The sequence below is a fragment of the Oncorhynchus masou genome, chromosome 12, assembly GCF_036934945.1.
Source record: "Oncorhynchus masou masou isolate Uvic2021 chromosome 12, UVic_Omas_1.1, whole genome shotgun sequence".
NCBI lineage: Eukaryota > Metazoa > Chordata > Actinopteri > Salmoniformes > Salmonidae > Oncorhynchus > Oncorhynchus masou.
The window spans coordinates 31,596,353-31,740,531 of record NC_088223.1 but is presented as its reverse complement, the minus strand read 5'-3'; the positions used below and the strand labels follow the sequence as shown (position 1 = coordinate 31,740,531).

General features: G+C 42.3%; 1 protein-coding gene across 3 annotated transcripts; it reads left to right on the top strand.

Annotated features, from left to right (window-relative positions):
* The first annotated feature begins 62,412 nt into the window (after positions 1-62,412).
* LOC135549852 (ras/Rap GTPase-activating protein SynGAP-like) lies at positions 62,413-135,626 on the top strand. 3 transcript variants are annotated; one of them, XM_064980194.1, is made up of 21 exons: positions 62,413-62,541; positions 65,594-65,711; positions 107,958-108,052; positions 109,316-109,437; positions 109,664-109,817; positions 110,005-110,103; positions 110,237-110,476; positions 110,589-110,924; positions 111,060-111,204; positions 111,494-111,638; positions 111,810-112,046; positions 115,899-116,100; positions 119,377-119,567; positions 119,867-120,071; positions 120,274-120,891; positions 125,336-125,866; positions 126,492-126,659; positions 130,787-130,998; positions 131,228-131,255; positions 133,929-134,246; positions 135,038-135,626. In XM_064980194.1, the coding sequence occupies exons 1-20, from the start codon at positions 62,500-62,502 to the stop codon at positions 134,235-134,237; spliced, it is 4,197 nt and encodes a 1,398-aa protein (XP_064836266.1). In that variant the 5' UTR covers positions 62,413-62,499; the 3' UTR covers positions 134,238-134,246; positions 135,038-135,626. The 3 variants fall into 3 exon arrangements, with proteins under 3 accessions (XP_064836266.1, XP_064836265.1, XP_064836264.1); XM_064980193.1 differs by lacking the exon at positions 133,929-134,246 and having other exon boundaries at positions 62,437-62,541; XM_064980192.1 differs by lacking the exons at positions 62,413-62,541; positions 65,594-65,711 and adding an exon at positions 82,730-83,534.
* Positions 135,627-144,179: the final 8,553 nt, after the last annotated feature.

Genomic DNA, 144,179 nt, shown 5'->3' with positions numbered 1-144,179 from the left:
CACTACAACTGCAGCTGCTACTACAACTTCCCCTGTGACCACAACTGCAGCCCACACTACAACAGGCAATGCCACCACAACTGCAGCTGGTTCTACGACAGCAGTTGCCACTACAACTTCCCCTGTAACAACAACTGCAGCCCACACTACAACAGCTTCTGCCATATCAACTGCAGCGGCTCCTACGACAGAGGCTGCCACTACAACTGCAGCTGCTACTACAACTTCCCCTGTCAACACAACTGCAGCCCACACTACAACAGCCAATGCCACCACAACTGCAGCTGGTTCTACGACAGCAGATGCCACTACAACTTCCTCTATAACCACAACTGCTGCCAACACTACAACAGCTTCTGCCATCTCAACTGCAGCCGCTCCCCTGACAGAGGCTGCCACTACAACTGCAGCTGCTACTACAACTTCGCCTGTCACCACAACTGCATCCCACACTACAACAGCCAATGCCACCACAACTGCAGCTGGTACCTCAACATCAGTTGCCACAACAACTTCCCCTATAACCACAACTGCAGCCCACACTACAACAGCTTCTGCCATTTCAACTGCAGCGGCTCCAACGACAGAGGCTGCCACTACAACTGCAGCTGCTACTACAACTTCGCCCGTCACCACAACTGCAGCCCACACTACAACAGCCAATGCCACCACAACTGCAGCTACGACAGCAGCTGCCGCAACTGCAGCTGCCACTACCTTAATAGCCGCTGCAACTACAACTGCTACGACGACAACAGCAGCTTTCACCACAAAAGCAGCCACCACTACAAAAGTCCTTGCCAGCGCAATTGTTGCCATTATAACTGCAGCCGCTCCTACTAAAGCAGATGCCGTAACTACAACTGCAGCTGCCACTAAGATAATAGCCACTGCCACTAAAACTGCAGTCCACACTTCAACAGCCGCTGTCACCACAACTGCAGGGGCTGCTGTTATAATGGAAGATGCAGTTGTGGTAACTGCAGGGGCTGCTGTCATAATGGAAGATGCAGTTGTGGTACCTGTATCTATGTCAAGCCCTGCCACCACAACTATAGCTGGTACTGCAACTGCAACCCCCACTACGACAGCCCCTGCCACCACAAGTGCATCCCTTATAACAACTGAAGCCGCCACTACTTCAACAACAGTCGCTGCCACCACAACAGCCGCTGTCACCACAACTGCAGGGGCTGCTGTTATAATGGAAGATGCAGTTGTGGTACCTGTATCTATGTCAAGCCCTGCCACCACAACTATAGCTGGTACTGAAACTGCAACCACCACTACGACAGCCCCTGCCACCACAAGTGCATCCCTTATAACAACTGAAGCCGCCACTACTTCAACAACAGTCGCTGCCACCACAACAGCATCTGCCACCACAACAGTCCCCACCACCACAACTGCACTTGCTACGACAATAGCCCCTGCCATCACAATGGCAGCCGCTACTATGACAGCTCCTGCCACTACAATTACAGATGCTATCACAACTGCAGCCGCCACTGCTGCCAACAGAACTGCAGCCGCTCCCCTGACAGAGGCTGCCACTACAACTGCAGCTGCTACTACAACTTCGCCTGTCACCAACACTGCAGCCCACACTACAACAGCCAATGCCACCACAACTGCAGCTGGTACCTCAACATCAGTTGCCACAACAACTTCCCCTATAACCACAACTGCAGCCCACACTACAACAGCTTCCAGCATTTCAACTGCAGCGGCTCCAACGACAGAGGCTGCCACTACAACTGCAGCTGCTACTACAACTTCACCCGTCAACACAACTGCAGCCCACACTACAACAGCCAATGCCACCACATCTGCAGCTACGACAGCAGCTGCCGCAACTGCAGCTGCCACTACCTTAATAGCCGCTGCAACTACAACTGCTACAACGACAACAGCAGCTTTCACCACAAAAGCAGCCACCACTACAAAAGACCTTGCCAGCGCAATTGCTGCCAGTATAACTGCAGCCGCTCCTACGAAAGCAGATGCCGTAACTACAACTGCAGCTGCCACTAAGATAATAGCCACTGCCACTAAAACTGCAGCCCACACTTCAACAGCCGCTGTCACCACAACTGCAGGGGCTGCTGTTATAATGGAAGATGCAGTTGTGGTACCTGTATCTATGTCAAGCCCTGCCACCACAACTATAGCTGGTACTGCAACTGCAACCACCACTACGACAGCCCCTGCCACCACAAGTGCATCCCTTATAACAACTGAAGCCGCCACTACTTCAAGAACAGTCGCTGCCACCACAACAGCATCTGCCACCACAACAGTCCCCACCACCACAACTGCACTTGCTACGACAATAGCCCCTGCCATCACAATGGCAGCCGCTACTATGACAGCTCCTGCCACTACAATTACAGATGCTATCACAACTGCAGCCGCCACTGCTGCCAACAGAACTGCAGCCGCTCCCCTGACAGAGGCTGCCACTACAACTGCAGCTGCTACTACAACTTCGCCTGTCACCACAACTGCAGCCCACACTACAACAGCCAATGCCACCACAACTGCAGCTGGTACCTCAACATCAGTTGCCACAACAACTTCCCCTATAACCACAACTGCAGCCCACACTACAACAGCTTCTGTCATTTCAACTGCAGCGGCTCCAACGACAGAGGCTGCCACTACAACTGCAGCTGCTACTACAACTTCACCCGTCACCACAACTGCAGCCCACACTACAACAGCCAATGCCACCACAACTGCAGCTACGACAGCAGCTGCCGCAACTGCAGCTGCCACTACCTTAATAGCCGCTGCAACTACAACTGCTACGACGACAACAGCAGCTTTCACCACAAAAGCAGCCACCACTACAAAAGTCCTTGCCAGCGCAATTGCTGCCAATATAACTGCAGCCGCTCCTATGAAAGCAGATGCCGTAACTACAACTGCAGCTGCCACTAAGTTAATAGCCACTGCCACTAAAACTGCAGCCCACACTTCAACAGCCGCTGTCACCACAACTGCAGGGGCTGCTGTTATAATGGAAGATGCAGTTGTGGTACCTGTATCTATGTCAAGCCCTGCCACCACAACTATAGCTGGTACTGCAACTGCAACCACCACTACGACAGCCCCTGCCACCACAAGTGCATCCCTTATAACAACTGAAGCCGCCACTACTTCAACAACAGTCGCTGCCACCACAACAGCATCTGCCACCACAACAGTCCCCACCACCACAACTGCACTTGCTACGACAATAGCCCCTGCCATCACAATGGCAGCCGCTACTATGACAGCTCCTGCCACTACAATTACAGATGCTATCACAACTGCAGCCGCCACTGCTGCCAACAGAACTGCAGCCGCTCCCCTGACAGAGTCTGCCACTACAACTGCAGCTGCTACTACAACTTCGCCTGTCACCACAACTGCAGCCCACACTACAACTGCAGCTGGTACCTCAACATCAGTTGCCACAACAACTTCCCCTATAACCACAACTGCAGCCCACACTACAACAGCTTCTGTCATTTCAACTGCAGCGGCTCCAACGACAGAGGCTGCCACTACAACTGCAGCTGCTACTACAACTTCACCCGTCACCACAACTGCAGCCCACACTACAACAGCCAATGTCACCACAACTGCAGCTACGACAGCAGCTGCCGCAACTGCAGCTGCCACTACCTTAATAGCCGCTGCAACTACAACTGCTACGACGACAACAGCAGCTTTCACCACAAAAGCAGCCACCACTACAAAAGTCCTTGCCAGTGCAATTGCTGCCAATATAACTGCAGCCGCTCCTACGAAAGCAGATGCCGTAACTACAACTGCAGCTGCCACTAAGATAATAGCCACTGCCACTAAAACTGCAGCCCACACTTCAACAGCCGCTGTCACCACAACTGCAGGGGCTGCTGTTATAATGGAAGATGCAGTTGTGGTAACTGCAGGGGCTGCTGTTATAATGGAAGATGCAGTTGTGGTACCTGTATCTATGTCAAGCCCTGCCACCACAACTATAGCTGGTACTGCAACTGCAACCACCACTACGACAGCCCCTGCCACCACAAGTGCATCCCTTATAACAACTGAAGCCGCCACTACTTCAACAACAGTCGCTGCCACCACAACAGCATCTGCCACCACAACAGTCCCCACCACCACAACTGCACTTGCTACAACAATAGCCCCTGCCATCACAATGGCTGCCGCTACTATGACAGCTCCTGCCACTACAATTACAGATGCTATCACAACTGCAGCCGCCACTGCTGCCAACAGAACTGCAGCCGCTCCCCTGACAGAGGCTGCCACTACAACTGCAGCTGCTACTACAACTTCGCCTGTCACCACAACTGCAGCCCACACTACAACAGCCAATGCCACCACAACTGCAGCTGGTACCTCAACATCAGTTGCCACAACAACTTCCCCTATAACCACAACTGCAGCCCACACTACAACAGCTTCTGTCATTTCAACTGCAGCGGCTCCAACGACAGAGGCTGCCACTACAACTGCAGCTGCTACTACAACTTCACCCGTCACCACAACTGCAGCCCACACTACAACAGCCAATGTCACCACAACTGCAGCTACGACAGCAGCTGCCGCAACTGCAGCTGCCACTACCTTAATAGCCGCTGCAACTACAACTGCTACGACGACAACAGCAGCTTTCACCACAAAAGCAGCCACCACTACAAAAGTCCTTGCCAGTGCAATTGCTGCCAATATAACTGCAGCCGCTCCTACGAAAGCAGATGCCGTAACTACAACTGCAGCTGCCACTAAGATAATAGCCACTGCCACTAAAACTGCAGCCCACACTTCAACAGCCGCTGTCACCACAACTGCAGGGGCTGCTGTTATAATGGAAGATGCAGTTGTGGTAACTGCAGGGGCTGCTGTTATAATGGAAGATGCAGTTGTGGTACCTGTATCTATGTCAAGCCCTGCCACCACAACTATAGCTGGTACTGCAACTGCAACCACCACTACGACAGCCCCTGCCACCACAAGTGCATCCCTTATAACAACTGAAGCCGCCACTACTTCAACAACAGTCGCTGCCACCACAACAGCATCTGCCACCACAACAGTCCCCACCACCACAACTGCACTTGCTACGACAATAGCCCCTGCCATCACAATGGCAGCCGCTACTATGACAGCTCCTGCCACTACAATTACAGATGCTATCACAACTGCAGCCGCCACTGCTGCCAACAGAACTGCAGCCGCTCCCCTGACAGAGGCTGCCACTACAACTGCAGCTGCTACTACAACTTCGCCTGTCACCACAACTGCAGCCCACACTACAACAGCCAATGCCACCACAACTGCAGCTGGTACCTCAACATCAGTTGCCACAACAACTTCCCCTATAACCACAACTGCAGCCCACACTACAACAGCTTCCAGCATTTCAACTGCAGCGGCTCCAACGACAGAGGCTGCCACTACAACTGCAGCTGCTACTACAACTTCACCCGTCAACACAACTGCAGCCCACACTACAACAGCCAATGCCACCACAACTGCAGCTACGACAGCAGCTGCCGCAACTGCAGCTGCCACTACCTTAATAGCCGCTGCAACTACAACTGCTACGACGACAACAGCAGCTTTCACCACAAAAGCAGCCACCACTACAAAAGTCCTTGCCAGCGCAATTGCTGCCAATATAACTGCAGCCGCTCCTACGAAAGCAGATGCCGTAACTACAACTGCAGCTGCCACTAAGATAATAGCCACTGCCACTAAAACTGCAGCCCACACTTCAACAGCCGCTGTCACCACAACTGCAGGGGCTGCTGTTATAATGGAAGATGCAGTTGTGGTAACTGCAGGGGCTGCTGTTATAATGGAAGATGCAGTTGTGGTACCTGTATCTATGTCAAGCCCTGCCACCACAACTATAGCTGGTACTGCAACTGCAACCACCACTACGACAGCCCCTGCCACCACAAGTGCATCCCTTATAACAACTGAAGCCGCCACTACTTCAACAACAGTCGCTGCCACCACAACAGCATCTGCCACCACAACAGTCCCCACCACCACAACTGCACTTGCTACGACAATAGCCCCTGCCATCACAATGGCAGCCGCTACTATGACAGCTCCTGCCACTACAATTACAGATGCTATCACAACTGCAGCCGCCACTGCTGCCAACAGAACTGCAGCCGCTCCCCTGACAGAGGCTGCCACTACAACTGCAGCTGCTACTACAACTTCGCCTGTCACCACAACTGCAGCCCACACTACAACAGCCAATGCCACCACAACTGCAGCTGGTACCTCAACATCAGTTGCCACAACAACTTCCCCTATAACCACAACTGCAGCCCACACTACAACAGCTTCTGTCATTTCAACTGCAGCGGCTCCAACGACAGAGGCTGCCACTACAACTGCAGCAGCTACTACAACTTCACCCGTCACCACAACTGCAGCCCACACTACAACAGCCAATGCCACCACAACTGCAGCTACGACAGCAGCTGCCGCAACTGCAGCTGCCACTACCTTAATAGCCGCTGCAACTACAACTGCTACGACGACAACAGCAGCTTTCACCACAAAAGCAGCCACCACTACAAAAGTCCTTGCCAGTGCAATTGCTGCCAATATAACTGCAGCCGCTCCTACGAAAGCAGATGCCGTAACTACAACTGCAGCTGCCACTAAGATAATAGCCACTGCCACTAAAACTGCAGCCCACACTTCAACAGCCGCTGTCACCACAACTGCAGGGGCTGCTGTTATAATGGAAGATGCAGTTGTGGTACCTGTATCTATGTCAAGCCCTGCCACCACAACTATAGCTGGTACTGCAACTGCAACCACCACTACGACAGCCCCTGCCACCACAAGTGCATCCCTTATAACAACTGAAGCCGCCACTACTTCAACAACAGTCGCTGCCACCACAACTGCACTTGCTACGACAATAGCCCCTGCCATCACAATGGCAGTCGCTACTATGACAGCTCCTGCCACTACAATTACAGATGCTATCACAACTGCAGCCGCCACTGCTGCCAACAGAACTGCAGCCACTCCCCTGACAGATGCTGCCACTTCAACTCCAGCGCCTACCACAAGTTCTCCTGTCACCACAATTGCAGTCACAAACAAGACAGCTCATGCCACTTCAACTGCAGATGCTACCACAACTGTATCTGTCACTACGACAGCAGCTGCATCCACCACAACGGCTGCCACCACAAGTGTAGTCGCTGCCACAACAGCATCTGCCAACACATCTGTAGCCGATACCACAACAGTCCCAGCCAACACAACTGCATCTGCCACTACATCAGTTGCAGCAGATGTCACTACAAAAGCCCCTGTAATCACAACTGCAGCCCACACTACGACAGCCTCTGCCACCACAACTGCTGTCACCACAACTGCAGCTGCTACCACTACAACGGCAGCACCTACTACAACGTCCCCTGTAACCACAATTGTTGTCGCTACATCTAGAGCTCATGCAACTACAATTGCAGATGCCACCACAACTGCTGCCACCACATGTGTAGCTGCTGCCAAAACAGCATCTGCCACCACAACTGCAGCCGATACCACAACAGTCCCAGCCAACACAATTGCATCTGCCACTACAACAGTAGCCCCTGCTTCCACAGATGCTGCCACCACAACTTCAGCTGATACCACAACCGTCCCAGCCACCACAACTGCATTTACCACTTCGACAACTCTAGCTGCCACCTCAACTCCCAAAGCCACCACAACTGCAGCCACCAACCCAACAGTACCAGCCACCACAACCGCCACTAAAACACTCGCTGCCATCACAACAGCAGATGGCACAAAGACAACTGCATCTGCTGCTAAGACAACTTCCACTGTCACCAAAACAGCAGCCGCCACTACAAAAGCCACTGTCACCACAACTGCAGCCCACACTAGGACAGCCGGTGCCTCCACAACTTCAGCTTCCATTACAACAGCAGACACTGCCACCACAACTGCAGCAAACACTACGACATCCCCAGCCACCACAACTGCTGCCACCACAACCGCCACTACAACAGCCGCTGCCACCACACCTACAGCCCCCAATACAACATCCCCAGCTGCCACAACTGCAGCTGCTACTACGACAGTCCCTGCCACCAGAACTGCAGCCGATACCACAATAGTCCCAGCCACCACAACTGCAGACGCAACAACAACAGCACATGCCATTACAATTGCAAATGCGACAACAACAACTGCAGCAGCCACAACAACAGTTCCAGCCACCACAATAAAAACTACAACAGCCACCACCACAACAACTGCTGCTGCTGCTACAACAACTGCAACCACCACTATGACAACTCCTGCAACCACAAGTGCATCCGCTATCACAACTGTAGTCACCACTACAACATCCCCCACCACTATAATAGCAGCTGGCACTACAATAGCCCCTGCAACCACAAATGCAGTCACTACTACGACAGCTCTTGCCACTACAAGTGCATATGCCACTACGACAGCAGCCGCAGACACCACAACTTCTGCCACCACAATTACAGCCGCTGCCACAACAGCATCTGCCACCACCTCAACTGCATTTACCACTTCGACAACTCCCGCTGCCACCACAACTGCAGCTGCCACCACAACTGTCCCATTCACCGTAACTGCAATCACCACTACGACAGCCACTGCCACCACAACTGCAGTTGCCACTACCAAAGGCCCTCTCACCACAACTGTAGCCGCAACTACGTCAGCACCTGCCACCACAACTGCAGCTGCTACCACAACAGCAGCTAACGCAACCACAACAGCATTTGGTATTACGACAACAGCCGCTGTCTCCACAACAGCATCCGCCACAACAAAATCCGCTGTAACCACAACTGCAGCCCACAATACTACAGCAGCTACCACAACCAAAACTGCAGCTGCCACTACAATAATAGCCACTCCCACCACAACTGCAGCCCACACTACGACAGCCGCTGTCACAACAACTGTAGCAGCCACTATAAAAGCCCCCAAAACCACAACTGTAGCTTCTACTACGATAGCCCATGCCACCACAATTGCAGTCGCTACTATGACAGCCCCTGCCACTACAAATGCAGCTGCTTCCACAACTGCAACCGCCATTATGACAGCCCCTCACACCTCAACTATAGCCACAACTACATCAGCCCCTGTCACCACAACTGCAGCAAAAACTATGATAACAGCCACGGACACCACAACTGAAGCCCCCACTACGCCGGCCCACGTAGTGGTTGCTCCAGTTGTTGTGGCAGTGGCTGGAACTACAAAAGCCCTTGTCTCCACAACTGCAGCTGCTTATACGATAGCTACTGAAACCACAACTGCTGCATCTACCACAAGAACAGCTGCCGCAACCAGAACTGTGGCTGCCAATACGACAGCAGCCACTGCAAGTGCAACTACTACAGCTGCTATCACCAGAACTGAAGCCACCACTACTACACACCCTTCCACAACAACTGCAACCACCACTACGACAGCTCCTGCCACCAAAAGTGCATCCGCTATCACAACTGTAGCCACAACTACAACAGCCCCCACCACTACAACAGCCACTGCCACCACAGCTGCAGCAGCCACTACAATAACAGCCACGGTCACCACAACTGGAGCCATCACTACGCCGGCCCGCTGCAACCAGAACTCCAGCTGCCTCCACAACAGCCCTTGCCACCAGAACTGCAGCCGCTCCAATGAAATCTGCTTCAAGCAGAACTGCAGCTGCTACCACAACAGCAGATGCCACTACATCTGCAACTACTACTGTAAGCGCAACTACGACAGCCCCAGCTACCACAACTGCTGCCACCAAAACTGCAGCCGCAAGTACGACAGCCCCTGCCACCAAAACTGCAGCTGCTACTCCTACAGCCCCTGCCACCACAACTGCAGCCGCTACCACAACTGCAGCCGCTACCACAACTGTGGCCGCAACCACAACTGTGGCCGCTACTCCTACAGCCCCCGCCACCACAATTGCAGCCGCTACCACAACTACTGCCACCAGAACTGCAGCCGCAACTATGACTGTCCCCACCACCACAATTGCATCCACTACCACAACTGCAGCAGCCACCACAACTGCAGCAGCCACAACTGTAGCCGCAACCCCAACTGTAGACGCCACTATGACAGTCCCTGCCAAAACAACTGCAGCCGCCACCACAACTGTAGCCGCCACTCCTACAGCCCCCGCCACCACAACTGCAGCTGCCACCACAACTGCAGCAGCCAACACAACTGCAGCAGCCACAACTGTAGCCGCAACCCCAACTGTAGCCACCACTATGACAGCCCCCGCCAAAACAACTGCAGCCACCACCACAACTGTAGCCGCCACTCCTACAGCCCCCGCCACCACAACTGCAGCCGTCACCACAACTGCTGCCATCAGAACTGCAGCCACAACTACAACAGACCCTGCCACCACAACTGCTGCCTCCACCACAACTGCATCAGCTACCACAACTGTAGCCGCCACCACAACTGCAGCCACCACAACAACTGTAGCCGCAACCATAATTGTAGCTGCCACTATGACAGCCCCCGCCACAACAACTGCAGCCTCCACCACAACTGCATCTGCCACCACAACTGCAGCCGCCACCACAACTGCAGCAGCCACAACTGTAGCCGCAACCCCAACTGTAGCCACCACTATGACAGCCCCCGCCAAAACAACTGCAGCCACCACCACAACTGTAGCCGCCACTCCTACAGCCCCCGCCACCACAACTGCAGCTGCCACCACAACTGCAGCAGCCACCACAACTGCAGCAGCCACAACTGTAGCCGCAACCCCAACTGTAGCCACCACTATGACAGCCCCCGCCAAAACAACTGCAGCCACCACCACAACTGTAGCCGCCACTCCTACAGCCCCCGCCACCACAACTGCAGCCGTCACCACAACTGCTGCCATCAGAACTGCAGCCACAACTACAACAGACCCTGCCACCACAACTGCTGCCTCCACCACAACTGCATCAGCTACCACAACTGTAGCCGCCACCACAACTGCAGCCACCACAACAACTGTAGCCGCAACCATAATTGTAGCTGCCACTATGACAGCCCCCGCCACAACAACTGCAGCCTCCACCACAACTGCAGCCGCCACCACAACTGCAGCCGCCACCACAACTGCAGCCGCCACCACAACTGTAGCCGCCACCACAACTGTAGCCGCCACCACAACTGTAGCCGCCACCACAACTGTAGCCGCCACCACAACTGTAGCCGCCACCACAACTGTAGCCGCCACCACAACTGCAGCCGCCACCACAACTGCACCAGCTATCACATCGGTAGCCGTCACTATGACAGACAACAACAGCATCTGCTACCACAACTTTAGTCTTTGGCACCACAACTTTAGCCACCATTACAACAGCCCCTGCCACCAGAACTGCATTTGCCATTGCGACAGCCGCTCCCACCACAACTGAAGCTGCCACTAAGACAACAGCCACTGCCACCACAACATAATCTGTCACCAGCACTTGTGCAGCTGCCATTTTGACAACTGCTGATTCCACCACAACTTCAGCTGCCCCCACAACAGTCCCTGCCACCAGCACAACTGCAGATGCCATTTAGACAATAGCCACTGCTTCCATAACTGCAACCTCCATTACGACAGTGTTTCCCTACCCTGGTCGTCGACAGTACATCGTTTCTTTATAAAACACCTCATTCAACTTGGTGAAGGTTTGATGATTTGTTGATAAATTGTAACTCTGGAAAAGAACATCTGATTCAGTGTTACCACAGCCCTTGCCACCACAACTGCAGCTGCCACTACAACAGCCCCTACCACCACACCTGTAGCTGCCACTACAACAGCAGCCGCTGCCACCACAACTGCAGCTTCTACCACAAAAGCAGCTGCTGCAAACAAGAACTGCAGCTAACAGCACAACTGCAGCCACTACAGCCTCTGCTAAAACAGACCCTGCAACCACAACCGCAGCCACCACTAAGACAGCTGCTGCCACTACTGCTGCAACAACAGCATCTGCCTCCACCACAACTGCATCTGCCACAATGGCAACAGCAACAGCCATCACAACTGCATTTTAACATTACGTCAGCCCCTGCCACCACAACTGCAGCTGCTACCACAACACCCAAGTGAAAAAAGTATATTAATCTATACTTAAATATATGAAATTAAAATAATATACTGAAAATACAATATGTATTTTTCAGATATATCTTAAGTATATACTACACATGTAACAATTTCACTTCAACACACTTATTAAAAGTGTACTTTAAATTCATATTTTTTTCAGCCTTTTACTTTCAGCCTTTTACTGTATGCAATCATCACACTTCAATAAACTTTGAAAACAATTCATTTAAATTACACTTTTAATATCTTTAAGCATACAATATGTTCACTATCATTGAAATTGAAGTACAGTTATGATTGTGTTTAAGTTCAAGTGTATTTTTATGAATATACTAAAATACAATAAAAGCATTTGAAGTTGTTTTTAAATTGAAACTCTGCTGCCCACTAGGCTATACAGTACCTTGCAAAATCATACCCCTTGGATTACTTCACATTTTTTGGGCTAAAAAGTGGGATTAAATGTATTTAATTGCCATTTGTTGTCAACAATGAACTCTAATTACTATGTAATGTCAACGTGGGAAAAATACAAGATTAATAAAAATGTGATAAGTAAAATATAGTAATTGCATAAATATTCTATCTTTGCTTAGGCAAGCATAAATTAGTTCAGGAGTAAAATTTGGCTTAACAAATTACAGAATATGTTTCATGACCCTTCCTCTGTTCCCCATAAATATAACATCTGTAAGGTCCATCGGTCAAGTATTGAATTTCAAGCACAGATTCAACTTTAAGGACCAGGGAGCCTTGCGCAAGCCTCATAAAAGGGCAGTGATTGGTAAATCGGTAACAATATATCAAATCAGACATTGAATATCTCTTTAAGCATGGTCAAGTGAATAATTATGCTGTGTATTATGTATTGAACTACCCAGACACATCAAGATACAGTCGTCAGAGCTGCAGGACAGGAATTAAACTTCTCATGGATGTTACCCTGAGGGCATTGGTGATTATAAAGCAGTTTAATGGCTGTGAAGGTAAAAAAAAACAGGATGGATCAACAACATTGTAGTGACTCCACAATAAAGATTTAAATGGCAGAGTTAAAATGATAATACAAATTTACGAAGAAATATATTCCAAAACATACATTTTGTATGCAACAGGGCAATAAAGTAATACTGCATTTTTTGTTTGTTGATTTGGCCTAAATGCAAAGCCTTATGTTTGGAGCAAATCCAACACAACACATCACTGAGTAACTGCCGCCTTTCAAGCATGGTGGTGGCTGCATCATGGTATGGGTATGCTTGACATTGGCAAATACTTTTTTCTGGATAAAAAGAAACGGGATGGAGTGAAGCACGGGCAAAATCCTAGAGGAAAACCTGCTTCAGTCTGTTTTACAACAGTTACTGGGAGAGCAATTCACCTTTCAGCAGGACAATAACCTACAACACAAGGCCAAATCTACACAGGAGTTGCTTACCAAGACAGTGAATGTTCCTGAGTGGCCAAGTTACAGTTTTCACTTATATCTGCTTGAAAATCTATGGCAAGATATGAAAATTGCTCTGTAACCATGAGCCACAACATCTTTTCAGAACATGAAGAATTATAAAAAGAATAAAGGCCTAATATTGCACAACCCAAGTCTGTAAAGCTCTAAGAGACTTATAGTACCCAAGAAGTCTCACTGCTGCCAATGGTGTTTCTAGCATGTATGGACTCAGGGAGCTTAATACTTACGCAATGACTATATTTTAGTTCATTTATATAAATCTATTTTGTATTTTGGTTAGATTGTTGACAAAAATTTACAGTTATATACATTTTAATCCCACTTTATAAGAACAAAATGTGGATAAATCCAAGACACTGGAGTTTCAGTGCCATTAGTAAGTTTTGAAGGTCTATCTGAATTCTTGATCAGATGAGCAATGAGAACGATTGCTTATTGCACAACTGAGGAACATACTTCCTGAAAGTATACTTTTTCATATCTCAAGAAAATATACTTAAGTGTACTTTCAAAAAAGTATATTTAACTTAAATGTCCACAAAATATATTTCAAGTATACTTTCTAAAACGCTTGTGCACATTCCCCCAGCATCCTTTTCTTCAGCTAAAGTTTTAATTTATAATATGATATTGTTCCTCATATTTAGCTTATTCAAATGTGTTGATGTTCATTTTCAAACAGAAAAATGTTGTACTTTTAATTACGCATTACATATTACAGATTTTATTTAAAATATTAATTGAATACCATAATATTAACAATTAAAGTGTGAAATGCTAAATGTGAACAGCTCTCAATCATTTGATGGACAGTGCTGCAGTTTTGATGGACTGTGAAGCACCAGCCAAAACTGCTTGGTAAATAGCATGTTAAAATCAATCAAGAAAACCTTCACATTGCAAAATACAATGGCTAATGTGATTAATAAGTAAAAATGTATGTGTATAAGAAAACACTGTTTTGTAAAGAAAATACAGCAATTCTATTAGAGAAATGATTTACTAATATGCTATTTTTAATTCATGTGAAATATACATAAAATGTACTTATGGTGTATTCAAAGTATATTTGTTTTGATCATTATATATCGTAGTAGGAATATACTTAAGTACAAAAAGCAGCCCAATTTAGGTAATTTAAAATGGTATTTAATATACTTAAATGTTAACAAAATACAAAAAAATGAGATTAAATGCATTTACAATGGTTAAAATATGTTAATTAAGTATGATTTAAGCAGCTTCTGCAACCACAACTGCAGGTGCAACTACAATGACAGCCACTGCCACCACAACTGCAATCGCAACTACGACAGCCGCTACCACCACAACCTCAGCTTTTACCACAAAAGCAGCTGCCACAACAACGGCAGCTACCACCACAACGGCAGACACCCCTACGACAGACCCCGCCACCACAACTGCAGCCACTACTATGACAGCTGCTGCCACCACAACCGTAGCTTCAACAACAACTGCAGCTATCACAACGAAAACAGCCACAGCCACCACAACTTCAGCTGCTACCACAACTGCATCTGCCTCTACGAAAATACAGTTGAAGTCGGAAGTTTACATACACCTTATTAACCTAATACATTAAAATCAGTTTTATCACAGTTCCAGACATTAGTAAATGTCTGGAACTAGTAAAGAATTACCTGCTTAGGGCAGTTAGGATCACCACATTATCACCACTTTATCACCAATTTTGGCCCATTACTCCTGACAGAGCTGGTGTAAATGAGTCAGGTTTGTAGGCCTCCTTGCTCGCACACGCTTTTTCAGTTCTGCCCACAAATTTTCTATAGGATTGAGGTCAGGGCTTTGTGATGGCCACTCCAATACATTGACTTTGTTGTCCTTAAGCCATTTGCCACAACTTTGGAAGTATGCTTGCGGTCATTGTCCATTTGGAAGACCCATTTGCAAACAAGCTTTAACTCTCTGACTGATGACTTGAGATGTTGCTTCAATATATCCACATAATTATTCTCCCTCATGATGCCATCTATTTTGTGAAGTGCACCAGTCCCTCCTGCAGCAAAGCAACCCTACAACATGATGCTGCCACCCCCATGCTTCAAGGATGGGATGGTGTTTTTCAGCTTGCAAGCTTCCCCCTTTTTCCTCCAAAAATAACGATGGTCATTATGGCCAAACAGTTCGTATTTTTTGGAGAAATGTCCTCTGGTCTGAGGAAACAAAATAGATCTTTGTCCCCATGTGTAGTTGCAAACCATAGTCTGGCTTTTTTATGGTGGTTTTGGAGCAGTGGCTTCTTCCTTTCAGGTTAGGTCCATATAGGACTCATTTTACTGTGGATATAGATACTTTTGTACCCGTTTCCTGCATCATCTTCACAAGTTCCTTTGCTGTTGATCTGGGATTGATTTGCACTTTTCGCACCAAAGTACGTTCATCTCTAGGAGACAGAACGCGTCTCCTTCCTGAGCGATATGGTGGCTGCGTACTATTGTTGGTTCATCTGTACTTTCAGGCATTTGGAAATTGCTCCCAAAATGATCCCATTTTAATTTCTGAGGTCTTGGCTGATTTCTTTTGATTTTCCCATGATGTCAAGCAAAGAGGCACTGAGTTTGAAGGTAGGCCTTGAAATGCATCCACAGGTACACCTCCTATTGACTCAAATTATGGCAATTAGCCTATCAGAAGCTTTTAAAGCCATGACATCTTTTCTGGAACTGTTTAAAGGCACAGTCAGCATAGTGTATATAAATGTCTGACCCACTGGAATTGTGATACAGTGAATTATAAGTGAAATAATCTGTCTGTAAACAATTGTTGGAAAAATTACTTGTGTTATGCACAAAGTAGATGTCCTAACCGACTTGCCAAAACTATAGTTTGTTTACAAGAAATTTGTGGAGTGGTTGAAAAACTAGTTTTAATGACTGCAACCTAAGTGTATGTAAACTTCAGACTTCAACTGCAGCTGCTACCACCAAAACTGCAGCCGGCACTACGACAGCCCCTGCCACAACTGCAGTTGCTCTTATTGTAGTACTGTAGGCCTCTCCCAACTATTCACATTGCACAGAGCCTAAGTGGTACAATGGTCTAAGACACTGCATAGCAGTGCAAGCTGTGTTGCTCCAAATGCAGGTTCAATACCTGTGCTTGCTCAACTGGGAGACCCATGAGATGAATCAATTTGATATTTATTATCACTGAATCTCCATTTGGGTATTAGTTAGACGAGAATTAGAAAATTACGGTTTAGAAATGTTATGCTGTTAGTGTAACGTTCAAACTAAAAAAAATGTAACTAATAATGGGATCTTTATGCTTTCATTAATTAAATAATGATAAAAATACTCCTTCAAAATGGCAATGTTTATTTAGTTATGGATCCATAATGAATTACTATGGGAATAAATATCCCTGAATTACAGAAATATCCTCCAATCCTCTATTTGTAATTCTTGGCAGAGAGTCACATCATATGTTTAGATATACTGTAGGCCTACAGTAGGCAACATGAGTCTCACTAGTGTTGACTCATGTGCTGTTAAATGTAGAGTAGGTCTTATTTACTTAATGAGCATATTGAAGTTTGAAGCAATAGGATTTGAAGTGATAGCCTATAACTATTTTAGCACCATTTCGCACAGCTCTGACACAATCATGGGGACTGATCTAGATAAATCAATTTAGATTTTTTTTTCACTGAATCTCCATTTGCGTATTAGTTAGACTAGAATTAGAAAATTGGGGTTTAGAAATGTTATTCTCTTAGTGTAACATTTATTTAACTAGGCAAGTCAGTAATTGCTTTATGCGTGCTGTACGTTACGTCACGATATATCGGAGGGTCAGTTTCTTCAACTTTTCTCCAAAACAGTCCCATTAGTTTTCTTTGTAGCCTCGTTTGAATGTTGCGGTTGTGCAGATTTGGACGGAATTGGGTGAGTTTACGTTAGCTAGCTACTTTCTTTACAGCTGTAACATTAGCTAACGTTGCACCACTCACACTCAACACCTAGTTAGCTAGCTAACATTAACTTACTTGGCTATTGATTTTGAAGTCCATTTCTTCCGTCCGTGAGCAGCAGTCTGGTGTAATCAGAGATGGTAGATTTGCAATTGTTGAGAGACTAGGCAGTCATTGTTAACTAGCTAGCTAATTTTACCTCAGAAGAACAAAAGGTTGAGTGAATGTCTTTCCTCTGTAACTGAGAGAATGAGCAGCTCGACCCCAATGACCTTTATGCAAATGAAGATTTGACACTGACAAAACCTATTACTCATAGCTAAGGTTGCACAGGTGGAAATTTTACGTGGGAATTAACGGTAATATATGGGAATTAACGGAAATATATGCAAATTAATATTAATACCATATACAGTGGGGCAAAAAAGTATTTAGTCAGCCACCAATTGTGCAAGTTCTCCATCTTCAAAAGATGAGAGAGGCCTGTAATTTTCATCATAGGTACACTTCAACTATGACAGATAAAATGAGAAAAAAATCCAGAAAATCACATTGTAGGATTTTTTTATGGATTATAGTGGACAATAAGTATTTGGTCACCTACAAACAAGCAAGATTTCTGGCTCTCACAGACCTGTAACTTCTTCTTTAAGAGGCTCCTCTGTCCTCCACTTGTTACCTGTATTAATGGCACCTGTTTGAACTTATTATCAGTATAAAAGACACCTGTCCACAACCTCAAACAGTCACACTCCAAACTCCACTATGGCCAAGACCAAGGAGCTGTCAAAGGACACCAGAAACAAAATTGTAGACCTGCACCAGGCTGGGAAGACTGAATCTGCAATACGTAACCAGCTTGGTTTGAAGAAATCAACTGTGGGAGCAATTATTAGGAAATGGAAGACATACAAGACCATTGATAATCTCCCTCGATCTGGGGCTCCACGCAAGATCTCACCCCGTGGGGTCAAAATGATCACAAGAACGGTGAGCAAAAATCCCAGAACCACACGGGGGACCTAGTGAATGACTTGCAGAGAGTTGGGACCAAAGTAACAAAGCCTACCATCAGTAACACACTACGCCGCCAGGGACTCAAATCCTGCAGTGCAAGACTTGTCCCCCTGCTTAAGCCAGTACATGTCCAGGCCCGTCTGACATTTGCTAGAGAGCATTTGGATGATCCAGAAGAAGATTGGGAGAATGCCATATTCTCAGATGAAACCAAAATATAACTTTTTACCAACTCATCGTGTTTGGATGCAACTCAGCATTCTTTCTCCTCCAAAGAACACCATACCTACTGTGAACCATGGGGGTGGAAACATCATGCTTTGGGGCTGTTTTCCTGCAAATGGACCAGGACGACTGATCTGTGTAAAGGAAAGAATGAATGGGGCCATGTATCGTGAGATTTTGAGTGAAAACCTCCTTCCATACCTTAAGGGAACTTTTTGACAATCACCGTATGGTTAGTGAGAAAGTCCATATTGGAAATGTACCGTCCCTTACTAGACGTCCGAAAACATTTTTAAAATTCGGGGACGGCGTTGGGCCGAGCGGCAAGGCCAGACCTACCGGGAAGTCATCAAATGAACTTTGTCGGACATTCGGTTTTCGTTTTATAAAATAATCAAATTTTGGTCCATTTTTCCGCTATGCCGGAAGATCCCACAAGAGGGCATAAGCAATCATATTGCAATTGGACAAAACATCCCGAATCACGACGGGCCATATCTCGAAAACTGAAAATATTTCGAAGCCGAAACTTGGTGAGCATAGGTTTGGCATAATGGGCAGTTGGCCCCGAACAAGATGACATCTAGGCCTCAACGGTTTTTGAGTTATGGCCATATTTCTGGGATTAAAGGTCCAAAATGAAAATAGAGAAAAGATTTTTTCACTTCACGTCAAAGTCAAGGAGCCTCCGGTGTCAATAAAAAAAAATCAGCCATTTATCTATCGTCATTTAAGAGAAATCGTACGATGAAAGGTTTGTGATGTTCAGATATAGGTGGGTTTTTTTTTCAACGGTTACAGATCCAGTTGCAGGGTGTTCATACGAATATTTTTAAAGTGTGCTGCGGAGCTCTGCGACATTTCTGTGATTTTCTATGATTTTCTGAAATAACACACACTCACTGAACCCTCCGTAAATAACTCAGTTCTTAACGTAAAGACTTAAAACTCAGGATTCTGTAAAGGCATACACCAATGAGGATATGAGTTTATTTATAGCTTCCTGTGCCAACAGGAAGTGCCTTAAATGGTGTCATAGTGGCTGTATCCAAGGGTTAAAAAGGTCCGATCTTTTCAAAACTTCATATGTGATTAGGCAACCCTCCTGAACTGTAAAATCACTCATTTCTCCCAACAGATGTCAAAGAAAAGCTCTCTCACACACACACAGCAAGGATGGAGTGACAAAGCGCGGTGTTTGAAGACACAGAGAGCAGGCAATGGCATAAACATAATCCCAAGGCCGTGCCGAGTTCAACGAGATATCCCGCTTGACCGTAACTCGCTCGGTCTAAGCGCAGCGACCATGAGAAAAATAGGCCCACAATGAAGCCTGCACCACAATGTCATTTGATTTTGGGTGACAGCGGCGAACCATGAGGTTTAGAAAGACAATTCAACCACAGGAATGTTCCTAAGGTCCTCCCGATCTGTGCAAGCCTAACCTTGACTGTGTGGCATTAACCTTTCACAGTTAAAAGAAGGTGTTTACATCAAAAAGTTTGCATTGACTTCTCTCTCCATAGGAATACATTGGCTTCACCTCGAAATTCAACCTGAGGCCAATGTGGGTTATGAATGCCTTATGAACCTGTCTTCTATGACATTCCATCAGACCACTATGAGGTCTACCTGTGTCGATTCTAAGCTTCCTGGAGTAACCGGAAGTGGTTAAATTGGCCCAAAAGGTATTTGGATGTACATCACCTCCAAAGGTGAAAATGACTCTGCATTATTCAACCCTGTGTAGATCAGTCAATTCTCAACTTAAAGACTTAAAACTCAGGATTCTGTAGGTTTCTATGTCAATCAAGACATGTGTGTATTTATAGCTTCCTGTGCCAACCGGAAGTGCCATAATTGGTGTCTCAGGGGCTGTTTGGAAGGGTTAAAAAAATCAGATCTGTCCAAAACTTCATATGTGTGATTAGGCAACCCCCATGAACTGTAAATCAGTCATTTTTCCCATAAAAATTCAAAGGAAAACTAAATCACACAGATACACAACTTGGATGGAGGGACGTATTGGGGTGTGTAGAGACTGACAGTGCCTCCAATAGTTAGCTTTGTTCGAGCTAAAAAAGAACCATCAGACCTAGAGTTCCGAAACTTTATAATCCTGTTCTAGACCTCAGGTCGATAGTGCGTGGTGAGTTACGGCGCTCTAGAAGGTTCTCGGACCAAGAAACAGCCTCGAACATTTGCAATGACTTCAATTCATTTTGACCATTACGAAAATGGCGACATTTAGAAAAGTCTCAGAGACACAAGACTAGGTGCATTGAAACCGGCTCGGCCCATAGACACGGACCCCAACGTTTCTGTCCGATAGCTCATTCAAGGACCCCGTAGCAAGGCTTGGAAAAAAGTGGATTTTCAGCACCAATTAGGCTTTTACTCGGACACCAAATAACCTATTGAGCCGAAACTCGGGATTCGGGGTCGCCTCACATAGGACTACACATAATGTCCGAACTGGCCCCGCAGCTAGAAAGTAACTATGTGTTTTATGTTTTTTTTATGGTTTGAACCGAAGGCGTTGTGAATTTTGGGCCAGCTCTGCAGTATGTTATACTTGGCTCCTAAACGAGTTGGGAAAAGTGGGTTTGGTGTCAGTTTGTATCAGTTTGGTGTCAGAATGATATCAAATTGACTGATGGACGGTGACTTGCAGGTGACTCTTGTCCATTTGCAATATGTTTAAGCGGTGAGGTACCATCACCAAAAGCGACATTCTGAAATCAACCCTAACGAGCAATGGAGAGGTACCAGTATCACTGCCCAGCCATCCTGAGTTCATCGGGCCAGTCAATTTGGCATTCCTGCATGATTTTTATGGCATGACAAATTGGTGATGGTGACTGCCCAGTTAACCATATGGCAAAAGCACAGTGACTTTGAAAGAGTGAGAAAACATTACCAAATGGACATTCTGAAATCAACAAAATAAATGGCATCACCATAGTGTCCAGACTGTGCCGAGTCCAACGAGGCGCCCCGCTTGACCGTAGCTTGCTCGGTCTGAGCGCAGCGACCATGAGAAAAATAGGCCCACAATGAAGCCTGCACCACAATGTCATTTGATTTTGGGTGACAGCGGCGGAACCGTTAGGTTTAGAAGGACAATTCAGACACAGGACTGTTCCTAAGGTCATCCCAATCTGTGCAAGCCTATCCTTGACCGTGTGACATTAACCCTTCACAGTCAAAAGAAAGTGTTTACATAAAAACAGTGTGCATTGACTTCTCTCCCCATAGGAATACATTGGCTGCTCCACTAAATACAACCTGGAGTCTATATGGGTTATGAATGCTGTATGAACCTGTCTTTGGTACCATTCCATCAGGCCATTATAAGGTCTACCTGTGTCGATTTTAAGCTCCCTGGACCAACCGGAAGTGGTTCAAATCGCCCTAAAAGTGTATACCCATAACCTGCCTGCAGTTTGATAGACATATTGGACAAAAATGAATGGCAAACTATTGGCAGAGTACAAACCATGTACACATTGGTCAATACCACCCAAATCGGCGTTGATTCATGCAAAATGTACTTCAAATGCCATATGGCTATTGCCAGTTGTAACACTTCAAAAATCCAACAGGTGGCGTGTGCGCTCCACCGTGGTTTTTCATATTGATATTGGACTCCAAGTCAACATCCAAAAGCCACATTTTGAAAAAATTGATTTTTTGTAAAAAACTTATCACCCCTTAAAAAAGTGCTTTCTGGACCGTTTTTCGAAATTCTTTTGCTTTTTTTGTCAATTACACATGTGTAAGAACTGTATGAATATACTTTTGTCCAATTTTATTATCATTATTTTTTAATTTTTTTTTACTTGCGCATTATTGCATGTGTTTTCTCCATCTGCAATATGATTTCATAGGAAGTCAGAAGTCAAAAGTCAATAATTGCAAAATTTCATAAAATACTTCACACACCCCTAAAAAAGTGCTTTCTGGACCGTTTTTCGATTTTTTTTCGAATTTTGTGTCAATTACACACGTATAAGAACTGTATCAACATACTTTAGTCCTATTTTATTATCATAATTCTTCTTTTTTTACTTGTGCATAAGGCATATGTTTTGTGGGGGCCAAATGTCATAAGAAATTTGACATGCTCAAAAATCCTGCAGAAATGCAAAATTAACTGGCCTGATGAACTCGGGATGGCCGGGCAGTGATTGTTGTTCCTTTCAATCACTCGTGGTGTTGATTTCATCATTTACATTTACATTACATTTAAGTCATTTGGCAGACGCTCTTATCCAGAGTCACGAATTTGTCATGCTATAAAAATCGTGCAGGAATGCCAAATTGACTGGACCGATGAACTCGGGATGGCTGGGCAGTGATTCTGGTACCTCTCCATCGCTCGTTAGGGTTGATTTCAGAATGTCCATTTGTTGATGTTTTCTCACTCTTGCAAAGTCACTGTGCATTTGCAATATGGTTAACTGGGCATTCACCATCACGAATTTGTCATGCTAAAAAAATTGTGCAGGAATGCCAAATTGACTGGCCTGATGAAATCGGGATTGTGATTCTGGGCAGTGATTCTGGTACCTCTCCATCGCTCGTTAGGGTTGATTTCAGAATGTCACTTTTGGTGATGGTACCTCACCGTTTAAACATATTGCAAATGGACAAGAGTCACCAGCAAGTCACCGTCCATCAGTCAATTTGATATCGTTCTGACACCAAACTGATACAAACTGACACCAAACCCACTTTTCCCAACTCGTTTAGGAGCCAAGTATCACATACTTCAGAGCTGGCCCAAAATTCACAACGCCTTCGGTTCAAACCATAAAAAAACCATAAAACACGTAGTTACGTTCTAGCTGCGGGTCCATTTCTTGTGTTATGTGTAGTCCTATGTGAGGCGACCCCGAATCCCAAGTTTCGGCTCGATAGGTCATTTGGTGTCCGAGTAAAACCCTAATTGGTGCTGAAAATCCACTTTTTTCAATTACTTGCTACGGGGTCCTTGAATGAGCTATCGGACAGAAACGTTGGGTTCTGTCTCTATGGGCCGAGACGGTCACAATGCACCTAGTCTTGTGACTCTGGGACATTTCTAAATGTCGCCATTTTCGTAATGGTCAAAATGAATTGAAGTCATTGCAAATGTACGAGGCTGTTTCTCGGTCCGAGAACCTTCTAGAGCGACGTAACTCACCACGCACTATCGACCTGAGGTCTAGAAAGTTCAAAAGTTCCAACAAGGTTAACTAATGCAGGGACTGTATGTCTCTACGCACCCCAATGGGTCACTACTTCCAAGCTGTGTGTGTGTGTGATTTAGTTTTCCTTTGAAATTTTATGGGACAAATGACTGATTTACAGTTCATGGGGGTTGCCTAATCACATATATGAAGTTTTGGAAAGATCTGATTTTTTTAACCCCTCGAAACAGCCCATGAGACACCAATTATGGCACTTCCGGTTGGCACAGGAAACTATAACTCAACACACATCCTCATTGGGGTATTCTATTACAGAATCCTGAGTTTTAAGTCTTTACCATAAAAACTGACTGATTTACACAGGGTTGAATGCACTATGTCTATCAAACTGCAGGCAGGTTATGGGTATACACTTTTAGGGCGATTTTAACCACTTCCGGTTGGTCCAGGAAGCTTAGAATCGACACAGGTAGACCTTATAGTGGCCTGATGGACTGGTACCGAAGACAGGTTCATAAGGCATTCATAACCCATATAGGCTTGAATTTAGGGGAGCAGGCAATGTATTCCTATGGGGAGAGAAGTCAATGCAAACTGTTTGATGTAAACACCTTCTTTTAACTGTGAAGGGTTAATGGCACACGGTCAAGGTTAGGCTTGCACAGATCGGGAGGACCTTAGGAACATTCCTGTGTTTGAATTGTCCTTCTAAACCTAACGGTTCCGCCGCTGTCACCCAAAATCAAATGACGTTGTGGTGCAGGCTTCATTTTGGGCCTACTTTTCTCATGATCGCTGCGCTCAGACCGAGCGAGCTACGGTCAAGCGGGGTGTCTCGTTGAACTCGGCACAGTCTGGACACTATGGTGATGCCATTTTTTGTGTTGATTTCAGAATGCCATTTTGGTGATGGTCCCTCTCCGCTTAAACATATTGCAAATTAACAAAAGTCAACTAGCAAGTCAGTGTCCATCAGTCAATTAGATGTCATTCTGACACCAAACTGATATCAATTGACACCAAACCCACTTTTTCCAACTCATTTAGAAGCCAACTATCACATATGTCAGAGCAGGCCCATAATTCACAGCGCAATTAGTTTAAAACATAATAAAAACGTAAAACACATAGTTACGTTCTAGCTGCGGGTCCAGTTCGGACATTATGTGTAGTCCTATGTGAGGCGACCCCGAATCCCGAGTTTCGGCTCGATAGGTCCTTCGGTGCCCGAGTAAAATCCTAATTGGTGCTGAAAAGCCACTTTATTTCCATGACTTGCTACGGGGTCCTTGAATGAGCTATCTGACTGAAACGTTGGGGTCCGTCTCTATGGGCCGAGCCGGTTTCAATGCACCTAGTCTTGTGTCTCTGCGACTTTTCTAAATGTCGCCATTTTTGTAATGGTCAAAATGAATTGAAGTCATTGCAAATGTACGAGGCTGTTTCTCGGTCCGAGAACCTTCTAGAGCCACCTAACTCACCACGCACTATCGACCTGAGGTCTAGAACAGGATTCTAAAGTTTCGGAACTCTAGGTCTGACGGTTCTTTTTTAGCTCGAACAAAGCTAACTATTGGAGGCACTGTCAGTCTCTACGCACCCCAATACGTCCCTCCATCCAAGTTGTGTATCTGTGTGATATAGTTTTCCTTTGAATTTTTATGGGAAAAATGACTGAATTACAGTTCATGGGGGGTTGCCTAATCACACAAATGAAGTTTTGGACAGATCAGATTTTTTTAACCTTTCCAAACAGCCCATGAGACACCAATTATGGCACTTCCGGTTGGCACAGGAAGCTATAAGTCAACACATATCCTCATTGGGGTATTCTATTACGGAAACCCGAGTTTTAAGTCTTTACCATAAAAACTAACTGATTTACACAGGGTTGAATGCAGAGTCATTTTCACCTTTGCTGGTGATGTACATCCAAATACCTTTTGGGTGAATTTAACCACTTCCGGTTGCTCCAGGAAGCTTAGAATCGACACAGGTAGACCTCATAGTGGTCTGATGGACTGTCATAGAAGACAGGTTCATAAGGCATTCATAACCCACATAGGCTTTAGGTTGAATTTAGAGGTGAAGGCAATGTATTCCTATGGGGAGAGAAGTCAATGCAAACTGTTTGATGTAAACACCTTCTTTTAACTATGAAGGGTTAATGCCACATGGTCAAGGATAGGCTTGCACAGATCGGGAGGACCTTAGGAACATTCCTGTGTTTGAATTGTCCTTCTAAACCTAACGGTTCCGCCGCTGTCACCCAAAATCAAATGACGTTGTGGTGCAGGCTTCATTTTGGGCCTACTTTTCTCATGGTCGCTGCGCTTAGACCGAGCGAGCTACGGTCAAGCGGGGTGCCTCGTTGAACTCGGCACGGCCTTGGGATTATGTTTATGCCATTGCCTGCTCTCTGTGTCTTTAAGCACCACACTTTGTCACTCCATCCTTGCTGTGTGTGTGTGTGAGAGCTTTTCTTTGACATCTGTTGGGGGAAATGACTGATTTTACAGTACAGGAGGGTTGCCTAATCACACATATGAAGTTTTGAAAAGATCTGACCTTTTTAACCCTTGGAAACAGCCACTATGACACCATTTAAGGCACTTCCTGTTGGCACAGGAAGCTATAAATAAACCCATATCCTGATTGGGGTGTGCCTTTACAGAATCCTGAGTTTTAAGTCTTCACGTTAAGAACTGAGTTATTTACGGAGGGTTTAGTGAGTGTGTGTTATTTCAGAAAATCATAGAAAATCACAGAAATCTCGCAGAGCTCCGCAGCACACTTTAAAAATATTCATATGAACACCCTGCAACTGGATCTGTAACTGTTGAAAAAAAAAACTATATTTGAACATCACAAATCTCATTGTACGATTTCTCTTAAATGACAATAGATAAATGGCAGATTTTTTTGTTATTGACACCGGAGGCTCCTTGACTTTGTGAAGTGAAAAATTAATTTCTCTATTTTCATTTTGGACCTTTAATCCCAGAAAAATGGCCATAACTCAAAAACCGTTGAGGCCTAGACGCCATCTTGTTCGGGGCCAACTGCCCATTATGCCAAACCTATGCTCACCAAGTTTCGGCTTCAAAATATTTTCAGTTTTCGAGATAAGGCCCGTCGTGATTCGTGATGTTTTTGCATTCACAGCCATATAAGGAGACAATGAAAAACAGAGCCTCAAAAATCCTGCTCATTTCCTGTTTGAAGTTTCATCTTGGTTTTGCCTGTAGCATCAGTTCTGGGGCACTCACAGACAATATCTTTGCAGTTTTGGAAACGTCAGAGTGTTCTCTTTCCAAAGCTGTCAAATATATGCATAGTCGAGCATCTTTTTGTGACAAGATATTGCGCTTAAAACGGGCACTTTTTTTATCCAATAATGAAATAGCGCCCCCATAGATGTAACAGGTTAAGGGAACATTTTGACATTTGCCATATGGTTAGTGAGAAAGTCCACATTGCAAATGTACGGTCCCTTACTAGACGTCCACCAACGTTTATAAAATTTGCGGATGGCGGCGGGCCGTGCACGGGAGCCGGATCTTCCGGCAAGTCATCAAACGAAGTCTCTCGAACATTCGGTTTCCATTTTATAACATTTTCTAATTTTGGTAATTTTTCCGCTGTCCCGGTAAATCCCACAAGAGGGCGAATGGAATCATATTGCAAATGTACTTAGAAAGACAAAACTTGGTGAGCATAGGTTTGGCATAATTGGGCAGTTGGCCCCGAACAAGATGGCGTCGAGGCCTCATTGGTTTTTGATTCTGGCCATTTTTCTGGGATTAAAGGTCCAAAACAAAAATAGAGCAAAAATTTTACCGCTTCATGTCAAAGTAAATGAACCTACGGTGTCAGGGAAAAAAAGAACCAGACATTTATCTATTGTAATTTAAGAGAAATCGTACAATGTACAATTGGTGATGTTCAAAAAAATGTTTTTTTTAAGTTACAGATCCAGTTGCAGCGTGTTCATATTAATTTTTTAAAAGTGTGTTTAGGAGCTCTGAGAGATTTCTGTGATTTTCTGAAATAACACACACTCGCTAAACCCACCGTAAATAAGTCAGTTATTAACATAAAGGCTTAAAACTCAAAATTATATAAGTGCCTACCCCAAGGAGGATATGTGTTTAGTTATAGTTTCCTGTGCCAACCGGAAGTGCCAAAATTGGTGTCATAGGGGCTGTTTCGAAGGGTTAAAAAAGTCAGATCTTTCCAAAACTTCATATGTGCGATTAGGCAAACCTCATGAACTGTAAATCAGTCATGTCTCCCATAAAATTTCCAAGAAAAACTCACACACACACAGTGTGGTGCGTAGAGACAGACAGAGCCTGCAACAGTTAACTTTGTTCGAACTATTAAAGAACCGTCAGTTCGAGAGTTCTGAAACTTTAGAAACCTGTTCTAGAGCTCAGGTCAATGGTGAGTTATGTGTTTCTAGAAGGTTCTCGAACCGAGAAACAGCCTCATACATTTGCAATAACTTCAAATCATTTTGACATCACGAACATTACAACATTTAGAAATGTCCCAGAGTTGCAAGACTAGGTGCATTGCAACCGCCTCGGCCCATAGAGACAGACCCTAACGTTTCTGTCCGATAGCTCATTCAAGGACCCCGTAGCAACACCAATTAAGGTCGCTACTCTGGCTCCAAATGATCTATCGAGTTAAAACTTGGGATTCGGGGTCGCCTCAGATAGGCCTACACATTATGTCAGAACTGGACCCGCTGCTAGAACATAACTATGTGTTTTCTGTTTTTGTTATGGTTTGAACAGAAGGCAACGTAGAGGAACCAGAAACACTGCCCGGCCATCCACCATTTGTGATGGTAAATGCCCATTGAAACATATTGCAAGTAACAGTGCATTTGCAATATGATTCAACAGTGAAAAAACATCACCTAATCGACATGATGAAATCAACACAACGAGCGATGGAGAGGAACCACTATCACTGCCCGGCCATCCCGAGTTCATCAGGCCAGTCAATTTTGCATTTCTGCAGTATTTTTGAGCATGACAAATTCACTGATGGTAAATGCCCATTAAAACATATTGCAAATGTGCACAGCCGTGCACCTGGTGATTGGAACGGGTTACCAGGAGCACATTTTTAAAATGGTTTTAAATGCCTTTACGGGGTAGCAAGGGGTCAACGGTTGGTAGGGAGCACCCCCCACCCGTGCCCATCCAATAGGGGGCGGCCCTTGTTTTTTAACAATTAAAAAAAAATGTCCAAAATGACAACAGTCCCACTTCTCCCTCATCATACATGACAAATAGACCATCTAGGTTGATTCATGGCTTAACATAGTGCTATATATCATTTTGGCAGTATAAATGCCTGTTGGACATGGTTCACAGACTTTTGCGTTTGTTAACCGAATACATGGAAAATGGACATAAAATCCTGATTTGGCACTTTCAAATCTTTCATATTGCATTTGGACATTTCTTATGGCATTTGGCAACAACAACAAAAAAGTGACTTTTGACTTCGACTTTTGACTTCCTATGAAATCATAATGCAAATGGACAAAATGGCCTTATGGACAAGGGACAAAAAGATTAGGATAATAAAATTTGACAAAAGTATATTCATACAGTTCTTATACATGTGTAATTGACTAAACAATCTAAAGAATTTCGAAAAACGGTACAGAAAGTACTTTTTTAAGGGGGTGATAAGTTTGTGATTTTTTTTTCAAATTTTCAAAATTTTACTCTTGGGTCTTGACCTGTGTTACATTTACAATATGAAAACTTACGGTGGAGCACACTCGCCATCTATTGGATTTTTGCTGTGTTACACTTGGCATTTGCCATACGGCATTTGCAATCAACTTTGAATGAAAAGACGTCCAATTGAGTGGTATTGGACACTGTGTATATCGTTCGTATAGTGCCAATATGTTCCCATTCATTTTTGTACATTTCAGGGAGGTGTTCCCTAACTTGGCTAATCTTACGGACCACGACAATATGGCCGCGGGGATTCCCCCAAGGGCATAAGGTGAGGGTAAGTGGACGAAGGTGTGTATTTAATGAGTTTGAAATGCAGCCATGGTTTGAAAAACTATGCGATCAAAGTAATCTTCAGACTTCCTTGATCACGTGATAATGTTTCTTTTAAACTAGCATCCATTCTGTGTTGGATCTGTAGTGCATTTGTGTTTTGGAGAGGTGGAGAAAGAGTGGGCAAGCTCTATTCGACTTGAGGATGGTGCAGCACAGTTCATTTAGCCACAGTTGTTGTAGTGTAGGATATCTACAAATGTGTAGCCTACCACAACATTAGGAGAGGGGAAAACATAAAAACTGGGGAGTTTGAGTAGCCTCTAACCCCTCCCCGGAATCATGCAATCTACTTTCACTGGTGGTTGGTAGGTTATAAACTATTTAAATAATTTAAACGTTTAAATTAATGAAGTAGGTATTTAATTACATAAATTACCTTCATGCTTAAAGGGACAATCTGCAGTTGTTACGTACATTTACTTACATATGTACCCATTGATTAGTGAAGAATATAACTTATTTAAATCCACCATGAGCTTAGTTTGTCCCCATCAAAACCCAAAATATGAGCTTGTTTTACTCATATGTTTGTAAACAAAGTAAATATAAACAAACACAATATAGACTCAAAACATGTTTTAAACTATAATTGTGATAGCATGTATGTTACATCCATTTCTCCAGCCCTGTCCCTCAGCTTTTTACCGAAACGGGCAGGGACTCCGCTTTGCTACTGTTATTGTAACCGCTAATTACCGCTTTAATAGGAACTGAGAGAAAAGAGACACGAAAATATAAAAGTGTATAGTATTACACATTGACACTACCCACCAAGCTCTCGGGCACTATTTTGAAAGTGCGTGTGTGTGCCACGCGTATGAGCGTGCTTCTACGAGAACACTGAAAATGGTTTAATTCAATGGGACTAAATTCAATGGGAATAGACTTTGTTCTGATGATAATTAGGTAGAGAATGATTAAGATAACCTATAACGTGCACTTGGTAGCCTAATGTATTGCACACGCAACCGCTCAAACGCTCCACCTCTTCTTGCTTCTCTCTCCCACTCACTTCGGCTCGTGTGACATACCCTATTTCTATGTAGACTACAATTTACATGCATTGATGTTTATGTCCTTTACTCTATCGTCGGAAATGGTTTCCAAAGGAGATGGACTGAGTCATTTTAATACATTGCTGTTATATTTGGTCAGTTAACGGTTCCTAGGCTTTGCGGGATCATTATGTAGCTCTCTAATTAATGGAATTTCTATACTGACGAGATTGGACGTGCTGAGAGCTTGCTCTCGGTGACTCCGATGTCTTTGGACCATGTCCTATGTCTCTTCGCAAGGTAAGATACCCAGATATTTAACAGCTCTTACAATCATGCTCCCTCTCGTTGCCTCATAACCCACAGAGAATGAGTAAGTGGTACAGTGCAGGTTGCGAGATTGTTTCGCTCTGTAATCATTTCGTAAGGTATACAATCATCGTGTTGCTTTGTCAACTGGACTAATTGATTTGCTGTTGATAGTGGTGGCCAAATGTTGTGCGTGTATGCACTGTAGCTGAATTGTTACAGTATTTATTTTTTTAAATGATATGTCTTCTTAACTATTTCAGTTGATGGAAACACTGAATGAGTGACTAGTTGGTCCTGAAATACTCCGAGATGATTAGAACATCAAGTACATTTAATGCTGTATTAATCGTGTGTATAAGCCGGTCATTATTATATTATTGATATGAAATGTGTTTTTTTGTCAATGCACAACCTCACTCTTTCGATAGTGCACTTCTCATTTGTATGGGGGAGCTGTTGGCCTCAGAGTATTTTACTAAAGCCTACGCCAGCCACTGCACTGCACTGCACACTTAGTGTATTTTTAGATTTCAAAATAGCCCAATGGTGAAAAGTCGTGGAATTGAGGTGAGAGTATTTGGAGCACGGGGTCATAGTATTACACCAATAAGCTGAGGGTCATTTAAATTCCAGTTTTGCATAGCCCAAACAAATGAAATAATTTCATATTTCTTAAATATGGATATACACAGGATCAAGCTGATACAGGTTTGTGTTATAGCTTTGGAATTTAGTAGTCACAATGTTGGACTGTTAATCGGAACTGTGTATCTGATTTGTATTAATTTCCTGTTGTAAATATATTGAGATCTTATTGTCACTGGACTAATAATTAACAGACCTTGTATAAATCATTTTAAGGCTCTTCCTAATACTGTGATGTAGTCAGTGGTTAACCATACTCACAAGGACCATTAAAATATGTTTGAGACAATTTAAATAATAAAAAAATCTCACTAATTGGTCTTTTGCCATAATTGGGCAACATATCAGAATTTGGCTGCCTGTGTACAGTGCCTTGCGAAAGTATTCGGCCCCCTTGAACTTTGCGACCTTTTGCCACATTTCAGGCTTCAAACATAAAGATATAAAACCATATTTTTTTTGTGAAGAATCAACAACAAGTGGGACACAATCATGAAGTGGAACGACATTTATTGGATATTTCAAACTTTTTTAACAAATCAAAAACTGAAAAATTGGGCGTGCAAAATTATTCAGCCCCTTTACTTTCAGTGCAGCAAACTCTCTCCAGAAGTTCAGTGAGGATCTCTGAATGATCCAATGTTGACCTAAATGACTAATGATGATAAATACAATCCACCTGTGTGTAATCAAGTCTCCATATAAATGCACCTGCACTGTGATAGTCTCAGAGGTCCGTTAAAAGCGCAGAGAGCATCGTGAAGGACAAGGAACACACCAGGCAGGTCCGAGATACTGTTGTGAAGACGTTTAAAGCTGGATTTGGATACAAAAAGATTTCCCAAGCTTTAAACATCCCAAGGAGCACTGTGCAAGCGATAATATTGAAATGGAATGAGTATCAGACCACTGCAAATCTACCAAGACCTGGCCGTCCCTCTAAACTTTCAGCTCATACAAGGAGAAGACTGATCAGAGATGCAGCCAAGAGGCCCATGATCACTCTGGATGAACTGCAGAGATCTACAGCTGAGGTGGTAGACTCTGTCCATAGGACAACAATCAGTCGTATATTGCACAAATCTGGCCTTTATGGAAGAGTGGCAAATAGAAAGCCATTTCTTAAAGATATCCATAAAAAGTGTTGTTTAAAGTTTGCCAGAAGCCACCTGGGAGACACACCAAACATGTGGAAGAAGGTGCTCTGGTCAGATGAAACCAAAATTGAACTTTTTGGCAACAATGCAAAACGTTATGTTTGGCGTAAAAGCAACACAGCTCATCACCCTGAACACACCATACCCACTGTCAAACATGGTGGTGGCAGCATCATGGTGTGGGCCTGCTTTTCTTCAGCAGGGACAGGGAAGCTGGTTAAAATTGATGGGAAGATGGATGGAGCCAAATACAGGACCATTCTGGAAGAAAACCTGATGGAGTCTGCAAAAGACCTGAGACTGGGACGGAGATTTGTCTTCCAACAAGACAATGATCCAAAACATAAAACAAAATCTACAATGGAATGGTTCAAAAATAAACATATCCAGGTGTTAGAATGGCCAAGTCAAAGTCCAGACCTGAATCCAATCGAGAATCTGTAGAAAGAACTGACAACTGTTGTTCACAAATGCTCTCCATCCAACCTCACTGAGCTCAAGCTGTTTTGCAAGGAGGAATGTGAAAAATTTCAGTCTCTCGATGTGCAAAACTGATAGAGACATACCCCAAGCAATTTACAGCTGTAATCGCAGCAAAAGGTGGCGCTACAAAGTATTAACTTAAGGGGGCTGAATAATTTTGCACGCCCAATTTTTCAGTTTTTGATTTGTTAAAAAAGTTTGAAATATCCAATAAATGTTGTTCCACTTCATGATTGTGTCCCACTTGTTGTTGATTCTTCACAAAAAATACAGTTTTATATCTTTATGTTTGAAGCCTGAAATGTGGCAAAAGGTTGCAAAGTTCAAGGGGGCCGAATACTTTCGCAAGGCACTGTAAATGCAGTCTTAAGGCTTATGTTAAAAACACTTTCATTCATAGCACAATAAGGAAATCAAAAGGCCTTGATCAGTAAGAACTAATTTGTTTAGTTCATAAAATATACCATTAATCATCTCAAAGTCCATATCAATCTCAGTCTGAGTACTCCCCTCCACAAAAAAATAAATAAAAAACGGAATAAACATTTACCAATTTAACTTGATTGAGAATGGAGAACATTTGTTATTTGTAAACTGACAAATAATAGCTTGGTTCCTTAACACTTGAAAGAGCAAACATGCAACTTCACTCAGATTTTCTTTCATGTTTTGTCATGCTGTAGACATTCATTTGAATATATAATGATCTCAGCTCATCAACCTAATTGTCAAACATGTTTGCCCCATAATATTTTGACATTATCTGGATTTTATAGATGACTGGAGACATCAACATTACTGTATGTGCTGTAACCCAATCATTGAAATTGTTGCTGTAATGCACAGGTTCTTCCTTGCAAGTTTGCTTAGCTTTGAGAAGTTCGCTTTGAGAAGTTCACTTTGACCCTCTCATTAGTGTATCAGAAAATATGTTCAGAATCCTGATACAATTGTTTTTAGGACTAAAACCACTCCTAATTTAGATTAGGGTGTTGAATTATGTTATGAAACTGTTAGGACAGTTCATGAGGTGTGATATGTAGATTTTGGTTAACACTTTATTTGAAGAGTAATTATTATAAGGATGTCCTAGAGCAGTGGTATACAAACATTTTCAACTGGGACCCCATTTTCTTTCCATGAATTTTTCGGGGCCCATTTCTTCACGTCTTTCTTGTTACCCCACCACAAATCTAACCACAATTCTAACAAATCTAATGACAATCTAATGACACAACCTTAAAATTGTTCAACAAACAACCTTCAACTCATGGCATTTTAATTTCTTATCAACATAAATACATTTACTCAATAAAATTGTATTTTTATTTGTAATTATTGGTTCGGGTGGGGTTGGCAACCCTACTGCAGTTCTCAGAAACCCCAGTAGGGGTCACAATCACGACTTTGAATACCACTGTCCTAGAGGGATACTTCACTCAAATGACAAAACTACTTACATAATTTGTTTCCTTATACTTGGAAATAAAACATCTCTGACCATTTTTTTAAAGACACATTTGCAATGAAACAAGTATTCCTAAATTCGTTGTACAACATAATGATTAAGGTTGTAGCATTGTTTTTTTAACTTGACTGTGCCTTTACAAATTTATTTGTAATCGTCCATTTACCAAAATCCATTAGGCCTACTTGTAAAACCCTATCAGAGTACAAAATGTGTATGCTTAAGCACAGCATAGTTCTTGAATATTGGACCATTAGCTTTCATACTTTCTGAATTCTCGTCGCTGCTCAAGCAATTTATCCACACATTCAAATGAATAGAGGCATAAATGGAGCCGCGTTGGTTGGTAATATTGGGGAGGTGCGCAGTCGGGCTGTGTGGTCTCAAACGTCCCTGCGTCTGTGGACTCTGAATTACACTTAATGAGTTACTCACCCTGCGAAACAAACCCAGTGTGTTCCATTTTAGCTAGAGAGAAAAGGGAATGTAGTTTTGGTCCTGTGAGATGCAGAAAATAGTAACCTGTCCTCGATTCATAGATAGACTGAAAGGAATGTAATAGCCCTTAGGAAATGCATCATCACTTCCCTGGCACACACCCCAACACACCCACCCCTTTACTGATACAGCATCGTGCACACACAAAGAAACAGTTTCATGCATACACTAGACTGGAGTAAATATAAGATTTTCAGTTGAAACCCAGGGCTGACAGGGAATCTGAGGTGTGAGGCGGAAGGTTACTGGTTTTAGACACGGGTCCCCATGTAGGGTGACCACATTTAAAATACCCATCTCATTATAGAATATGTATAAAATGTATCTTCCAATTGCAACCTCTGCCTATGCCCACACATATTGTTTCAATAACATTTTCTATTTTTAATACCCTCAAACATCAAGTTAAGCAGACCTAATTTCAAAATAGGCCATCATCCCTGTCAATCGTGAACAATAATTATTATCACATTTTACTGGTGAAACGTCCAAACTAACTTAATCTGCATGCCAGTCATTTGATCTCAATCAGTTTCATGGGAATATGCATTTACATCATCTTGATTTAATGTTTCATAAACAAATTAGAGTAGATGGCGTTAAACTATAGCTTAGCCTACAGAGCCTACAGCCTTCCTGTATTTTGTTAAAATCCAAGCACATAATGCCTAGTGTGGCGCGTGGTTATTTTGGCCGCATGCGAAAATAAAGTGACTATTCAGCTAACCATCCTAAAATCTCATGAGATATTAGGTGTTGTTTTTGATGTAACAGTAATGTTATACTATTGTATTATATTTGTTTATGTTATGTAGAATACTGATGAGATATTCCAAGACATTGATTCTGCTTTGATCTAACTTTACTAAACGAGCACCATTGTTAGAAGTGGCAGAGCGACACTCTGGTGCTCTCCAGCAGCACAACAGTGGAAGTCGGTGCAGAGGGAGGGCGATTGTTTTTCTCATGAGCATGGCCTTATCCAATATGTTGTAATAGAAATGACTGTCATTCACATTCCATTCACCCTGTTCAATGTAACATCAATAGGTTTAGGCTACTACATGATATTCAAATTTTCCCTTTACCCATCATGAGGTTGCTACAAATGAGTTAAAGTTTACAACATAGGTGCACACAGGTCGAGAGAAAAATGTACCTTGAAATGGAAGAGTTCCAGTGTTGTGTTGGATAGGAAGCCACCTAGCTAGCTAACATAATATCCCTCTTTTTGAGCCGGGTGTTTGAGTAGGCTAAACTAGTTAGCTAGCTGCATTTGCTAGCTCAGTAAGTGAAAGTGAGAGTGTAAAGAATGACGAAATATGGCTCTCTCTTTCTCTCTCTGACTTCTTCATTTTGGAATGAAATCATTTGTTCAAAACTGTTCAACATTGTCGTTCTCTCTCTTTGAGTCAACTTTTCACCACAATTTATGCACTGCAGTGCTGACTAGCCGTAGCTTATCTTCTTGAAACTCCCCATCCCGGATCCGGGTTTGTGACTAAAGCCTCAGGCTCATTAGCATAACGCAACGTTAACAATTTCTGAAAATCGCAAATAAAATGAAAATAATGCATCTGCTCTCAAGCTTAGCCTTTTCTTAACAACACTGTCATCTCAGATTTTCAAAATATGCTTTTGAACCATAGAAATTGACTAATTTGTGTAAGAGTATGCAAAGCTAGCATAGCATTTTGAGTAGCATTTAGCACGCAACATTTTCACAAAAACCAGATAACCAAATAAATAAAATCATTTACCTTTGAAGAGCTTCTGATGTTTTCAATGAGGAGACTCTCAGTTACATACCAAATGCACAGTTTTTCCTGAAAGCGTCTGTGTGTAGGAGAAATCGTTCCGTTTTCTACATTGCGTCTGGCTACCGAAACGAACCGAAAATTCAGTCACCTACAACGTAAAACTTTTTCCGGATTAACTACATAATATCGACCGAAACATGGCAAAAGTTGTTTGGAATCAATCCTCAAGGTGTTTTTTCACATATCTCTTCATTGATATGCAGTTCGTGGAAGCTTGCTTTCCTCTCTGTATCCCATGGAAAAATACTGGCAGGTGACTTCCAAAACATCACAAGATTTGCACCATTTTTAACTATGTACAGAAGACATAAAAATCTAGCTGATAAATTGGTTATTCATACGGACAGCACTGTAACTAGCTGAGTGGTTGATGTTTTATGCTTCCATACCTTTAACAACTAGCTATCTTGATTTCAGACAATGAAATATAGCACTGCGCACCAATTTCGGCGCAGGACACCGGGCGGACACCTGGTAAATGTGGTCTCTTATGGTCAATCTTCCAATGATCTGCCTACAAATACGTCACAATGCTGCAGACACCTTGGGTAAACGACAGAAAGGGCAGGCTCATTCCTCTCGCATTCACAGCCATATAAGGAGACAATGGAAAACAGAGCCTCAAAAATCCTGCTCATTTCCTGGATGCCAGCTCATCTTGGTTTTGCCTGAAGCTCACGTTCTAGGGCACGCACAGAGACTATCTTGGTCGTTCTGGACACGTCAGAGTGTTTTCTTTCGAATGCTATCAATTATATGCATAGTCGAGCATCTTTTTGTGACAAAATATCTTGTTTAAAACGGGAACGTTTTTCATCCAAAAATGAAATAGCGCCCCCATAGATGTAAGAGGTTAAGGGTTCAGTACTAGATTCATTCTCTGATCCTTTGATTGGGTGGACAACATGACAGTTCATGCTGCAAGAGCACTGATAGGTTGGAGGATGTCCTACGGAAGTTGTCATAATTACTGTGCAAGTCTTTGGAAGGGTGTGAGATCTTGAGCCTCCTAGGTTTTGTATTGAAGTCAATGTACCCAGAGGAAGAAGGAAGCTTGCTGTCCTCTGGTTACACCATGGTGCTACCCTACAGAGTGCTGTAGAGGCTACTGTAGACATTCATTGCAAAACAGTCTGTTGTTAATCAATTATTTTGTGACGTGAATATATTTAGTTACATTTTTTCCCAAAATGATATTTCCATGTTTTATTTTTAATACGTTTGCAAAATTTTCTGAAACCTGTTTTTGCTTGGTCATCGTGGCGTATTGTGTGTAGATTTGACGAGGGAAAAAAACTATTTCAGACATTTTAGAATAAGGCTTTAATATAACAAAATGTGGAAAAAGTCAAGGGGTCTGAAATCTACCGAATGCACTGTATAGGCCTATGGGCTAGGCTACATGAGGCATACAACTATAATTTACAAAAGGCATCATTCACAAGTCATAATATATAATTCACAAGTGATATGCTAATATTGTCACCCATCAGACTATTCTTGATTTAATCTTGTTTTTACATATACTAAATAATATATGTGTGAAATTTGTTTTGATTTAGAATGGACCATTATCATGCAGCTGTATCGAATCCGGGGTAGCGGGAAAGAAATAAATGTAATCTATGCACTTAAATAGCGAATGGAGGATGGTTTTCCGGTGGTTCATTTTCATGCCAGCCAGGTAGGCTATACTCCGGTTGTAAAGATAAACTATGTGCTTAATATTAGGAAAGTTGAGAAATACATATAGTATGCCATGCCTATAGAACGCTGATGGGATCCTCCTCCCTTTAATAGAGGCTATCACTGTTTTCTTGCGCAATTACATAGCCTATAGAAATGTTGCACAACATGAGCTCATGGGCTCCCATGAAGTGTTTGATTCGATTTTCGAATACATTTGCATTGATGTCAGAGTGATTACAGGGACAATAGAATGCTGAGTACCAGACAGTTAGCAAGTTTGTTAGTCTACTAACGACCAGCAGCACCATCAGAGCTCAGAGAAGCCTAATTACCATAACTAAATGTGTGTGGCGGTAATACGGTCATCGCAACAGCCCTAGTTCAGAGTAGCTAGTGAGACAATTGTATCGTGAGTACTGTGTCAGAGTCGTTTAGGTCTTGTGATGAAATGTCATCTGGCTAACTAGCAAAGCTAGCCTTCTGTTTCCCACCCCTGCACTGAATATGGACCGCTATCGCATGCATGTGTTACTCCCACTCCCAGAACTCACACACACCCACACACAGACACAGAGAAGAGCAAGGACCACTCTTGTTCTTGTTCATCTAGTCCCATTGAGGAACGAAGCCCAGGCCTGCAACGTAGTAAGATACTTTTTACATTTCAGAGCTCTCAATAGTAATAAGGGGTACCCCAGGTTTTGCAAGGTTGCAACCGGTTTTACTTAATTTAATGTTTTTTTCTGATGGTGAATTACTGAGTTTACTATGACTTTATGAATTCCAGTTCTTCTGCATGATACCATACTGATTACTTTTGTTTCTGATTGAAGCCTTTTCTCTTGCATGATCCCATACTGATTGCTTTTGTTTCTGAGTTGTAGTGTTTTACAACATACACTTTGGGTTTATTAAGAGTTATATGCCTTGCATTTCATTCCATTCTGAATAGTTTTATTTTTGTATATACTGAATTAAGCCCAAAGGTAATATGTACTGTCCAAATATAATACGTTTTCCTAATACAAGATCATGTATGCCAATTTCCTTCATTTGGTTATTTTTGAGTATACAGTTGAAGTTGGAAGTTTACATACACATAGGGAATTTTTACTAGGATTAAATATTTTTACTAGGATTAAATATTTAAATATTTATCTTAGGTCAGTTAGGTCAGTTAAACTTGTATTTATTTCATCATATTCCCAGTGGGTCAGAAGTATACATACGCTCAATTCATATTTGGTAGCATTTCCCTTAAATTATTTAACGTGGGTCAAATGTTTTGGGTACCATTCCACAAGCTTCCCACAATAAGTTGGGTGCATTTTGGCCCATTCCTACTGACAGAGCTGGTGTAAATGTGTCAGGTTTGTAGGCCTCCTTGTTCACACATGCTTTTTAAGTACCTGCCCACACATTTTCTATAGGATTGAGGTCAGGGCTTTGTGATGGCCACTCCAATACCTTGACTTTGTTGTCCTTAAGCCATTTTGCCACAACTTTGGAAGTATGCTGTGTGTCATTGTCCTTTTGGAAGACCCATTTGTGACCAAGCTTTAACTTGATGATGACTTGAGATGTTGCTTCAATATATCCACTTCATTGTCCTGCCTCATGATGCCATCTATTTTGTGAAGTGCAACAGTCCCTTCTGCAGCAAAGCACCACCATAACATGATGCTGCCATCCTCATGCTTCACAGTTGGGACGGTGTTCTTCGGCTTGCAAGCATCCCCCTTTTCCTCCAAACATAACAAAGGTCATTATGGCCAAATAGTTCTATTTTTGTTTCATCAGATCAGAGGACATTTCTCCAAAAAGTACGATCTTTGTCCCCATGTGCAGTTGCAAACTGTAATCTGGCTTTTTTATGGAGGTTTTGGAGCAGTGGCTTCTTCCTTGCTGAGCGGACTTTCAGATTATGTCGATATAGGACTCGTTTTACTGTGGAAATAGATACTTTTGTACGTGTTTCATCCAGCATCTTCATAAGGTCCTTTGCTGCTGTTCTGGGATTGATTTGCACTTTTCGCACCAAAGTACGTTCATCTCTAAGAAACAGAATGTGTCTCTTTACTGAGCAGTATGAAGGCTGCATGGTCCCATGGTGTTTATACTTGCGTACTATTGTTTGGTGGTACCTTCAGGTGTTTGGAAATTGCTTCCAAGGATGAACCAAATTTGTGGAGGTCTACATTTTTTTTGCTGAGGTCTTGGCTGATTTTCTTTTGATTTTCCCAAGATGTCAAGCAAAGAGTTTGTAGGTAGGCCTTAAAATACATCCACAGGTACACCTCCAATTGACTCAAATGATGTCAATTAGCCTATCAGAAGCTTCTAAAGCCATGACATCAGTTTCTGGAATTTTCCAAACTGTTAATTAAAGGCACAGTCAATTTAGTGTATGTAAACTTCTGACCCACTGGAATTGTGAAACAGTGAAATAATCTGTCTGTAGACAAATGTTGGAAAATGTACTTGTGTCATGCACAAAGTAGATATCCTAACCGACTTGCTAACACTATAGTTTGTTAACAATAAATGTGTGGAGTGGTTGAAAAACGAGTTTTAATGACTCCAACCTAAGTGTATGTAAAATTCCAACTTCAACTGTATGTGGTCAACCTCTGTTTTACATCCTACAACGCTCAGTTACAGTAGGGGCACAGTAGTGGGGTTACATTAGCTAAATGGTTAGCATGCTTTGCTAGCTAGCTGTTGTGCTAGCTAGGTAAAGTAAAGACACTGCATTGACAGTCGGCAGCCAGCTACTGGCATCTGCTTCATGGAAACCAGTCCATTTTGATTGAATTATAATGTTAGTAGCTACAGTGGCCAGGTAGCTAGCTTGATAAAGCATTTAGTGATGTGTGTATTGTGCTGCACTTACTACCCCATTTGTTTCATCTGGAGTGTGTGTGACTGCCTTGCTCAGTAAACCTCTCTGTCCCACCCGACACGCTAGCATCCCACCTTGCCAACAATAAATGCAAATGCGCTACGCCGAATTCTAATAGCACTCGTTAAAACTCAAACGTTCATTAAAACACACATGCAGGGTACTCAATTGAAGCTACACTCGTTGTGAATCTAGCCAACAAGTCTGATTTTTAAAATGCTTTTTGGGGGAAAGCATGAGAAGCTATTATCTGATAGCATGCAACACCCCGAAATACCTGAAGGGGACGTAAACGAAAGAATTAGCGTAGCCGGCGCTACACAAAACGCAGAAATAAAATATAAAACATTCATTACCTTTGATGAGCTTCTTTGTTGACACTCCTATATGTCCCATAAACATCACAATTGGGTCTTTTTTTCGATTAAATCGGTCCTTGTATACCCAAAATTTCCATTTATGAAGACTGTGTGATCGAGGAAAAAACACAGTTTCTAAACGCAACGTTATTTAATAAATTAATAAAGTTGCCTATAAACTTTGACAAAACACTTCAAACTACTTCTGTAATCCAACTTTAGGCATTAGTAAACGTTAATAAACGATCAAATTGATCACGGAGCGATCTGTATTCAATAGCAGCAAGCTTGGAAAACGTCGTCCACTTTCCCCCTTCCATAACTTCCTGCTGTGTACCCGAAGACAGGATGTGTCTATTACTCATATGACCAAGGATTTACCTGAATAGAATTCACAACACTGGTGACATCGTGTGGAAGCTGTAGGAACTGTAAGCCGGTTGCTATCTATTATACCTTGCAATAGACAATACAGAGACTGGCGGATTGATTTTTTCTTTGTCGATTTTGTGATCAGGTTTCCTTGGGATTTTGACCACGAAACACCTTCTGTTATAGTCACAGACATCATTTAACCAGTTTTAGACTTCAGAGTGTTTTCTATCCACACATACTAATCATATGCATATACTATATTCCTGGCATGAGTAGCAGGACATTGAAATGTTGCGCGATTTTTAACAGAATGTTGAAAAAAGTAGCCCTAGCTCTAACAGGTTTAAGGAGGGCTTTAGCCAACTAGCCAGCTAGCTAACTAAGAAGCTAGGGCACATAATCAAACCTATTCAAAAAAATCCTTCAAGCACAAAACTCCTTAGCTAGATGTAAAATATGTAAAGCTTTGCTTTGGAAAAAAAAGATGTAGGGCCCTATTATGCAGCTTTATTGTTTTAGTTTGAACATTTCTGATGAAAAGGGGGTGGATTAGACCGGAAAAAAATGGCCTCATTTCTTTTCTTCTTCTCACACCTGTTGGCTCCCCCAGTGGAGGTTCGTGCTCTCTGATTTGCTCAATGTCAAGTTGTCAGCCACTGTCGAGCATTGTGATGTAGAAACAGCATGTTTATCTGTAACACGTCAGCACGCAGCAGGTACATATTTTGTTCTAGCAAGAGAGGGAATGGCCTCCTACTGTGATAAGAATGATCTGATTCTTGGTGTTTACTGCTTAAAACCTCTTGGTGTTAGGGGGCAGTATTTTCATTTTTGGAAAAAAAACATTCCCATTTTAAACGGGATATTTTGTCAGGAAAAGATGCTAGAATATGCATATAATTGACAGCTTTGGATAGAAAACACTCTAACGTTTCCAAAACTGTAAAGATATTGTCTGTGAGTATAACAGAACTGATGTTGCAGGCGAAAACCTGAGAAAAATCCAATCTGGAAATGCCCCAGGTTTTGAAAGCGCTGCGTTCCAATGACTCCCTATATGGCTGTGAATGTACCATCAATGAGCGTACGCTTTCTACGTATTCCCTAAGGTGTCTACAGCATTGTGACGTAGTTTTACGCTTTTCTGTTGAAGAATAGCCGTATGGGGGCACATTGCATAAGTGGTCACATGGTGGCTCCGAGAGAGATTCTCGCGTAAAGTGCAGAGGTAGCCATTACTCCAATCGGTCCTAGAGAAAAAGGAATTGTCCCGACGGATATATTATCGAATAGATATTAGAAAAACACCTTGAGGATGGATTCTAAACAACGTTTGCCATGTTTCTGTTGATATTATGGAGCTAATCTGGAATATTTTGTAGTTGTGGTGACCGCAATTTCCGGGCAATTTCTCAGCCAAACGTGAAGAACAAATCGAGCAATTTCACCTACAAAAATAATATTTTGGGAAAAAATGAACTTTGGCTGTCTACCTGGGAGTCTCGTGAGTGAAAACATCCGAAGTTCATCAAATGTAAACAATTTAATTTGATTGCTTTTCTGATTTCCGTGATAAGTTTGCCTGCTGCTAGCAAGGCATAATGCTATGCTAGGCTATGATAAACTTACACAAATGCTTGTCTAGCTTTGGCTGTAAAGCATATTTTGAAAATCTGAGATTACAGGGTGGTTAACAAAAGGCTCAACTGTGTTCCAATATATTTAACTTGTGATTTTCATGAATATGAATATTTTCTAGAAAGATTTATGTCCGTTGCGTTATGCTGATTAGTGTCAGATGATGTTAACAGTGCCATTCACGGGCTGGGCATCACTACAGGTTAACGTTTTATAACTAGGGGGCGCTATTTAAATTTTTGGATGAAAAACGTTCCCGTTTTTAACAAGATATTTTGTCACGGAAAGATGCTCGACTATGCATATAATTGACAGCTTTGGAAAGAAAACACTCTGACGTTTCCAAAACTGCAAAGATATTGTCTGTGAGTGCCAAAGTCTAGCTTTCCTTGGGCATCGATGAATACCCGCCACTGCCCAAGACCAATGACCAGTCCACTTGAATCATGGTTTTATTGGGCAGCTGAACCACAGACCACTTAATTGTGGCCACTTAGAGTGTTGGGCCAGTAACCGAAAGGTCGAATCTTCAAGCTGCCCCTGAACAAGGCAGTTAACCCACTCTTCCTAGGCCATCATTGTAATTAAGAATTTGTTCTTAAAACCAGTTATGCATTAGGGGGCGCTATTCAAATTTTTGGGTTGAAAAACGTTCCCGTTTTAACCTCTTGAAACTCCCCATCCCGGATCCGGGATTGTGACTAAGCCTCAGGCTCATTAGCATAACGCAACGTTAACGATTTCTGAAAATCGCAAATAAAATTAAAATAATGCATTTGCTCTCAAGCTTAGCCTTTTCTTAACAACACTGTCATCTCAGATTTTCAAAATATGCTTTTGAACCATAGAAATTGACTAATTTGTGTAAGAGTATGCAAAGCTAGCATAGCATTTTGTGTAGCATGTAGCACGCAACATTTTCACAAAAGTCAGATAACCAAATAAATAAAATAATTTACCTTTGAAGAGCTTCTGATGTTTTCAATGAGGAGACTCCCAGCCACATACCAAATGCGCAGTGTTTCCTGAAAGCGTCTGTGTGTAGGAGAAATCGTTCCGTTTTCTACATTGCGCCTGGCTACCGAAACGAACCGAAAATGCAGTCACCTACAACGTGAAACTTTTCCGGATTAACTACATAATATCGACCGAAACATGGCAAACGTTGTTTGGAATCAATCCTCAAGGTGTTTTTTCACATATCTCTTCATTGACATGCAGTTCATGGAAGCTTGCTTCTCTCTCTGTGCCCCATGGAAAAATACTGGCAGGTGACTTTTGCGCACCAATTTCGGCGCAGGACACCGGGCGGACACGTGGTAAATGTGGTCTCTTATGGTCAATCTTCCAACGATCTGCCTACAAATACGTCACAATGCTGCAGACACCTTGGGGAAACGACAGACTCATTCCTCTTGCGTTCACAGCCATATAAGGAGATCATGAAAGACAGAGCCTCAAAAATCCTTGTCATTTCCTGGATGCCAAGTCATCTTGGTTTTGCCTGAAGCTCACGTTAAAGGGCACGCACAGAGAAGATATTTGTATTTCTGGACACGTCAGAGTGTTTTCTTTCGAACAGTAGCAATTATATGCATAGTCGAGCATCTTTTTGTGACAAAATATCTTGTTTAAAACGGGAACGTTTTTCTTCCAAAAATGAAATAGCGCCACCATAAGTGTAAGAGGTTAAACAAGATATTTTGTCACGACAAGATGCTTGACTATGCATATAATTGACAGCTTTGGAAAGAAAACACTGATGTTTCCAAAACTGCAAAGATATTGTCTGTGAGTGCCACAGAACTGATGTTACAGGCGAAACCCAGATAAAAATCCAACCAGGAAGTGCCGCATTTTTTGAAACCGCCTCATGCCAATGACTCCTTATATGGCTGTGAATATATGGCTGAGACTTCAACCAGGAAATTAGCAGGATTTTTGAGGCTCTGTTTTTCATTGTCTCCTTATATGGCTGTGAATGCGCAAGGAATGAGCCTGCCCGATCTATCGTTTCCCCAAGGTGTCTGCAGCATTGTGACGTATTTGTAGGCATATCATTGGAAGATTGACCATAAGAGACTACATTTGCCAGGTGTCCGCCCGGTGTCCTCCATCGAAATTGGTGCGTCATCTTCAACTGCGCGTCTTTTTCCAAGCGATGCACCGGAGAAGGTAGACTACCACGAACGATATATCAATTAAAGAGATATGTGAAAAACACATTGAGGATTGATTCTAAACAGCGTTTGCCGTGTTTCAGTCGATATTATGGAGTTAATTTGGAGAACAGTTCGCCGTTTTGATGACTGAATTTTCTGGGTTTTTTGGTACCCAAACGTGATGTACAAAACGGAGCGATTTCTCCTACACGTTTTTTAATCCAATAATGAAATAGCACCCCCATAGATGTAACAGGTTAAACAGGTCAACATTCAAAAAGTCCCGGTGCCAGATGGATTACCAGGACGTGTACTCAAAAGCATGGGCGGACCAACTAGCAACTGACATTTTCAACCTCTCCCTGACAGAGTCTGTAATACCTACATGTTTCAAGCAGACCACCATAGTCCCTGTGCCCAAGGAAGCGAAGGTAACCTGTCTAAATGATTACCGCCCCGTAGCACTCATGTCGGTAGCCATGAAGTGCTTTGAAAGGCTGGTCATGGCTCACATCAACAGCATCCTCCCAGATACCCTAGACCCACACCAATTTGCATACCGCCCCAACAGATCCACAGATGACGCAATCTCAAATGCACTCCACACTGCCCTTTCCCACCTGGACAAAAGGAACACCTATGCGAGAATGCTGTTAATTGACTACAGCTCAACACCATAGTGCTCATGAAGCTCATCACTAAGCTAAGGACCCGGGGACTAAACACCTCCCTCTGGATCCTGGACTTCCTGACGGGCCGCCCCGGGTGGTAAGGGTAGGCAACAACACGTCTGCCACTCTGATCCTCAACACCGGGGCCCCTCAGGGGTGTGTACTTAGTCCCCTCCTGTACTCCCTGTTCACCCATGACTGCATGGCCAAACACGACTCCAACACTATTATTACGTTTTCTGACAACACAACAGTGATAGGCCTGATCACCAACAACGATGAGACACGCTATAGGGAGGACGTCAGAGAACCTGCAGTGTGGTGCCAGGACAATAACCTCTCCGTCAATGTGAGCAAGACAAAGGAGCTGATCGTGGACTACAGGAAAAGGCGGCCCAAACAGGTCCCCAGGACCTATATAATAGGAGATGTAAGAGGAAAGCCCATAAAATTGTCTGGAGACTCCAGTCACCCAAGTCATAGACTGTTTTCTCTGCTCCCGCACGGCAAGCGGTATCGGAGCATCAAGTCTAGGACCAAAAGGCACCTTAACAGCATCTACCCCCAAGCCTGCTGAACAATTAATCAAATGGCCACCGGACTATTACATTGACCTCCCCTCCATTTGTTTTGTACACTGCTGCTATTTGCCATTTATTATTTATGCATTGTCACTTCACCCCTACCTACAGTACATGTACAAATTACCTCAACTAACCTGTACCCCCGCACACTGACTCGGTACCGGTACCCCCTATATATAGTCTCATTATTGTTATGTTATTGTGTTTAAAAAGAAAACATATTTACTTTATTTTATTTGGTAAATATTTCTTAACTCTTCTTGAACTGCACTGTTTGTTAAGGGCTTGTAAGTAAGCATTTCACAGTAAGGACTACACTTGTTGTATTTGGCGCATGTGACAAATAAAGTATGATTGGATTTGACAAGGGCCTGGAACACTGCGGGAGCGTTGGTCAGACCAATTGGCATAACCATGTACTCGTAGTGTCCGCTTGCCGTGTTGAAGGCTGGCTGTCTTCCACTTGTCTCCTTTCCGTATCTGAACCAGGTGGTAGGCGTTCCAAAGGTCCAACTTCGAAAATATGTTCACCCCCCTGGAGAGGCTTGAAAGCCAAGGAGAGGTAGCGGGTAAAGATTCTTAACAGTGATGTCATTTAGGCCCTGCATGATCCCGGCAGCTAGAGAGTCTTCAATTTATACCTCCATGGTCCTGGCCAGACAGGGGAGAAAGCCACCCTCAAGGTGGTGTGGTGCCCGGGAGGAGGTCAATAGAGCAATGGTAGGGTTGATGCGGAGGAAGGGATGTGGTGCGAGACTTGTTGAAAACCTCCCGGAGGTCCTTGTGCTCCGTGGGTACAGAGGAGAGATCCGAGGCTTTACTCAAGCCGGCAGAAGGACGTCGCAGGGCAGGTTGCACCACCTTAAGGTAATGTGCATGGCAAAATGGGCTCCAACCCAGTATAGGACCAGTATCCCAGTCGATCAGGGGTTGTGCCTCTGGAACCATGAAAATCCCAAAACCACAGGTGCATGAGGAAATTCAATTGGTAGAAACTGTACGGACTCACTGTGGTTACCCGACACTCGCAGGCTCTTGATACCACCCATCCCGGATCCGGGATCGTGAATACAGCCTCAGGCTCATTAGCATAACGCAACGTTAACGATTTCTGAAAATCGCAAATGAAATGAAAATAATATGCCTGCTCTCAAGCTTAGCCTTTTCGTAACAACACTGTCATCTCAGATTTTCAAAATATGCTTTTGAACCATAGCAAATCAAGCATTTGTGTAAGAGTATTGCAAGCTAGCTTAGCATTTTGCGTAGCATTTAGCACGCAACATTTTCACAAAAAACAGATAACCAAATAAATAAAATCATTTACCTTTGAAGAGCTTCGGATGTTTTCAATGAGGAGACTCTCAGTTACATAGCAAATGTTCAGTTTTTCCTGAAAGAATCTTTGTGTAGGAGAAATCGCTCCGTTTTGTACATCACATTTGGCTACCGAAACGAACCGAAAATTCAGTCACCAAAACGTAAAACTTTTTCCGAATTAACTCCATAATATCGACCGAAACATGGCAAACGTTGTTTAGAATCAATCCTCAAGGTGTTTTTTCACATATCTCTTCATTGATATGCCGTTCGTGGAAGCCTGCTTTCCCCTCAGAATCCCATGGAAAAATACCAGCAGCTGAAAATGACGCACCAATTTCGACGGAGGACACCGGGCGGACACCTGGAAAATGTAATCTCTTATGGTCAATCTTCCAATGATATGCCTACAAATACGTCCCAATGCTGCAGACACCTTGGGGGAATGATAGATAGCGCAGGCTCATTCCTCTCGCATTCACAGCCATATAAGGAGACAATGGAAAACAGAGCCTCAAAAATCCTGCTCATTTCCTGGTTGCCATTTCATCTTGGTTTTGCCTGTAGCTCCTGTTCTAGGGCACCCACAGACAATATCTTTGCAGTTCTGGGAAATTCAGAGTGTTTTCTTTCCAAAGCTATCAATTATATGCATAGTCGAGCATCTTTTTGTGACAAAATATCTTGTTTAAAACGGGAACATTTTTCATCCAAAAATGAAATTGCGCCCCCAGAGTTTCAAGAGGTTAAAACCTCTACTGACTCCCCATCCTGCATGCGGGAGCGTAAACATCGCCTGAAACTAATTAGCATAACGCAACGGACATAAATATCCCTAGAAAATATTCCTATTCATGAAAATCACAAATGAAATATATTGAGACACAGCTTAGCCTTTTGTTAATCACCCTGTCATCTCAGATTGTCAAAATATGCTTTACAGCCAAAGCTAGACAAGCATTTGTGTAAGTTTATCGATAGCCTAGCATAGCATTTTGTCCAGCTAGCAGCAGGTAACTTGGTCACGGAAATCAGAAAAGCAATCAAATTAAATTGTTTACCTTTGATGAGCTTCGAATGTTTTCACTCACGAGACTCCAAGGGAGATAGCCAAAGTTAATTTTTCCCAAAATAATATTTTTGTAGGCGAAATAGCTCCGTTTGTTCTTCATGAAAATGGCGAAAAATATTCCAAATTAGCTCCATAATATCGACAGAAACATGTTTATAATCAATCCTCAAGGTGTTTTTCTAATATCTATACGATAATATATCCGTCGGGGCAATTGGATTGGATTGGATTTTGGATCGGATTTTTCTCAGGCTTTCGCCTGCAACATCAGTTCTGTTAATTATACTCACAGACAATATCTTTACAGTTTTGGAAACATTTGCGTGTTTTCTATCCAAAGCTGTCAATTATATGCATATTCTAGCATCTTTTCCTGACAAAATATCCCGTTTAAAACGGGAATGTTTTTTTTCCAAAAATGAAAATAATGCCCCTAGTGTGGCCCTGCCAATGGAGCGTCCAACCAAAGCTCTGGCGTCCATGGGAATGGAGATGTGTTGACTAAAGATACCCAGCTGAGATACCAGGCTAGTGTCCATGAAGCTCTCATCAGCCCCAGAGTCAATGAGCACCTGGAGAGATTTAGACCAGTCACCTCACAGCAGGATAGTGTAGAGAGGAGTACGAGTAATAGGAATTTGGAGACTCCCTGTATGACCCACCAGTGTACCCATACCTACTGATGAGCCTGATCTTTTTACTGGACAGGTGGAAATGTAATGTCTTGTAGGACCACAATACAAGCAACTGTTGGAGCTCAGCCTGCGCAAACGTTCACTAGGAGATTATCTAGCCCTGCCCAGTTGCATGGGCTCAGGAGGAGATGAGCCGGCAGTCCCAGATGATCCCCGAAGGTGCTCGGGTGATTTTGAATTCTCTCGGGAATGTAGGCGTCGGGGACTTCCGAGATTCTTCGGAGGTGAGGGTGAAACCGTGGACGAGCGAGTGTGGCTGAGAACAGACCTCCTCTTCCTCCTGCATTCCCGCAGGCATCCATCGATCCTTATTATCAAGGCTATGAGGGAGTGAAGGTCCCTGGGTAACTCCCGGGCTGCGAGTTCATCTTTGATTTCCTCAGATAATCCATGAAGGAAGGTGTCAGAGACTACGGGTTCCAGGCACTCTCGGCAGGCCAGCGTGCGAAAGTCTACCACGTAGTCTGCCACACTGTGGGAGTCTTGACGCATACGAAGTAGCTTCTGAGCCGCCTCTCTCCCAGACACAGGGGAATCGAACACCTTCATTACCTCCACCACGAAATCCTCCAGACTAAGGCAAACGGTGTTTTGTTGATCCCACACCGCTGTAGCCTCAAGTGAGCGCCCTTCCAGACATCAGCGTTATAAAATATGCTATCTTTGACCGATCCGAAGGGAACGAATAGGGCTTTAGCTCAAAGATGAGGGCGCACTGGGAGAGAAACACCCGGCAGGTTCCAGAATCTCCAGCATAGCGTTCCGGAGGAGGTAAGAAGAGCTCTCAGGGAGCCAGGATAAGCTGGAGAGAAGCATCACTAGTAACAAGATTACTGAGCACCTGGTAGGTTTCCGTTGTGGCTTGCTCCAGTAATGAGTTGAACATATGGTCATGGCGTTCCTCCAAGGTATGGAGTCCCTCCATAAGGTTCTGAAGTAGCTCCTCATGTCTTCCAATGGTGGCTCCTTGCAGGGAGACAGCGTTGTGGATCTGGTGTGAGTCTGCTGGGTCAGTCATGGTTCATACTTTCACGACTCAGGATATGACCCAGATGCAGACACAGGAGGCAGATAGTACAGTTCTGAGATAATTTATTATAACACAGGGTCAGGCAAAGGGTAGGTCGAGGACAGGCAAAGGTTCATAATCAAATCAGAGTCAGGCAGGTACAGACGCCAGGCAGACTCAGGGTCAGGGCAGGCAGAATCGTCAGAACCGGGAAAACTAGGAAACAAAAACTTGAGAAATGGGAAAACACTCTGTAAAGACCTGACAAGACAAACTGGCAACAGACAAAGAGAAAACGCAGGTATAAATACACAAGGGATAATGGGGGAAAATATGAGACACCAGGTGGGGGGTGGAGACAAGCACAAGACAGGTGAAACAGATCAGGGCGTGGCAAAAATGATAGAGAGGAGGAAGGGTGAGTCAACATGTTTTTCTACTTTGCACAAACGAACACACACACACACAAATCAGGGCCATGGACAGCCACATCATATTTAGCCTAAATTGTTTTTGGTATCTTTTAGTTTTCACTGTTTTAGACTTAGCAGAGGTGATTTGATGATGTTGAAGTTGAAATGGTGTTGGAATAGTGGATGTAGCTCCTGCTTTCTTTCTGACTTGCAGTAAGTCTCCGTAATTCTAAATTGTTAAGTAGTCCAAAAATGTCAGAAACATTAAATCATTCTGTTGGTCATGTAACAGTTTTTCACATGCAATATCTTTGTGGACTTCACCGGACAGAGGTCGCCCTTCGGTATTGTGATGAAACAAAGGTGTGGTTGAATTTCTTATTGTCTTGGCCTTAGGCCTTTATATCAAGGTTGCAAGGCATATGAACTAACAGGTTATAAAGCAAACAACACATATGTTGTAATATGGCTTTTATTTCAGTTGTGAAGAGCACGACAAAACCTATTCCATCTCAGGAGACTGAAAAGATTTGGCATTGGTCCGCTGATCCTTAAAAGGTTCTACAGCTGCACCATCGAGAGCAACCTGATGGGTTACATCACTGCCTGGTATGGCAACTGCTTGGCCTCCGAACGTAAGGCACTACAGAGGGTAGTGCGTATGGCCCAGTACATCACTGGGGCCAAGCTTTCTGCCATCTAGGACCTAAAAATTGTCAAAGACCCCAGCCACCTCAGTCATAGACTGATCTCTCTGCTACTGCACGGTAAGCAGTACTGGAGCGCCAAATCTAGGTCCAAGAGGCTTCTAAACAGCTTCTACCCTCAATCCATAAGACTCCTGAACATCTAATCAAATGGCTACCTAGATTATTTACATTGCCCCCCTCTTTTATGCGCTGCTACTCTCTGTTATTATCTATGCATAGTCACTTTAATAACTCTACCTACGTGTACATATTACCTCAATTACCTCGACTAACCAGTGCCTCCGCACATTGACTCTGTACCGGTACCCCCTGTATATTGCCTCGCTATTGTTATTTTACTGCTGCTCTTTAATTATTTATTACTTTTATTTTTTATTTTTGGTATTTTTAACTGCATTGTTAGTTAAAGTGCTTGTAAGTAAGCATTTCACTGTTGTATTCGGCGCATTTGACAAATACAATTTGATTTGAATTCCAGCCTTGGTCAGTTGATCTGTTTAAGATTGACCATGAAGACTTTTTTGGCACAAATTTCCATTGATGACTGTAAAGGAGGACCCAATTAGCGTTAGTAGTGGATTTGACCATGGTCGTGATTTGAATTAGATCAATTATTCTCAGGTGTGGGTGTGAGTCTGTGAGAGCAGTGTGAACAGTGCTGTGGTGCTGAAACAGTTCAAACTCCCGAGACACTGGGCAGCACTTAAGGACATCACTGTGGTGCTGACATGGTTTGAATTCTCTTCGACACTGGGCAGCACTTAAGGACATCACGGTGGTGCTGAAATGGTTTGAATTCTGTAGACACTGGGCAGCACTTAAGGACAGCGGAATGGTGCTGAAATGACAGACTCGACATACAGATAGATACACGCATTCAAAAGTGTGAATTGGAATCTGACTTCTTGATAACACTTTATATTAAGTTACCCTAAATACAATGCTGAAGCTACTACAGTAACAACATTGTACAACATTGTTCCTTAATTGTTCCTTATCTGGATAGTAATGGAGTTGAGCAGTTTCGGTTGTCACAAAAGTGGAATAAGGAACTGTCCCTATTCCTCTTGTGCAATTACTCAATATATTGCTATGCAATTTACCTAAGTAACAAAATGTTAATACGTTGTTACTAGTGTAATTACAGTGTTACTACACATGTATAAAAGCAACTTAATTTGGTGTTACCGAATTCCCTGAGAATTGTGTGCCCAAAGGTAGTATCTCCTACTGGCCTATGAATACAGTGCAACCCATTCTGCTACTTTACTACTTTAATTGTCTCTTTTTCTTAATTTGTCCTTGAAGTAATCGATATGTTATGACTGAATAGATGAGAGTTTAGCAATGGAACCCTTGCTTACACGTATACAACCGTATTAGATCAGTGATTACTTAAAGCAGTGCTTCTCACTTAAAACCAGGCCATAGACAACCTTTTTTAATGCTTTTGACAGAGCATAATTTCCTCTCTTTGCTTTCTCAATCCATTCCTGTGGGAACCTCACGGTGTGTACATTTTTATTTGACCTTTAGTTGAATCAGGTATGTTAAGTGCTGCGGTATAATGAAATTGTGCACGCCCCTGTATTGAATGTATTGAGAAACACAGACTTAAAGGAAAGGTAGAGAGACGAGTGCACTGTAAACTTGTTCAATTCAGGTCATACTGGCTCAGGCAGCATTCTCATTGCATGACAGAGAAAATAGAGAGTGTGGGAGACAGTGAAATACAGGGAGCGAAGGGGAGGAAATGGAAGGAAATAGGGACAGATGGGTAAAGAGAGAGGGGGAGGGGTGAGCCATAAGGTGAAAATATGATTGTCACTATGAAGCAGACCAATGTTTCCTGTGTGTAGTGGTCAAGGTTATCAAAAGCCCACACAAAACTACAGTGGTGGAATATCTACTTCCTACTTTTTGGATCTGGAAGGCCTCCTACATAGTGCATGTGAAATTGTACATTTAAAGACTATAGAGGACAAGAATGGGAGGAGACTAGTCACTATTTCTCGTGTGGCAGGGTTACCATGGAGAAAAAGTGTGGGCTTCTCTTAAAAAATAGTGCCTTCCTTTCCTTCATTTCCTACCCCTACTATATCTCTCTTCCACCTTTTCCGCTGCATTGTCAATGATTCACAAACCTCCATTTCCCCTTTAGGTAGCTAGTTCTATCAGATGTTCTCTTCTCTTCTTCTCATGTGGAACGCTAGTCCTATCCGCCGAACCCATTTTCCTCTTTCCATTTTTCTTTCCATTCTGCTTGGAATCTCTCGCTCTATCCTTTGCAGATCATCTGTCCCTCCAGCAGTCCCTTACGGTCTATTCTTTACTCAGTTGCCATGGCGATGAGCTGGGGGCGTTTGTGTGTGAGTTAGAGAGAGAGAGCGAGGGAGTGGGTGTTGCGGAAGTGACATCGATAGAGCTGAATTTTTGCTTCCTGTGCACTCTCTCTCTATTTCTGGAGGTGCAACTTTAACAGTGCACAAAATATAACACACAGTCAAATTGTATACAGTATTGCATTCTCATTGAACTGGGAATGTAAATCCCCTTCCTCCAAGTAGGAGGCTAATAATTGTATTGCTTGGCTGTCCTCCCAGCACAATGAATGCATGGGCAAATTATAGAAATGGTTCTCTATTCTATTTTTATCATTGTCATTCAACCAACGGAGAATTAAAACTAAAATGAAATGTCACATACCTTTCCATAAAAAATCAGTAGGTTTGCTATATTGCCAAGTACAATATGCAGGAGTATGTCTGTTTTATTAATGTTATATTAATGTTAATGTTAGTTTCTTTGTGCATCCCTGTCTCCTAGATTTGGGCATAAGCCCATGTGATATGTCGTGAGCATCACACTGCTCAGGTGCATACAGGCCTATTGGTTAACATTAAAGGTGCACTATTTAGCCTTTTTACAAATTGGTATGTGAAGAATACTGCTTTTCAACTTATTATATGCACTGAACAAAAATATAAACGCATCATGCAACAATGGCTGTGCAAAGCTGCTGGTTATTGGTGGGAACTGTAACATGCTGTTGTACACGTTGATCCAGAGCATCTCAAACATGCTCAATGGGTGACATGTCTGGTGAGTATGCAGGCCATGGAAGACAAGGGACATTTTCAGCTTCCAGGAATTGCGACATGGAGCAATGCATTAATATGCTGAAACATGAGGTTATGGTGGCAGATGAATGGCATAACAATGGGCCTCAGGATCTCGTTAAGGTATCTCTGTGCATTCAAATTGCCATTGATAAAACGCAATTATGTTTGTTGTCTGTAACTTCTGCCTTCCCATACCATAATCCCACTGCCACCATAGGGCACTCTGTTCACAATGTTGACATCAACAAACCGCTTTCCCACACAGCACCATACACACTGTCTGCCATCTGCCGGGCACTGTTGAAACCGGGATTCATCCATGAAGAGCACACTTCTCCAGCGTGCCAGTGGCCATCGAAAGTGATTATTTTCCCCCTGAAGTCAGTTACGATGCCAAACTGCAGTCATGTCAAGACCCTGGTGAGGACGTTGGGCACGCAGATGAGCTTGCCTGAGACGGTTTCTGACAGTTTGTGCAGAAATTATTTTGTTGTGCAAGCCCAGTTTCATCAGCTGTCTGGGTGGCTGGTCTCCGACAATCTCGTCGGTGAAGAAGCTGGATGTTGAGGTCCTTGGCTGGCGGGGTTTCACGTGGTCTGCAGCCTCAAATTCTTTAAAATGAAGTTGGAGGGGGCTTTTGGTAAAGAAATGAACATTCATTCAAATCTCTGGCAAAAGCTCTGGTAGACATTCCTGCAGTCAGTATGTCAATTGCACGCTCCCTCAAAACACAATTTGTGGCAATGTGTTGTGTGACAAAGCTGCACATTTTAGAGTGTCCTATTGTAGTCCCCATCACAAGGTGCACCTGTGTAATGATCATGCTGTTTAATCAGCTTATTGATATGTCACACCTGTTAGGTGGATGGTTTATCTTGGCTAGGGAGAAATGCTCACTAACAGGGATGTAAACAAATCTGTGCACAAAATGTGATAGAAATTGTTATTTTACTATGCAAGTCAGTTAAGAACAAATTCTTATTTTCAATGACGGCCTAGGAACAGTGAGTTAACTGCCTTGCTCAGGGGCAGACCAACAGATTTGTACCTTGTCAGCTTGGGGATTTGAACTTGCAACCTTTCGGTTACTAGTCCAACACTCTAACCACTAGGCTATGCTGCACTTTTTGTGCATATGGAACATTTCTGGGATCTTTTATTTCAGCTCATGAAACTTTACACTACATGTTGCGTTTATATTTTTGTTCAGAATATTTAAGCAATAAGGAATGAAGGGGTATGGGTATGGGTATGGCCAATATACCAGGGCTAAGGGCTGTTCTTATGCACGACTTAACGCTAAGTGCTGGATACAGTTCTTGTAGCAATATACCACAAACACACAAGGTGCCTTATTGCTATTATAAACTGGTTATCGGCGTAATTAGAGCAGTAAAAACAATTGTCATATCAGTGGTATATGGTCTGATACAGCGCATTCGGAAAGTATTCAGACCCCTTGACTTTTTCCATATTTTGTTACTTTAAAGCCTTACTCTAAAATGGATTAAACTAAAATATTTCTTTCCCTCATAAATCTACACACACTAACCCATAATGACAAAGCAACAAGAGGTGTTAAGATTTTTTAAATAAAAAATATACATATATTTACATAAGTATTCAGACCCTTTACTCAGTACTTTGTTGAAGCACCTTTGGCAGTGATTACAGCCTCAAGTGTTCTTGGGCATGACGCTATAAGCTTGGCTGTATTTGGGGAGTTTCTCCCATTCATTCAAAGATGTTTGATCAGGTTCATGTCCGGACTCTGGCTGGTCCACTCAAGGACATTCAGAGATGTGTCCTGAAGCCACTCCTGCGTTGTCTTGGCTGTGTGCTTACCGTGGTTCCTCAATTAAAAGTTACGAGCTTATACTGCGACTGTTTGTGGTAGATGGAGGCAATCAGTCATTGCACCACACTATCACAAGGGGGAGTTAGAACGCTGATCTATCAGTAGTCTGAACTTAAATGTCCTGCATCAGGCAACAACAACAAAAACTGTTGGTGGTCCTGGAGATAAGAGAGAACTTGGGTAAATACAATGGGGGAATTTCACTTGACATGTGGACTGATGATTTTCCCAAAAATAGGCACAGTGGGCTTTTGGTTTCTCTCCCTCAATCATTCTAAATAACAAACTGACTTTATTTTCAAATTAGTAAGAATGTCTCAACCCATGTTCAAGAATTGGGCAGTATTCCTTTATTCAGATTAAAATCATTCACTTTTGGTTATTTGAAACGAAATCATCTCCAAAAATATCGTTTTTTTTTTAACAAAGCTATTATTATTATTAACCCTGCGTATTAATTATATAACTAGGCTACCTGCCGTCCCTTAGATATCCTGACAGATCAGATTTGCTCTAATGAAAAATGCCCCTTAGATAGTCATTTAGAATCCTCCAATCCTCTAAATGTAATTATTGGTGAAAAGTCATGCGGCATTGGCGGAGATGAAGAGGACGAGGAACGAGATGGAGTCACAATCCATGCCAGGCAAACATGCAGATGATTATCTTAGAAAACTGAAGGTATTTTGGTTTCAGTGCATTTTCTTTTTCAAAAAATATGTTTATAGCCTATCAATGTGTAGGCATACTGTGTAATAAAATCAATAATTGTGTACTAAAAACATGAATGTGTTTTTGCAGAGCATACAACCATGTCGACAGCCATCAGTGGAGATCAGTGGACAAAGGGCTGGACAACAGGCCACACCGAAAAAAATGCATGGTTCCACAGAATACCAACTGGGATGAATCTCGAGGCAAATGAGGCTTCTTCATCAAGATCTTCATGATTTCGTTAATAAAATAATGATTAATATACTCTCGCCAGCTTTGATCCATGCCTGCGCCTGCAGGGCCCAAAGGTCTTTGTTTGTCAGATGAATCATTGGGTCGAAACTACAGAACAGTAATAAACAAGAGAATTAACACATGGTTAATGTTCTGAAGAAAAAATAAATAAATATATATATATATATATATATTGGTCATATTGCTTATGGCTCCCGAGTGGTGCAGCGGTCTAAGGCACTGCTTCTCAGTGCAAGGCATCACTACAGTCCCTGGTTTGAATCCAGGCTGTATCACATTTGGCTGTGATGGGGATCCCCCCAACAAGCAATAGTCTACCCACGTGTGGTCAACTATTTCAGCACTGTTTCGCGCTGCTCTGAGACAAGCAAGACTTCTTAATTAATAAACATATACATTTTTTAACATTTTTTTTATTAAACCTGCATTATAATTGTATAAAAGACCCGTAGATATTCATTTAGAATCCTCTACATTTAATTAGATCTCCTACTGTACAAGGAACTTTTATGGATCTGCCAGTATTTTCATTTAGAGATTCCTGTAAAGAAATGTGTGTGTGGAGGGGTAACATTCTTCACCAGTTCTCTTACCATTTTGTTCAATTGTTAATTCTCACAATATTAAAAACGTTCAAATGCATTCATGAATTAAATCGCTTTAGCCGGCATGTTGCGGTTCATCTGATGAAGGATTGACTCGATCTATAAGCCCAGGAAAATATTAAAATGGGCAACAAGATACACTACAAGAAAGGGAACACATATATAACCGTAGAAAATGGTTGTAGGTAGGAGGGCCATCTAACAAGTGCAGATCAGAGGGCCATCAAGCTAAACAAACCAATGAAGCATGGGTAAACAGTAAACTCTCTGAGAACTGGGTAGGGTAGGGGGCCCACTCCTTCCGCTTCTCCCTTCCCTTGGCGCGAGGTTCTGGGACGGGAGGGTGGGGAAGGTGACTTCGGCTCTCACCCAAGCTCGCATTCCCGCATCTCCATGTCGCCTGGGGTGCGCCCCTTTTTCGCATTAGGCACGGCCGCATGGTGCACCCCCTTTCCTCGTTAGGCACGGCCGCATGGCGCACCCCCAATATCAAGGTGCACATGGGCCTATTTATATAATGAATATGAATTCAGAGGGCAGAAATGATTAAATATTAAAGCATGAGACCTCTCACTAAAGGCATCATACAAAAGTTACAAGCATGGAATATCATGGATCACCTCCTATAACCCTTCTCAGATTTTTAAGAAATGTGTGTGTTAAATTATTTGTGACATTGTGGCATTTAAAGCATATTGAAGATAGAAGCAATAGGATTTGAAGCAATAGCCTACCCACGTGTGGTCAACTATTTCAACACCGTTTCGGGCTGCTCTTAGACAAGTATGTGGACTGGTCTTGATAAATCAATTAGATTTTTATTTTTTATTTTCACTGAATCTCCGTTTGGGTATTGGTTAAACTACAATTAGGGTGTGGGAAGGTTTGAATTATTTTGCTCTTAGTACTGTAGTCTACTCCCGACCGGTCATGTTGTACAGCGTCATATTTTCCTAACGGAAACCCAGAGGGTTTAGTTTTTCTTGGAATAGAAACACTATAATATTCATCTAATTAATTAATCTAAATTTCTTAAAATCATTCCCTTAAACTATGTTCTTACAAAAAAAGGTTTTAAATTCTCTAGTACAGCCAATATTAAAGACTGTCAAATGCTTCTCAAAGATGCCCTCTGGCGGTCAAACTAGCACCAGCTAGCAATAATGGCAACAATGGCTGACACTAACATAACGTGCCTTAGAATTCTGCGGCAGTGTGCAGCTGTATGACGCAACTTTTACAGGAATAACCACTGGCGGGTCATTGTCCTGTTGGAAGGTGAACCTTTGACCCAGTCTGAGGTCCTGAGCGCTCTGGAGCAGGTTTTCATCAAGGATCTCTCAGTACTTTACTCTGTTCATCCATCCCTCGATCCTGACTAGTCTCCCAGTCCCTGCCGCTGAAAAACATGCCCACGGCATGATGCTGCCACCACCACGCTTCACCATAGGGGTGGTGCCAGGTCTCCTCCAGACGTGAGGCTTGGCATTCAGGCCAAAAAGTTCAATCTTGGTTTCATCAGACCAGATAATCTTGTTTCTCATGGTCTTTTGGGTGCCTTTTCACAAACTCCAAGCGCCTTTTACTGAGGAGTGGCTTCCATCTGGCAAACTCTGCCATAAAGGCCTGATTGGTGGAGTGCTGCAGAGATGGTTGTCCTTCTGGAAAGTTGTCACATCTGCTGTACACAGAGGAACTCTGACCATCGGGTTCTTGGTCACCTCCCTGACCAAGGCCCTTCTCCGCCGATTGCTCAGTTTGACTGAGCGGCCAGCTCTAGGAAGAGTCTTGGTGGTTGCAAACTTCTTCCACTTAAAAATGATGGAGGCCATTATGTTCTTGGGGACCTTCAATGCTGGATAAATGTTTTGGTACCCTTGCCCAGATCTGTCCCTCAACACAATCCTGTCTCGGAGCTCTAAGGGCAATTCCTTCGACCTCATGACTTGGTTTTTGCTCTGACATGCATTGTGAACCTTGGGATCTTATATAGACAGGTGTGTGCCTTTCCAAATCATGTCCAATCAATGTAATTTACCACAGGTGGACTCCAATCAAGTTGTAGCAACATCTCAGGGATGATAAATGGAAACAGGATGCACCTGAGCTCAATTTAGTCTTTTAGCAAAGAATCTGAATACTTATCTAAATAAGATATTTTGTATTTTTTGCCATTAAAATGTAAATTAAAAAAAAATATATAAGGTTTTGCTTTGTTATTATGTGGTATTGTGTGTAGATTGATGAGTAAAATTATTTAATCAATTAAGATTTAGGCTGTAATGTAACAAAATGTGGAAAAGGGGAAGGGGTCTGAATACTTTCTGAATGCACTGTATACCACAGCCTTCAGCCAATCAGCATTCAGGGCTCGAACCACCCAGTTTATAATCAAATACTTTTGGTGAGCCTTGTCCAATCCAGAACAGCCCATTGGGTCAGGAAGCAGTTTCTGTATCGTGAGGCAGCACATAGATATAGCATAGAGGTCTCTCTCTTTCTTTGTCAAAAGACACCACTGTCTTTCTATCTCATGGAAGTTTCTGAATTGAGGATAGGTCTATTTTATTTTTACGACAATCCGTAAACCTGATTGCCAACTCTATTTACGGCAAACTCTGCTGCTACCTCCTGGAGAAAATAATTGTTTTGTTTTTCTGCCACTGCCAATTGTGCTATTGATGCCAGTTTTTGTTAAAATGTTTCAATTAACAAATTCCTCTTATCTCATTCTTAGATGGAATTTGTGCCTCCCCCTTGTCCTCGCGGCCCCAGACCCCTTCCAATGGCCTGGATTATGATCCCCCGGGTTGGAACCCATGTCGATCGATGAGAACTGGGAGTCAGCGCTACATGTTTGACCAGGAGGAGGTAGGATGAATACCTCCATCTTGTTCACAAGAGACAAGCACATGCAGGACATGGAACACAGTCCTGCTGATTTTCATTTATCCCAAGCTCTTAATTGGTCAGTGAATATATTTGATTGACTAGACTAGAGAGTCCACATTGAGCTCTGAAGTATTTACCTATATGGGTATGGTGCACCTAACCCCTGTTTGGATCGGAGTGTTGTCTCTAACCAATAAAGGTACAGTTTGTTTTATATAGATCATTTGAGTATCCAGACTAGGTCCTACTTTATTCTGTTACCTATTAAAGGTGATGTGTTTAAACGTTATAACGCTACTAGAGAGAGTCCATACACCAGACTACCTAGGTCTTTTTCAGTCTAGGATTGAGGGACAGGGGTGAGAAACAAGGTATCAAATCAGATCTTTTCACATCAGAGCTCATTTAAAGCTGATCTGATTGACCAAAAGACCAATTAGTGAAACAAATATCAGAATTGGGCTGCCTGGGTAAACGCAGCCATAGAGATCCACATCAGACCCCTAGCTCCGTTCTAATTATTCAATTATATTTCTATTAAATTCTATACGTTTCCATTAGGTCCAAGTGGGGGTTATTGAAGTATTTAGTTAATAAGCGGTGTCTCATCGAGTGGTTATGAACATATTTAAGGAATTGTTGTTGTAAAGAACAGCAAGCATGTTATTGTATTATACAATTTTTTACATTTGTTTTTGTATTATCTTTCCCCCCATTTGAATACTCCTTTTTTACAGATCATACATATACAGACTGATGAAATTAGTACAAGCTAAAGCATTGATGATGCAATGCAATATATTTATTGTGTTTTATTAGTTCCGATTAGGACAGTGGAAGTAGACAAATTTGTGGATTGAAGTAATCAATCAAAAAAGCTACTAATTGAAAAAATAAATACATTTCCGCTCTGGGCAGACGCAGTTTAATAATACAACACGGTGCAGTCCATATGTGAGAGCTGATGTCCCAAAACTAGCCACTGGAGGGAGACATTATTCAACAATACAATGAGGTATTGTACTGTTTAAAGTACAGTTGTCTTGCAAAGACTTAGACTTATCTTAGATTCAACTTAATAGATCTTATAAGTCAATTGGGATGAAAATGTGTCATTGCTAACGTTACTATTTCTACACTTTTTTTGTGTTGTTTTCTGCTACTTACTATGACACAGTATTACAATGCCAATGTCACTGGTAACTCACATCACCTGTCTGGGGAAATACCTGTGAGAGAAGGTATTTCAGACCACTCGCTTGTCCTTTCACTGTCCCTTAGCCAAGGTCTCTTTGCCCCAGCTAACAGCAGAACCCACTAAACATAATGTACAGTAGCTCTTCAAGTTCATTGAGGTTGTGCTGAACCATCTACTTTTCTCTCTGTGGTATTTCATGTTGTCAAACAACTATGTATAGTAAAATGATCTCCATGCAATATGTCGGATGTAATATGTGAACTCAATGCAATATCTGGGAAAATGTCACAATTTCAGAGTTACAGGATCAACAAAGCTACTAGTGTTTATAGGGAGGATAGGGGACATAAGAACGGCTCACAAATGAAATATGACATTTAATACAGTACAGTATGTGCTGCATGGTTTTGAAGGTCGCAGTAAATTACAGTATATGATAAATTAATATTTTCAGATACAAGGTCAGTAGTACTGATATTAAAGGGATATTTGTATCTCTGAAGTGTACATAGTTGCTAAAGAGACTTGAGTTGCCTCCGCTGTCACGATTTCATAATGAAATTGACACAAGACTGATGGTTACTAATACAATGAATTACGTTAAAGCTGTGGTCTGGAATTTGGAAATCTGTTCAATTGTCATTTATATGGTCATTGAAATGAATGGATATTTATTTACAGATTGATTCCTAAAGAATATTACTTATAAATGCATCATGAGCTTAGCACAACCTTCTTCTTCCTTTTAATAACCCACATAAAGATATACAATGACATACGGTTATATTGTTTAAAAGCAACAAAAACATAAACAATGTACATTTTCTAAATGTGTTAAAGGGTCATGTGGATGTCACAGACTGTCTATGAGTTTGAGAAGGGTTACATTTCCCTCTCCCCATCCTAAAGGCTGTATACCGATACACATGGCAGTTTGTTTTATTAAATACCTGAATGTAGCTTTAACCCCAACCTGCTATTCACTTTGTCTCTGTGTGACACAAATAGTTAACAAAGTGCTTCTAGGTAAGGCTTTGCGTGTTCAAAAGGAACTTGACCTTTCACCTCTGTAAACCACATTGGGAATGTGTTGTTCTAGCCTTTACTTTAAGTGTGGGTGGAAAATGCCCTTGGTCCTTGAGACAGTCAACTCTCAAAGGTTTAGATTTCAGAAGGGTAGGTTTTCAGCTTTGAGCTTTATTATGTTAAATTCTGTATATATATTAAGTCATATGAAGGTAACTGAACATTTTACACCATGAAATGGACATAAATAAAATAATAAAAACATGTAGCAGTGTTACCCAACTAACTTTTTCTTATACAGTATATGCTCTGGTTTGATATGATCATTTAGCGTAAATGAAATTATCCATTTAACATAAATTAAATTATTTAAGATCCTGTACAATCACTTTTTTATTGCAGGACAACAGCTAAAGAAGTGAGACTTTAGTGCCCAACGCCAGTGATTTCTAAATCAAATCAAATCACATTTTATTTGTCACATACACATGGTTAGCAGATGTTAATGCGAGTGTAGCAAAATGCTTGTGCTTCTAGTTCCGACAATGCAGTGATAACCAACAAGTAATCTAACTAACAATTCCAAAACTACTGTCTTATACACACAAATGTAAGGGGATAAAGAATATGTACATAAAGATATATGAATGAGTGATGGTACAGAGCAGCAGAGGCAAGATACAGTAGATGGTATTGAGTACAGTATGTAGGGAAGGTCCTAGTAGGAGGGATGAACGGGTGTGGAGTGACCAAGTTACAATCTGAACAATTTACTTTGACCTCTCTGACCCTCTGTTCCGACCATAGGTTCACCCTTTACTAATGCGTGAGCGTCGCTCAGGGTCTCAGCGCAGTGAGCGCACCAAGCTGCTCCGAAGGACAGTCAGTGTGCCGGTGGAGGGGAGACATCAACACCCTGAGATAGGTATGTGGAACATATATCCCGAAAAGATTTGTACTGGATTACAAAGTGAAAAGTATATAAATACATTGCAGTTATATAGCACCAATTAAAATACATTGTTTTTAATGTTTCTGGGTATCTGCAAGCTCTCTTTTAAGTACATGCATGCTTGCAGTTCCCAATCCATTGTATTTGTTAGGAGTCGATTTAAATACACCACTATGAAAGCATGCTGTTGGTTACCATTCGGCATTGCATTCCTTCTCTGTGCCTTTTATGTGTCAATCAAATCAAATGATATATCATAAACCATCAATAGCTCACATTCATGTTTATACCTTAAATAAATAAGAAGTGCCCACTTGCAGTTTGTAGTCTTTTGTTGTTGAAGTGATGCATTGACATGATGCACTACAGTATGTCAAACAACAATTTGACCGTATTGGTATTTGTCAGGTTCAAAATATTATAAAATGTTTCTTTATACTATTGTGCTGGAAGCATAGAATAGTTCAATTATTTAAATAGATTTGTAATTAAACTGCACCATGAAACAAGCTAAGCGTTCCCTGATTGCTGGTTTAGAGAAAATCTCCTTTCCAATGGTCAGTGTTAGCATGTACGTATGCCGTAATCAAATACAGAGATGAAGAAATGCGTATGGAAAACAATAATTTTATGAATTTCGGAATTAAATGCCTATAATTGTGCCTCTAAGAATAAATCTATTGGCTTTGTTGATACAATTGTTAATACTCTGTAGCCTGTACATTAGTTGGTGGGTCGTTCCACCAATTCGCTGCCTTTTGATACATCTAATTAGCATAATCTAGAAGAAAAGGAAATGCACAACTATTTAGGCGAGGTGCTGGCTAGCGGAGTAGAAAACTTGAAAATAAAAGAGAGTCGCACACTCTAGGAGCTCAGATGCAATAATGTAATTACCAACGTTTCGACAGCCAATGCTGTCTTCATCAGGGTATAGTCACAAACACTGCGGGATGACTCGTTTATATAGTGTCAAAAGACACGTGTCTGTAATCATGGCCAAGAGTGGCCTAATATCATTGGTTAATTATCAAATATTAAAATGGCATACAAAGAACAGCATACAAACAACAAATGGATAGCATACGATCATAAATTCATTTTCGACTACACAAGCTTACAAACAATTACAATGGCAAAGTCACAATAATCACAAGAACAGCTTCAGATCAAAGTCTATGTTGAGACCTAAGGGAACAAGGGTCTTTAAGTTAAAGATCCAGGCAGCCTCTCATTTTAACAATAAATTATCAAGGTCACCCCCTCTCCTGGGAGGGTGACATGCTCGATGCCAATATAACACAGAGACGAAATCGAGTGGCCTGCCTCCAAGAAGTGGGCCACAACTGGGTAAGTAAAGTTTTTACACCTAATGGTGCTACGATGCTCTGAGATACGTACTTTTAATTTGCGCTTTGTTTTACCCACATAATTTTTACCACAAGGACAAGTTATAAGATAAATAACTGCCTTAGTGGAGCACGTAATAACACCTTTGATTGGGATCGATTTCCCTGTTTGTGGGTGTTTGAAGGATCTACATTTATAAGTGCCATTGCATTGAGCACAGCCATTACATTTGTAATTTCCATCTAGTAGGGGCGCAAATAGACATTGTTCAGGAATATCTTGGGGTGGTAAATCAGAGTGTACCAATTGGGCTCTGAGATTTCTGCCCAGTGAGAATACGACCAAGGGAAGGTCCGAAAACACATTACCGAGACTATCATCGGATTTTAGAATGTGCCAATGTTTGTGAACAATTCCCTTAATTTGTTCAGAACACTTTGAATAGCGGGTAGTTAGAACACAATAAATTGTCTTTTTGCGAGACTGACCTTGAAAAAGGTCATGTCTCGTTTTGTTTTGAATTTTCTCAATATTTCTGTCAAAATCGGATTGTTTTTTGCAAATTCTTTTGATTAGACAGAATTGGCTGTATGGCAAACTATTTTTCAAGGGAAGTGGGTGACAACTATCAGCCCTCAACAAACTGTTACGATCAGTAGGCTTCCTGTAAAGATCAGTGTATAGAACATTATCTTCACACAAGATCAGAAGATCAAGAAAACTGATTTGACGTGTATCTAATTGCATAGTAAATCTCAAATGATCAGAACAGGAGTTAAGAAAAGCATGGAATGCCTGGAGCTGTTTTGCAAATATCATCAATATACCGTTTCCAAATAATGACGTTGGCAAGAAAACATTTTTGAGAGGATTGAAAATAGACTGTTTCTCTATGTAACCCACATACAAATTAGCATAGTTAGGAACCATGGGGGATCCCATAGCACTACCCTTCGTCTGAATAAAGAAAGCATTTAGAAACATGAAATAGTTATGTGTGAGTACTATTTCAGCCAATGTTATAATGCAGGCACTGGAAGGTAGTTCATTAGGGTCACATTGCAGAAGAAAATGTTCCATAGCTTCAATACCGCCCTCGTGTGGAATATTTGTGTATAACGGCTCAACATCAAAAGTAACTAACAAGGTATTCTCAGGGACAGGATCAAGAGATTCAATGATAGAGATCATACTGCTGATCTAATTAGCATAACAAAAAATCCCTATAAAATGTGTCAGTTCAAATCCAATCAAATCATTGTATTTGTCATTGTATTTGTCAAACGCGCCGAATACAACACCTTACAGTGAAATCCTTACTTACAAGCCCATAATTTACAATTCAGTAAGTAAGTGTTAAGTAAAAAATAGAAAATAAAAGTAACAAATAATTAAACAGCAACAGGAAAATAACAATAGCGAGGCTATATACAGGGGGTACCGGTACAGAGTCAATGTGTGGGGGCAGCGGTACGTCGAGATAGTTACTTTAACTCTTAACTACTGTACATGTACATTTTACCTCAATTATGTCTAGACAATAAACAGACAGTAGCACCAGCATAAAAGAGGGGGTGGAGGGTAATGCAAATAGTCTGGGTAGCCCTTTGATTACCTATTCAGAAGTCTTATGGCTGGGGGGTAGAAGCTGTTAAGAATCCTTTTGGACCGAGACTTGGCACTCTGGTACCACTTGCTGTGCGGTAGCAGAGAGAACAGTCTAGGATTAGGGTGGTTGGAGTCCTCTGACACCACCTGGTATAGAGGTCCTGGGTGGCAGGAAGCTTGGCTGTACGCACTACCCTCTGTAGTGCCTTTCGGACAGAAGTCGAGCAGTTGCCATACCAGGCTGTGATGCAACCACCAGCTCTCGATGGTGCAGCTGTAGATCCTTTTGAGGATCTGAGGACCCATGCCAAATCTTTTCAGTCTCCTGAGGGGGAATAGGCTTTGTCCTGCCCTCTTCACGACTGTCATGGTGTGCTTGGACCATGTTAGTTTGTTGGTGATGTGGACACCAAGGAACTTCAAGCTCTCAACCTGATACACTACAGCACCGTCGATGAGAATCGGGGAGTGCTCGGTCCTCCTTTTCCTGTAGTCCACAATCATCTCCTTTGTCTTGATCCCGTTGAGGGAGAGGTTGTTGTCCTGCCACCACACGGCCAGGTCTCTGACCTCCTCCCTATAGAGTGTCTCATCGTTGTCGGTGATCAGGCCTAAGCTAGAGATATCTGTTTGTTTTTTTGCATTGGATACAACTAAATCCACCGCATCCACTGATGTTGCACTTCCGCATCTGCAGTGAAATGTGACAGAGCTAGAGTGGTGTTGTTCAGATAATGAGACATCCCAATACTCGGTCTTCCCAGAAAAATCATCTGTAGCGTCCAAACAAACTATTACTCCTCTGATGAGACTTCTCGTGATCACGGTGTTCCCCGTTTTGCTGTACAACCCCCACAAGAGTCTTACAGCCGATCTGCTTACTTCTGTCTGCGTATTTCTGTCTGCTACTTCTGTAGCGTCTGAACAGTTTGGGCCACAAACTAATATCCCTCTGTGGAAAGGTGAGGCTCTCAGGAACACGTACATGTCTGAATGTCCCCTGGTATCAGTTGAAAACATTTACAGTATATACAGTGCTTTCACAAAGTATTCAGACCCCTTCACTTTTCCACATTACAGCCTTATTGAAAAATGTATTAAATGTGTTTTTCCTCTCAACAATCTACATACAAATACCCCATAATGACAAAGCAAAAACGTTTTTAGAAATGTTTGCTTATGTATTTGGTTGAAGAGCCTTTGGCAGAGATTATAGCCTCATGTCTTCTTGGGTAAGACTCTACAAGCTTGGCACACCTGTATATGGGGAGTTTCTCCCATTAATATCTGTATATCCTCTCAAGCTCTGTCTAGTTAGATGGGGAGCATCTATTTTTTCTCCAGAGATGTTCGATCGGGTTCAAGTCCGGGCTCTGGCTGGGCCACTCAAGGACCTTCAGAGAATTATCCTGAAGCCACTCATGCGTTGTCTTGGCTGTGTGCTTTGGGTTGTTGTCCTGTAGGAAGGTGAACCTTCGGCCCAGTTCTCTGGAGCAGGTTTTCATTAAGGATCTCTCTGTACTTTGCTTCGTTCATCTTTCCCTCGACCCTAACTAGTCTCCCAGTCCCTGCCGCTGAAAAATCTCCTCACAGCATGATGCTGCCACCACCATGATTCACTGTATGGATGTTGCCAGGTTTCCTCCAGAGGTGACACTTGGCATTCAGGCAAAAGAGTTCAATATTGGTTTCATCAGACCAGAGAATCTTGTTTCACATGGTCTGAGAGTCTTTAGGTGCCTTTTCACAAACTCCAAGCGGCCTGTCATGTGCCTTTTACTGAGGAGTGGCTTCCATCTGGTCACTCTACCATAAAAGCCTAATTGGTTGAGTGCTGCAGAGATGGTTGTCCTTATGGAAGATTCTCCCATCTCCACAGAGGAGCTGAAGAGCTCTATCAGAGTGACCATTGGGTTCTTGGTCACCTCTCTGACAAAGTCCCCTTTCCCCTGACTGCTCAGTTTGGGCAGGAGACCAGCTCTATTAAGAATCTTGGTTCCAAACATCTTCCATTTAAGAATGATGAAGGCCACTGTGTTCTTGGGCACCTTCAATCAGGCAGAAATATGTTGGTACCCTTCCCCAGATCTGTGCCTTGACACAATCCTTTCTCTGAGCTGTACAGATAATTCCTTCAATCTCGTGGCTTAGTTTTTTCTCTGACATGCACTGTCAACTGTGTATATAGACAGGTATGTGCCTTTCCAAATTATGTCTAATCAATTAAATTTACTACAGGTGGATTCCAATCAAGTTGTAAAAAGGATGATCAGTGGAAACAGGTGTCACGATCGTAGTATGGAGGAGACCAAAGCGCAGCGTGATGTGAATACATCTTTTTAATGAAAGACAAAAAACACAAAGTACACTAAACAAACAAACAAACAAAATAACAAGACGAACGTGACCGCTATCAAAACGGAGTGCAAACATGCAACATCACATAGACAATAACCCATGAAATACCCAAGAAGATGGCTGCTTAAATATGGTTCCCAATCAGAGACAACGATAAACACCTGCCTCTAATGGAGAACCAATCTAGGCAACTATAGACCTACATAAACACCTAGATGGAAAACAACCCATAAATCTACAAAAAACCCTAGACAGTACAAAACCCTAGATGAGACAAATACACACATACCACCCTCGTCACACCCTGACCTAACCAGAATATATAAAGAAAACAAAGAATACTCTGGTCAGGGCGTGACAACAGGATGCACCTGATTTCAATTTTGAGTCTCATAGCAAAGGGTCTGAATAGTTATGTAAATAATTTATTTCTGTTTTTTACTTTGAATAAATTTGCAAACATTTCTGAAAACCTGTTTTCACTTTGTCATCATGGGGTATTGTGTGTACATTAAAATATTAAAAATATACATATTTTAGAATAGGGCTGTAATGTAACAAAATTTAGAAAAAGTCAAGGGGTCTGAATACTTTCCGAATGCAATGTAAACCGCTGTGAAATATATTTTCCATTAACAAAAATATTGTATTTTCAGCTGTTTGAAGCTGGTATACAAAGACGAGAGTAAAAGACAAAAACAAAACTTAAAAACCTGGAAGCATAGAAATAACGCAAATAGAACAGATCTACCGCTACTTAGACTTGCTTTCTATGAGAATGACAGATGTATAACTTGAATTTTGCAACTTCAAAAGTTACATATTGCAGCTTTAAGTACCAAATAAAGTAACAATATTAATAATTTAATCTTATATCAGCCATGAATGCCCTGACAGGGGAAATAGAAGCTTGTTGTATTCAACAGGGTGGGGCAGTTTAAGCAAGATTTAAAAAAGTCTAGAAATGTTTTAACAGTTTCATGTTGTCTATCTAGGCTGTCTATCTATGGGTAACAGGGTTGATGAGTCATGCTTGACTCACTCAGTTTTCCACCACAAAACACTAGAAAATGGCCAAAAATAGTAGAACCAGATCACCTGCTTTTACGCTATGATTTGACTATTAGATGTTCAATGTTTCTTTAAACAAATATAAAAATAAATAAGGAGTAGTTTCACTATATTAAAATGAGAGTTCAGTTCACATGAAAGAGTTGACCTTAAAATTAGGAAAACATATATAAATATTTTTTACTTTGTCCATGTGGTCAATATTCATTGACTATAACAGACTTTTCAAATTCAATATTGCTGCACAATTTCTACTTAAGATATCAAATGGACCCAAAAGGCACGCATTTTATTGGAAGAACAACCCTGGTACATTTGTATATTCTGAATTAGAGATTCTGTATTTGTAGAAAATAGTTTTTCCGATTTATCTAGTACCCCATGGGATTGGCTGGTGGTGGTAATGTGCAATTATGAACATTAACCTTTTTTTCTAATTCAACAGTATTTGTGAGTGGGTTTCACAGTGGGAATGCAATATGTAATCATGTAATTAATGATGGAACGAATAAGTTATTTTCCCCCATCAACAATTAATGCCGGCTATTTTATTAGTGGTTCACAAATTCTTCACCTTTAAATGTCCTGTTATTCTATGTAGATGAAATGTTTTTGCTTGTCAGCTAAATGGGTTTTGTTAAAAACACAGCTTCTGAAATGACATTACACGATCTGAATCCAGAGTCCCAAAACAAACAAAGATGTGACATGAGAACCACGTCCATGCATGCTATTGCAACTTGACTACAGTCTGTCTCATTTTTACCCAACTTTAAACCAAAACGCAATTACATGGTTTAAAGTTTTGCTGATTTCACATTGAATTGACGTCCGCCAACAACAAACTAAATATTGGACGGAGGTCTGTGCCCAGTGGGAGAGCATTCAGTTCTGCCTTAAAAAAATATTAAGAACAGCCATGACAGAGTGACCAGGTGAATGTCATGACATGACAGAGTGACCAGGTGAATACAGGTGAAAGCTATGATCCCTTATTAATTCAACTGTCTCTTGTTAAATCCACTTCAATCAGTTTAGATGAAGGGGAGGGGACAGGTTAAAGAAAGATTTTTAAGCCTTGAGACAATTGAGACATGGACTGTGTATGTGTGCCAGTCAGAGGGTGAATGGGCAAGACAAAAGATTTAAGGGGCTTTGGATGAGGTATAGTAGAAGGTGCCAGGCGCACCACTTTGTGTCAAGAACTGCAACGCTTCTGGGTTATACATGCTCAACCGTTTCCCGTTTGTATCAACACTTGTTAAGCAATTGTTGAGCATTTACAACTGATTAAATGTAGATTGTTTGTCACTGGCCTACACATTGTCAAATTCTTTACAAATGAATTACAAATCAATAGCTGAAATGTCTTGAGTTAACCCTTTATGTTATGGCAATCCTTAATACTTTCTGGAGTATGAATGTGCTTAACAAGTCTTAATAAGTTGCATGGACTCACTCTGTGTGCAATTAAAGAGCTTAACATGACTTTTGAGTGACTACCTCATCTCTGTACACCACACATGCAATTATCTGTAAGGTCCCTCAGTCGAGCAGTGAATTTCAAACACAGATTCAACCACATAGACCAGGGAGGTTTTCCAATGTCTCGCATTGGCTGTGATAGGAGAAAACGGAGGATGGAACAACATTGTAGTAACTCCACAATACTAACCTAATTGACAGAGTGAAAACAAGGTAGCCTGTACAGAATTAAAATATTACAAAACATACTTGCTGTTTGAAACAAGGCACTAAAGTAATACTGCAAAAAAGTTGGCAAATCAATTAACTTTTTGGCCTGAATACAAAGTGTTATGTTTGTTTTGTGGCAAATCCAATGCAACATTACTGAGTACCACTCTCCATATATCAAGCATTGTGGTGGCTGCATCATGTTATGGGAATGCTTGCAATAATTTTTCTGACTTAGGAGTTTTTCTGGATAAAAAAATGTATGGAATGGAGCTAAGCACAGGCCAAATCCCTAGAGGATTTTTTTCAGTCTGCTCTTCATAAGACACTGGGAGTTGAATTCACCTTTCAGCAGGACTATAATCTAAAACACAATGCCAAATCTACACTGGAGTTGCTTACCAAGAAGACATTGAATGTTGGCCCAGTTACACTTTTGACCTAAATCTACTTGAAAATCTATTGGAAGACCTGAAAATGGTTGTCTAGCAGTGATCAACAACCAATTTGACAGAGCTTGACGGGTTTTGAAAAGAACAATGGGCAAATGTTGCACAATCCAGTTGTGGAAAGCTCTTATTAAGAGACTTTTCCAGAAAGACACTCAGCTGTAATCACTGCCAATGGTGCATCTACAAAGTATTGACTCAGAGGTGTGAACATTTTCTAAAAACATGTTTTCACTTTTTCATTATGGGGTATTTGTTTTATTTATTTTTTATTTAACTAGACAAGTCAGTTAAGAACAAATTCTTATTTATAATGACGGCCTACCTCAGCCAAACCCTATCCTGGACGATGCTGGGCCAATTGTGCACTGCCCTATGGGACTCCCAATCATGGCCGGTTGTGATACAGCCTGGAATTGTGTGTAGATGGGTGACAGAAAATATACATTTTACCCATTTTGAATTCAGGCTGTAACAACAAAATGTGTAATAAGTGAAGGGGTATGAATACTTTCTGAAAGCACACGCACACACACACACACGCACACACAAACGCGCGCACACACACACACACACACACACACACACACACACACACACACACACACACACACACACACACACACACACACACACACACACACACACACACACACAGCAATCATTATTGGATTTGATGTCCAGGACTCTTGCATTTGCAGCACAAGACAGAAGAACGCCATCACAAGTTTTACACATCAACAGTGTACCGTGATCGGTTTGAATCTGTACTTTAACAATATTATACAATGAATTGGACCCCGTTTGTGGAAAAAAAAGCAGCTCTTGTGCCAAACGAAGTACTACACTGCCCGTTTTAAACTAGAATGTATGAAATACATACAAATCAAAACTTAACTGTACATCAGTTCAAACATGCTCTCTGTCTCGTAATGCATGAATGCTTTTATGCTTTTACACTGAAATCAAGTTTTGATGAAATAGGGTAATGCACAAATCGAATGTGAGTTTTTTGTCTTGATTGACTGTTGTCTTAATCCGCTGACAAGTGTCCTTGTGTCCCACTGAGCTTACAAACTACCCATGAATGATGAGCACCGATAAGCCTTGATATGTATATGAAAATAGGCTGTGTGTGTGTGAGTGTGTGTGTGTGTGTGTGTGTGTGTGTGTGTGTGTGTGTGTGTGTGTGTGTGTGTGTGTGTGTGTGTGTGTGTGTGTGTGTGTGTGTGTGTGTGTGTGTGTGTGTGTGTGTGTGTGTGTGTGTGTGTGTGTGTGTGTGCGCGAGACACATGTAAAATAATGAATTATAATATAGTGGGGAAAAGAGTTCAGTCGAAGAAAGTATAATCATACTGCAACATCACCGAGGACAGATCTCATCTCTCTCCTGATGGTAACCATAGTAATAACCAGACTGAAGTCTGTTAAATAGTAATAGATTTTTCTATGACTCTTGTGGATGCTGTTAAAAATATTTGTTGGTCTGATGTGATTAATGAGGAGCATCCAGACACTGCACTTGATGAATTTATGAAATTGCTTCTTCCAATTATTGATAAACATGCACCTGTTAATTAAGAAACTGACTGTTAGAACTGTTAAGGCTCCATGGATTGATTAGGAATTGAAAAACTGTATAGTTGAAAGAGATGGGGCAAAAGGAGTGGCTAATAAGTCTGGCTGCACATCTGACTGGCTTACTTGCTGAAAATTGGGAAATTATGTGACTAAACTTAACAAAAAAAGAAGAAACTGTATCATGAAGTCAAGATCAATGATATAAAGATTGATGGAAAAAAAACTTTGTAGTACTTTTAAATGAAATTATGGGCAGAAAGACAAATTCAACTCCATCTTTCATCAAATCAGATGGCTTATTCATTATGAAACTATTTGATGTTGGCAATTATTGTAATGATTATTTCATTGGAAAAGTGGGCATACAGTGCCTTGCGAAAGTATTCGGCCCCCTTGAACTTTGCGACCTTTTGCCACATTTCAGGCTTCAAACATAAAGATATAAAACTGTATTTTTTTGTGAAGAATCAACAACAAGTGGGACACAATCATGAAGTGGAACGACATTTATTGGATATTTCAAACTTTTTTAACAAATCAAAAACTGAAAAATTGGGCGTGCAAAATTATTCAGCCCCCTTAAGTTAATACTTTTTAGCGCCACCTTTTGCTGCGATTACAGCTGTAAGTCGCTTGGGGTATGTCTCTATCAGTTTTGCACATCGAGAGACTGAAATTTTTTCCCATGCCTCCTTGCAAAACAGCTCGAGCTCAGTGAGGTTGGATGGAGAGCATTTGTGAACAGTAGTTTTCAGTTCTTTCCACAGATTCTCGATTGGATTCAGGTCTGGACTTTGACTTGGCCATTCTAACACCTGGATATGTTTATTTTTGAACCATTCCATTGTAGATTTTGGTTTATGTTTTGGATCATTGTCTTGTTGGAAGACAAATCTCCGTCCCAGTCTCAGGTCTTTTGCAGACTCCATCAGGTTATCTTCCAGAATGGTCCTGTATTTGGCTCCATCCATCTTCCCATCAATTTTAACCATCTTCCCTGTCCCTGCTGAAGAAAAGCAGGCCCACACCATGATGCTGCCACCACCATGTTTGACAGTGGGTATGGTGTGGTCAGGGTGATGAGCTGTGTTGCTTTTACGCCAAACATAACGTTTTGCATTGTTGCCAAAAAGTTCAATTTTGGTTTCATCTGACCAGAGCACCTTCTTCCACATGTTTGGTGTGTCTCCCAGGTGGCTTGTGGCAAACTTTAAACAACACGTTTTATGGATATCTTTAAGGAATGGCTTTCTTCTTGCCACTCTTCCATAAAGGCCAGATTTATGCAATATATGACTGATTGTTGTCCTATGGACAGAGTCTCCCACCTCAGCTGTAGATCTCTGCAGTTCATCCAGAGTGATCATGGGCCTCTTGGCTGCATCTCTGATCAGTCTTCTCCTTGTATGAGCTGAAAGTTTAGAGGGACGGCCTGGTCTTGGTAGATTTGCAGTGGTCTGATACTCCTTCCATTTCAATATTATCGCTTGCACAGTGCTCCTTGGGATGTTTAAAGCTTGGGAAATCTTTTTGTATCCAAATCCGGCTTTAAACTTCTTCACAACTGTATCTCGGACCTGCCTGGTGTGTTCCTTGTTCTTCATGATGCTCTCTGCGCTTTTAACGGACCTCTGAGACTATCACAGTGCAGGTGCATTTATACGGAGACTTGATTACACACAGGTGGATTGTATATATCATCATTAGTCATTTAGGTCAACATTGGATCATTCAGAGATCCTCACTGAACTTCTGGAGAGAGTTTGCTGCACTGAAAGTAAAGGGGCTGAATAATTTTGCACGCCCAATTTTTCAGTTTTGATTTGTTAAAAAAGTTTGAAATATCCAATAAATGTTGTTCCACTTCATGATTGCGTCCCACTTGTTGTTGATTCTTCACAAAAAAATATGGTTTTATATCTTTATGTTTGAAGCCTGAAATGTGGCAAAAGGTCGCAAAGTTCAAGGGGGCCGAATACTTTTGCAAGGCACTGTACTTAGGCAGAAAATGCCAGCAATGAACAGTGAGCAATTATATTCATGCATAAAAAACTAATCATGAAAAAAAGCATTGCAAGTTTGAATTTTGTAAAGTTAGTGTGGGAGAGGTGGGAAAATTATTGTTATCGATCAATAATGACAAACCTCCTGGCATTGACAACTTAGATGGAAAGCTACTGAGGATGGTAGCTGACTCTATAACCACTCCTATTTGTCATATCTTTAATCTGAGCATAGAGGAAAGTCTTTGCCCTCAGGACTGGAGGGAAGCCAAAGTAATTCCACTACCCGAGAGTGTTAAAGCGGCCTTTACTGGTTCTAACAGTAGACCTATAAGCTTGCTGCCAACTCTTAGCAAACTGCTGGAAAGAAATGTGTTTGACCAAATACAATGCTATTACTCTGTGAACAAATTAACAACAGACTTTCAGCATGCTTATAGAGAAGGGCACTCAACATGTACTGCACTGACACAAATGACTGATGATTGGTTGAAAGAAAATGATAATAAGAAGATTGTGGGAGCTGTACTGTTAGATTTCAGTGCAGCCTTTGATATTATTGGCCATAACCTGTTGTTGAAGAATCATATGTGTTATGGCTTTTCAACATGAGTTGAAAAGCCTCTGAATCCACAATATGGCAATCTATCTAATAGAACTCAAAGGGTTTTCTATAATGGAAGCTTCTCAAATGTCAAACATGTAAAGCGTGGTCTACAGCAGGGCAGCTCTCTAGGCCCTCTACTCTTTTCTACTTTTACCAATGACCTGCCACTGGCATTAAACAAAGCATGTGTGTCCATGTATGCTGATGATTCAACCATATACGCATCAGCAACCACAGCTAATGAAGTCACTGAAACTCTTAACAAATAGTTGTAGTCTGTTTTGGAATGGGTGGCCAGTAATAAACTGGTGCTGAACATCTCTAAAACTAAGAGCATTGTATTTGGTACAAATCATTCCTTAAGTTCTAGACTTCAGCTGAATCTGGTAATGAATGGTGTGGCTGTTGAACAAGTTGAGGAGACTAAATTACTTGGCGTTACTTTAGACTGTAAACTATCATGGTCAAAACGTATAGATACAATGGTTGTAAAGATGGGGAGAGGTCTGACCGTAATAAGGAAATGCTCTGCTTTTTTTGACACGACACTCCAAAAAGCAAGTTCTAAGGCTAGTTTTCTCTAATCTTGATTATTGTCCAGTCGTGTGGTCCAGTGCTGCAAGGAAAGACCTAGTTAAGCTGCAGCTGGCCCAAAACAGAGCGGCACGTTTTGCTCTTAATTGTAATCAGAGGGCTGATATAAATACTATTGTCACGGTCGTCCTCCTCTTCATCTGAAGAGGAGAGGCGAGAAGGATCAGAGGACCAAAATGCGGCGTGATATGTGTTCATGTTGAATGTTTTAATTAAAGAAAGAACTGAACACAGAAAAACTATACAAAAACAGTAAACAAAATAACGACCGTGAAGCTAATGCGAGCTGCGCTGAGACAAGCCATCAACATAGACAATCACCCACAAACAAACAGTGCAACCCAGGCTACCTAAGTATGATTCTCAATCAGAGACAACTAATGACACCTGCCTCTGATTGAGAACCATACTAGGCCGAAACATAGAAATCCCAAATCATAGAAAATCAAACATAGACTGCCCACCCAACTCACGCCCTGACCATACTAAATAAATACAAAACAAAGGAAATAAAGGTCAGAACGTGACAACTATGCATGCCAGTCTCTCTTGGCTAAGAGTTGAGGAAAGACTGACTGCATAACTTCTTCTTTTTATAAGAAACATTCATGTGTTGAAAATACCAAATTGTTTACATAGTCAACAAACACACAGCTCGGGCACACACACTTATCCCTCCAGACATGCCACCAGGGGTCTTTTCACAGTCCCCAAATCCAGAACAAGTTCAAGAAAGCGTACAGAATTATATGGAGCCCTAATTGCATGGAACTTCCTTCCATCTCATATTGCTAAAATAAACAGCAAACCTCGTAAAAAAAAAACAGATAATGCAACACCTCACGGCACAACGCCTCTCCCCAATTTTACCTAGATAGTTTGTGTGTATGCATTGATATGTAAGCTACGTGTGCATTTTTTTAAAATGTATGTAGTTCTGTCTTTGAGCTGTTCTTGTCTATTGATGTTCTGTAATATGTCATTCTGTATTATGTTTCATGTTTTGTGTGGATCCCAGGAAGAGTAGCTGCTGCTTTTGCATCAGCTAATGGGGATCCTAATAAAATACCAAGGACCAAACTGTTCAGATGTATTTTTTTACACCAAGATCGCTCACTCTCTCCATTTTCCTCTATATTTTCCTCCTCTTCAAGTAAAAATCTCCTTTTGTGCTGCCTGCAGATAAAAGGGAAATAATCAATGGCATACAGTATGGTTGTCATGGAAACTGGGAATACTGATTTATCCCCCATGGCTGGCTTGGTTGGATCCAGGAACCATGATTGGCTAGTACAGTCTCATCTTTAATAAACTGCTGTAGAACATGGAACAGGTGGTCAGAATACAAATGGTGTAGTTATGTGTTCATTCAAAGATGCATGGAATAAGAATCCTTCAGTTTAGTGAGTATTTTGTTTAACAAAATGCCATCTGCATCAGTGGTTGAATGAAGAGCTGTACATTTAGACTTACTCTACCCATTGTTGATAGAAATGTAAGGCACGGAGTTTGCTTTCAATTCATTCACCATTCCAACTCCATACTTCATCGTATCAGCCTTTAGGAAAATTCTATCTCTGAAAATGCTTAGCATTTATATTTTCATGGTGTGGCACCATGTGGGGTGAAGTGCTGCTGCTACAGAGCTACTAGGTTCAGAGAGGTAACATTTGTGTGGCAGTGGTCTTCAATGCTGGTCCTTGAGACCCTCCAGCAAGTGATAAAGCCTTTGATTGGTTAAATCAGGTTTGTTATTATTGGTCTTCAACAAATGGCTGCAAATCCAGTTGATCTCCAGGCCTGGGGTTGAACAACACACGTCTGTGGGTAATAAATAAAGTACACATTCTGCAGCTGGAGGAGTGTCTTCTGAACAGATAGAGATGTCCTATGTATTCAGATATGATTTATCAACACTGTTAGTTGGTGTCCTAAGCCAATGCCTCAATGCAAATGTCTAACTGTCAGTCCTCTTTAGAGGACGTAATACATATAAATGACTGAGGAGTAAAAAAATAAAATGAAGGTCAACTGACAGTATGCCGTAGCTGTCAAAAGATCACCTTACAGGCATATGTGGGTTCCCAGGGTCCCAGAAAGCTCCCAATGTTCCCAAATGTTGGGCACATGCACAAAATTTGAAACACAATTGAATGCTTTAGTCTTGGGAGAGCTGTTTTACTCTGCTACAAATGAATGTGTAGTTGGTAGTCTGGTTCGTTTGTGACCATTTAGGCTACCACCGTTTACCGTGCATCCTGTAAGCCTATAGCGCATTTGCGCCCATGCTTCCCACACACTTCCCCCTCTCTCGTAACCTCTTCTTGTTATGCTTCGTGTGTGTGCGCGCGCTCCCCGTCGTCGTTGCAAGCGATAGAGGGAGAGAGAGCGCGCGCGCCAAAGAGAGAATATAATCGAGAAAAAAACGATTTCACCAATCACCTGCGCCTCTTTCTGACAATTTGCATCTCAATCTTCTCGTTGCAAGTGACAGAGCTAGATGAAGCGCGAGAAAACAGATTGGCGACAATGTACACAACATAACCTATGCGGACACCATCGATCAATCCATCTCCTCCAAGCTACAAATAAAGTATGATGCAGCACCATAGAGAAATAGATTTGACGGAAGAACGGAGGGAGCATCAAAGCTGCAACTCCTTTGAATGAACCAGATCATTTGGAATGTGATGCACTTACATTTCGGTTTATTGGACTTCAGTGAGGGGGTGACAGACTACGGACGTGTCCTCAACCCTTCCCCGCTGCTATCAGCAAACAATGTGTAGCCTACGAATTGGAAAATATTCCATGTTTTACGCATTTTCTGGATGTGGGGCATATACGCGCATTGGAAAGGTATAATACGTCTATAGGCTATATTTTATTTATTGCTGGACAGACGTGGTGTGTAAACGCGCATAGCTTGAGCACGATGATGCATTCGTAGTCTAGTTGTTGGCATACACCCTAAATTTCTACACACGTTTCTGCTTGTATGATAACTCTGGCCTTGTCATATCGATGAAAGTAGGGGTGATGTATGATACGCATTTAATATTGACACATCGTTCTGTGAATTTCAATCACATGTGTGATGGCATGCAATAATCTTCAGTGTCTTTCACAGAAATACTGAATGCATTTGACAAACAATTGACAGGTGAACCTACCTGATCATTGATCATTAGATTGATAATTAGGCTATCAGAGAGTACAACTAGGCCTGTGTTTAAATATAACGCCAGTTATGGTATTAACGAGTAATAGGCTGCAAACATAATCACAACAAAAAGATGAAAAAAATCAGCCTCAGAAGAGATTCTGTAGGTTACCGAGGAAACTGCAAAGGTATCGCATTTCAGCTTTGGGGTTGTAAGACAGTCGGAAGAGAAGGAGCCGGGGGAAAAGACCTAGGAGAGGCCGCGGCCAAGGAGCATACTGTGGGACTGCACGACAAGGAGCTACCACTGCCAGCACTGGAAAGCGTGGCTTGGGGTTGGTGGAAGAAAGAATCGAATAATCGTGAGACGTCATAACAATCATTATAATAAAACACATCACGATATCTTTTGAATAATACCATATTTTTGATTGTGTTAAGAGGTGTGGCAAGCAGCCATTTCTAAATTAACATATTTTAACAAAGGCTATTTATAATATGTATGTTGTATAACTAATGTATCATTATTTATTTATCATTTAAAGACAGTGTGCAGGTATTTTTGAATAATCCAGTTTCTGTAATAATCGACTTGTATTCTCAGTTGCACTGACGATATAGCATTGTAATAATGGGACGTTTAGAAATACATTACTACAGACACAAGCTAAATCCATGTCACAAGCAACACAAACACACTTAAAACAGTATCCTGTTAATGTTATTCTCTAACATCTGCACACTGATACGAACTGCCAGAAAGATGATCAGCCTTATGACTCCTTGTCCTCAACAACATGTTGGAAAAAGACATATGCTTTCTTCACATAGAGCTATCAGAATTAATTCAAAGTATATTACCATAAATGCAATTGCACACACATCTACAGAAAAGGTGAACATTTTCAAATGCATACTAATTTGGCTTAAAACGATGAGATGCACACACTCCTTTTCCTGTCCAATGTGATGTGAAGAGTACCACTTTGGTAGTGATAAAGGAGTATGGATATCAGGCACCTTTAAGTGTCTCAAATGTGGTCACATAGATTGCTGTAAATTGCACAAGCTAACTTAAAAAGGAGAGGACCCTAAACCCTATTACTGGACACATCTCAGCCCACACCCTCAACCTGTGTTGTGGACCAACAAAACCTGGAACCTCTTTAATATAGTCAACCTTAGCCGGAAGCGACCTGGAAAACTAACCCCCCTGCCTAAGCAACTTGGAAACCAACCTTAACTCTGCTGACTCCAACTCACCCAGTTATCGAGCTGCAGTACTTGGAAATCAACGACTCGCAACCTGACGTTTGGGTAAGGCCTGTAAATCTATCAGCGTCTTTGATAATTTTGTCTTTGTAATCCTCTCCAATGTTGGATGTCAGAAGTGTCATGTCCATTCTAACTGAGACTGACTTGTAACTTTAAACCGTAACAACACTGAAGTTCCAATTGCTCGACAAGTGCCCTGTCCAGAAACAACACCTAGCTCCTACACCTGTGGCCATGTTGATCTGAATTAAGTTAATAGGTATACATTATATGGTAGTAGTTCCTTCACCCTCTGGTATGCTAGATGGAGCTACTACCAAATGGTTTTACCTGTCCAATTCCTTCAGATCTACATGAAGTACCCAGGGATTGTTTCTGGACCGGGCCGTGAGCTGTTGTGAAATGGTGAGGATAGAGAACAGAAATTTGGATTAATACAAGCTAATAAGGGGCCAGGGATGGGGCTGGTCCCCTTGGAAATTTGGACGTGGAATATATGTTACTGATTGCTCTAAAGATTTATTGTAACAATAGTTTTGGCCTTGGCCATGCATGCCATGTTGTACTGTTCAGAGGCTACCTGAACAGTCACATCACATCTTGAGTTGTTGTTGGAGGACCTGAGGCCCACAATGTTGTTATTACCAGTATCTCTTCTCGGGTTAATGTATTGTAATGTATTGTATTGTTTTTATTCATTTGGTGAATAGCCTTATGCACTTATTATGCTAAATTAGCATTGTTACTGTTAGCCTTTGTTTCTCAGCCACCTTTATATACCCACCGTTTTACCTCTACATCCCTGCTTGTAACGCTACACACATACAGTATACTTAGGTCCTTACTTTGTTCCTATTAAAACGCTAGCCTTACCGTTTCCACATTTTGGCCAGAATTAAATAATTACAGATGGTGGATTTTCCACAACTCATTTTCAGAAGTGTTTGACTTGCACAACAGTGTGTCCTGATTGGAAGGAGTTGACACTTGATTTAGCAATAAGCAGTCCCATTCCGTGAGCCGGATGACTTTCCAGCCAGGTTTGCCATCCACACTGAATAGGTCACAACATGGGACAGACAATTTCTAAACACACTAGGTCCGGGATGTGCTGCTGCTGTGCAAATCAAAGGCACTCCTGATAGCATAGTTGTGGAAAGTCCTCCATACTCAATGATAGCGTTCCAGCCTTTGTTCTGTGCTCAGTCTACCTGGCAAATACATGAGTTCCACATCTTATTGGCTGCTAGTCAAAGAATTGCTTTGAACTTTTGCCATCAAGATGTCTATTGATGCCGTGTTTCCAAATGTAAAGCTCCTCTTATCTGACTCAGCTTACTCCCTCATATAGCATTGGCTTTGTACTGTACCTGACAGATTGGACACCGAAGTTAGTGTGTGCTGTGAAAACTTCAAATGGACAGTTGTCATGGTAACAATAGAAAAGGGGGTGCATAGGGAACAGCATTGAAGCAGATAAAAACCTACCGTCGATGCTGTGGAAAACTCCTGCAGTATCATTTTTTTTTCACACACATCAAATTGTTCATTAAACACTATTCAAGAATGTTTGAGTGTAGTTAGCTACAGATGATGCTAATTAACCCCAGAGTCTAAGCCTCTGGCAATATCAACTAAGCTACTAACATTTGAACTTTTTTTAAGATGCTCATAAAATGGATTATTCAGCTATTTGGTTTAGAATTGTAGGACTCCTGTAGATATCCAAAAGAAATATAAAACAATTATTTGATGAAACATTGAATTAGGTATTACTGCTGTTAGCCCATATTAGCATTGAATAGCACATTCGTACAGGGCAAAAAAATGTAGTCCAAAAATGAATCAACAGGAAGTACGATTTGAAGTGTCTGAAATGCATCTGAGAGATATAGGAAAGCATCAGAGACGGGGGAAAAGGTTACATGTGCAACCCTGGTTCCAAAAAAAGCCTATTCAGCGCCATTGATTTTTACCGCACAGTCACAGATGAGCTGTTGTATAGCAAAACGGACGACATGTTCGTTCCAAATCCTGGGCTCAAACCATTCAGACTTTACAGACGTTTTTGTGAGAAGATTTGTGCAGAGTTGGCACCTCGACGGGACCGACTTTAGACAAGTCCTTTGAAGCTTGTGGGCGTCGTAGAGCAGAATGGACTACATGTTTCTATTTGTGAGTCTCGGCTTTTCAGAACAGGTTATAGTTATATAATAGTTTCATGCTCAAATCCTTCTGACTTTACAGAGATTTTCATGAGAAGATCTGTTTTGTGGATGTCTTCTGGTCTTACAAACACCAATGTAGCTTCCTTCATCCATTGTTTCTTGCGCAACAGCCAGCAAATCGTATTTCCTGGTGTCACAAAACATCAGTGGGTAAATCTATCAAGCAAAATAAATGGGGCCGCTGTCACACAACAATAGCATGTTTTAGCCTTATGAGAATCTCAAAACTCTAAAAAGCAGCGCAGGAAAGAAATACTGTTCAGTATATATATTTTTTTACAAACATATTTTTATTGTCACACACTGGATAGGTGCAGTGAAATGTATTGTTTTACAGAGTCAGCCATAGTAGTACGGCGCCCCTGGAGCAAATTAGGGTTAAGTACCTTGCTGACGGGCACATTGACAGATTTTCACCTTGTCGACGTGGGTATTCGAACCAGAGACCTTTCATATACTGGCCCAAACCTGGTCAGCAAAAGCCGTAAATATTTTTGATGGCCATGCATTCCAATTACTTCTTAAAAATAAAGATTTAGTCTCGGTACACTTGAAACGCAGTGTCATAATATGTCATAACAGCTGACATAACATGCCATAACCTGTCATAATATGGTCATAACACTGTCATGACCCATATATATTTACACCTGTTGTGACACATATTGCGTTTATTTATGGCTGGTTATGACACCTACATAGGAGTGTCAAAACCCACATTTATTCAAATGAGTTATTTTCCCTGCCAAGAAATGGCCTTTCATTTGTAGGCTTGTTCCTTAGATCCTTTGTTGTTGTTGGGTCTATCATGTACATGCCCTTATGTCAGTCATCAGTCAAAAAGAGAATGTCTTGTCCTGCTCCTGAAATCTACTCCTGCATTCAGCCCAGTCTTCAGCAACAGAGCATTGGGGTAGATAGGTGCATGTGTGACATGAATGTGTGCAATTTACAATGATAATTTAAGATGGTAAATTTCATAAAATGTTATATAACATGAACATACTATTGAAACTTAGGCTATGGTGTAATGGAATGTTTGGCCTTGTGTGGTAGGTTTTGAGAGTTTATGACATATTATGACATGGTTATGACATGTGTCATTAGGTGTAATGATGCTGGGTGTCAGGTAAAGTGTCACCAATATCTCAAACTCATGCACAGAGAAACACATGCGAAAGGGCTATTGTGTACTTCCCAAACACCCACTCTCAATCTTCCTTGCTCTCCCCCTATCTCTCTTTTTATCTCTGTCCCTTTCTCGCTCTCTCTCTCTCTCTCTCTCTCTCTCTTTCTCTGTGTATCAGTTGGCTGGAAGCTGTTACCACCCACACACACTCCGGCCTGACATAAAATGTACATTCAGAATATAAGCACGCACACACACGGGCACACACACACACACACAGATGTTCGCAACGATGCAATCACACACAGACAAAGTTATTTCAGTTATTTTGTTGTGTGATATGTAATAATACCACAGCAAAGTCATAAGGCATGTGTTTTCACTAGGATACCAGTTGTGTGTTTTATTGCTGTTCCATGCCTCTGGTGCAAGGCCCTGTGCAAAGCTATTTGATTTGTTCCTCACACATGAGTGTGAGAAATGCACTCTCATTTGCACATTTTGTGTCCGCATGTGTGTGTGTGTGTGGTATGTTGGTGCGAATTTACTGTTGTTTTGTCCTGGAAAATGGACATGTTTGTAACTCTCAAGTCTCTTGCTCCAAATGTATTAGTTGTGCCAACGTCTTGTGGTTCAAGTGGAATTTATTGGTGTTGTTACCATGGATACCAAACAATGAGCTGGGATCTAGAATAGAACATAGAGAGAGAGAGAGAGAGAGAGAGAGAGAGAGAGAGAGAGAGAGAGAGAGAGAGTTGAATATTGCAAAAGGTTGAACCAAATGGACAAGTGCCAAATATACAGGATACAACCTACATTTTCTCTTTCTTTGATGTACATGTCAGGCCACGTTATTTGGTCTTATAATGTTACAATTAGGGTTGCAAAGGGTTGGAAACTTTCTGGTAAATTTCCAGAATTTTTCTGGATATTTTACATGGGAAATTAAGTTTGTGAATTTTGCTGAAATTCATCAAAAAAGTTAACTTATAACAGTGAACATTTTTTGGTGGGATATACAAGGCAATTCTAGGTCCTGTGACATATTCTGGTTAAACTATCCCCAATTCAATGGAATTGCAACCCTCTGCATGTACAGTGCATTCTTCCATCACATGTACATGTACAGCTGATTCTCAAGATCTTGCACACTAATGAGATGCTATTGAGCCCACACTACTAGACTGTCTGAGCCAAGGACTACATACTTTCTGGTAAGTTTTGATTACAATACTGGGTGGAGTGAATATATTTTATATGATATACATGATTTCTTTGTTAACTAGTAAATGGTAGCCTTCAGCAAAGTGTGTTTAAATCATTTCTAACTTGTTAATAATTTCTGCTGGTTTGTTGCTACCATGTGGGTTTTAGCTTGTCACGCACTGATCTGTTTCACCTGTCTCTGTGCTTGTCTCCACCCCCTCCAGGTGTCGCCCATTTTCCCCATTATCCCCTGTGTTTGTCTGTTGCCAGGTCATCTGGTTTGTTAAGCTTACCAGTGTCCGTCCTGTCAGCTCCTGTCTTTTTCCCTGCCTCTTTTTCTCGTCCACCTGGTTTTTGACCCTTGCCTGGCCTGACCTTGTACCCTTGCCTGTGTCACGTTCTGACCTTAGTTCTGTTATTATATTTTTGTTTTAGTATGATCAGGGCGTGAGTTGGGTGGGCAGTCTGTTTGTTTTTCTATGTTGGTTTTTGAGTTCGGCCTAGTATGGTTCTCAATCAGAGGCAGCTGTCAATTGTTGTCCCTGATTGAGAATCATACTTAGGTAGCCTGGGTTTCACTTTTGGGTTGTGGGTGTTTATTTTCCATGTTAGTGTCTGTGCCACACGGGACTGTTTCGGTTTGATTTACTTCACGTTTATTGTTTTGTTCAGTGTTCGTTATTTCATTAAAAAACATGAACACTTACCACGCTGCGTTTGGGCCTCTGATCCTTCATACTACTCCTCTTCGTCAGGGTCAGGGACAGCCTGTCCCTGACCCTGAGACTACCTGCCGTCCTGCACCTTTGCTCAACCTCTGGGTTACTGAACTCTGCCTGTCCCTGACCCTGAGCCTGTCTGCCGTCCTGCACCTTTTCTCGACCTCTGGGTTACTGAACTCTGCCTGTCCCATAGCCTGCCTGCCTTGACCTGTAATTTGCCTGCCCCTGGTGTTACAATAAACATTGTTACTTCGACACGGTCTGCATCTGGGTCTTACCTTATCCTAATAGTGCAAACTGGCCATGACTGACCCAGCAGACCCGGGCCAGCTGCGTGACGCCATCTCCTCCCAAGGGGCCCCATCGGGAGTCACAAGGAACTGATTCATGGCCTTAAAGAGGGGGTTAACGTTGGCTAACCGCCATGGCTGGGCATTGAACAGTTTCCTGGAGCAATTCCGCGGGTTACCTGGGAGGCAGCCTACCAAGGTGGTAAGCCTGCAGCTCTTCAGCAACTCAGCTGTTAGCAGCGCCATCCCATCAGCCACTCCACCTTCTTGGGAGCCCCGTTTACCCCCTGGAACGCTTCAATGGAGAGTTGAGCACCTGTCGGGCGTTTCTTGCGCAGTGTGTTCTCATTTTCGAGCTTCAGCCCTCCTCCTTCCCCTCGTTGATGTCCGGGAGGACTCTCACCTGGGCTACTGCTGTATGGTAACAACAGCCGGCCGTATGCGTTAGTCTGGAGGGGTTCGTGGAAGGTTTTCTCGCCAGCTTCTCTGGGAGAGAAGCTTCCCGGGAGCTAATCCAGTTTCGGTGGGACTCCTGCAGTGTGGCTGGCTATGCGGTGGTTTTCAGCACATTTCCAGCGTAGAGTGCTTGGAACCAAGAAGCACTGTTCGATATGTTCCAGCACAGCGTCTTGAAGGAGTCTAGGACGAGCTTGCTGCTCAGGAGTTACCTACGGATCTCGATTCCCTCATCGCTTTGACCATCCGTATCGATGGGTGATTACGGGAATGCAGAGGGAGAGGAAATTCGACTTTGCTCACAAGTCCAAGGATTCCACTGTGGCTTTGAGTCATCCCGGAAGTCCCCAATGATCCCGTTGCAAAGAGAACCCGAGGCCTCCTGACCTGCCCCGAGAGTCGCCGGAGTCGGCTGAGTCACCGCTTCCCGAGCTTATGCAAATAGGTAAAGCTGGGCTGTATTGCGGGATTCTTGGTAATTTTTAGCCCTCTTGTCCTTTATAAGAGATCAGGCTGGTAGGAGCCCTGTTCCTGCCATTCTGCTGTGTGGTAGCCAGTCTAAATCTCTTTTTTGGATGCTACCCTGGCTTCCGAGCTAAACATCCCCTCTCCACTCCCATGGAGGTTAGAGAGCTGGACGGGCGCCCTATAGGCCGGGTCATTCATATTACCACTCCCATCAACCTACGGGTGTCAGGGAATCACAGCGAGACTATTCAATTCCTGCTCATCAAGTCTCCTCAGATGTCCGTGGTATTGGGATTCTACTGGCTCCATCAAGACAATCCCCTCATCGACTGGGCTACTGGTGCCATTGTGGGCTGGAGCAGGTCCTGCCACACTCATTGCCTGAAGTCTGTTCTGCCTGCCCTGGGACGTCTTCCTGGGGACTTGGAAATTTCCCTGAACCTCTCCGCCATTCGCGCAGAGTACCAGGACCTCCGGGAGGAGTTCAGTAAGGCCCGGTGTCCAAGAAGGACAAGTCTGAGGTGCTGGCACGCCGCTATAGTGCTGCGGCTACACCCCCGGAAGCCGAGATCTTTCCCCCCCGCTCCCAGATCAGGTGTCGCCCATCTTCCCTATTATCCCCTGTGTACATATACCTGTGTTTTCTGTTTGTCTGTTGCCAGTTCGTCTTGTTCGTTAAGCTTACCAGCATTCATCCTGTCAGCTCTTGTCTTTTTCCCTGCCTCACTTTTTCTCATCCTCCTGGTTTTTGACCCTTGCCTGGCCTGACCTTGTACCCGCCCGCCTGACCACTCTGTACCTTTGCTCCACCTCTGGATTACTGAACTGGGTTACTGAATTCTGCCTGTCCCTGAGCCTGCCTGCCTTGTCTTGTTGTTTGCATGCCCCTGGTGTTACAATAAACATTGTTATTTCGACACGGTCTGCATCTGGGTCTTACCTTATCCTGATAGAGCCTGCTAACTGAGGAGTGTACATTTATTTTACAAAGGAGTTATTTAATCTAACTGCTTAACTATTTATCTGTACATGGAATTATATTTGTTTGTTTTTACTCATTTTTTTCTAATCTTTACAGGAAAATGTAATGGCACTCTCTGATGTGTGGAGACATTTCACTGCAGCTAATGTAGAAGGAAAAGCTGTGTACATTTGCAAATACTGTGCCAAATCATATGTGAAGAATGCAACAAAGATGCAGAATCATCTGGCCAAGTGAATAAAGTTCCCTGAGCGCTCGATACAAGCAACCTGTGACAAAAGTCCCTCTAATTGTATTTGAGGTGAAAATGATTAATCAGGCGCCTTATCGATAGCAACAGCTCATGGTCCTCCTGGAATCAGAAGTTTTTTGACGCAATGGAGGAACGTAGTCAGAGAAATGTTGATGAATGTCTTGCTCGAGCTGTGTATGCAACTGGTTCACCTCTGATGCTCACAGGCAATGTGTATTGGAAGAGATTTCTGAATGTTCTTCACCCAGCATACACCCCTCCAATCAGACATGCTTCTCTACTAATTTGCTGGACGCAGAGTTCAACAGAGTTCAAGTGAAGGTCAAGCAAATCATAGAGAAAGCAGACTGTATTGCAATCATCTCTGATGGGTGGTCGAATGGTCGTTGGCAAGGAATAATTAACTACATCATCTCCAACCCTCAACCAGTATTCTACAAGAGCACAGACAGAAGGGACAACAGACACACCGGTCTCTACATTGCAGATGAGCTGAAGGCAGTCATAAATGACCTTGGACCACAGAAGGTATTTGCGCTGGTGACAGACAATGCTGCTAACATGAAGGCTGCTTCGTCTAAAGTGGCTGTGCTGCTCATGCATTGAATCTGCTCCTCAATGACATCACTGCACTGAAAATAATGGAGACACTCTACAATAGAGCCAAGGAAATGGTTAGGTATGTGAAGGGTCTTCAAGTTATAGCAGCAATCTACCTCACCAAGCAAAGTGAGAAGAATAAGAGCCCCACATTAAAGCTGCCCAGCAACACCTGTTTGGGTGGTTTTGTCATCATTTTTGACAATCTCTTGGAGGGGAAGGAGTCTCTCCAAGAAATGGCCATATCACAGTCTGCAGATATGGACAGCCCCATCAAGAGGATCCTCCTGGATGATGTATTTTGGGAGAGTGGTAAGCAGCCTGAAACACCTGAAACCTGTAGCAGTAGCCATTGCACAGATTGAGAGAGACAATGCCATCCTATCTGATGTTCAGACTCTGCTTGCAGATGTAGGAGAAGAATCCGTACTGCCCTGCCCACTTCACTGTTGCTCCAAGCAGAGGAAACTGTAGTTCTGAAATACATCAAAAAGCGTGAAGACTTCTGCCTGAAGCCCATACACGCTGCAGCGTACATGTTGGATCCCAAGTATGCTGGCAAGAGCGTCCTGTCTGGTGCAGAGATCAACAAGGCCAATTGTGTCATCACTACCATGTCTCGCCACCTTGGCCTGAATGAGGGCAAGGTTCTTGGCAGTCTGGCGAAGTACACTTCCTAGCAAGGGCTTTGGGATGGAGATGCAATATGGCAGTCGTGCCAACATATCTCATCAGCCACCTGGTGGAAGGGACTTTGTGGATCTGAGGCTCATTCCCCTATTGCCTCCATCCAAATCCCACCAACATCAGCCGCCTCAGAGTGCAACTGGTCCTTGTTTGGGAACACACACACCAAAGCACGCAACAGGCTGACCAATACAAGGGTTGAAAAATTGGTGGCCATCCGGGCAAATTTGAGTCTTTTTGAGCCTGACAATTTTTCATCCTCAACAAGGTTGGAACGTGACATATTGATGTCTGACTGGTGGTTAATGCTCAGTCTTTCTGAACAGGGGCTAATGACTGTTCAGCCAAAATTACACAATAGAGGCCTGGAACACGATGACATTGCTAAAGTAGACAAGTAATTAGTACAAAACAACATTGGCATCATTATGATGTCAACAAGTTTACTTTAGAAAGATGCAATGTTGCCATGAGCGAGCAAAGTTTGTCAGAAATACCTAGCAAAAATGTTGGCCCTCTCCCCTCAGTTTTAGCTAGCTAGCAAAAATTATAATGCATCTAAAGTCAATCTGGCGACATCACAATGATGACAAAAGCTTCTCCTACTAATTATTTGCCTCCTTCTGTCACAGTCATGCACTTTCCATCAAATCTTCATTAGCTATTGAGACTGCATTGAGTAGAATGCTCATCTGGGCATCAGTCCTAAAATGAACTATTAAAACAATTTTGTGACGAAACGTGCCTACCGTTAATAGATGCAGTAAAGAGGTCAATGGAATGCGACCAAAACAATGGAATTGCCTTGGAAGCACTTGGGGGAAAGATGCCATGGGGGATAGATCCTGAGTCTTCTCAATGCCCCCCAGCAAAATTAACCTACATTTAGGCTAGTGTTTATATGTGTATTTCACATGTTATGCGGTGAAATCAGCCAAATATATCCAAATCAGACTTTAGCAACCACATTGGGGGCCTGTTACAATACATAGATTATGACAGATTTGATGAAGATCCACTTTGTAGATCAGCTTTGTTGAATGTGTGGCAATTCGGCGTCCTTCTATGGTCTACATTCCATTGGACTCTTTGTAGAGTTGTAATGACAAGAGCTGCACATTTGAACACAAACATTTAAATTCATAAAGTTACCGTAACATTGTTGTAAATGTGTATAAGGCCTCAGAAACACAGGCCTGTATTTAATCAAAGTAATCTCTGGTTAACAAACAAAATGTCATTATTTAAGTGTAAGAGATCTATTTCAAGTAATGCAGTTTTATATTTGGCGTTGTTTCCCGCCATAAACATTATTTAGGTGGGCATAGAAACATCTAAAATAATATCCTCAGTTAGATTAGTCTAGCAGGCAGTACAATCCATTTTATAAAGGTGTTTAGATAATTACTAGGAGTGTTGCTCATTAAACATTGCATTAAAAGGAAAAGTTAACTCTCAATGGAAAATAAATTGAAATTCCGTAGCCTGCAGGCAAACAAACTCTAATGAAAGGTCTAATGAAAACTGAGTGACGGACTGACAGCACATAATGTTCCTAATCAGTGGCAATTTTATCATGTAAATCTTGGTGGGACAAACAAACATTTTTTTTTTGATGCATGCCAGCAAAGCTACTACACAACACAACACTAAAAAATACATTAGTTGCACTTTAACGGTGACAAATGGTTCCCACAAACTGTTAGGGACTAGATAAAGCTGTCCCAACAGCAGACCTTTCTTTTCAGCCCCATGGAGTGAATCCTTACCACTGCTACACCTGGCTATGAGTGGAGCCTTTCTGTAGTGAAATAGTTCATTCAGCCTCATTTACTGCCTTTTAAAAACACATAGCTGATATGGCTGACTTGCTTAACCAAATGTGGTTTCTACTGACAATTGAGATGTACAACCTATGGCATAAGGGGGACGACGTTAATGAGACATTAATGAGCGACATTAATTAGCAAACTAGGACGGATATAGTCATTATAACTATTTGTTCAGCGCTTTTGAAATGTACAGTGACAGAATTCAGATAATGGGCCATTCTTGCAGTATTCTCCCTGTACACCAAGATAGAACCGTAGGATGAATAAAGGGGGCATATAAGCAGACAAGGAAAGTTCTTACAATATTCAATTATTATATTTCTGTAAAACAGACTATAGACTACATGTGCACCACCAAGTCAGCAGTAGGCTAGGTTATGAAGGGGAAAGGGACCAAATTATTAGGGTGAGGCACATGGGCTACTAACATGGGCTACTAACAGCTTACTACAGAACATACACTTAGTATTACTTTCTTAGTATACATATCTCCCTGGCATATTACATAATTTATGCAGCAGTATACAAGACATTTTTGGACTCACCTTGTTGTGCTGTGCTCACTTGAACCGGAAGGTGGCGCGGCGGTCCTTGTGGGAAAATTTTGTCATCAAACTTTGTAGTCAAAGTCTGTCATTCTCTGGATTTATGGTGCTTTCAAGACAACTGGGAACTCTGAAAAAAACAAGGTTGAATCATGACGTCCGTGATCTTCGTGGACTACAAGAGAAGGCGGGCCAAACAGGCCACAATTAACATCGACGGGGCTGCAGTGGAGCGGGTCGAGAGTTTCAAGTCCCTTGGTGTCCACAACACCAACAAACTATCATAGTCCAAACACACCAAGACAGTTGTGAAGAGGGCACGACAAAACCTTTCTCCCCTCAGGAGACTGAAAAGATTTGGCAAATCCTCAAAAGTTATACAGCTGCACCATCGAGAGCATCCTGACTGGTTGCATCACCGCCTGGTAGGCTCGGCATCTGACCGTAAGGCGCTACAGAGGGTAGTGCGTACGACCCAGTACATCACTGGGGCCAAGCTTCCTGCCATCCAGGACCTATATAATAGGCGGTGTCAGAGGAAAGCCCATAAAATTGTCAGAGACTCCAGTCACCCAAGTTATAGACTGTTTTCCCTGCTACAGCACAGCAACTGGTACCGGAGCTCCACGTCTAGGACCAAAAGGCTCCTTAACAGCTTCTACCCCCAAGCCATAAGACTGCTGAACAATTCATCAAATGGCCACCAGGCTATTTATATTGACACCCCCCCCCCCTCCATTTCTTTTGTACACTGCTGCTAGTTGCTGTTTATTATCTATGCATAGTCATTTCACCCCGACCTACATGTATAAATTACCTCAACTAACCTGTAACCCTGCACATTGACTCGGTACCGGTACCCCCTGTATATAGACTCGTTATTGTTATTTTATTGTGTTACTCTTTATTATTTTTTACTTTAGTTTATTTGGTAAATATTTTCTTAACTCTTCTTGAACTGCACTGTTGGTTAAGGGCTTGTAAGTAAGCATTTCACGGTAAGGTCTACACTTATTGTATTCGACGCATGTGACAAATACAATTTCATTTGATTTGATTTCAGGTCGGAGCTCTAGAAAGAGGCCCGAGTTCCCAACTTCCAAGTTGGTTGACCGTTCAAAACTTATTTTCACTGTCGGAGCTCGTTTTGTCCCTGAGTTCCCAGTTGTCTTGATCTCACTGAAGTCTGACATTTCCCAGTTCCGAGTTTCCAGTTGAATTGAACGCGGCAGAAGTAATGTTGGATTGACAGCATTGTTAATGTATTCAAACTTTTCTGGCCCGTAGTGTTTATCCTTTTAATATTGGAAAATAATCCCTTAAACCCAAACTTGGACCACACCCCCACCGCACTGAATAGCAGGCTAGTAATTGCTTTGCAATGCTTTCAGTTAGACACTGATTCCTTCCAAACCATTCATTGCCGAATATGCGATTTCCAAATGGTTATGCAATGTCCAATGGCCGATGTCCACCGATTCGCTTTATGTATAATTTCTCTTCATATGACAAGGATTGCAAAGGATTTGCCATTAGATTGTCGACGTGATTCACGATGATACCTGCTTGTCTAGCTTGCTAACTAAGATTTTGTCTAGCTTCCGAGCTAAGATCAGTCCAATCAAAGCTACGGTAGATATAACGTGATTTTTCATCATTTTATCTGTTGCCAATGAGCCTTCTTGGATGGGCACTTCTAATGTAACTCTATGGCAGCACCCAAGGGGCTTGAATTTTCTAGATCTCCCTGTAGATTTTTTTGCGGTGACGTAGTGTCCCCATGAGGGACAGAACACTAAGCCAATCACAGCGCAACTAGAGAACATCACCAAACTTCTGTATTTTCCGCTGGCTGCCCCACCATTACAGAAAGCACTGAGCTAGGCTGAAACACTTGCATTTTGGAGCTGCCTTACTCAACTAAGCAAAAAAGAGACTATGTTTGTATGCACCTTTTATTATTATTATTGTTATTATTTTTTACATTGGTTGGAAATTGATATGTGACACGTATTCATGCTAAAATAATATGCAAAACAGGCATACAAAAAAATATATATAGAGATTTTTTTTTGCTAAACATTTGGGGCTCAAAACAAGTTGGGCTCTGCGACCACCTGCCCTGAATGATGGGTTGCCACTGGTCCTAATGCACTAAAACAGACAGGACAGAACGTTGTCACTTTCTGAGAATGAGTGTATGACGTACAGTATTTTGTGCATTGAATCACAGATTTTTGGAATGCAGTTTTCATGTTTTTTGGACCTGGGTTTCAAGTGGTCTTAAACTGTACAGTAAAACAGAGCTTCCTACTCAATCAATTGTGTTTGTTTTTGGCCAAATTCTAAAATCTCTGGTTCTCCATCCCTTGCAATATTAGCAGGTACGTTTGGGTAGTTAAGGCTGTTCAGTGAGCTCACTTGGGTGTGCATAACTTGTTCCTGTGAGCAGGTCTTCTATAATCAACTTTTAAGATCTTGGTACTAAAAGTAAGCACTTAAAGCCTGAAATAACTTTCTGGCTGGTTGCATTGGATAGCACTTTTGTCCTTGTTTTGGAAATGTGTTATTTTTGTCCAAGATATGCTACTCAGGGCAATGAGCTGTTATGAAGCATTTACGAGAGCCAGGTGACACTAAGTTCTAAAATAATTGCTCTGAAATGACTCATATTCTCCCAATATAAATCCTTATGTGAATTGGCTTTATGTGACTCAGTCTCTACATTCCTGCAATATTTTGGCAAGTTTGAGTCATTAGGACACATATGTTATGAAATCAAGGGTATTCTATCCAGGCCATTTCTGACACTAGCTAATGGAGTTTACAATCTTCACTGTAGAAATATGTTCACCTAAAGCCGGGTGTACACTACAAGACTTTCATAATCCTAACATCGCTGAGACTCTCACATTAAACAGCCATCTTACAGGTAGTGTTGTCTTGCTAACGTAGTGTTTCTCACAATAAATGAGGTGGCACAGACTGGGGTGAGACACTACAAGGTTCTTGACTTGGTCGTTAGGATTCTCGATACCACGCTGCCTCACAAAAACTATGTGGTGATGTGATTAGATTTAACTTAGCTACAATGAATTGTGGCTCAATGCAGCCTCATGAACGTTTTCAGTCAGACCTTCACGCTTGCCATTCAAAGTTTAAATATCTAGCCAACATTTAGAATTTAATAAAATGTATTGTGAACTTCAGAGCTATAATGATTTGACACTTTGGCTTTGTTTAATGGTAATTACAAATGCTTACCATGTAGTCATCACTCCTGCTCGAGAGTCTACAAATTCTGTGTGATGTGAAACAACCTCATCATCTCACTGACCTTCTTCTGTGGCGAGCTCTGACCAACCAGAGTCTCTGACCAGCTCACATTAAACGGGTGTCGGTGACGGCCGCTGCCCTGAGTAGACAACGACATGGGGATTTTGTCTCCAATCTCAAAAATGTGTCTGTAACAGCTAACCGTTTAGTGTAGAAAATATATTTTCCACCGTTCCAGCTGTGTTAGATTGAGATTGAGGAGAATGCTTAACATTTTTAGATACAAATGTATGGAACAAGGCGGATCTTTGGTGATGCTGATTTCATCTAATGTTGTCCAAATATAATATGGAAATAATGGTCTATGGCTCTATGGTACTTAGGATTTTGTCTGCTTTGAGTCACACTGTGGCAGGGACGTTCAAGGTAGTTCTAAACGGGGCCTATGTAGTTTGATACACGACCTTGGATTGCATTAAAGTATACCTCTCGTCTTTTTTCATACATAGTTTTGCAACGCAGCCACAAAAACCTGCAAGCCAATGAGAATGTTTTAGTGCTGACAATTGCAGTGACACTTTTCTTCTTTCCATGTTTAATCATGTTCTAGGATGATGTGGTGATTTTTTCTTCTCCCTCATACAATGTGCTCATGAATGCCTTTTATATTATCAACTCATATTGAAGGACACATACATCCATATAATAGTTTATAAACTTAGGCACTTGTTTCACAACACCTGATTGCCCTCGGCAAGATTAATTATGCATGTTGAATGTGTATGAACTTTAGTGGTCTAATAATTGGTGATGTAATGAATTAATTAATTTGCCTATTCCCACTAATCTGGGAAGGCTTTCCACTAGATGTTGGAACCTTGCTGTGGGGACTTGCTTCCATTCAGCAACAAGAGCATTAGTAAAGTCGGGCACTGATGTTGGACGATTAGGTCTGGCTCGCAGTCGGTATTCCAATTATTCCCAAAGGTATTCAATTGGGTTGAAGTCAGGGCTCTGTGCAGGCCAGTCAAGTTCTTCCACAAAGATCTCGACAAACCATTTATGTATGGACCTTGCTTTGTACATGAGGGAATTGTCATGCTAAAACAGGAAAGGGCCTTCCCGTTGCCGCAAGTTGGAAGCACAGAGTTGTCTAGAATGTCATTGTATGCTGTAGCTTTAACATTCCCCTTCACTGGAACTAAGGGGCCTAGCCCGAACCATGAAAAACAGCCCCAGACCATTATTCCTCCTCCACCAAACTTTACTGTTGGCACTATGCATTGGGGCAGCTAGCGTTCTCCTGGACTCCGCCAAACCCAGATTCGTCCGTCGGACTGACAGATGGTGAAGCTTGATTCATCACTCCAGAGAACACGTTTCCACTGCTCAAGAGTCCAATGGTGGCAAGCTTTACATCACTCCAGCCCAAGCTTGTCATAGCTCATGGTGATATGTGGCTTGTGTGTGGCTGCTCGGCCATGGAAACCCATTTCATGAAGCTCCCGACAAAAAGTTATTCTGCTGACGTTGCTTCCAGAGGCACTCATTAGTGAGTGTTGCAACCGAGGACAGATGACTTTTACATGCTATGTGCTTCAGCGCTTGGCTGTCCCATTCTGTGAGCTTTTGTGGCCTACCACTTCGCAGCTGAGCCTTTGTTGCTCCTAGACATTCCCCCTTCACAATAACAGCACTTACAGTTGACCGGGGCAGCTCTAGCAGGGCAGAAATGTAATGAACTGACTTGTTGGAAAGGTTGCATGCTATGACAGTGCCACGTTGAAAGTGGCTGAGCTCCTAAGTAAGACCAGTCTTCTGCCAATATTTTTCTATGGAGATTGCAGGGCTGTGTGCTCAAAAGTATACACCTGTCAGCAACGGGTGTGGCTGAAATAGCTGAATCCACTAATTTGAAGGAGTGTCCACATACTTTTGCGTAAATAATGTATTATACTTATTTGTTTCGTTTTTCGGGGGTTGATCAGCTTTACTATTGCATATAGATTGTGGCTTCCATCAATGTAATTGTTTGCATAATTTCCAATCCTCCATATATTTTTGGGGGTAAAAATATTTAAAATATATATAGAGTGTATTTAGAAAGTATTCAGACCCCTTCCCTCTTTCCAAATGTTGTTACATTACAGCCTTATTCTAAAATGTATTTTTTTTAATTCCTCATCATTCGACACAGAATACAAATTATGAAAAGCGAAAACAGTTTTTTATACATTTTTGCTAATTTATTACAAATAAAAACAGTGATAATTTATTTACATAAGTATTCCTACTCTTTGCTATTAGACTCCAAATTTAGCTCAGTTGCATCCTGTTTCCATTGATCATCCTTGAGTTGTTTCTACAACTTGATTGGAGTCCACCTGTGGTATATTCAATTGATTGGACATGATTTGGAAAGGCACACACCTGTCTATATTAGATGATAGTGCATGTCAGAGCAAAAATCAAGCCATGAGGTCGAAGGAATTGTCCGTAGAGCTCCGAGACAGGATTGTGTTGAGGCACAGATCTGGGGAAAGTAACAAAAAAGGTCCCCAAGAACAAAGTGGCCTTCATCATTCTTAAATGGAAGAGGTTTGGAGGGGACAAAATGGCGCCGTAGAGAGAACACTGTGTTTCAGCGAGCTCCCGTGGCATTCATAAATTTATATTTTTACATTAATCTCCTAGCTTGAAAAAGTGGTAGAATTGGCTAAATAAGTTATCCTACAATAAGTCTTGACGGCTATTTCTCAAAATCTCCGACAACATGCCCAACAGAACTACTAAGAACTCTAATAAAACCACCATCCCTGTAGATGTGCAGGAGGAGCTAGCTAACGTTAGCCGAAGCACAATGGACCTGGTGATTCAAAATAAGACTGACTGAGGACGGATAACATTACTAAAGTGATCGACGTTAAGCTAATAACAGTCTTGGAAGCTATAGCAGGCCATTCAGCTGAACTACAGAGGGTTGTCAAACATGTTGATGAGGCGGAAGGAAGAATTGCTACAGTGGAAACTTCAACTACATCTATGGACACTAAGATAAAGGCACTTGAGAAACAGGTGCGCGAAATTGCGGAGCACATTGACGACTTGGATAATCGAGGATGCAGATTCAATATTCGTGTTGTGGGACTCCCGGAAAATTTTGAAGGGACACATTCAGTAAAAATGTTGAGGAATGGATCCCTGGCTACCTACAAATGGACACTAAGGCTGGTCGTGTGAAGCTGGACAGAGCCCATCGCTCTCAAGCACCGATACCCGGTCCCAACTAGCGCCCACGGCCAGTGGTTATAAAGTTCCACAACTTCACCGACAAGCAGCGCGTCATGGATGCGGCTAGAAACATCGGTTCTGACGGTAGTCAACGTAAAGGTCCAAAGGTCTCATTCTTCAATGATTATTCCACAGCGGTTGTACGAAGACGCAAAGCGTTTGATGAGGCGAAGGCTCGACTCAAGAGAATGAAGATGGACTACGCACTGCTGTACCCGGCCACATTGAAGATTATGGTCAACGGATCGCTTAAAAACCTCTACACACCTGAAGAGGCAACTGCGTTTATTGACTCTCTCGGGTAAATAACTTTAACCTGCACCTCCGCATTGGATAACTTTTTTATTTTTATTTGAATCTGATCATGAAACAGTGATGTGAGTTCTCACATGCTCCGGCTCAGTAATATTGGTATCTTTATTATTTTTCTGAGATATGTGTGAATCTATATTGGTGCACAGGCATGGTTTTAGGTGGAAGAGCCTCAATCTTCTTCTATTGATTTTAATTTCCATACATATAAAGGATGAGGCTATTGAGTGGCAATGCGGACTTAAGAGTCTACATTGGAAAGTTGAAATCCCCTGCATGTTAACTAGTGGGAAAACCCCCTTTTCGATCTTTACATGTTTAATTTTTGGGTTTAGTATAGTTCGAGTTCAGGGTTCATATCGTTTGGTTATGCCCGGTGAGATAGAGGAGAGTTCAACACATGGAAAAAGGTACCACCCCACTTTTACTGTAGGATTCAGTCTGGATATTGAATGGTCAAAGTGCAATGGCAGGTACCAGACTGCATGTATGTACATGGAACATTAGAGGGAGCCATAAACCCATTAAAAGGAAGAAGGCATTGCAAGAAACTCATTTGGATGATAAGGAGCTTGGTCAAGTGTTTTTCTCATCATTTGCATCCAGAAGTAGAGGTGTGCCAATTCTTGTGAAAAAGAACTTAACACTTAAGGTCTTGAATTGTGTGAAAGAAAAAATTGGTTGCTTTGTTATAATTAATGGTACTTTACAAGGGCAGAACATGAATATTTACTCTCCCCCCCCCCCTCCCCCCTGATTTCCTCACTAAGGTATTTCTAGACTTTTCAGAATGGTTGGTTGGAGGAGATTTTAATTGTTTGTTGAACCCCCTTATTGATAAGTTTCCCAGCGGTATAACTTCACTCTCTCCTCAAGCTAAGTCACTTAAAGCTATTTGTGATGATCTGGGTTATGCTGATGTTTGGAGAACTTTTCATCCCTCCAACAGAGAGTTCACTTTTTTCTCTGCACCTCATGGATGTCAGACTAGAATAGATTACTGTTTTATGCCCAGGATGTCTTTGCAGTCTGTTTGATCCGCTAGGATAGGAAGCATAGTCATATCTGATCATGCAGAGGTGATCCTGGACATAATACTCAACGGGGAATTCAATCGTTCATTGGAGGTTGAAGACAACCATTCTTAAAGACCATACATTCACATCATATTTTATTACAGAGTTGAAAGCATTTTTCTCTATTAACTCTCAATCAACAGATAACTCCTCGCTCCTTTGGGAGACCTGTAAAGCGTACACCAGGGTCTGATTATGTCATACACAGCCACTAAGAGGCGGAAAAAAGTGTGAAAAGCAAAAAAACGTTAGAGGGTGAATTAGGAACTAAAGAGAAGGACTACATTAAAACTCCCACTCCTGCCCTATTAAAGGAAATATCAGTCCTTAGATCAACGTTGGACTCTCTCCTAACACAGGACGCTGAAAAGAAAATGAGATTTGTCAGGCAAAAGCTATATGAACATAGCCAGGAAAGTACTTGGCATACCTAGCTAAAAAGAGAGCTGACTCTCAGTCAATTGCTACTATTACTGATTCTGATGGCAATCATTTATATGAAAATAAATTGATAAATTACTAATTTAAGAAATTTTATGCAAACCTTTATGCCTCTGAACTGCCAAATGATGCACCCAAATTAATGGAGAACTTATTTTCTAAGATTGAGCTCCCTACTATCTCCGAAGAACAGAGGTATCTCCTTAATGCCCCTATTACCGCGGAAGAAATAATGTTCACAATTAAGAATCTGCAAAATGGTAAGGCCCCAGGACCAGACGGGTTTTGTAGTGAGTTATATAAAGAGTTCCATGGCCTGTTCCTTGAGCCATTGCGTGATATGTTTAACTACTCATTTTCAAATGATCAGCTCCCTCAAATGCTGAGAGAAGCCAACATATCACTTATTCTCAAAAATGGAAAATGTCCAGAGTCTTGTTCCTCGTACAGACCAATTTCCCTTCTGAATGTGGATAGAAAATTGCTTTCTAAAATTCTAGCCACAAGATTAGAGGACTCACTGCCACTAATTGTGAAAGGGGACCAAACTGGCTTCATTAAGGGCCGTAAGTCATGCAACAATGTCAGGCGGCTTCTTAATGTAATTCAAGCCTACCAACAAAGTACTATGGATGGTCTTGTGCTCTCCCTAGATGCTGAGAAAGCATTTGATCGTGTGGAGTGGTCTTACCTATTATTTGCTCTAAATAAATTTAGTCTTGGGGACAGCTTTATAAAATGGGTGAAAGTTTTATATGATGATCCTCGGGCTGCTGTCCTTACTAATGGGCTAAGGTCAAATAGCTTCTCTTTATACAGAGGTACCAGACATGGCTGTCTTTTGTCCCCTCTCCTATTTGCACTCGATATTGAACCTCTGGCCGAGGCCATCAGGGTAACGCCTACTATACAGGGGCTGCTCATTGACTAGTGGACTATTCAGAATCAAGGCAAAGATGAACAGAGCAAAGTACAGAGAGATCCTTGATGAAAACCTGCTCCCAAAGCACTCAGGACCTCAGACTGGGGTGAATGTTCAACTTCCAACAGGACAACTACCCTAAGCACACAGCCAAGACAACGCAGGAGTGGCTTCGGGACATGTCTCTGAATGTCCTTGAGTGGCCCAGCCAGAGCCCGGACTTGAACCCGATCAAACATCTCTGGAGAGACCTGAAAATAGCTGTGCAGTGACGCTCCCCATCCTACCTGACAGAGCTTGAGGGGATCTGTAGAGAAGAATGAGAGAAACTCCCCAAATACAGGTGTGCGTCATACCCAATAAGACTTGTTTAAGGTGCTTCAACAAAGTGCTGAGTAAAGGGTCTGCATACTAAATGTGATATTTAAGTTGTTTTTTTAATGAGACATTAGCAAAAATGTCTTTAAAAAAACATTTTGCTTTGTCATTATGGGGTATTGTGTGTAGATTGATGAGGAAAAAGCGATGTAATACATTTTAGAATAAGGCTGTAACGTAACAAAATATGAAAAAAGTCAAAAGGTCTGAATACTTTCCCAATGCACCGTACATTTAGTTCTATCTGTCAAGTAATTTTTAAACCAGTTGCATGCAGCCTGGTCTAGGCTAATTGATGAAAGCCTCGGAATTAGCAGAGAGTGATCAACAGTATCGAAAGCCTTTGACAGGTCAATGAAGAGGACAGCCCATACAGTTAAGCACATAATTTACAACTATGCAGCGGAGATAGTGCTTTGATGTTGAGCTGACCTGGTATTAAACCTGACTGATGTACATTTAGAATACATTTCAAAGATAAGAAAGATCTTCAATGAGAATGAATCAATGATTCTAATATTTTAGCTATGCAAGAAAGTTCATTATTTAGCTCACAAGGGTCAAGGTGACAAGGGTCACCAACTTTGTGAAGTGGGAGTACATGGGCCACCTTCCAAACCTTGGGGATAGTACCAGATATAATTGTCAGGTAAACAATATGGGTTAATGATTTCGCAGCCAGGGGGACAGAGAGCTGCATCAAAATTGATCAAGCTTATCAGCTGTAGTGGATTTTTTCCCCCTCAATCTAAAGCAAGGCATGTAGCACATCACAAATAGTTAATTGTTGAAATGAAAACAAAGATTAACTAGAAGTTGACAGGTTAACCGTCGAGTCCGCTAGAGGCTGGCAGAGGGAAGAGCAGTTGACTTACTGACCAGGGTCAACTACACCACCTTTTCTCTCAAATAAAAAGCCTGCCGAGATAGAATGACAATTAAAATAATCACTTATCCCATTCTTCTCAGTTATGATGCCAAAGTCAGACAGAACTTGCTTAGGCAGGGAAGAAGAGGAATTTATACACTTCAGTGCATTTGCTGTTTTCCAACATTTTGAAGGATCACCAGCAGAGTCAGAGTTGGAGCTTAAAAAGTAGCTTGATTTAGCTTTCTTAATCGAGATAATACATCTATTAAATGTCTGAAAGATTGCCAGTCTACTACACAGTCAGTTTTCCATGCTTTGGCCCAAGCCTGATATCTCATCTGAATGAGCTCTGATCACTCAGAAGAAATCTGATCTATGTTTGACTCTGAATTGTTTAAAAGGTACGTGTTTGTCTGCCAGAGGAATAAATATCGAGGAGACATTTTCTAGAGCCAACTTAGGGTCAGGATTACAGGAGACAGTGGCTATATCAGAGTAGAACATGTCATCTTGAGCAGAAAACAGGATTTTGCTCATTCGTATCTCTAATGCATACTATGGGACAATAATAACTGAGATCATATGAGAATACTCCACTAGACAAGTATTTATGGGGGTTATCCGTAAGAATTAAATCAAATAATGTTTTTCACATTTAACTGTGTGGGTTTTGAGATCAATTAAGTCAGATTAAAATCAATGCATCCATCTTAAATTGATCTGAGGCCGGGGATAGCCAATCCAGATTCAAATTCCAGCAGAGACAATTAGATTTTTGTGATAATCTACCTCTACCTCATATTGCACAATGTTTCCAATACAGCATAGGTTTTTTTAGATGAAAATTGCAGTTGCGTATTAGTGTGTGTGTGTGTTCGTGCATGTATCTATGTATGTATACAACCTAAATAAGGGATTGCTTTTAGGGTCTGTTATTATTACTTAATTGATTGATATGTATCAACTCACATTAAAATGCGTAGCCCTTAGAGAAATGACTAGCAGGGGAAATTTGTTAGGCAGCAGGATGAAAAGAAAAAGAAGAGAAAGGAGAGGGTACAGAGGAGAGGGGAGGATGACAGAGAGAAAAAGACGAGAGGAGAGGGGAGTACACCACTGGAATTATGTAAAAGAGTGCGTGGGAGAGAAGAACAGATGAGAAGGAGAGTGAGTATTTATAGTGCCTTAAGTATTCAGAAGGTTGCCATTGCTCTACTGGGAAACTGAGGAAGATGTCAGATATTGACTGTCCGATATTAAGGGGGAAATAAAGGGGGTGTGGGTGTAACCATAGGAATTGAATTGGTAGAAAATAGCCTGTTTGTTTACAGTCTGGCAACCATCTTGTTGGGGTGGTTTGAGATATTTAATTTACCAATGCTTTAAACAACAAAGTCGATGACTTTATGTTATAGGTTGTATAGAAGTAGAGTAGAGGGAGTGCTATTCATATATAATTGATCATATGATTATATAGGTATCCCCCAGTTGGCAAGCCAACTGAAGCTCCCTCAGTCGCTTGGCTCGATGGAGAGGGGGGCACAAAAGTGTTGACGCAGGGGATAATTCTCATCTGCCCATACGCCAAGGAGTACTTTCATATAGTCTGCCCTCCAGTTGGTGGTTATTTTCCATTTCCACGTAATTTTGCTGGTGGCCTACTTTCATATCTGCTTCTGAATGTAGACATATATGATGTGGACATATGGCTAGCATTTCTTCATTGTGTAACTGACTGATTTCTTCATTGTTTATCTTGACCACACCCCTTCAAACCGTTGGCACGACTCGGGAATGAAGGAGAGGGCCAGGCCATAGGCGTGATGTGTGCGAAATAAGCACAGAAAATGTTCAGATAGAACAAACATGCCTCTCTGACATTTAGAATTAGTAGCAACATCAGCTCTATTCTTGACTGTTGAAGAAACACCTGAAGACAATACACAAAGACAGATAGAGAGGACAGGGGGACGAGCCTTTAATGGCACCCTATTTTCTATATAGTGCACTATGCAGTAGTATATATATATAAGAATAGGGTGTATAGAGGGGATTAATAGACATTAATAGACACCCCCCCCTTAATGATTTAGATGCACTATTGTAAAGTGGCTGTTCCACTGGATGTCAGAAGGTGAATTCACCAATTTGTAAGTCGCTCTGGATAAGAGCGTCTGCTAAATGACTTAAATGTAAATGTAAATGTAAATCTGCAACATTCCACAACATTTGCCTACTAAACATGGCCCAGACAAAATATGCACCCAACTGATGAGCAAAACAAACAGGCACTACCATGCACTGGCTCACCTGGAGATATAGAATGGTAGTGAAAATCATGCTACAGTATTTTCAACTTCTCAGAACAAAAGTTTTGTTTGTGTTTGTATTTTTTTTTGTTTAGACTATTCTTGCAATTTTTCCCATGGTCAGAGAAGATATTAAGTTACAGTTTCAGACTGGACTTACGGTTCTTGGGTTCCTTCTCTCTCTCTCACAGAGCACACTCGAGCTCGCAGGAAGAGCATTGCCACTGCGAGACAGCCAAGCATGGAAACCCCTCCCACTGCCCCCCCACAACCCTTCAGACAACAAGTAAGTACTGGAACATCCTACATTACCTGTCATTTCCACTTAATCCAGGCCTTACAGTAAAGTTCTACCCATCCATATTAGCTTCGCTTCCTGCTCTCTAGTATTATTCTCCCTCATCTCCCTGTTCTCTTTTGTGCAGAGTAGAATCAATAATAGTAATAGGTAGTTGGCTAACAGTCAGTGGTGGAACAAGTACCCAATTGTCATACTTGAGTTAAAGTAAAGATACCTTAATGGAAAATGACTCAAGTAAAAGTAAAAGTCACCCAGTACATACTACTTGAGTAAAAGTCTGAAAGTATTTGGTTTGAAGTATTCTTATGTATCAAAAGTAAATCTAATTGCTAAAATATACTTAAGTAACAAAAGTAAAAGTAGAAATGAAATCAAATTCCTTATATTAAGCAATCCAGATGGCAGCATTTTCTTGTTTTTAAAAAAATTACTGAGAACCAGGGACACACTCCAGCACTCAGACATAATTTACAAACAAAGCATTTGTGTTCCGTGAGTCTGCCAGATCAGAGGCAGTAAGGATGACCAGGGATGGTCTCTTGACAATTTTCCAGTCCTGCTGAGCATTCAAAATGTAAGAAGTACTTTTGGGTTTCAGAGAAAATGTATGGAGTAAAAAGTCAATGATTTTTTTTAGGAATGTAGTGAAGTAAAAGTTGTCAACAATATAAGTAGTAAAGTACAGATACCTCAAAAAACTACTTAAGTAGTACTTGAAAGTATTTTTACTTAAGTACTTTACACCTTTGCTAACAGTAATGGTACTAATTTACAGATTCCAAATTAAAGGTACACCAGTTCAACCTGAGAACAGTACTCCTACCAATTGAGTTTTCGAGTCTTCAAAAAGGCTTACACCATCCATCTTAGTGACTGAATCAGCATAGCCCACTGAAACAACATTATTGAATGGACATTGTTGCTTTATCTGTAGCCCAATAGCCTCCTCCAGTGGCCATCCGTACCATAACTTTATTCCATGTGTAACTCTGTGTTGTTGGATGTGTCGAATTGCTATGCTTTATCTTGGCCAGGTCGCAGTTGCAAATGAGAACTTGTTCTCAACTAGCCTACCTGGTTAAATAAAGGTGAAATAAAATAATAATAACCATCATCACCACCAACAATAACATGGACACGTGCAAGCACTGATTTTGCAGATAGCGTCTATTTTGAAAAAGGGTTTAATGACTCCATTAATTATGGAATGGACATCCCCACCTGTGTCTCGTCTGCTGTCCCTAATAGAGCTTCCTCAGTCGAAAGTTGAAGGGCTCCATCAAGAGGGCAAAGAGCCAGCCCAAACTGGATCGAACCAGCAGCTTCCGCCACATGATTCTACCCCGTTTCCGTAGTGCTGATCAAGAGAGGTAGCTAACACTTTCCCAAAAGTTTGCATGTGTGACGTACACTTGTGGTCCTTATTCTATACTCTGTCATGTTTTATTTTATACTCCTTTTCTTTTCTGTTTTTTTTTGCCTGGTGTTTTCCAATATGTACAATATATTGTAACAGTGGTGGCAAATGATATTTAGTAGTGCTTGTTTCAAAGCACTGTTACCCTAAACACACCTTCTCTCTCTATCTCTCTTTAGGACCCGTCTAATGCAGAGCTTCAAGGAGTCCCACTCTCACGAGTCCCTGCTCTCCCCTAGCAGTGCAGCAGAGGCTCTGGACCTCGCGCTGGATGAAGATGCTGTCATCAAACCTGTCCACTCCAGCATATTGGGCCAGGAGTACTGCTTTGAGGTGTGTGCACTGCTGCCAGAAGAATAGAGGATAGTATCTCTCCTAATATTACATCTGAAACAGTTATTACAGCTGTGTCTTCCCAGTTGATGGGTCAAGGTCATAACAATTGATTAACTGTCACACACTAACAAGCAACAAACAATATAATTGATGAATTCACTTCTATGGGTCTGTTTGACTGCAGGTGACCACCAATTCAGGGACGAAATGCTTTGCCTGCCGCTCGGCCGCTGAGAGAGACAAATGGATTGAGAATCTACAGAGAGCTATCAAGCCAAACAAGGTAAACAAATAGAGAGGACCCTGCTTGCAGTCCACACTCAAAATGCCTTTTTGGCATAAAAATTGTAAGATCATCTCCATTAGTTTCAGCAGTCTTCACCTCTCTCGCTCTGTCTCCAATGCTGCCATTTTAGGACAACAGTCGACGGGTGGACAATGTGCTTAAGCTGTGGATCATTGAGGCCAGGGACCTTCCGCCTAAGAAGCGGTACTATTGCGAGCTGTGTCTGGATGACATGCTGTACGCACGCACCACTAGCAAGCCGCGTACGGACACAGTCTTCTGGGGCGAGCACTTTGAGTTCAACAACTTGCCTGCCATTCGCAGCCTACGCCTGCACCTTTACAAGGAGACAGACAAAAAGAGACGCAAGGTGTGTGCCTTTCTCTCTATGGTGGTTGTATTTCTCTTTGTCTATCTTTGTGTTTGCAGAGTTACTCAAATATTCCTTTCTATTCTATTCTCCATTCTGTTCTCTAACCTAGGAGAAGAGCACGTACCTCGGCCTGGTCACTATCCCCATATCGAGCATCACAGGCAGGCAGTTTGTGGAGCAGTGGTACCCGGTGATCCAGCCCAGTGCTTTGGCTAAGAGTGGCGGTGTAGGCGGTGGCAAGGTCATCAATGCCTCAATCCGCCTCAAGTCCCGTTACCAGACCATGAGTATCCTGCCCATGGAGCTGTACAAGGAGTTCGCTGAGTACATCACCAATAACTACCGTACGCTGTGTGCCGTGCTCGAGCCTCTGCTCAGTGTCAAAAGCAAAGAGGAGGTGGCGTTTGCGCTGGTGCACATTCTCCAGAGCACAGGCAAGGCCAAGGTAGGAAGGAAGGCACTACAGCAGGTGTGGCCAAGCACTCCTGTTGGAGAGAAACCCCTTTCTAAATGTTTTGTAAATGTGTCTGCTGTCAAATGTGTTTGTGTTGTTTGTTTGAGGAGCATGTTCTTTTTTCAGGACTTCCTTTCAGACATGGCGATGTGCGAGGTGGATAGATTCATGGACAGAGAGCATCTGATCTTTCGAGAGAACACCCTTGCTACTAAAGCCATAGAGGAGTACCTCAAATTGATAGGGCACCGGTACCTCAAGGATGCCATAGGTAACGATTATTTCATTGTATACCAATACCTGTGGAAAATTACCTGAAATGATCAAATCCAGAAATGGTTTCAAATATTATTTGAAATCGATCAAATACTTTTGAGTGTTTGCTTGACCTTGACTCGAGTGCCAAGTGAGTGGGGTTTGCACTTTTAAGACTTTTGAACAGGCAAGCACAATCAAGCACAGCTAAAGTATTTGAAATGATGAGTGACATTGATGTTGATCAGAAGACTATGATGAAGAAGATACGGATGGGGATTAATGAACCGTTATTTCGTTGACAGGGGAATTCATTCGAGCATTATACGAGTCAGAGGAGAATTGCGAAGTGGATCCCATGCGCACTCCACCGTCTGTCCTTGCCGACCACCAAGCCAACCTCCGCATGTGCTGCGAGCTGGCACTCTGCAAGATTGTCAACTCTCATTGGTCAGAACTTCTTCCACATGAACTATGGCATTGTACAAATTTGTCAGTGACATAGCATCCTTTCAAGTGTGGTGGGATGTTGGGTCCCCCCCCCCCCGCAAAAAAAACAACAACATTTGCAATGGAAAATAAAGTACAATTCTGTCCTTCTGTCCTACCCTTTCATTCTAGTGTGTTTCCACGGGAGCTGAAGGATGTCTTTGCCTCTTGGAGGGTCAGGTGTGCCGAGCGGGGAAGGGAGGACATCGCAGACCGCCTCATCAGCTCCTCCCTCTTTCTACGCTTCCTGTGTCCCGCCATCATGTCGCCCTCTCTCTTTAACCTCACCCAGGAGTACCCCGGAGAGCGGACATCCCGCACTCTTACCCTCATCGCCAAGGTGGTGCAGAACCTGGCCAGCTTCTCCAAGTCAGTCACTACCTTCCCTCGCATGCAGCCTTCCATTTTATCATTGTTTCTTTTAGCCTTCCCTCACATTCAGCCGTTAACATTTATCAGTAACTTTATTTTTTTGCCTTTCCTCTTATGTACAATTTACTCCCACATAGCCTTTCCTTTCTTTTAACATAACCTTTATTTTAGCCTTCACTCACATTTAGCCACCCCTCACCTGTCCTGTACAAAATATTCTGCCTTTCCCCAATTTATTCAGTTTGTCCACTACCAATCAAGCCTTGATAAGTCATTATCTATGTCCTCGACCAGTTACTTATTCCAGGAACCAATACATTAATTTCCACAAATTTACAATGGGGTCGTACATGCTTATGCCTTGCTTAAATCTTACTATTCATTATAACTGCATCATAATACATTATATCAGTCAGCATGAAGTAAAGTATTACCAAATATTTTTTTCTTTTGGGGATGGGGAATGAAGAATTCATCCAACATGATTGTCCACAAACAAGATGATTGTGTACAAAAGTGACAGAAACAGGTTTTAATCGCACAAATGTTCAGAGGGTGGAGAAGTCTGTCTGCACAGAAATGATTTGTTTTTGTGATGTTCTTGTCACATTGTAGACAAGGTTAAAGTTTGAATAAATCAATTCTCCCCCTCACCATCACCTATGTTTTGTACTGTATCCTTCCATCTCCTCACGTGCTCTTTCATTCTTTGCATTTTCACACTGTCTCTCTCCCCTCTCTTGTTATCCCTCCATACCCCCTTGTCTCTATTTCTCTGTACTCTATACTATATACAGTGCCTTTGGAAAGTATTCAGACCCCTTGACTTTTTCCACATTTTGTTACGTTACAGCCATATTCTAAAATATATTTTAAAAAGGCAGCAAATCTACACACAATACCCCATAATGACAAAGCGAAAATGTATTGAAAGTAAAAAACAGAAATACCTTAATTACATAAGTATTCAGATCCTTTGCTATGAGACACAAAATTGAGGTCAGGTCCATCCTGTTTCCATTGATCATCCTTGAGATGTTTCTACAACCTGTGGTAAATTAAATTGATTGGACATGATTTGGAAAGGCACACACCTGTCTATATAAGGTCTGATCGCCCGGCCAAACTGCAATTCGGTGCAGAAGGGCCTTGTCAGGCAGGTGACCAAGAACCCGATGGTCACTCTGATAGAGCTCTTCAGTTACTCTGTGGAGATGGGAGAACCTTCCAGAAGGACAACCATCTCTGCAGCACTCCACCACTCAGGCCTTTATGGTAGAGTGGCTAGACGGAAGCCACTCCTCAGTAAAAGGCACTTGACAGCCCACATGGAGTTTGCCAAAAGCCCCCTAAAGACTCTTAGACCATGAGAAACAAGATTCTCTGGTCTGATGAAACCAAGATTGAACCCTTTGGCCTGAATGCCAAGTGTCACGTCTGGTGAACAGCATCAAAATCAAATCAAATTTATTTGTCACATACACATGGTTAGCAGATGTTAATGCGAGTGTAGCAAAATGCTTGTGCTTCTAGTTCCGACAATGCAGTAATAACCAACAAGTAATCTAACTAACAATTCCTAAACTACTGTCTTATACACAGTGTAAGGGGATAAAGAATATGTACATAAGGATATATGAATGAGTGATGGTACAGAGCAGCATAGGCAAGATACAGTAGATGGTATCGAGTACAGTATATACATATGAGATGAGTATGTAAACAAAGTGGCATAGTTAAAGTGGCTAGTGATACATGTATTACATAAGGATGCAGTCGATGATATAGAGTACAGTATATACGTATGCATATGAGATGAATAATGTAGGGTAAGTAACATTATATAAGGTAGCATTGTTTAAAGTGGCTAGTGATATATTTACATCATTTCCCATTCAATTCCCATTATTAAAGTGGCTGGAGTTGAGTCAGTGTCAGTGTGTTGGCAGCAGCCACTCAATGTTAGTGGTGGCTGTTTAACAGTCTGATGGCCTTGAGATAGAAGCTGTTTTTCAGTCTCTCGGTCCCAGCTTTGATGCACCTGTACTGACCTCGCCTTCTGGATGATAGCGGGGTGAACAGGCAGTGGCTCGGGTGGTTGATGTCCTTGATGATCTTTATGGCCTTCCTGTAACATCGGGTGGTGTAGGTGTCCTGGAGGGCAGGTAGTTTGCCCCCGGTGATGCGTTGTGCAGACCTCACTACCCTCTGGAGAGCCTTACGGTTGTGGGCGGAGCAGTTGCCGTACCAGGCGGTGATACAGCCCGCCAGGATGCTCTCGATTGTGCATCTGTAGAAGTTTGTGAGTGCTTTTGGTGACAATCCGAATTTCTTCAGCCTCCTGAGGTTGAAGAGGCGCTGCTGCGCCTTCTTCACGATGCTGTCTGTGTGAGTGGACCAATTCAGTTTGTCTGTGATGTGTATGCCGAGGAACTTAAAACTTGCTACTCTCTCCACTACTGTTCCATCGATGTGGATAGGGGGTGTTCCCTCTGCTGTTTCCTGAAGTCCACAATCATCTCCTTAGTTTTGTTGACGTTGAGTGTGAGGTTATTTTCCTGACACCACACTCCGAGGGCCCTCACCTCCTCCCTGTAGGCCGTCTCGTCGTTGTTGGTAATCAAGCCTACCACTGTTGTGTCGTCCGCAAACTTGATGATTGAGTTGGAGGCGTGCGTGGCCACGCAGTCGTGGGTGAACAGGGAGTACAGGAGAGGGCTCAGAACGCACCCTTGTGGGGCCCCAGTGTTGAGGATCAGCGGGGAGGAGATGTTGTTACCTACCCTCACCACCTGGGGGCGGCCCGTCAGGAAGTCCAGTACCCAGTTGCACAGGGCGGGGTCGAGACCCAGGGTCTCGAGCTTGATGACGAGCTTGGAGGGTACTATGGTGTTGAATGCCGAGCTGTAGTCGATGAACAGCATTCTCACATAGGTATTCCTCTTGTCCAGATGGGTTAGGGCAGTGTGCAGTGTGGTTGAGATTGCATCGTCTGTGGACCTATTTGAGCGGTAAGCAAATTGGAGTGGGTCTAGGGTGTCAGGTAGGGTGGAGGTGATATGGTCCTTGACTAGTATCTCAAAGCACTTCATGATGACGGAAGTGAGTGCTACGGGGCGGTAGTCGTTTAGCTCAGTTACCTTAGCTTTCTTGGGAACAGGAACAATGGTGGCCCTCTTGAAGCATGTGGGAACAGCCGACCGATATAGGGATTGATTGAATATGTCCGTAAACACACCAGCCAGCTGGTCTGCGCATGCTCTGAGGGCGCGGGAATGTTGCGGGAATGTTTTTCAGAAGTAGGGACTAGTGGACTACTGAGAATCGAGGCAAAGATGAAAGGAGCAAAGTACAGAGACATCCTTAATGAAAACCTGCTCCAGAACACTCAGGACCTCAGACTGGGCCTTCCAACAGGACAGCAACCCTAAGCATGCAGCCAAGACAACACAGGAGTCTTGAGGCTGTAATCGATGCCAAAGGTGCTCCAACAAAGTACTGTGTAAGGGTCTGAATACTTATGTAAATGTGATATTTCCAGGGGGGTTTTCTTCATAAATTAGCAAACATTTCTAAAAACCCATTTTGGCTTTGTCATTATGGGGTATTGTGTGTAGAGTAATGAAGAAAAAAAAACAATTTAATCCATTTTAGAACAAGGCTGTAGCCTAACAAAATGTGGGAAAATAAAGGGGTCTGAATACTTTCCGAAGGCACTGTATCTTGTCCCTTTCTCCCTCAATCTTTCACTGTCTGTGGGGACTTATTTCTCTCTGTCCCCGTGTCTCTCTTCTTTCCCCCTACTCTCTCTATATGCTCCCTCCACACTGCTGTCTTTTCTCCCCTCAGGTTTAGTGGCAAAGAGGATCACATGTGTTTCATGAATGAGTTTTTGGAGATGGAGTGGGGCTCCATGCAGCAATTCCTGTACGAGATCTCCAACATGGACACGGGGAGCAACGCCGGGGGCTTCGAGGGCTACATCGATCTGGGCAGGGAGCTGTCAGTGCTCCACAGCTTGCTGTGGGAAGTCATGGCCCAACTGAGCAAGGTAATGTGGAATGTAACCTCGTCCCCAGGCTATTGTGCACACTGCATATAAGCCTGGGACATCAACGATTCAAAGTTGGCCTTAGTGGGAGTGACAATAGAATTCTATGAGATTGACCTTAATAAGTATAGTATTTCTCATCATTTAATTTGAGTGAATCACACGACTGTGAAGCGTGGTTCAAAATGGAGGCAGGATCCGGGCAAGAACTTGCGGTGCGCACAAGACATGTAGGGTTAGGGGGAAGGTGTTGTGGTAGATGATTGGCTGGTTGATTAAGTTGAGGCCTACATTTCTCCCGTTCTTTCTGTATAATTGGAAAATGAAGGCCAAGTTTAACACATTGGTCCACCAGACACTTCGTGCATTTGGGTGTAAGTGTCTGGGAATGAGATTATTTGGAATGTGACCGTCTAGGTTTGAACCCTGGTCTTTTGCACACCCACTAATCTGAAGGCTGGTCATAGTTTTCCGGTGTCAGGCAAGGTTTGTCATCACCAGGGATGCGACGGTAGTGGTGCGTTTCTTTATATTTAAGAAAAAAATAAAAAGACATCACCCTTTAAACAATGAACTCTTTATTTTGCCTATAGACAAAAATAAAACTTTCCATTCAGGCCTGGTTTCTGTCTCTACTGTATGAAATCAAGGGGAGAAAAACGTTCAAATGAAAAGTGCTTCTTAGCTTTGACAACCTGTAGCTCTTCTTCTCCCAATCCAGTACATAGTGAACCGTCACAGTGAGGTATCTTTGAGTTGCTCTGGAGGTCCAACTATCAGCGGAGAGAGCTCGATAGGGTGTCTGTGTCAATTCGTTTTCAATTTCTCTCCGTGATGTTTCATAGAGTTTGGGAATTACTTTGCTGCTGAAATATGTGCCGGAGAGGACATTGTAACGCGGTTAAATTTTTTTCACGAGGTGACGAAATCCCGAGTCAGTAACCACCTAATAGAGCTAAAATCTTTGGCTATGAATACTCCCACTGCTTTCGTTATTGCTTTGTTTTTATGAATTTGTCGCAAATTGTTGTTGGAAGGCAGCAGCGAGAGATTATTGTGTTTTCGCTAACGAGTGGACTCTCCTTGCTCCAGCTCCACCTGCAAGGGATACGGCTGGGTGATGGCGACATAAATGACACATCATGTTAGATGTGTTTCCACTCGAGTAGCCGACAGTGGCAAATCAATGCTTGCAGACTGTACTTTGTTTATGGTCGTCTTACCCTCTTCATCGTATTGAACGCTGAATCTAAAATGTTCACACACAGCGGATTTGAAAGACGTCGGTGCCTCTTCAAATTTGCTTCTCTGTCTTGCTAGCGCTCGCCATTGTCACGTTGGAGCTGAGCGAATATTTGTTTTCAGTTTCCCCTATCTTTGATGAGGCCCCTTTAGGGAGGTTTCCTACTGAGATGTCATTGAAAATCGTCCTTTAGTTGTTTAATAAGGGGGAAGGGGCTGTGGTCATTACATTTCGAGGCATTGCCGTGGAGTAAAGTTTGTTAGCCCTCATGAGCCCCCTAACAGCCACAACCTGCGCGGCTGGTTCTGTGGATCTGAATGTACAATGTGCGTGTAGTCTGCAGTGCAATAAATACATTTAGGAAATTATAGGAACATGACAGGCATACCGTAATTCCGCGGTTCACATGTGCGTATTTAAGGGGGGCATACCGAATGGTTCGATAACATACTGTGTGTGTACCGTTGCATCTCTAGTCATCACCCATGCCATTACATAAAGAAAATACTGTCACTCCATCACTTTTCAAAAAACGCACATGAACCAAAGAGCAAAAGGAAAATTAGGACAAAGGAAGTTGATTTGAAAATACTTATTTATTTTTAAAACAACATGTTTTGGCATATACTGTACCCTTCCTTGGGATATTGTGTAACGGATGTGAAACGGCTATCTTAGTTAGCAGTGCGCGCTAAATAGCGTTTCAATTGGTGACGTCACTTGCTCTGAGACCTTGAAGTAGTAGTTCCCCTTGCTCTGCAAGGCCGCTGCTTTTGTGGAGCGATGGGTAACGATGATTCGTGGGTGACTGTTGTTGATGTGTGCAGAGGGTCTCTGGCTCGAGCCCGGGTATGGGCGAGGGGGCGGTCTAAAGTTATACTGTTACATTGCATCCTAAATTCATTGGTTTTGGTAATAACAAAACGTTTGCTAGGACAAATTCCATTGTCCTCCAAGAGTTGCTGAATATTTTCCCTTCTCCAGCTGATCAAGGTAACAGCAATGCTACACCTGCCCCCCAAAAATGTCACGGCTTGAGTCACGACTGATTACACTCCTGCTGTTGTCAATGCTGCCCACTACACTGGCAGCATGAGGAGGAGCATGGCAGCAGCAAGGCATAAGGCATGCCTTTTAACATTAAAAACAACATGTTTTAGCTATTTTCTGCTGTTTTTGCATCTTTGAAGTATAAAAATAAATATCAAGTGGCTGTAATACAGATATAAAACACTTTTCTTCTGCTGATATACCTCCTGCTACTGGTTTCCCTCCACCACCCCTTTTACGCCTCTTCTCTCACCACCTCTTGGCTGAAATCCATTTGTATTTTCACTCTCTCCACTACTGCTGTTCACTTGGCTGAATTCCATTTATATTTTGGCTCCCTCCTCTGTTCAATTTACAATGGTTGAATCCATTTTAGAGAGATAATGCAAATGATATGGAGCACTGGTAAATATAATTTAAGTGAAACTGAAAGGGGTGTGAATGAGGGGAAGGGGAAATCACTTTTAATTGTCTGAGAACACAAAACAGGTGATATCAATATGGTTAACATCTGATTTTGCATGCTCAGTTCCTTCACCTCAGTATAGATGAATGAGAGGAAAAGAAGCTGCTCTAGACTATTGAGATGTAGCCAGAGTCTCTCCATGACCCCTGTATCCCAATTCTCTGTTCTTTCTCCAGAGATGTGCATTTATGCACTCCTCCCCACTCATTTATAAGCATTGAAATTGGTGGAGGCATGGGCTAGATCAGGGTTCTGGAGGGCTGGTAGTTAATTGCACCTACCTGGTGTCCCAAGTCTGAATCAGTCCCCAATTAGAAGGAAAGTATGAAAACCAGGTGTTTTGGCCCTCCAAGACCGGAAATGAACAGCCCTGCGCTCGATAGAGGTTACACCACATTTCTAATAACAGTATTTTCCTTTTAAATCCACGAATGGAAGTGAATGAGTGCACACTTCGTGAGAAAGGACACAATTGGGGATAAACTGTCCAATCTTTTCATTGTAATTTGTCTCCCAGGATGCTATTCTGAAGCTTGGCCCCTTGCCACGTCTGCTGAATGACATCAGTGTGGCCTTGAGGAACCCCCAGCTCCACCGGCAGGCCAGCCACCAGCCAGACAGACAGCAGGACAGGCTCATCACACGGCCCTCCTTCAATCGCATGGTATCATCCGATTTCCAGAGCCTCATGATGCGGGATCTCAACAGGTAACTGCTCCGACTTATAGGCACAATCTGTGTAAGATTTCTTGAGGTTCAATGGCCATTTCAATTGATACGCATTGATGATTGAAGAATGTAAGTATTGAATGCTTCATTCATTTAGTACTGTTTCACACTTATCATAATCCAACAGCTATGATTATACAATTTAATTGTTGTCATTTGAGTCTTTGTAAACAAACAATGTTGATGCAAAGAGGAGTGAGGTGTGAGTCTAAAATATACACTATAGCTTTCAAATACAGCCCCTGACAATGGTAATAATGGTGATTATCCTCCCCCAGCTCAATAGACATCTCCCGTCTCCCCTCCCCAACCTCGGGATTATCTGGAGGTGGGGTCCTCTCGTCTCATGTCAGCATGGGAAGCTTTGCGGAACGAGACCCCCGCGGTTCAAAGGACGTTTTTTACGTGACCCGTCCCCCCTTGGCTCGGTCCAGCCCTGCGTACTGCACCAGCAGTTCTGACATCACTGAGCCAGACCCAAAGGTAAACTCCGATGCATTCATTTATTGCCACTAGCAGCCATCAATGAATTGACTACCAACAACGTTGAGTTGGACACATACAGTATATTACAACTCCTAATATACCTCACAATTGAATTATCCCAATCACTAAATAGTGAACATTTTTAGGTCATATGGGATAATAGGTTATTCCAGTTGACAGGTTATGCTCTCTCTCTTAGGTCCTCAGTGTGAACAAAAGCGTGTCCATGATGGACCTGCAGGACTCACGGATGAACAGCATCTCCAACCTCCATTCGGTGGGCGATATGCTCAACTCCTCCCAGGCCTCCATAGCAGGCCTGGGTCACAGTTTCGGGAACCTGGGAGGCCCGCTTCGCATGGGAGGCCACATGTCCTCCGGTGGCTCGGGGGGCTCTGGTTTGAGGCTGAGCCAGATGGGGGGACCCCTCCACCAAATGGGCGGTCCCACCGACTCTCTCTCCCAGCAGCAGCAGCATGCGGCGGCCGCCATGCACTTTCCCCTCTCCTTCCAGAACCCCCTCTTCCATCTCGCTGCCGATGGCCCTCGGGGCCAGCCTCACAGTCGTCCTCAAGCCCAGCCGCCTCCCCCTCCGCTCTTGCTGGCCCCAGAGCTTGACAATGCCCACCACCAACAGGGCTACGTGCGGGCGTTCGGCCACAGCGGCTTCTCGCGCAGCGAGGATCTGTCGGCCCTGCGGCCACAGAGCAGTCTGGTGCAGCCCAGTATTGTCCACTCGCACAGCTACAGTGACGACTACACGCGGCAGAACCAGAACGCTGAATACGCCCGGCGCCAGCTTTCACTGCAAGTGCAGGTCGGTATTCCAGGAAAATATCCGTCATTTAATTTCAAAATAACTTAATTCGTTCCTGTAGCAGCATTTCAGATGACACTGTCAGTGCACGATAACAAGAATACATCTGTTCATACTAAACATACACCAAACAATGCATGTAACACCTTATGCAGACATTACATTTTGGCAAACGATCTGTCGCATTGATAAACTCCATCATGGATTTACATGGATATTTCATTGAATTTCTAAATAAATGTACAAGAATGAATTCACCCAGCAGTCACTTTTTAGAGACATTGATAGTGAAATGTATCTGCCTATTGTTTGTAGTGATGCACCGATATGACATTTTCTGTCCGATACCGGTATCGATATTTTCCTTGCTCAAAAAACCCTGATACCGATACCCGATATTTAAAATTTGTGCAGCCTTTTAAGCATTCTAGTACAGGTAAATAGTTAACACACACATGGAAGCAGCGGTCTAAGGCACTGCATCTCAGTGCAAGAGGCGTCACTACAGTCCCTGGTTCGAATCCAGGCTGCTTCACATCCGGCCGTGATTGGGAGTCCCATAGGGCGGCGCACAATTGGCCCAGCGTCGTCCAGGCCGTCGTTGTAAATAAGAATTTGCTCTTCTGGCTTGCCTAGTTAACTAAAGGTTAAATAAAAAATACAAAATGTAATTACTGAAACAGATTGTCATTTTGCTATGTTTTTGGGGAAGTCCATTGTTTGCATCCATGAGCTAGCTATTTTTTTTTAATGACCAGCACTGTAGATGCGCGAGACAACTTTACCAGCATCATAGCATACGTATCGATGAATCGTTGTGACATATGAAATACAAGTGATAGTGTAAATAATGTGTAATAATTACGTAAAAAATGTATGAACGTGCAGTCATATTCAGGTCCTGATTGGTCAACAAACTTATCTGACACGTCAAATAGAGTTATTTGACATGCAAAGACCCAAACAGCATCCATAGAAATCCTGGTTGAGAATGAAACGACTGAACAAATGAACAATGAAACAACACAGCAAGTAAGTGAAAGAAATAGGTTTTAATGATGTTTTTACTGGTAATGGGGACATATGTAAATGCCAACAAAATAACATTTTGGTCAGTGTGGTGTGTGTGTAACCTAACTAGGCAAGTCAGTTAAGAACAAATTCTTTGTCATAAACGTGTGTATAGGTGGCAGTGAAGTCAGGCACAGGAGAATCGAACTTGGTAAAAATTGAGTAGTGAATAACTTAAAAACATAGCTCCAAAACCATGGCAATAATCAAAACAAAGTGGGTACGAGGACCCGTCGCGCACCAATATAAACACGATAAATGGAACAAACAAACAATCTCTGACAAGGACATGAGGGGAAACAGAGTGTTAAATACACAACAGGTAATGAATGGGATTGGAACCAGGTGTGTAGGAAGACAATACAAAACCAATGGAAAATGAAAAATGGATCAATGATGGCTAGAAGACTGGTGACGTCGACCACCAGCACCACCCAAACAAGGAGAGGAATTGATTTCGATAGAAGTCGTGACATTTTTATTTACAATGACGGCCTACCAAAAGGCAAAAGACCTCCTGCGGGGACGGGGGCTGGGTTTAAAAATAAATAACATATTAATATAGGACAAAACACACATCACAACAAGAGAGACAACACTACATAAAGAGAGACCGAAGACAACAACATAGCAAGGCAGCAACACAACATGACAACAACACGGTAGCAAAACAATATGGTGGCAGCACAAAACATGGTACAAACATTATTGGGCACAGAGAACAGCACAAAGGGCAAGAAGGTAGAGACAACAATGCATCACGCAAAGCAGCCACAACTGTCACTAAGAGTGACCATGATTGAGTCTTTGAATGAAGAGATTGAGATAAAACTGTCCAGTTTGAGTGTTTGTTGCAGCTCGTTCCAGTCGCTAGTTGCAGCTAACTGAAAAGACAAGTGACCCAGGGATGTGTGTGCTTTGGGGACCTTTAACAGAATGTGACCGGCAGAATGGGTGTTGTATGTGGAGGAGGGTTTTATAAGAGGGTTTTTATAAATATGCATCAACCAGTGGAATTGCGATGGGTGTACAGAGATGACCAGTTTACAGAGGAGTATAGAGTGCAATGATATGTCCTATAAGGAATATTGGTTGGAAATCTGATGGCCGAATGGTAAAGAACATCTTGCCGCTTGAGAGCACCCTTACGTGCTGATCTATACATTATGTCTCTGTAATCTAGCATGGGTAGGATGGTCATCTGAATCAGGGTTAGTTTGGCAGCTGGGGTGAAAGAGGAGCGATTACGATAGAGGAAGCCAAGTCTAGATTTAACTTTAGCCTGCAGCTTTGATATGTGCTGAGAGAAGGACAGTCTACTGTCTCGCCATACTCCCAAGTACTTGTATAAGGTGACTACCTCAAGCTCTAAACCCTTAGAGGTAGTATTCACACCTGTGGGGAGAGGGGCATTCTTCTTAGCAAACCACATTATCTTTGTTTTGGAGGTGTTCAGAACAAGGTTAAGGGTAGAGAAAGCTTGTTGGGCACTAAGAAAGCTTCGTTGTGGAGCATTTAACACAACATCCAGGGAGGGGCCAGCTGAGTATAAGACTGTATCATCTGCATATAAATGGATGAGAGAGCTTCCTACTGCCTGAGCTATGTTGTTGATGTAAATTGAGAAGAGTGTGGGGCCCAGGTTGAGCCTTGGGGTACTCCCTTGGTGACAGGCACTGGCTGAGACAGCAGATTTTCTGACTTTATACACTTGAGAGAGGTAGTTAGCAAACCAGGCCAAAGACCCCTTCAGAGACACCAATACTCCTTAGTCGCCCCACAAAAATGGAATGGTCTACCGTATCAAAAGCTTTGGCCAAGTCAGTAAAAATAGCAGCACAACATTGCTTAGAATCAAGGGCAATGGTGACATCATTGAGGACCTTTAATGTTTCAAGGGACACATCCATAACCTGAGTAGTTTTCCAGAACTTATTGGAGTTAGACCCACAGAGAGAAAACTGCTCCTTAAAGTAACTAACTTTGGCCTTCCGGATAGCCTGAGTGCACTTATTCTCATTTGCCTGAACAAGAGCCAGACAGCCTGAGTATGCATGTGTCGAGCATTTTGCCAAATGCAATTCTTGAGGTGGAGTAACTCTGCACGATCACGGTCGAACCAGGAGCTGAACCTGTTTTTAATTCTCATTTTCTTTATGGGGGCGTGTTTGTTACCAATAGCAGTGAAAATATCAAAAAAGGTCCAAGTGTCTTCGACAGAGGGGATCAAGCTGATTCTATACCATTTTACAGAGGCCAGGTCATGAAGTAAGGCTTGCTCATTAACGTTCTTCAGCAATTGTCTATGACAAAGCCGGACAACTAAGGTCATTACAGAAAACACCAGACTGATACCTATCAGGATTATTTGTGAGGATAATATCAAGTAGAGTAGCCTTTCCTGGGTGTTTGGAGTCATACCTTGTGGGATTGGTAATAATCTATGGAAGATTTAGGGATGACATAGCTAGGCGTCATCATCTAAAATACCCCTAATTTATATGGCAGTTCTTATTTGATTAATGGTGGTCGAACCCATCTATGTGAAGCAAGCCACAATAAGAATTAACCACAATAGTGGACTTTGCGGTTATCCTTCAAAATAAAAGTATGGCATAATTGTACTATGTGTATTAATTTGCATCACTGTCAATGACATTTTATTTTGAAGGCAAACCACAAAATCCACTATTGTGCCTTATCCTTATTGTGGCTAGCTTCACAACACATAGCCCGGTCCATTTGAGCCTCACTAGCCATATGAAGCTTGCTGGCTGCTTATAACGTTGGCTTTTGGCAACAGGGTTAAGTATCTGGCTAGCTATTTATTTTCATGAACTGAAGTTCAATTTCAATAGACAAACAACAAGTGGCAACCTAGCCAGTACTTACTCACAAGGATTCCCAAATCATTGCTGAGAATAATGAAAATGACTGCAGTTTCTACTGGTCATTGTTTTCAGGCTGGTTGTATTCGTGCTAGCTAGGTACCAAGCTAAAGTTAGCTACCCCAGAAGTTGTGGTCGAACAAATTATGCTTTATTACCAACACGGTTTCGTAAACACATCATTTGTGAACATGACGTAATCGATTCCGTTATGTTCACCGATTTATCGTGCATCCCTAATTGTTTGTATGAGAAGATGCTACAAAAACAAGTTAGACAGGCATGAACAAAAGAGGGATGGTCCAATTAAATTGACTTCACAACCATTCCTCATCTCATTCCTCGTTTCTCCTCTTATACCCTGTCCCTCACTCTCCCTCTCCTATAGTATTTTATCTCAAATACTGTATCTTCTTTTTCTAAATATTTCCTGCCCTCCCTCCCTCTGTCTCCCTCTCTTCCTTTTCCCGCCCACCCTCTCTCAGGAGAATCTCCAGCAGCAAATTCTTATGGGCATGACCCCTCAGACGGCAACAGGCATGGGCACCCCCACCTCCTTGGCCACTCCCCCTTCCACCGTGCACCCTGTCCGTCATGGCTCCGTAGCACCGCCTCCCCCGCAGCGCCTCAAATCCCAGCTGTCCATCAGCCCCGGGGCCACCTCCACCCCTCCCAAAGCCCGCCCCCAGAGCAGGAACCTCCTTCTCCAGTCGCCCGAGTCCAGCTTTGGTGGCAGGCAGCCCTCGCCACAGCAACAACAGCAGCAGCAGTTGTCCGTCAAACAGTCTGACAGCCCAGCCCCTGGTCTCCCGCGCCAGTCGAGCTCTGCCAGGGACGGCCAGGGGGCGCCACAAGGGGGCAACGGAGAGACCACAGACACCCCGACTAAGAGCTCCAAGCAGCCTCAGACCACAGACACCCCGACTAAGAGCACCAAGCAACCTCAGCAGCAGTCCCAGCAGCAGCAACAGCAGCCTCCACAGCAGCACCTGCTCAAGCCCACAGTCAATAAACAGGTATATTGCTGGAACATCATGGGCTCTGTGTTGGGACACCTAGGACTTGAGACTGTGTTAGTCCAGCTCTGGAAGCTAAAATGAGTCTAGAGGTCTCAGCCATGGTTACACGTCACAAACCACCTTGGCTACATTTATTAATCACACTTCTGTGATTCTCAGAATCTCAGCTGATTTAGGAGGGAGGGGTCACTGAGGAAGCTTAGCTTTTGTCACATCTTCAGTGTCATGAACATGTTATTTGATTTTAACCAAATCTATATTTGGTCCCAGTTCTATACATGTTGCACATTATGTAAAATTATGTAATGTAACATCAAATACAACCTGATTATGTAATGAAGGCTATTGTTTGAACATTATTGTATATTGTCAAAATCTAAGGAGACAAGTCCAAAGAGATACATCTTGAAGATGGACAGCTTCCTAAAAAGCACAGAAAAGTGTTGCTGTTTTATCTAGTAATTTAATCCATCTGCCATCAACTCTTAACAGGCTAGAACACATCACAAGCTTTCCTAAATACTTTCTGAGATAGGAGAACCTTTTATTCTTAATAATTTTGATAGCATGATCATGCAATTACTGAGCCTCTTCCTGTATCATCTTGCCTCTTTGCTTTCAGGTTTCTCCGTCCCCCTCCACCCTGACACCTAACGAGCGCACTGTGGCCTGGGTGTCCAACATGCCACACCTCTCTGCCGACATCGAAATATTGCGTAGCTCATCAAACCTTGAGGACCTCAAGCTGAAGGAGTACTCCAAGAGCATGGACGAGTCTCGCATGGATAGGGTGAGCCCATTTTGGGGGGGATGAGAGCCTCTCTAGTAAATTAAATAAGGTTCCTAGATTATAAGGGAATGCCATTATCTGCTTTTCATTTGGTTGTAGGGTAACATTTAACCCCCAGCATGATGTTCCAAGAATTTTATGACAAGGTCAAAGGAAAGTTTTCACTCCATGTCATAATTTGATGTTCCAGGATTGGGACCTGAAAATATTGCTAGACTGTTCCTTGAATTAAATGTTCCTTGAAGAAAGGAATGCAGGTAGCCTAGCGGAGGCCAATAAGAGTGTTGGGCCAGTAAACCGAAAGGACGCTGGTTTGAATCTGCAAGGTGGAAAGAGCTGCTGTTCTGCCCTTGAACAAGGCAGTTAACCCCCACCAACTGCAGGGGGCTGTCTTAATCGACGCTGTTGGTGCAGTTGTTGGGGGTTAACTGCCTTGCTCTCTGATTCAGAGGGGTTGGGTTAAATGTGGAAGACATTTCAGTTGAATGCATTCAGTTGTGGAACTGACTAGGCATCCCCTTTAATTAATGTAATTACTCACCTAACAGATGGTTCATACTTTTAACACTGTGTAAAAGTGGGGACTACGGTGCTACAGTTGGGGAATAAAGTGTATTGTAGGAGCTCTGACACATTGGGGTCAGTCCTAATGCTGTACCCAGCTCCACGATTGGGCTAAAGGGGGCTTAGCCCCCTTAGTTCAAACGTGTGCCCCCTCAGCGTTAGTTTTATGTCCCTATATAAAAATAGCAAAAAAAGGTTAAAATGAGGGAGGTTGGCTAAAAAAAAATGTTTTCTACGCTGCGCTGTCAGCACAATGGACAGAGTGCACCACGGTGTGTGTAGGGGGGCTATGGAAAGCAACTAGGGCGCTTCTCATCTCTATGGTAGGCTACGTGAATAACATAATACGCCTCTGCCTGTAATATTTCATTTTGATTTATAAGTGCGGGGTCAAGTTTACCAGTTAGGCCATGGTGAGGATGCCGTGTCGGAGGCCAAACTATCTCCTTCTTGCTCTTCTGCTGTTCCTATGGAAGGTGCTCTGCACGAGTATCTGCCCTATGTTGGGGTGTGAGAGGTTTTCATCCTCTCAGGAGCCTGGAGAGGAGAGGGTGTGCTCTGATCCTTTCCCCGGGCATGGAGAGAAAATGACTGCACCACAAAATGTTCCTCGGTGTGTCACTGAAGTTATTTCACTGCTGGGGTGTCTGGAGATACCCCCAGTGTCCACTGTGCATCGTTCGGGAGAGAATGCTCCCTTACCTACTTCAACAAAGGCCAATGTGTGGAAGTTTGTGCCCCCGCATCACCAAAAGATTAGAGGACAGTATTTAGGCAAAGTGTTCATCTGCCTCTGAGCAACTGCTATAATGTTCCTTTATTTCCTCCGCCAATCTACATTCACCAAATGGACATAACATGTTGGTAAATATGGAAAAGAAAAGTGACCACTGCTACATCCTAACAATATTTATGAGGTTACTGACTTTTTCCACATGATGTTACGTTACAGCTTTATTTAAAAAAAAATATATATATTTCTTATTCCCTCATCAATCTACACACTATCCCATAATGATGAAGCAAAAACAGTAAAAAAAAATGTGCTAATTTATAAAATAAAATAAACTGAAGTCACATTTACATAATTATTCAGACCCTTTACTTAGTACTTTGTTGAAGCACCTTTGGCAGCGATTACAGCCTCGCGTCTTCTTGGGAATGACGCTACAAGCTGGGCACAGCTGTATTTGTGGAGTTTCTCCCATTCTTCTCTGCAGATCCTCTCAAGCACTGTCAGGTTGGATGGGGAGCGTTGCTGCACAGCTATTTTCAAGTCTCTCCAGAGATGTTCGATCTGGTTCAAGTCTGGGCTCTGGCTAGCCCACTCAAGGACATTCAGAGACTTGTCCCATAGCCACTCCTGCGTTGTCTTGATTGTATGCTTAGGGTCTAATGACAATTGCAACAACACTGAATGAACACTTATTTTAACTTAATATAATACTTCAATAATATCAATTTAGCCTCAAGTAAATAATGAAACATGTTCAATTTGGTTTAAATAATGCAAAAACAAAGTGTTGGAGAAGAAAGTAAAAGTGCAATATGTGCTATGTAAGAAAGCTAACGTTTCAGTTCCATGCTCAGAACATGAGAACATATGAAAGATGGTGGTTCCTTTTAACATGAGTCTTCAATATTCCCAGGTAAGAAGTTTTAGGTTGTAGTTATTATTGGAATTACAGGACTATTTTCCTCTATACCATTTGTATTTCATTAACCTTTGACTATTAGATGTTCTTATAGGCACTTTAGTATTGAAACACAAGCACTTCTTACCTCTTAATCGCCTCGCTATTCATGTCAAATAAATTAGTCAGTTAATTTGTACTAAGCAAACTGCTAAATCGTTCAGTTTACATCTTGCCTAGATCTTGTCTTGGCTACTGTACACTATCTGAAATTAGATGTTAGGCCTATCAGAGGCTATAGGCTACCTGCCGTTATCTAAGCAAACCATGGCAAAATTGAATCATGAACCCAAATTCTAGTTTCTAGCCTATGCCTATTGAAATGACAAGTCAGTATCGCAAATGGGCCATTTGTCGTCTTAACATCTGGCATGTAATAATAGCACAATTGCCAGAGAATAGTCTAATATACATTTTTATGTTCATCCAAGTTTTTCTTGCTTACAGATTTAGAGATGCTCTGTCCAACTTTCATCACTCAAACTTACCTGTCGGATTTATCTATAGTTATGCACATGTGCAAAAGGGATTGTTTTACAACTATAAACCTGGTTCGAGCCCTGAATGCTGATTGGCTAAAAGACTATGCAAATCAGATCATATACCATGGGTATGACAAAACAGTACTTTGTACTGTTCTAATTACGTTGGTAACCAGTTTATAATAGCAATAAGGCATCCCCAGGGTTTGTAATATATGGCCAATATACCAGGGCTAACGGCTGTATCCAGGCACTCTGTGTTGCATCATGCTTAAGAACAGCCCTTAGTTTGGGTATATTGGCAGTACACCATACTCCTTTTGCAAACGATCTGGTGAGATGAATAAGGGAAAATGATCTTATCTCTTCCCACATTTTCAAATTGCTTTATTACGTCATGTCATAGCTTGCAATAATTATTATTTTGAGGAACCCCGAATTTTGCTTCTAACGTTGTTACAAGTGAAATATTCCTTCTTAATTGGCTCGATAACGTTATGGAAAAGAGGCTACTGTATAAATATGGCAACTCCTCTCTTGCTGTGATTTTTTTTTTTTTAATTTGGGCTAGTTTTCAAGCCTTTTGGGTAGGTTTTGCGTTCTCATTAGGCTATAATGTTTTGTTTGACCTGAGAATCCTGTAGTTAGTTCTCTTTTGGGTAACTCAAGGGGAGGCTGTATCTGAGCCTGGTAGACCCTACCTGTGCTTTATTGGATAAGACTGGTTTTGCCTAAAGAGAGGCCTTTTCTTTTGAAAACGGACATTTTGAAGCCAGAACATTATGTACAAAACGTTAAGAACACCTCTTTCCATGGCATAGACTGAAAAGGGGAATCCAGATGAAAGCTATGATTCTTTATTGATGGCACTTGTTTTATCCACTTCAATTAGTGTAGACGAAGGGGAGGAGACAGGTTAAATAAGGATGTTTAACTCAGTATTAGGAAGGTGTTCTTCATGTTTTGTTCACTCAGTGTATTTGTAAATACCACTGTCATCTTTGAAACACCAGCGCTATGTAAATAAATCCAACACTCATTTGCACCTTTACCTGCCTGCCTCCTGCTGAGTCTTTGTCCTTAAGACTGCTAGAAGTCCCATATTTTACGCTGATACAGTGCAGTGGAAATGGGCGACAGATTGCGCCAACCTGTCACTTAAAAAGCACTCAATGATCTCGGAATCTCTGCATTGAACTTAGTGTTTGTTGTGATATAGCGTGATATAAGCAGAATTCAATATAATTCCAATGCAAGATCCCAAAATGTTTGCCCCCTCGTCGATTACAACTTCCCCCTTAGTCACGTTATACTTGCGCCAGGGTCTGCCTAATAGATGCTAGAATTCCAGAGCATTGATCTCCCTCCCCTGCCGTCTCTCTGCCAGGTAAAGGAATACGAGGAGGAGATCCATTCCCTGAAGGAGCGCCTGATAATGTCCCATCGGAAGCTGGAGGAGTATGAGCGCAGGATGCTTTCACAGGAGCAGCAGACCAGCAAGATCCTTTCGCAGTACCAGAACCGGCTGGACGACAGCGAGCGCATGCTGAGGCAGCAGCAGCTGGAGAAGGACAGTCAAATCAAAGGCATTATCAACAGGTGAGCTCGACCAAAACAAGACAAGACAGAAGGTTAATGCCTGCTTGCTCACTTGCCTAGATATCATTTACGTTGAATGCATTTACTTTTGTGGGAATTTCAATTCCCTCAACATCATATCTGTTTCCATAAACAGAAAGGCTAATGATGGGAGGCCAAATGGCAGAAAGAAACTGAATCGTGGTTCTGTAGCTTTTTCTAAAATATACATGTTCTCCTTCTTTTACAGGCTGATGGCTGTGGAGGATGAGTTGAGAGTGAGTGCCATTCCTGAAATTAAGCCCAGAATGTTCAGAGAGCAGATCTGTTTGTCTGTTGGTCTGTATGGCTGAGAGCGTATTCTAGTCTTGTATGAGTCTATGGTGTGTACGCTGATATGGTTTAATATGGATTCACTAGTCTGTCATATGTGCCATTTTTACATTAGTAGTGGTAGCATGTGACTAGTGGAATGCATTTGGAAACCTGCGACGTGCTTACCCTGATATGACAGGCTTACCCTGATATGACAGGCTTACCCTGATATGACAGGCTTACCCTGATATGACATACCTGTGGCAAAGAAACGGTGACATAGTTAACCCCATTTTTTAATTATTTTTTTTACCTTTATTTAACCAGGCAAGTCAGTTAAGAACAAATTCTTATTTTCAATGACGGCCTGGGAACAGTGGGTTAACTGCCTGTTCAGGGGCAGAATGACAGATTTGTACCTTGTCAGCTCAGGGGCTTGAGCTCGCTTGAACTCGCAACCTTCCGGTTACTAGCCCAACGCTCTAACCACTAGGCTACCCTGCCGCCCCATAAAGGGCCTTGATAACTCATGGACCCAGCCAAGTTTCTCAACACCAGTTTCCCTTTTGAGAAAACAATGCGAAACAAGTAAAACGCTGTTCTCTTTACATTGATTCATTTGGTTACTTGACAACGTACTATATTGCACCATGTCTATTCCGTCCTACAGTATGTAAGCTGTTGAATGTCTGTCTGGGCATAATGTCTCTCTACATTATAGAATTTTTACCACCACTGACAAAAGACCGTTTCAACCACTGCATATTGAGGCATTTCTTTCTCAAAGCTGGTGTAAATGGCATCTATGATGGAGTGGACTGGCAGTATAAGGTTGAATATATGTGGTAAGTATAGGGGTGTTGCTATGCATTGCAGCATATTCGAGAGTTTTATCAACTGGACAACCTTCGATTGGCTGAAGGTGATCCAATCCCTGACCAGTTTGTTTTGCCAAATGCCCCTTGTTTATAGACACAACCAGTGTCAATGAAAGCATGGCCAGACTGAACCAGTGTAGAAACAGAGAGATATTCCGTTTGGATTCCAGGCTAGCTTTCCCTTGATCCAGCTACGTGGTATTTCTTGCACACTATATAGTGTGTATGGCCAGGGAAAGTAGAGCCCTGGCATCTATATGTTTATTTGTAAAGGTATGCAACACTCCATTACTGAAATATACCCCCTACATTTCTGAAAACGAAAGTAGCTTACCATGGTACAACTGTATTAACTTGTGTTTAATCATTTGAACTGTTTTCATCTTTCAAAAGCGAGAGGCTCAATGTGTGAATCAGAAAGAAGCTGCGGTTTGGACTGATAGTGTCAGACCAACACTTACAGTGAACAGGGTTGGGGGGAAAAGTAGGGTTGGGTTCTTTACTGTCTGAATGGTTGCAAAGAGGGTTTTCTTCTTGTTAGAGGGTTGTGGGTTATGTTTCCATGTAGCATGATTTCCCATACTGTTGTACCTGTGATTTAGTTTGTTGTTTTATTCTAACTGTGTTGCCATATTGTGTTTATGTTCATCAGTTCTTTTGAGGTGGTGGGGTGAACACATGAACAACCCTATTTGGTACTAATTAGCATATTTTTTTCTGAGAGTGTATTGATACATCTTTGCGGGAAATTATGAATTGAACATACATGTCTTTTTTAAGTCTTACAGAGTGCATGACTAATGGTAGTTTTCTGTGCATCCCTGTGTTGAGGATGAGTTTGGGGCATCTGCCAGATGCCAGATGCCTAAAACAGTGGTTTTGATTGGTCATGAGCATGAGTTTTTGCTGATCCCAAACAGAGGTTAATCATGACACTTTCATTGTATTATTTGAGAAAGGATAGGAGCTGAAGAAGGGAGAGTAAAGGGAGTACAGATGTCAATCGCTCATGATTGAACCGGGATCCCCCCCGTGGGGGAATGTATATGGATTAAAACGTGAGAGCGTTACCCACTCAACCAGACTCCGGGACCACGTGACACTTTTCGTAACTTGGCTATTTCTAGCTTTACTTGTTCAGTCTGTATGAGGCCACAGTCCGCAGTGAGTTAAGGCAGCCAACACTGTTAGGGTGCCACTGATATGAAGCCCATTGACAACTACATTTTCTCAAAATTAAATGACAATCACTGACTCTTATAAATCCCATTACATGAGAGGGAAAGGTCGCTACTACCACCTTAGGCTAAAGTCCCTCTGTATTGCTTCAGACAAATGGTTGGACTACACCTGGGTTGTGTTCATTAGGGCATACATCAGACAATGATTTGCAACGGAAAATGAAAAATAGCTTTTCTTATTGGATAAGTCCAGGTATATCAGTCCGTCTTCTTCCATTGGGTACCTAATGAACAGGACCCTGTTTCTCAACCCTAAACCCCCACCCCCCCCCCCCCCACCCCCCCTGTCTCTGTCCTGTGCTTTCTTGTGGGGTCTTTCTTTTATTTCATCTCTGTTGGAACTTCACATTCCTTTACTTTATAACATATTTCTTCTCTCCCTTTCTGCAAAACTCCCCCCCAACCCCCTCTTCTATCCCCTCCTGTGTGACGTTCTCTCCCCACGCGTTCTCTTCTGACTCCCTCCCACCCACCATTCCGCCTTTTCTCCTCCCTCCCTCTGTCTTGCTATCGATAGGAAGAGGACTCTTCCTCTCTGGGTTCAGCAGACCCCCATGGTCTCCCCGGAGGGGGGGGAGGGACGGCCACCGCCACTGCCAGGCCCGGGGTCTCCTTTTCGGGCGTCTCCTGTGCCAGCACCCCTTGGAACGGAGCCCTCCCTCCCGTCCCACCTCCCCGCCTACACGTCAGCCACAACGGGGAGCTCCGTGGCAACCGAGCCTACCCCTCGACTACTACCATGGCTACGCCAGCCAGGAGCACGGCATCTTGGACCTCGGCAACAGCAACATCAGATCCAAGCTTAACCGGGAGGAGAGCAGTCTAATAACGAAATGTGATTACTAAAACGAGTCAAGTTGAGAGAAGAGTTTTCACACCCAGAACATCCTCTTGGCTATGTTTATCCTTTTGGCCCTTTTTCAAAATAATCATTCATTTACTTGATAGGGACAGATTCAGTGACAACATTGACACATCAATTTACCAGATGGCAGATGCATTGCACCGTCTTGCTTTAGCTTGCGCTAATTTCCAGCATCAGTCACTAGATGGGCTTTGAAATAATAAGAATTGGTTCTCAATTAAGAAACCTTGTTGAATAAAGGGATAATAATAAAGTGACGTATTCGTTTTAAAGACTGAAGGAGCCATCCTCCGATGTTTAACAGGTGATCCAATAATGGCGGTTATGTCATTTTTAATCAAATGGGCTTATATCAGATTTTAAGGTTTGCTAATTTACTAATTGATAATCGCAGTTAATGACACGTGGATTGGAAAAGCTTATTTGTACCTCTTTATTTTCCTCATTTTTAAAAATCCAACTAGGACTTCCGTGTGTGTGTGTGTGCGTGTGTGTGCGTGTGTGTGCGTGTGTGTGCGTGTGTGTGCGTGTGTGTGCGTGCGTGTGTGTGTGTGTGTGTGCGTGTGTGTGTGTGTGTGTGTGTGTGTGTGTGTGTGTGTGTGTGTGTGTGTGCGCGTGCGTGTGTGGTTGCTAAATGTTCAACTCTGTATTTTGAAATGTGCTTTGACCAACAAATTGTGGCCTGTAATAACTCAAAGATTCTTATTATTATTTAATCCATTCCCCTTTCACCATTTTCATCTTTCCCTCCCTACCTGCAGCCAATCCAACCGTTTTACGGAGGACACCCTGGAACCTGACTGGCAGATCAAATGCGGGCGGAGCTGATATGGGTCCAGGCTTAATCCTATTGGCTGAAACATAGAAGAGGTCTGCAGTACACGGCTACTCCAGATCTTGATTCCCCCACAACAAGCTGAGCTTTAGGAAAATTCAAAGGGGGGAGGGTTCTTTACATGCTAACACACCTTCTCCAGTCCCTCATGCATTTGCTCTTTCTCTTTCTCTCTGCAATACCACTCTAAGTTTTGACCCTGGTGACAATCAGTCCAGTATTAGCGGTGCTGTTTACAGTATCTACGTGTTGCAGTGACCCATTCACGAGTGATGAAACATTGCAATATCGAACCTGTGGTTTCAATTTTAATAGGTATGACAAAGCACAATACTGAGAAAGAGAAAGAGAGACTGGGGGGGATCCAAAGACCCCCCCCCCCACCTCAAATATTCACTTCACTTAATTAATTCCCCTGTGACACACCTGCTACACTGAACGCGTAACCCAGTGGGTAGAATTCCACTCATTCCAGGGTTTTTCTTTATTTGTACTATTTTCTACATTGTAGAATAATAGTGAAGACATCACAACTATGAAATAACACATATGGAATCATGTAGTAAACATGTGTCAAACAAATTAAAATCTATTTTATATTTGAGATTCTTCAAAGTAGCCAGCCTTTGCCTTGGTGATAGCTTTGCACACTCTTGGCGTTCTCTTAACCAGCTTCATGAAGAATGATGGAGTTCCCAAATATGTTGAGCACTTATTGGCTGCTTTTCCTTCACTCTGCGGTCCAACTCATCCCAAACCATTTCAATTGGGTTGAGGTCGGGTGATTGTGGAGGTCAGGTCATCTGATGCAGCACTAAATCATTCTCCTTCTTCTTCTTCTTCGTCAAATAGCCCTTACACAGCCTGGAGGTATGTTGGGTCATTGTCATCTTGAAAAACAAATGATAGTGCCACTTAAGTGCAAACCAGATGGGACGGTGTATTGCTGCAAAATGCTGTGGTAGCCATGCTAGTTAAGTGTGCCTTGAATTCCAAATAAATCACAGACAAGTGTCACAAGCAAAGCACCATCACACCATCATACCTCCTCCTTCATGCTTCACGGTGGGAACCAGATAGGCGGAGATCATCCGTTCACCTACTCTGCATCTCACAAAGACACGGCGGTTGGAGCTAAAAATCTCTCATTTGTACTTATCAGACCAAAGCACAGATTTCCACTTGTCTAATGTCCATTGCTTGTGTTTCTTGGCCCAAGTAAGTCTCTTATTCTTATTGGTGTCCTTTAGTAGTGGTTTCTTTGCAGCAATAACACCATGAAGGCCTGATTCACGCAGTCTCCTCTGAACAGTTGATGTTGAGATGTGTCTGTTACTTGAACTCAGTGAAGCATTTATTTGGGCTGAAATTTATCCTCTGTAGCAGTGGTGATTCTAGGTCTTAATTTCCTGTGGCGGTCCTCATGAAAGCCAGTTTCATCATAGCGCTTGATGGTTTTTGCGACTGCACTTGAAGAAACTTTCAAAGTTCTTGAAATGTTCCGCATTGACTTTATGTCTTAATGTAATGATGGACTGTCGTTTCTCTTTGCTTATTTGAGCTGTTTTTGCCATAATATGGACTTGGTCTTTTACCAAATAGATCTATCTTCTGTATACCACCTCTACCTTGTCACAACACAACTGGTTGGCTCAAACACATTAAGAAGGAAAGAAATTCTACAAATTAACTTTTAACACGGCACACCTGTTAATTGAAATGCATTCCAGGTGACTACCTCATGAAGCTGGTTAAGAGAATGCCAAGAGTGTGCAAAGCTGTCATTAAAGAAGGCTAGTTTAAAGAATTTCATGTATAAAATATATTTTGATTTTTTTTAGCACTTTTTTTTGTTTACTACATGATTCCATGTGTTATTTCACAGTTTTGATGTCTTCACTATTATTCTGCAATGTAAAAATAAAGAAAAACCCTTGAATGAGTAGGTGTCCAAAAGTTTGACTGGTACTGTATACCTCTGTAATGCCATGAACATATTTCTCTACGGCCTAATTGTTTCCTCCTTTTTCAGTATTCTATTCTTCTCTATCTCTACACAAGAGGAAATAGTAAATATGCACAGCCCTATGTTTCACAACAGTAGGACAACAGGTCTCGATTTCTATGTCATCTGGATACAATTACAACCTAGGGAGCTGGGATATATGGACATTGTTTTACTTTTCCTACGTAAGTGTTTTAATGACATGAATTACTCACCTGGACACGTGTGGTGTTTGTTTCTTTGAAATTATATCCCAGTTAGATTTCTTTACATTGTGGACAATTCCCCTGGACCACTTTACTTTTGTACGTATGGGTTCTCCTCTTCGAGATGGAAAGAGGAGGTTTCTCCCTGCTTTGCCTCCATCAAAGTCTGGGACACACTGCCCTTTTGTGGCCATAGTATCAATCTGCACTAGTTAGGGGAGGAAGGATGTTTCCTCAATTGGTGCTCAGCTACAGAGCTGATACAATTGCCATGAGCGACCTGTCCCAGTTGAATTGACTCCACTCTCTCACCTTGGACTCGTGCAGATGCCTGGACTCTAACCTTCAGGTCGTACTCACCTCCCCTTATCACCACAGAGGGGTGTGGCAGAACAATCGTCAGATGGTATTACTTAATGTCTCAGTTATTAAATGGGTGTATCTGTTCTTTGTGTGTATATATATATATATATATATATATATATATATATATATATATATACACCCACCTATATATATACACTACTGTTCAAAAGTTTGGGGTCACTCAAATGTCCTTGTTTTTGAAAGAAAAGCACATTTTTTGTCCATTAAAATAACATAAAATTGATCAGAAATACAGTGTAGAGATAGAAGAGTGACGAAGCGACTGGGATGCTGGCCTTCTAGGTAGAGTTCCTCTGTCCAGTGTCTATGTTCTTTTGCCCATCATAATATTTTACTTTTATTGGCCAGTCTGAGATATGGCTTTTTCTTTGCAACTCTGCCTAGAAGGCCAGCATCTCGGAGTCGCCTCTTCACTGTTGACGTTGAGACTGGTGTTTTGCGGGTACTATTTAATGAAGCTGCCAGTTGAGGACTTGTGAGGCGTCTGTTTCTCTAACTAGACACTCTAATGTACTTGTCCTCTTGCTCAGTTGTGCACCGGGGCCTCCCACTCTTTCTATTCAGGTTAGGGCCCGTTTGCGCTGTTCTGTGAAGGGAGTAGTACACAGCGTTGTATGAGATCTTCAGTTTCTTGGCAATTTCTCGCATGGAATAGCCTTAATTTCCCAGAACAAGAATAGGCTGACTAGTTTCAGAAGAAACTTCTTTGTTTCTGGCCATTTTGAGCCTGTAATCAAACCCACAAATGCAGTTGTTCCAGATACTAAACTAGTCTAAAGAAGGCCAATTTTATTGCTTCTTTAATCAGGACGACAGTTTTCAGCTGTGCTAACATAATTGCAAAAGGGTTTTCTAATGATCAATTAGCCTTTTATAATGATAAACTTGGATTTTTAACACAATGTGCCAATGGAACACAGGAGTGGTGGTTGCTGATAATGGGCCTCTCCATGCCTATGTAGATATTCCATTAAAAATCTACAGTTTCCAGCTACAAGAGTCATTTACAACATTAACAATGTCCACACTGTATTTCCGATCAATTTGATGTTATTTTAATGGACAAAACACATGATTTTCTTTAAAAAACAAGGACATTTCTAAGTGACCCCAAACTATTGAACGGTAGTGTATATACTGAGTTGAATGTGTATATACAAGAAAAGGGTTGTGTGTGTGTGTGTGTGTGTGTGTGTGTGTGTGTGTGTGTGTGTGTGTGTGTGTGTGTGTGTGTGTGTGTGTGTGTGTGTGTGTGTGTGTGTGTGTGTGTGTGTGTGTGTGTGTGTGTGTGTGAAGAATTGTTCCTGAGACAGAAACGGGATTTAAAAAATACACCTCAAAACAGTAAATGACGAGAGGGGATACACAAGCATGGGTACACACAGGAGCACATCCCATGTCCATGTCTTCTCATTTGAGCTGTGTATTGTCCTTTCTTGGTTCCCCCCACTTGAGGTAAAAAACAAATCTACATTTTTTCTTCCCCCATGCATGTTTACATCACCCTGTTCTGCACAAAAAAAAACAAAAAAAATTCAAACCTCACACACACATGCCGAATCTAACTAAATGAATGTTTTATCTTTCCCTTCTAGTCTAACTGTATGGCACTTTGAAATACTTTTATGTGTTGGTAATTTCTGTATATAAATTGGGACAGTAGATATTACAGAATCTTGCTTGAAACGTTTTTTTTGTTGTTTTTTTTTCTTTTCTCATGCTGTAGTTCTATTAAGGTGAATATATATTTACTTTCAGAATTTTGTTGGTTTTATGAGTAGACCTTATGGTAAGTTGATTTTGTAGTACGTTTTTGAGATAGTTAGGGATTAAGGTAGACTGCACTTAAGATTATGCTTTTCATAGATACAGGTGCAATATATTGAGATGTGATACTGTGCCTCTGTTCGGATATCAGATTTTTTTTAAACAATACCACAACCCCTTTGGGGTCATTTCTCTTTTCACCTACAAAAGCCTCAGATCAATATCTTCTCACGTCTATAACCAAGTGGTCAACATACAAGTGAATAGCATGGAAATGTTTGCTGTAGCCACGAGGAATGAATTGCCATATATTGATTTAGCCAATATAGAAATGTTTTCAAGTTTCAAATGTAAATCATTCTCAGCTGCTGTGCTACAACATCTCATGTGTATGACTCCTAGACACAAGTAGATTGTCACACCAATCAACTGAACCCTTAACCTATCATATTGAAACTACCTATCTATTAATTACAATGACTGACATATGATATAATGCCTTTTCTCATAGCCATTCCTGTAATCGATTTCTGTGTTTTTCCTTCCCTTTGATGCTATCCTTATGATGGGGACTTTCCCCTTTTTACTTCCCTTAAAGTTAGCCATGCCCTTGACAAGCCATAACCCCTCGACACCCCCTCCTATTGTCAAACTTTTAATGGACATTAGGGAACGTCACAGGCATTTGTATGCAGACATTAATATGTGTGCATACTGTAGATCAGGAGTGTAAAACTCATTCCATGGAGTGCCTAGTGTCTGATGGTTTTTGGTTTTTCCTTTCAATTAAGACCTAGGTAAGCAGGTGAGGAGAGTTCCTTACTAATCATTGACCTTAATTCATCAAGCAAGTACAAGGGAGGAGCGAAAACCAGCAGACACTCAACGCTCCGTGGAATGAGTTTGACACGTGCTGTAGATCAATGAAAAACATATTTATCAACATTTTATGAAGATATGATTGTTAATAGTCCCATGATAGTAATGATTATTGTAATTATTTTGATGATTCTTGTAATTATTATTACTATTGCAATGATTTTATTGATATTTACTTAATTATTCAACAACAGTTGATTTTATGTGAATAAGGGTGAAGTTTATATTTCTGGAGATTTAAATAAGTGAACAAATTAATAAATAGATTTATCTCTATCCTCCCACATGCTTTGTGTGTTCTGTCAATTACAGTGCAGTATCTAACCTACCTACAGAGTGTTGTGATTTTGTTTAATGGAAGTCCACCCTCCCCAAAGGGACTACTATAGATGGGACGATTTGATCAAAGTTAACAAGGGGAATGCTATGTTCGCTGAAGGAGGGTTAGGGGGGTCCACAGGCATGCTCATATTAACATTTACAACAGTACATTTAGATCATAACCAAAGCATGGATTGCAATTTCTCCCTGTCCGTAGACTGCTTTCAAGGTAAGGAAACACCATAGAGATAAATAGAGGACTATATGGATATTTAAGCAACAAGGCCTGAGGGGGTTTGGTATATGGCCAATATACCACAGCTAAGTGCTGTTGTTAGGCACAGCGCAACGCGACTGGACACAGGCCTTTGCCGTGGTATATTGGCCACATACCGCAAACCCTGAGGTGCCTTATTGCTATTATAAACTGGTTAGCAACGTAATTAGAGCAGTAACAATACATGTTTTGTCATGGTATATGGTCTGATATACCACTGCTGTCAGCCAGCCAGTCAGCATTCAGGGCTCACATCACCCAGTTTATAAACCCGTTTTAGCATGGACATTGCCACAAAGGGATTCCACCATTTTAACTTACTCAACTGGGTGGGGATTCCTATTGATCAGCCAATTATCAGAGCATTGTCTTCAAATTGGGTTACCTATGGTTTCTAAATGGCTTTAAGCTATATTACCACCATCTGGTGGCCACAAAATATGCATGATAAAATTTGGTTCAGGACTCCAGCACTGAAGGTGGCCGTAAAATTACCAATATTAGCTTATATGTTTTTTTCAAACACAAAATAAAGAAAATTACTTTAAAATGGAGATAGCCTCAAAGGCGCTGCCCCTGCTGTCAGAGATGCCATAATGGCAGAGATACAAAGATGAGTCCTCTATCTAGCTCTATGCGAAACACACATATGCATATATAATTAGTATAAACTATCCCTTTAAAATTTGTCTGGAAAAGAATCCTGGGTAGCTCTCCAAGAGGGTTCATCACCCCGATCAATGTTTCCCAAATGCTGTGTGTTTGAAAATGTGCATTTTTCCCTACAAAATGTACATTGGGAAGAAGTGAAATAATACATGTATGGGGAATAATTATTGCTAACACAAGCACACTAACTACCTTTAACCACTGACTTACATCAACTATTGTGAAATACCAAATACATTAAGCAGATAAAATCTCCTGAAGACAAAATGGCATAGCTTAAATACACCTTACGCAAATTCCGTGTCAGAGTGAACAACTGGAAATGTGAGTTGGCCCATATTGGAGGCAACAAAAAATGTTGACCGGAGCCTGCATTTGGGCCTATTTTAATTATTGTTTATTGAGAGATGTAAAATACACCACAAAAACGTTTTGTTGTTTTGAAGTCTGATTCCCTGTAATTCTGCATAGTATAACATGACTCATGACATCTTTTGGGTAGGCTATTTCATCATAATATGTATAGGGTAAATACATTTGGTAAACAATTTTACCAAATATATAATATAGCTCACTACATTATAAAAACCATCAACAATTTACAGAAGGTGAATACTGTAGCTCGGTTGATGGTGACAGTCACACATTGTGTTAGATTTGAGTCCTTGACTTTAGAGGGTCGTTGCTCAGCCATTGAATGTCATAGAATTCTCCATGTACAGTGCCTTTGGGAAGTATTCAGACCTTTCAACTTTTTTGTTAGGTTAGTGCCTTATTCTAAAATGAATTAAATGAATAAAAAAATCATCAGAAATCTACACACAATAGCCTATAATGACAAGGCGAAAACAGGTTTAGAGATTTTTTTTGGAAATTTATTCATCGTAAAAAACAGAAGTATTCAGACCCTTTGCTATGAGACTGGAAATTGAGCTCAGGTACATCCTCTTCCCATTGATCATCCTTGAGATGTTTCTATAACTTGATAGGAGTCCGCCTGTGGTAAATTCTATTGATTGGACATGATTTGGAAAGGCACACACCTGTCTATATAAGGTCCCACAGTTGACAGTGCATGTAAGAGCAAAAACCAAGCCATGAGGTCGAAGGAATTGTCCATAGAGCTGTGAGACAGGATTGTGTTGAGGCACAGATCTGGGGAAGGATACCAACACATTTCTGCAGCATTGAAGGTCCCCAAGAACACAGTGGCCTCCATCATTCTTAAGTGGAAGAAGCCACCAAGAGCCACCAAGACTTCCTAGAGCTGGCCGCCCGGCCAAAGTGGGCAATCAGGGGAGAAAGGCATTGGTCAGGGAGGTGAACAAGGACCTGATGGTCACTCTGACAGAGCTCTAGAGTTCCCCTGTGTAGTTGGGAGAACCTTCCAGACGGACAACCATCTCTGCAGCACTCTACCAGTCAGGCCTTTATGGTAGTGGCCAGACAGAAGCCACTCCTCAGTAAAAGGCATATGACAGCCCGCTTGGAGTTTTCCAACAGATAACTAAAGACTCTCTGACCATGAGAAACAAGATTCTCTGGTCTGATGAAACCAAGATTGAACTCTTTGGCCTGAATGCCAAGTGTCATGTTTGGAGAAAACCTGGCAACATCCCTATAGTGAAGCATGGTGGTGGCAGCATCAATCTGTGGTGGTGTTTTTAGCATCAGGGACTGGGAGACTAGTCAGGTTCGAGGTAAAGATGAACGGAGCAAAGTACAGAGAGATCCTTGATGAAAACCTGCTCCAGAGCGCTCAGGACCTCAGACTGTGGTGAAGGTTCACCTTCCAACAGGACAATGACCCTAAGCACACAGCCAAGACCATGCAGGAGTGGTAAGTCTCTGAATGTTCTTGAGTGGCCCTCCCGGGAACTCGGACTTGAACCCGATCGAACATCTCTTTAGAGACCTGAAAATAGCTGTGCAGCAAAGCTCCCCATCCAACCTGACAGAGCTTGAGAGGATCTGTTGAGAAGAATGGGAAATACAAGTGTTCCAAGCTTGTAGCGTCATACCAAAGAAGACTCATGGCTGTAGTTGCTGCCTAAGGTGCTTCAACAAAGGACTGAGTAAAGGGTCTGAATACTTATGTAAATGTGATATCTGTTTTTTATTTTTAATAAATTAGCAACATTTACTAAAAAACTGTTTTTGCTTTGTTATTATTTGGCATTGTGTGTAGATTGATGAAGGGGGGGTGGGGGGGGCAATTTAATACATTTTAGAATAAGGCTGTATGTAAAAAGGAAACCGTCAAGCGGTCTGAATACTTCCTGAAGGCACTGTACGTCTTTCACATGCATTTGACAGATTGTTCCTCAGATTTTTCCTCTTCCTCTTTTTCCTGTGCCTTTTTATGATATTTTACAACAGCTGATGAAACTAACACTATAAAAGTGTGAAACAATGTGATACGTATTATTTTCTGAAATTTGCTGGTTGAACATTCAATCTACACAGAACCCTCTCATCGGCAGGTTTTGTATGGGTGGAGTTTTGGCTTGCCAGGTGACATCGGCAGGTGGTATATGTTGACAGACCAACAACAGAA

What these genes read in the sequence shown, in the direction of transcription:
- LOC135549852 (XM_064980194.1), top strand. Translation starts at nt 62,500, where the DNA reads ATGAGAACTGGGAGTCAGCGCTACATGTTTGACCAGGAGGAG. An exon ending in CGTAGTGCTGATCAAGAGAG is followed by an intron (nt 109,438 to 109,663) that starts GTAGCTAACACT and finishes ATCTCTCTTTAG; the next exon opens with GACCCGTCTAATGCAGAGCT. An exon ending in CAGACAAAAAGAGACGCAAG is followed by an intron (nt 110,477 to 110,588) that starts GTGTGTGCCTTT and finishes TCTCTAACCTAG; the next exon opens with GAGAAGAGCACGTACCTCGG.